Raw genomic sequence first — 104,157 nt, 5'->3', positions numbered from 1 at the left:
GATAGTAATTCTGTACCTGCTAAACAGGGAGTGAATCTACAGTGCTGTGGCAGAAAAAACAGGCTTCACCCTATTCAAAATGAAAGTATGGAAAACTAAAAAACAAAATAAACAGATGCATAAATAAATAAACTTGCAGGAAATAATGCTAATGAAAAATGTTTTTTTCAGAATTTAATTGCTTTGACATAATTCTTTCATACTGGTAGCACAAAAAAAAATGTACACATGCCGTGTTAGCATTCAGAGGAAGCAGTGAAAAGAATAGAAGGTAATAAAAATACAGAGGCACATTAAAAGGTGACTTTGATGTTTTTACTGCTGTTTTCAGTGCGTGGTTTTATTTCCTTTTGCTATTCGGGCTGCAGCGAATACCTGTGAAAGCAACGCGGACGAGGGGGGGTGTAAAACTGATCTACCACAGATGAAATGGGCTGGGTATGTGCAGAACACGTCCACCATCTCGGCTCAGGTATGAAGTATTTCGAAAGCTGTTTCCGTGCGAGTGGAAAAGGACGTCAAGCACAGCGTAATCTCAATAAACAAAATACGGGTGATGCAATGCGGACAATAGATAGCTGTTTTTGTACAATTACAGTAATAAAAACACAAATCTAGTTGCACAAGTTTGATGGCAAATCTCTTGACTTTTTGCACAGCAGAACAAACTGATGAAATTGCTTTTTTTCTTTTTGTTAATAAAACGCCGTCCTTGGCTTTCTGAGACCACAGGAATAGGTATCTTTTCAGGGTTCTCATGTATATACAAATTACAGCCTGAATGCAATACTTCTTGCCTTTGAGATGCAAAACGTATTGAATGTAAGGGGGTTTTTGCACCTTGTTAAGGGACCCTCCACCACATTTAAATTTTAAAATCAACTTACCAACAATATCACTGCGGTCAACAGTCAGCTGGCTCATGTTTTTCATTGGAATGATATGCGACACAACCAGAGGAAGAAAAGAAAAAAACACATTGTATTTTGCATCGTCCTTTATGGATGGTCCCTTAATCTACAGAGACACACTGCCTCCTATCCCTCAGGGTGTTAATTTCTTAAGAACAATAGGGGCTCTGGATAAAATCTATACATTCTTCTATCAAGGTGTCTCCACTTACCAATCAGATTGATGAGGTTACAACTTTAAAATAATCTGAACACTGTTTGTCGTTTATAAACCCGAACCATACCTTAATGCTGGGTCCTCCATTAATACACTGACAGACCATCCAGGCTCTACCCATGATCCTCCGCTCCCATTCAGAGGGGTTTGCTTTACACAGGGCTTGGCTATGCTCATCTTCTTTACAGCAGCAGCAACTACAGCCTTAAGAGCAATAGAAAGTCAAGAATTTGAATCAGGAGTCCTAAAAACAAAAAAATAAAAAAGTCTAAATCCTATTAAAGTGGGCTTTATGATGGTGATTGTTCATCCCAGAGGTCCTTGAACGATGTAAAAGTGCATTAATAACAGCCTCCCCAACAGTATAAATCTCAGGTAGGCTTGAGCTCATGGGAAACGCTAATAGATTACCAAGGCAGTTATCGAACCGTCAGGAAGTTTGAATACTGTACACCAGATCCCCAAGATAGAGAATTTAAATAGATTACTTGTGAACTTGACAATGCATTTAAACATTTGTATAACACTACTGCACTGGGATGGAAATGTAGGAGAACACACGCTGCCGTTTCTCACTAAAACATAACGGGCTGTAAGGTATTGGTGCACACAGTGTATGTGTGTTACGTGTAATTCATAGATTCACTCCTTACCGTGATGCTCAACAGCTTTTTCTCAAAGTTCAGTATGTTGATTCCAGGATTTATTTTCATTTTGATTTCGGGAAGAAAAAGAAAACAAAAAGAAAAACACCCACACACAACCTATCATGTTTGACTATAAACCCTCCGTTTCCTGTTCCCCACCTGATCCCACGGGGAATGCATTGAATTTGGGATTTTATACGCATGTTATAATTCCGATTGACTGTACTGGTAATTTGTTTGTTTTCTGTGAGGGGGGGGGGGGGGGGGGGGGGGGGGGGGGGGGATGGACTTAACTCTTAGCAGGTTTGATGATTTTTATTTTTATTTTTATGTATCATTGTGGAATGAATCAATAATTACTTTATACAGATTAAATAATCATATGCATATATAATTGCATTCAAAATCTCTCAGCATGGTACTTGAAGCCATATGTTGTTTTTTTTTTTTCCTCCCGTGTTTACCTTAACACAAAACAGTCTGCACGCCATATGTTTAATATATTGTGTTAAACCAGATTTATTACAATTATATACATTTTTTTTTATATATATCAGAAGTTTATACAGAGTCACAATACCAGCTGACAGTATTTGTTTTCAGTAATGAACCGTACAGTAAGACGCAGAAATTGTACATTTAATATCCACAACATGCAGTGCTTTTAACAGGTAACAAATTTAGCTTAAATTTGAAATGGCTTGGACAGAGGATACAGGTCGGCTTGCTGCACTGAAACCTCTCACTCCCTGTGAAGCTACAACAGTTGTTTTCCGAAGGTCAGACAACAAAACTGGCCTTCTCCTGACAAGGGCACTAGAAGAACTGAGACAAGGTTTCCCCTACTCCTTATTTACTCTACTTGCAATGAAGTAAACCCAAGCAGGTCTTCATTTGACATACTGATCAGCCACTTCCATTATTCAACACCCTGGCATCAAGTTTTTACTTTTAAGTTATTTAAAAAAAAAAAAAAAAGACAGGACTTCATATTCAGATACTGGGTGTTGAAGCCAATAAGAATCACGAAATAGCTCATTTTGTCACCCCATTCCCTGTCTCGCCATTCAAATGGAGACTGATGGTGATATAACAACAGATGTGATTGGCTCAAACACCAGGGTCACCGTGGAAACCGTAGAAATAAAGCAGCAATATCAGACGTTTTTAGGCCTAACAATTGATCTCAGAGATGGAGGTTAGGACCGGTGACTGCAAAGACGACAGTAGGCAATTGTTTGCATTAGTAGTGACTAATATGACCATGGTGGCAAGAATCAGACTTTAAAATACCGTAATATATTTTTTACAACACACACCTGTATATAATGAATATAATGTGCACCACACATTTTTTGTAGCATTCACTTAATAATTTATTTTTATAAAATGCATGTTTGAAAGGTATGTTATTGAATACTATAAATGTGTTCTTACTGTAATCTGTATGAACCACACATTAGTGTATAACACACAACAGAATAATAAATGCTGTGAAAAGGTGTGCGTGTTATATACGGAACATTACAACAAAGTATCTCTGTATAGGAATTGGGGGTAATCTATAGGCTTTGGTTTGTAGTTCAGGGGAACTCCTCACAATCTAATAGGTATCGAATAATATAAGTCTGGAAAAGTAGTTCATAAAGTTCGAAGTTCATCTTCTAAAAACAAACATCTTGCCTTAGGAAGCAGTGCATTGTAATAACACCCTTGTTAAACTGACCTATATAACAGGGATTAAAATAAAAGACAAACACTACGTGAACTGTTCATAAACTGCAATTTCCTGTCATAGTGTGTTTTATCGGGTCAGGAGAGAAAAGGTGAGCTACACACATGGTACACTGAACTACTGGTTGAGCGACTTTGTTCATTTCTGGGATATATTCAAACGAGTCGTCTTTCCCCTCCCCCCTTTTCACAGTATTACTGATCAACCTTCACGCATTAAAAGAAAGTGTCATGTTTCTAAATTGCTCAATGGGTCGACTGAGCATAAAAACGAGACGTGCTTCCCAAAGCATTTCACAGGTGAGCTTTTACAAACAAATGCGATTTGCCTTCCAGGGCTGAAGCCCTGGTGCTGAAATTCAAAGCAAATTATTTAGTGAAACTCCAGTTTTACCAGAAAGTACTTTTGTTTTTGTTTTTTTTGGGCGGGAGGGGGGGCGGGGGGGTCTTTAAAAGTACACAATAGAGGAACGGATACTTGTTAGACCAAACCTCTTGAGGTCAAACTGAATAAATGAGTAATTTCATTAGTTCAAGTATTCATACAATATTCAGTTGGTTAGGTTTCTTTTTTTCCCCTCCAGCCACTGCTTTATATGCAAACAATACTTGTATTGCTCCAGAGCGCCCCCTATTGCTTGGACATGGGTAGCCACAAGGTTTCAGCTTCAGACCCATGAAAAACGTTTCAGTTTATGAAAAATTCTCGTAATTCTCACAGACAGTACTGTATGCCACTGCTGCCTACAAACTAGCAAATCAGGTTGAGAGGGACAGGATCAGATGGGAACTAGCACTGAGCCAAAGCTGTCTGTGCACTAGCTAAACCTGCACTCCCCTTATTTATTCTTTTCCCACATGGCTAATTCAGAAAGGCGACATCCCTAAAAGATACATGAAAACACGAAAGTGCAATGGGTGAACATGATAAGTCTTTGGTGTGCAGAATTGCAGATCGTAGCCCATTAGAAGAAAATCAAACAGTCTTCAGAACTCAGTGCTACTCTAACACACTTATTATACTGAAAAAAGCAGCCGCCAGGTGAACAGCGAAAATCTAGCTGTTGCAGGTATTGTCTAATGAGTTTCTCACACTGTCCCCGATTGCTATCACAGTGGGGAAACAAAATAAAGACATCAATAGTTGACAGAACTCTGATTGGTTTGAGCAGGTAATCCTGCGAGTTTAGAAAGTCCACACACTACTTACTGTTCCAGCCATGCACTATTGTTGCACCAACACTGCGAATGAATGTAACATACACCACACAGAAGTATAGGGCACCACAATTCTACGTTCTGTTGCCACACTTGTTTTGGACAATCAAGATTTCGACGTATTAGATTATACAGTAAATTAATATAATCATGGGTATATCAGTGGAGGAAAGGAATAAAAACGAAGGAAGGAGAAAAAAAAATCAATCTAAAAATTTGTGCGTATAAGCTAGTCAACCTCGTTCTCATTGCTGGCTCCTTCCGGGCGCCTAAGTTTGTCCACCTGTTCGTTTATCTGTCCGTCTCCCCCCCGGCGGTCTTCCGTCTGCACAGAGAGACAATCCTCATCGATGTGGCTCACATCGTCGTCCTCTTCTTCTTCCTCCTCCTCCTCCTTCTTCTCCTCCTCCCCCTGCACCTCCATCCTCACCTGGTCCTTGAGATCCAGGCCCGTGTCCACACCCACGTCGCTGTCCACACCCAGGACGCTCCCCTTCAACCTCTCAGGGCTGTGGTTCTCCTTGATGGGGGAGGAGGAAGCGGATTCGTTGCTGACGGGAGAGATGTCGCTGCTGCTGTTATGGTTGAGTGAAGGCGAGCTGGTCAGTGTGGCTGGCTTGACGGGAATCTGCCAGGAGGGGATCTTAGGAGCTGAAGGGGATGAAGGAAACTGTCTTCTGAGGGGAAAATAAAAAAAACACAATGTAAAAGGTAAATAGGACATTGTGTAGCAGTTTGAGATATTCTAGAGGCTTTTTATATGAAAAAACTGGACTAGAACAAATTCCATCAAACTGATCCAATGTACAAACATTATTCTTCATTAGAATTCTTTATGGAAAGATACCCAAAAATGAGTGACACAAATCACAAGAAAAAAAAATGTAACGGTAACAAAATGCTGAATGGATCTCATCTTAAAACCTGGCTCTGCAGGTCTTCTCCTCATTCTAAGTACGTTCTTTAAAATGAAACTTCTGGAAGCTCTGCATTCCAAGCAGCAGCTTGTTCTATTAATTCTGGTACCTTCACTTCCCTATGCATTTCAAAATCTATTGGCAAGGCAGCCTGATCGGTACTCCAGATACTTGGGAACAGCACACTGGCTTAAACTTCCAGAAGTTCCCAAAGTTATCCTGTGAGGCTTTAGAAATCGGCTGTGGTTTGGCTTTAGGAAGAAATAGCTGTAGGAATTTCAATCTCCTCTGCATCTCTTTGCACAAACAAGATGACACACACATTATTCATTGTCACCTTAAACATAATCAAGAAATTTAATTTGTCGACTTTGTTGGCTCTTGCATTACAAAACTGCACACTTCCATTATTCCATGTTTTAAAAGCACTTAGCCACGCTGCAAAGCAACAATAAATTCTTCCTAATTGACAATACCCCCCCCCTCTTGGGAGTAAGGGGAAAGTTCTTTACTTCGTTTACTTCTGTGGCAACGGCAAGGCACTATCTTTATGGACGAAGGTCTGGAAATACATTCAAATGCTGTCACTATATTTTTTCAATGTAAACCACTAGCAAGATCCTTTCGCCACAGTGAGAGCCACTAAGTCAAAAGTGTTGAGAGCTCCTTGCATGGACCTTCCAACAATGATGGGCTCTCGAGATGTTTTCCTCAAGTTATCTATGTGAGCTGCCCTCTAGTGACCTGGAGGACTGCCAGATTCACACTGCTGAGCCAGGTGTTTGCAGTTACAACACAGGCCACCGGAAAACCACTCCAGTCCATCACACTTAAAAAACTGCATATTCATTTCCAGCATCCGAGATTTTGCAAGTGCATCCTTTTCAGACATCCTGAGTAAAATAGAACTGGGTAATCAATGGTAATTACTTAAATCGGATACAGAATAAATGAGGTCACAAATCGACTTGATTCTTTATTGCTATTCATGTTGTATATTTCCACTACATCTTTAATGCAAGGTATAGATTTAAGAAAGCAAATCTCTTGACTTTTTATGCTGCCTGGGCACTTAATGGTTTACAATCTGAAGAGACAGATGAACAGGAATGCATGTATTTAAAACACTAAGGGAACCAGTATAACAGGCAAAGGATGTTACGTTCAATAACCACACACACTAGCCTCTGGATTAGTTTTAAGCAAAAGTGGCAAAAAAAAAAAATTATATATATATATATATATATATATATATATCTATATATATATATCTATATATATATATATATATATATATATATATATATATATATATATTTTTTTTTTTTTAGATAAACATGTAAAAACAAGCAAATATCTAACAGTGGCATATAAAAGCTTTAATCTTGATATTTTAAAATGTAAATGACCGTTTAAAACTTAATTTGCATTAATAATACAGAATCCGATGAATATTTATGATAATTCAACTGTATAAATTAAACATTTTCGCAGTGCGAAAGAATCTGATGGCTTCCACAGGTTTCCCCATAGAGGTATAAACACACATGCTATAGCTTTATCTACCCAATGTAGAGTGATTCATGTTGGTACTGGCAGAGAACCATTTTTTTTTTTTTCATGAATGAACAAAATCAAGGACTTGATTGAATGCAGAAGTTACCACGTTGTTCGCACCTGCTTAGGAGTAGTCCTTTCAAAGAGACAATCTCAGCTTTCAGCTCGTTTATACTCTGGGACTCCAGCATTCGATTTGCCGCGGAAGACGTCTGCTGAGAGAGAGAAAAATAAATAAATAAATAAATAAATAAGTGGTGGTATCAGATCATCCAGGTTTTGTAAACAATCTTAACTGCTGGGCTGTGTACAAGGACAGGGTTCACCTGCATACTGGGCTGGGGAGCTGCATATTGGGGAAGCCTTAGACAATAGCTGCCCACACTGAATCATTTCCTGGTCATTTAGTTTTAATAAAGCCATTTTGAACCCACCCCACCCCCCCCCCCCCGAAAAAAAAACGATACCAGTATTTGTTTAATAAATACACTAATGTAATGACACAGTAAACAGTAATGTATTTTATAAATACTGCACAGCACAGGAAAGAAAGAAGCGGTCTCTTTTACCTCATGTTTGTTTGGATACAAGACCTTCCAAAATGTTAACGGCCACAAAATCAGACAATTTTTACATCATTTTCCATATTGCCGACTGATGATTTGAAAAAAGCATTTGATAAGACACGTTGAGGATACAATGGCAGCATTCATTAGTGATCCACATGTCACTGGATTGTATTAAACCAGGGAGTTATCACACGCTCTTTGGCAAAAGATGAATTGCTTGGGGGTAGAACTTGTCGATTGAAATAGCCTCTGTGTATTTGAATAGCAATCTACTCCTCTCTTTCATTTAAAATAAAAAACAGTGCCCACAAGGATGAGTCGGGTAGCCAAACAACGATTTAGCTGAAAGGTAAATGTTACAAATTAGTTAGTTCACTAAAATACAAATGTTTTCCTTTTAGTCTAAAGCCCCAACGTGTGCTGAAAGGCTAACTTAAGCACAGCAGGCATAAAAAAGTTAAAAGGCCATTCGTCATAACTTAAGCCATGTTTCAATAAGGAGCTAAGCATTTGTTTCCCTGGTCCAGCAGGATCGGATTGGATCACTTGGGATGCAAACTGATTTTCCATATGCACCTTTAAATCAGCGTTTTCAAAACTACTGTTGGGTCACGCCTACATCCACAAACAAGTGGTGTGAGGGACAGGATTGAATCCCTTTGAAATCGATCAACACAACAACAACAACAAAAAAAACTTCCTAATTTAACTGGAGGCTTAGAAATGTGTATCCCATTAAGAGAGGGAATGCTCTGGAGGCTTGTAAACCTGTATTGAAACATCAAGGTCTCTGATGAGAATGAAAGGCGTGGAAGGCAGGAGGCGGAAGGTATGGATTAAGCCCTGTGAAACCATTATTAAAAAGGCTCGGCACTCGAGTTAGTTAGTTAAGAAACCTATAGTATGGCGTGTGATCATTTGGCCTCCTTTGTAGCCAATTAACGTGTAATTAAATCTTTAAGGAAATGAATTGATGCAGATCAGACTCAATTACAAACTTGGAGAGCGGGTTCATCCATAACTGCTCTATTACTATGCTCAGCCCACCTGACAAAGCTCAGCTACATCAGATGGAAGGCAACTATAGCCTTCCATCTGATGTTAAGCCATACACAACTATGTTTAATATAAACTTCACCTCATTATAGCTGCCTTAATCCCCTGTTCCCCAAAGGCATCAATATAATAAGGCTGGAATACACCTCACTAATTTTACCTTTAAAAATAATAATAATGATGATGAATTACTTTGAAAACAAAGTCCGGGGCTTGTGTAGTAAAATAAATAAAATTACAAACTTACTGCTGGGAAAAGCCCTTCATTTACTGACTTTCTTTTAAAAAGCAGACTTAACTACCAATATGCCAGAAGGGTTTTGGCATGAACTATAAACTGCTAAAAGGTCTGTGTTACGAACTGCAAACCTGCTAATGTGGCTGTTAAAAAGCAGGGGGGGGGGGGGGGGGGGGGAGGATATGATCAAACTTTTTCTTTTCAGTTTTAAAAGCCTCATTAGACTGCGGAACAAGTGTGTTGGATAACGGCAAAACATCTGTTTGCCGCAGGACTGCGGTTCTTCAGGGATCAGCGCAATCCCACTGCCAGCAAGTCAGACAACGCAGAGTCGACCCCTTTTATAATAATTGAGGCAAACACCAGGAAAGAGCTTAAAGCCAGGATCATACACCGACATTTCTTGCAACGAACAGCTGCTTTCTTTTATTAAAAAAAAAAAACACACACAACTTTGCAAACACCTTTTGAAACTACTATGCAACTGCATTTCGAAATGACTCATCAAAAAAAAGAGCACTGTTTATTTATAGAGTAGTATTTTCAATTTTACTCTATAATAAGACAATTTTGTCTGTCCATCTGCAATCCATGTGACTGAGTTGTCACGCAAGACCACAAAGCTGACCTTTGCATTAAAACAGGCAACTGGTAACCTAAGGAATTTCAAAAGCAACAAACTGTGTTTCTGTAATAGGCAACTTCAGCATCCTACGTAGATTAGCTTGGTTGCAGTCAGCCTGTTGCTGTCAACCACATCCACTTAAATACAGTAACTTCGATAGTATAGGCTTAACCTTGCAGCAAAGACTACCTCCTGCAAAAAAACAATGCTGGTTTGGCTGTACACTGTTTGCAAGCAATTTTTTTTATTTATTTTTCTTAATGCATGAACTTACCCCATTGCTTACCAAACAGACAACTGTTACATACACCCATTAGACTGCTGTTTATTAGTAAGGGCCATTGATTTATCCAGTTCCCAAGGGCTAGCACCCAAAAATGAAGACAGGGCACTCCACTCAGTCTGCACCACCCTGTCACCAAACCCACCTCCAATGGAGGTTTTGTCTTCAGCTGGCCAGTGCTTAGAATACTTGCATTCCAGTGGAGCACATGGGAGTGCAAATGTAGGAAAATGATCAAGGACCAAAAGAAGTTCTAATCCCACACAAAAACTGTCTCCGCTCTGCAAATTAATTGCAGATGCACAAACACAAACACAAACAAATACTGCAGTGTGAAATACTCAGCTGCTATAAATAAAAGAGAAACACTAAATAATGGCAATGTGAATGTTTTCTAACAAAGCGAGAAGAAAAAAGAAAGGGGCGGGTAAGACAGCAAACTATTCCATTCAAGGTGTGTGAAGCCCCTGAAATGTCTGCACATCTTCCAGACTACAGGCAGCAATTACAGGATTTAGACATAAAGAAGGATTGCTGGAGCCTTTCTGAAGAAACCTCCTTGATAAGCTTATAATTCACACCTCCCACTGAACACCACCACATGCATAACATGGCCGTGAAAAAACAGACCCCTGCCTTTACTTCTGAAGTTAAAACTAAACTGCCTGGGACCCCCATTCACTCATCCAATAGAGACACAAGAGTGTGGTCCGAGTCATGTGATCAGGGGGGCGCGGGTTTAAACCCTGGTTGTGCAGAGTTGCCGATCTTGGCAGGGGGCCTTTAGGGAGTTCTGCATTGGCTATATAGGCAGGAAAAATGTGTCCGGGATTGGTTTGGCTCATAGCTCCACAGCGACCCCTATTGGTGAGGCACCAGAAACTGAGAACACCCGCTGATCGTCAGTCTTACTGCGAGTTACACTGGTGAAGCGACATTCAAACTGGGCATTACAAAATGATAGAGAAAACAGGGTGAAATAAAAGTTAACAAAATAAAACAGAATAATACATTCGTCTACACTAAATGTTGTGTCCACACCTGGAGAAAAAGCCTCCAAAAAATATCCTCAAAAACTGGGAAGCCCACGTTAAGCAGCTGAAAGAGACAATACAAGATATTTATTTAGAAACGTCAGTTCCAATATGTTTTGGGTTAAATAAGCATTTCCGTGTTAAAAGGTTTAATTGCCAAAAGCAGAACGTTTTGTAATGCAGGGAGAAACCCAAAAGCCAGCTAGAAAAACCGCCAACTGAAAATGAGAAGCAGCTTGAACAGCCTAGCATGTGTTCTCAATCACATGCTAAGGACCCTAAAAACATTTTTCTAATTTCCCATATGGCTTGATACCACATGGATCCACATCCCCAAAGAAAATTTAAGATCAACACTGTGGCCCATAAAGTGGAGTTCATGGTTTGTTTAAATGGGTGTTTTGATATTAAATATACTTTTTTCATACGCTGCATGCTTCCAACAAGACACTCACCGCAAACTTAAATTTATGTGTGTATGTTTATATCTAGCTTTTTTTTTTTTTTTTTCTCTCATCGTCTTTATATTTTTGTTCCACCCTGGGATTGTGCATCCCTGTCAGATATATTAAATATGAGTCATGTTAAAGTACACAATGCTTCAGAATATAGGAAATGATTCAGAGTAATGGGTTAGGATTGACCATCTGGGTTGAATTTGAACTCTCTCTTGTCAAGAGCTGCCTTAGCACAGAATGCAAAGCTATCTTCTTCCTACCGGTCATTTTTTAATACATCTAAATGCACTTGCATGTTGCTTTTTTTTTTTTTAACCCCAACACAATATCACTTAAGTCAGGTACACACATGGTTGTATTTTTTCTCTTCTTAAACAGATGGATACTCATGTTTTCCTGTATCCCCGTCTGCCTTACTCAAACACCCATTTGCTTAACAAGCCAAGGACATTAAACTCTGACTGAATCTGGTTTCAAAGCTTTTTTTTTTTGTGGCCATTTAGCTAAAAATGTATAATGGCATCATTGAGGCAAAGGCTGAGCGAATAATTTCCGTTGTTATTTCCACCCTCCATTCCAATTACTCACACCTTCGAAAATGACACCTGCCTCAAAATCCACTCGCACATGTAAGCTCTTGATGGCTCCCAGCTTTCAATGAAGGTGCTCCCAATTAGGGGGCTGATTCATTGTGTATCGAACAATCCCCCCACGTTCTTTACTTGATATATTGTGTCATCATAGAGGTGTGTATCATATCGTGATATACAGCTACAAGCAGGTCATACATTCTCTCCCCATATAATTTTTTTTTGTGTCTTTTAACAAAATAATTTGATCCGATTCCTCCCCATACAACGTAGACCATCAGGACCATAACATGTATTGAATATGCATCGTATTGGGGCATTAGTGTACACCCTTACTCTTACAAGGAAGGGAATCCAGCATCTACTAGTCCATAAGATCACAGCACTTGTCTCAATGACCAGGACAGGGACACTCACTCGTGAAGTGAAGGGGAACTATACAGCTTTCATGTTAGATTTTGAAGGAGTTTATGAGAGGGTCCCCTGAGATGCGGGCGTCCCCAGAGTTCTCAGACTCCACCTGCAGGGCTAGAAGCTTTGAGCAACTTTGTTTGCACAAACATACCGCACATGAACCTAATCACTTCAACATTTTGATGAGCCTACAGCATTCATTTAGATGTCATTGAAAAAAATGTAAATTATTGTTTTCAACTTCAATTTTTTTTTGTTAAATATATATTTGTAATTCTTTCAAGGTCAATCGTCCACAAGGGAAAATAAAGACAAGACAAAAACATGTGAAGATTCTCTGCTTGTGCTGGAGTTAATATTTACAGCCCTAAAGCTGAGGGAAAATGAAGCCGCCTTTTTCAGGTGGCTTGAAACCTGGTTCCAGTAGACCGAGTTTGAGGCTGCTGTATCAAACCCCTCCAAGTCTCCCCTGGTTTGCTATGCAGTGGCCTGAAACCCAGTCTCCTGAAACCAATTTCCAAGCCACAAATGGCTTAGTGTTCCCTCAGCTTTAGAACGGAGCATGTACTTTGCTGAATTGCGAACTTTCAGAACTGCAGGTTACCTCTGAAGTAGCCAGCTCCTGTGACAGCTCCTGTATTCTCTGCTGCTGCTGAACCAGAAGCTCCTGAACCGAGGCCAGAGTCGTCTGCAACTGCGTCACTGCGGTAAGACAAACAGAAAGCCATGACGAAAGAACAAAAACGACAAGTTGAAATGTTTACAATTCTTCAATGTAGGATTTTAAAAAGGTTTTACATATGATGAAAGAAAAAGGTAACACCTTCTATTATTTTTGTTTCGATACCAACACTTAAATGGTCATTCTGCAGATGCTTATTTGGCTCACAGACTGCACTGGTAACATATGGGTTTGGGAATATGGGACGCACGTGTCTCTTGAAGGAATATACTATTACTACTTGCATACAAGTTTTGTTCTAAGTTTCAACTAGTTTTCACGGTTTATGAAAGGCGATTTAAAAAAAAAAAAAGAAAATGCAACTGTACACAGAAAAAAATCATGAAATACAATGTGTTGATTTTCTAGTATGTGCATCAAAAGAACCATCTAACTGTACAAAGATACATTGCAAACAGAGAGAACAGTACTGGGGCAGCATCGGTCAATCCTCTTTACATGACAAGAATGGGGATTTAGGGTTATCTGTAGATTAAGGCAGCGGTTCCTCAAGCCTTTTCTCTGGTGCCCTGCTCTTTTGCTTTCTTGTCACTCTCCTACAATCATGGGATGTATATTCACAATCTATAATTGTCACTGATCTAAAAACCAAAATCTCACCTGACCTGAAGGACATGAGTTGACATCAGTAAAATTGATACGTTTGTGGTAGAAAAACAGAACAGTACTTTGTGTTGTTTGAGTGAAAAAAAATAAATACAATAGTTCTCTCCCACCAAAACTTTGTACAGCCCTTCTTCAATCCTGGACAGAACATAGAAGTTTAACGCATTCTGTGTAACGGCCCTGTATTTGGAAAGGGGGTTCCGTTAGGTCCTGTTTACCTGTTTAGATAACTTACAGAAATAACTACTGCTGTTAACAAGAAACATCCAGCTATGTGGTCTAACCATAAGCTTTACTCGGTGTCAATCCTTTTATCTAAAACGTCACTTTAACAAGAAGCACAACACATTTGGCTAGCGCACCTTACTCTAAAAGTCCAAAACAGTTGTCTGTTGAGGTGAGGGTCACAAGTACTTGGGCTGTAATGAATATGCAGGCATTGCAGAAAAGAATGTACAAGTCATTCTCCCAACTAATACAGTACACAACTTCACATCAGTGTTTCTTCACCCACTCCTAAACAACTCAATAAGTTTCATTTTGCACTTTGCCCAGGTCTGGGGAATTACGAAACAATATAAATGGAATTTTTCTTTACACTAGACAAATAGATTCAGTTCTAATCTTGTGTCTGCCTGTATATTAAATAACTGTCTACACACTTCCATTAGCTGCCTAATCATCAGCCCTAACGCATCCGAAATCCTCCAAACAACCAACAAGCGAAATCCTTTCATACACGGGGAAAAACAGCCAAAATTCCCCTTTCTAATCCTAATAAACATTGTTCTGCTTCCATATACTTTGAGGCTTGAATTATAATAAGATTCGCTGAAGATATAGTTGATAAGGGAAAAATAAAAAAAAGTAATAAAATGAACAGCGCTGCTTCATCGTGCAATAAATGCAATGTATAATTTCAAATAACTATACAGACTGTAGTTAGCTCTTCTCTGGATCAAATAATGTTTCTTATTCCCCAATTAATGCAATAGGGTTCCACGCTGCTTATATTACATAAAATCAATAAAACATTCACCCTTGAAAACAGTGTTAAACAAGGTCTAATTTGTTTAAAATCAAGATGCAGCATCATCCGACTGTTAATGTTTTTAAAAATGCTGGCTGGCTGGTTTGCTGGCTAAAAGCTTTGTGTACCAAACACTATCCTTGAAATGCACTACTGGAATGAAAGGGTTTTTCTCAAACCTAAATCCAAGTTTCATTATCAAAGAGTCGTACTTCCGAATGTGCCTCAGATGGGTTCCGTTGGGAACAGCTGGTGAAGGAGGTCTATAATTTAGATAGCGTGCTTATGGGACAGTAACTTTGCTGTGCATGTCTGCCAGAGAGTGCTGGTGGCTCGGAAGTCAAAGCTCCTGCCAAATAGCCAGAAGGTCCCACAATGATGCTCAGTTATAAAGCAAAAAGGTGAATTCTTTGGTGCCATTTGCCATATCCTTTCTATAGCTTAGCCTTGGAAATGAGATGTAAAATGTTAGTGGTTAAATAATACAGAACTGAAATGACCTGTTTTGTGCTTGATAGGGTTATGAGGGGGGGTACAGATGATTTCAATTTAGAAATCAGAATATGATGTCTGGTATCCCCTTATCAGCTCCAGGACATACGCACCTGCGTCAAATAAAAGAGCACTTGCAGTACCATGATGTGCCGGCGTACGTCAAGGTTGGCCGTCTATTCTAGGTTTTTTTTTTTTTTTTTCCAATCTGATCTCTTTGTATACATGCCCGTCAGGAGGTGAGTGGTGTGGGTGACAAAGTGACTGTCCGTTTTAATTAATAATAATCACTGTACTGGTGTTATTATTTTGTGAAACATTTTTGTTTGGGACTGTAAACCCGCCGTTTTAACCCCATAACATTGCTGGTATAGCGGTATAACGGCGGGTTTTCAGTCCCAAACAAAAAGGTTTCACAAAATAACACAGTACAGTAATCCGCAAGTGCACCGGGTAGTGCACTGGTTGTAGTGCAGTGGTGCTCTGTTGTGCTGGGTTGTAGTGCAGTGGTGCTCTGTTGGGCTGGGTTGTAGTGCAGTGGTGCTCTGTTGTGCTGGGTTGTAGTGCAGTGGTGCTCTGTTGTGCTGGGTTGTAGTGCAGTGGTGCTCTGTTGTGCTGGGTTGTAGTGCAGTGGTGCTCTGTTGTGCTGGGTTGTAGTGCAGTGGTGCTCTGTTGTGCTGGGTTGTAGTGCAGTGGTGCTCTGTTGTGCTGGGTTCTAGTGCAGTGGTGCTCTGTTGTGCTGGGTTCTAGTGCAGTGGTGCTCTGTTGTGCTGGGTTCTAGTGCAGTGGTGCTCTGTTGTGCTGGGTTGTAGTGCAGTGGTGCTCTGTTGTGCTGGGTTGTAGTGCAGTGGTTCTCTGTTGTGCTGGATTGTAGTACAGTAGTGCTCTGTTGTGCTGGGTTGTAGTACAGTGGTGCTCTGTTGTGCTGGGTTATAGTGCAGTGGTGCTGTGCTGTGCTGGGTTGTAGTACAGTGGAGCTCTGTTGTGCTGGGTTGTAATGCAATGGTGCTCTGTTGTACTACAGTGGTGCTCTGTTGTGCTGGGTTGTAGTACAGTGGAGCTCTGTTGTGCTGGGTTGTAGTACAGTGGTGCTCTGTTGTGCTGGGTTGTAGTGCAGTGGTGCTCTGTTGTGCTGGGTTGTAGTACAGTGGTGCTCTGTTGTGCTGGGTTGTAGGTGCAGTGGTGCTCTGTTGTGCTCTTTTGTGCTGTGCAGTGCTAGTCGTGCTCCATGGCTGCAGTCCTCTGCTACACAAATAAACAAAACAAAAACACAGCGCTCCGGCTACGTCCCCTTTGTACTGAGATTTGCAGCTCAGATTCTTTCCCTCTGTCACAATGCCCTAAGGCAGTGTTAGTAATGTGATATGTGTTTTGAAGTCGGCAAAGGGAGATCGAAAAATCCCTATCTATCTGTGAAGACATTGAGAAGAGTCGGAAATACCACTATCTAAAGTATATACATAGTATTTCATTTTATTGTACAAAAAACTTTTTTTTTTGTAATCCTTTTATATATTGTGTGTGTAATTTTGTACATACTTTACATAAAAAATGTGAATATTTCTGTTATGTATATAAAATGTTTATTTCACTGTGTATACATTTTGCTAACTATATATATTTTTTTGTACAAACAAAAATATAATAAAAAAACAAATTACAATAATTTCAAAATCTGGTACCTGCAGAGCACATTCCTTTTTGCATCTTGAATTGAAGAGGTTAAGAAGTCCATTTACTTTTACATTAAACTGGATTTTTGCATAGCAAACAGTTCCACCTGATGGTTGAATGTGGTAATTGCTGTTTCTTTTTATGGGATGGATCAGAATGTTTCATACAGAATCACAGTTCTAGCCTTGATGTTCAAACCTGTGTGGGTGATGCGATAACCTGGACATACATCTTCTGCCCTACAGCTGTGTACTTTATAGAGCAGTAAGAACTTACAGCACATGTCCAATAACACTGACGTGTAAATTAAAGTTATTTGCTTGTTTATTTGTTCTTCCTGGTACACTTACTTTCCAGGTCAGATTCCCACACCTGCCCCCACCCACAAGAACAAAAGGTTTTCAGCACAACACTATGGGGACCAGTGATAATGTTGAAACTGCAAACATTTTGTTAGAAAAAACAGGGCAATACTGCATCATTGTAGCCGAGAGTGGGAAAAAAAAAAAAAAAAAGACAAAGCTTCTTTGTGTCACAAACTCACATTTTCATACTCGGGAAACAGGTTGCGATTTGGTTTTACGTGCGATTGTGGTTTTAGCCGAGACAAAAAAAAGACACAAAATAAAAAGCCTTATCTTAAGATCTGAAAGATTACGATAAACAAAATAGAAATTTGTTTAAAAACAAAAACAAAAAAAACACTACCACTGCCAAAAAACAACATTTCACGAGGAAGTTTTGTTGCATACCAGAGTCAACGGCAGTAAACATTTGTGCTCATGTGTTAATCAGATCGACATAGTTTTTCACACATTTATATCTCTCTCATGATCAACTAAAAAATAAAAATACCACCTCACCCCCTGAAGTTTTGTATCAGACTTTACACTTAAAGCAAAGTGTAGCTTTGGGGGTAAACTCCGAGGCTGGATTTCATCTTTTTATTATCTCTCTGAGAAGTACATGAACCAATGCAATCATCCAATCCATTTATTAATTTGTAACAGAAATGTAACAGCATCCGTATCAGCTCATAACACTGTTGAGAAATCACAGGGTAACAGGCTGTTCCATGCCCAACATCCCTCTTCATATAAAAGACCTCTAGTTGTTTTAACGGGTTACAAAGATACTTAATTGTAGCTTGAGAAAAGCTGATGTTTATACTTGACAGGCAGGCAGAAATGTCTTACCTGTCCGGATTTAGAAATGTACCCGTCACAGCTCAGTTAATCACCGGCTAGAGACGCATGCTTCATGGCAGAAATTAAAATGAACTTTCTAGCCATAAAAAAAATAAATAAAAAAAATATATTGTCATTTCTCTCCCCTCATCCCTCATTAATATTCTGAGGTTAAGAGCTTTTCAGTAAAACGTAATTAATTGAGGCCGAGCCCGACAGTAAACAAGCAATTTCATATTAAACCAAAATGACGGGAGCGTCATTTGTAAAATGCAAGCAGATTTTCACGACAGATAAATGAAATGAAGGAAAATATGTTCAGGAGGAAAAGTGATGAAGATATTAATCTTCACCTGTCTGTGTCAGGGTGCCACTCATCTCCGAAATGTTGCTCTCGATCCTCTGCAGATGCTTCTTATCCTCCCTGCTGCCCATAATGAGAGGAAGGATGTATTTCTGCAATTAAAAAATACCAGACACTATTAGGATTCCACCCCAGAAAGGCATGTTTCATAGAAGACAATCTGCTGTGAACGAGCCTTAAATTTCCAACAATAACACCATTGCCCCATTTCTGCTAACTGTTTTCATTTTCCTTCCCCATTATCACTTGTTTTTTCCTGTACTTAATCCTTTATGTTAGTAGCTGTTTTTTTTTTCTTTTAAATAAAATACATTTTCAGTGTTTAATTTATGTATTTGTGAAGTGCAGGTTTCATTCCGGTAAGTGACAATCGCTCAAATTCAATTACACACCAGTCATTTATATTATTTCCCACTGAATCCATTATTGTAATAAAAGCTGATGATTCAGAATCTAAATCCACAATAACATTTGCTTATTTTAAAGCGAGTCACTCCCTCTCTTTAGCTGAACCAGCTACCTTTGTAAGATGCTACTATAATATCACACTAAATATGTGTTGCTACATCTGTGTAATAGGATCAACCAGCCAGGAGAGTATTTCTGCAACCTGACAGGATGTGCAACTGTGATTGATTCACAGCTCGTGACACTTTGATTGTTACCTGCCAATTAAAAAAAGCACCCATTGTGGAAAGATATAAAAAAAAATGTATACATAAAAGAAACCCAACATTTAACATTTGTTGATAATTAAGACTATTATCAAGTACTTCCAAGATCATGGTTAAAAAATGTCTTAAAGTTTCCACTGGCTTATGTTTAAAGATTCCTCCCACCCCCTGTCTTGGACACCTTGTTAGTATTTGAGTAAGTAGCATTACATTATCATGCTAAACATACCAGATAATTATAGGACGTACAGTATGCGTTTGAGTAACTAAACTGAAAATAGCAGATTTTGAATAAAAATGGCAGACAATTTAACTAAAGAACGACTTTGTTAAACCGCCTATTTCTCACCCACCTCTGCTTTGTTTTTGACTGAAGGGCCTTCCGTTCAGATTCAAGCCTACCCTGCTTGTTTAGCTTCACCCAGGCCTAAGCGGACAGTCTAGCAACACTATGAGCAAGTGGGCAAGGTGGAACCATACGCGTCCACCAGACCAACTAAAACTTATTAAACCACACTGTCTCCTAAATAAACCGTGTTCACTAATGTGAGCGCTAATCACCGGTCAGGGAGTTACTGAACTCGGGGTCGGTAGAGGGCGATCAGATGACACCACCCCTATGGATTTCTTACTATGAGGCCACAGTGTTTGGACACAGGGTCGCCAATGGGGGTGAACTAAAGCATTGCATTATGGATGCTGTGGAAAAATCCACCCCCGAGGCCCTCGCATGTAGATTTGTGGCTGCAACTTTCTGTCACTACAGAGGTTTGCAAGTTGATGGCGGTCACATAGAAACAGCTTAAAGAAACAGCCTGCTTTCACACAGCTTTCTCAGATGTGTGTTACACACTGTACTGCATATACAGATACATAGGCTGCAGGCAAACGCTTCTCTATAAAGAGGGAAATTAGGTTTTTAGAATTAAAGTACTTTTAAAGGTCCTAGAACTGTGACTAGAAAAGAACTCCTTGACCAGCTAAAGTAATACCTGTTCACTGAACACATGTACATTCGATATAAACAGCTCTCTGAAAACATCAATGGAAACCTATAAAAGATTTAAATCTTGCATTGCTTTTATTTTTTTTGATTTGTTTGTAAGTTTTTCTTCTTGGAAGGAAGAGCATGTGAATCCTAGTTATTAACATGATCTTTTTCCCCCCCCAAAGGAAGTAAAAATAAATAAATAAATAAAAAAACACATTACAGCTTGAGTTTAGAGTTACATCTGGCATATTTGCTCCTGCTTTTCAATAGGTTTCAGCTTCACTCCTGTGTCTTTAATGCTGCTAATGAGGAGTCTATACCGAGACAAGGTTTTCGCAGTCATTATGCAGCGCGAGGGTTGTTGATGCCACTAGAAGTAATAAACACTTTAAAGTTGAAAAGATGAAATGAGTGTCAACATAATGTAATTAATAGGCTTGCCACTGTGAACCTTGTTTACAAGTCGTTCTATAGTATAAATAAAGTGTGCATAGATTGGGCATATGGGAAGACAAGTACAAGCGCCTGTATTGTGACAGTATAAGAGACCCTGCAGAGGGAATTCTGTGTTAACACTGATGACATAGCACCATAGCAACAGAGTTCTCTCCAGGAAATAACCTTTATATAGGCCTCTGAACAGTTACTATAAAAACGTTAATGTTTTAGGTACGTTCTTCTAACTGGCAACATGATTTGAAATGTTTTTTTATTTAGAAGTGAATACGTGGTGTCTCATATTGTGTAAGAGAGGCAGTGCAGTTTGGGCGAGAGGACCGAGAAACAGGGTTTTGAACGCGGGGGGCTACGGCAAGAAGAGGCGTCATGCTTATAACTGGAGACCCGGAAATCAAAGCTCGAGTGAAAAAAATAAATAAAATGCTTGCAAATGAGCTCCCCAAAGAAAACCTGAGGCTAGTTCACCAAGCAAATAAAACCATTTATTACTGGACTTCTGGGTTCTTGCTCTCTCGTTCTAATGCTTAGTACTGCATAATGAAACCACATGTAAAATATATAGAAATCTAATAGTAAAAATACTGCTCACTGACAACATCTTAGAAACCAGGTCCTCTTCCCAAAATACTGTAGTAATTAAAGCAGCTTGTCCAGTTAGAATTGTGATGACATACCCGGTAAAGCTGCTGGAAACCAAAGGCCATTCCAGCCATTATAATCGCTAGAGCGCCATAATCTCGCCATCTGGAGCCTGAAGGACCTACAAAACAGAATAGAAGGGTTGTTAAAAAAAAAAAAAAAAAAAAAAGTCTCACTTCAATTGGTGGCGTAGAGATGTGATTAACGATTTCCTCTGCTGAAATATGATATACTAAATCATTCTAAAAAGATGCAATAGTTAAAGGTTAGGATGGAAATGTATGTATTTATTCACCCTAATGCACATCATTATTCTATTCATATTCTTGTTACAGGCTGTCCTTTTTTAAATACCATACCATATTATCAGTTAAAAGATCAAATAACAGCAAGAGGAAATCCACAGAAATTATCTAAAATTAGCTGCAATTATTCAAATACTACATGACGCACAAAACCAAAATTCATAGCATATAAGACAAACTTTAAATGATGTACCCCTATAAAGCGTGTTCTGTTGACAGTCCATTCTGTTTATATCACACAGGGTAGACACAACAACACCATGAGACAAATAAGCATTCTCGTGTTGCTACTTGCAGCGCTTGGAGGTTATACTAGGTGGAACTGTGCATCTGGCATTTTCCTATTAAAAAAGTTAATTTTATAAAACCGTATGGGACATAGACCAAACATAACTTTTCCAAAACATATGGCCCCAGGAAACAAATCTGACCTCTAATATTATTGGCAAGATCCTGTAACACTAATTAAAAAAAAAAAAAAAAGAAAAAAAGAAAAAGAAGGACTACTTCCCTGGCGGCAGAGAAAATCAGATAAAAACGGTTACATATTTACACGGAAGAACAAATGAATTGTAGCACAAATGTTTTGCATACAGGTAGCGTGCTGAGGAGAGAACTGCCCGGCATGTTACTGATAACACATTACATGTCTAAAAGCACACGTTTAAGTCATTCTCAAACCAAGGCACTTTTGCTCTTGTTTGGGCTACACCATTAGATATCAGACATTAAAATGGGGCTTGATCTTGATAAGATTTTTTAAAAAAGGTCCAACGATGATGAAAACAACAGCCCTTCTAAGTCACCTGCCAGTGTTCTTAACACGTGGTATTTCTGATACTTTGACAGACAGACAAAGACACAAGGTCAAAGATGAACCATGTTGAATGACTACCCTTAGCTTCTGCTTTATCAAATGCCTGACCGAAATCAGCAGCAGAAATTTTTGTAAAGTTTAACGCAATATAACAAAGAATATGCATCTGTTTTTAACCTGCCTGTACTTTGAACCCAACTATTTGCACGTAGCAGTCACAAGTTATATTTCCCATGGTCAGTTACCTGGTAAGCATTTTATTTTTGGCAGTCAAATCGCAGCTCAGAGCATCTAGTTGTGCTTAAAGCAGATGTTCAGAATTGGTCTCGGAGCTTCTCAAAGATTATAAAGGATACTTTAAAAGAATGGCAGCAGATTCAGAATGAATTCTGAGTGACTACCGCAGGATCAACAGCTGAATATCTCATGCACTTCCTCCAAGTTCAAGTAATTCATTTGGAATTCAGCTCTGTTAATTGCGAGAAGTGTTAATTCCTGCAAGAATGCAGGCCTTTTACATGCGATCAACATCATTTGTTAAAGAAACATGGAATGAACACAGGTAATTAAATCGAAATGAAATCACCCAAGCTGAATTCAAAATGAAATACTTCAGAACTCAGGAGGAAGTGAATATGATATTCAGGTGTTATTGATGAGGAATCTGTAGCGAAGGTGTTACCCTTCTAAGAATAACATTCGTGTTGTAGCCAGTCGTTTGAGGAAATAAGCACAGGGATGATAATTAAATTATACATTTTTAAAATCCAGAAAAATCAGGAAAAATGAACAGGATCGGATTTACCCAGTGTCCAGACACGACCATAAACTAAATCTATTTCTGTGAACGTATCTCATTACAGCAGCCACTGTCCGCCAGTACTTTTCCCCCTGTGTCAGGAGATATTAGTATTCCAACTCAAGAGAGTGTTTCAATTTGGCCCCTGGGTGTAGCAACTGCGATCTCACCAGACTCGCTCTGTGCCTCCACACAGGCGCATGTGGCGGCTGCACTTTAAAACATTATTATTCTTTTTCTTTCTAATTAAGATTTGTATCCCTCATAATCCAACAGTCTGGTTTCCAAGGATTTGGCTAATAGCTTGTTTGAACTAGCTGGGTTGACTGATGCTTCCAGCAAATAATCTTGTGTCAAATAAATTATATTTTATGTAATAAATTACAGCTACACAACTAATTCAAATATCATTTATCAGATTTATTGTCATTCGTGCAAAGTCTTGTTTCTTTAGTTTAATCAAAACCATTTTCTTTTCTTTTCTTTTTGTAGTTAAAAAGGTTCATTGCAATGGTCGGCAACGATACAAAAGGTAAAAAATAATAAATACAGAAACAGCATTAAAAAAGGTCTTGTTTCCGTTTCAGGGATGTAAAATGCTCTTTTGAAAAAGGCAGAAATTGAATTTAACAATTCTCATATACAATGAAACGAGGCTAGATTGCTTGTAGGAATGTAAGTGAACATTCCCCACTACATGATCAGAATGCAGGTCCAAATGGTTGTCATACCCTTTATCACTTGTTAAAAGACTCAATTTATCTAACCCTGAAGATATAGCAAAGAGTATATATACACACACACACAACATAAAGTGTGTACGTCAACCCAAGCCCAGGATAAGGAAAGTGCTTCTCTGTAGGGTACGGCGCAGCGTCCCATACATTTGTATTTCTCTTGGATTTGAGTCTCAAAAAAGATGGAAAACCAAGTGGTTTAAGCTTTACAGATTTGATTATCTTTCACCACCAACACTTTTATTCAGTCAGTTAAACCAAAGAGCTGGTTCACATTTTCCAATCTTCTTTCAATTTTTATTGGGTTTAAGAGTGTTCTACCCGTCCTTCCACTAGAGATCAAAGTATCCATTACTCAAGACAGAGATGAATGCAGGCCGCTATATGATCTACTTGTAACAAGGACATCAGAATTGGTAGCCACTTGCAGATTGACCCCCATGTATAAGGGAAAACATTCCAACCTCATTATAAAAGACTCTCTTATAGCTCTGGGATATAAAACCACTATGCACCCAGGATGGAACCTATCTCCATGGCATCCCATCAAAATCACTTTCATTACAAAACATGAAATGCTTGAGAGTCAAGGACAGTGTCACAATAAATGAGAGTGGAATGTATCTAATATCACTGTCATACAGGTTAAACACCATGCAGACTCCATTCTGCGTCAGTAAATCAGGTAACAGCACTTAAAGGACAGGGGTTCAAACCCTGTTTGGGGGTTCCGACTGAAATCTCTCAGCGCTACGTAACCCTACGATAACCAATTAAAATAGTCGGAGTGTCTTTTACGGATATAAGCAATTTTATAGTTGATATACCCAAGTCCAGGATCAGTTTTTTGTTTTTCTTCTTCTAGATAACCAGGGGGCTTTTGACTATCAATATGAGAAATACCTGTTTGGACATAAGGGAATGCTTCTTGAAAAGGAGGAAATTATTATTTTTGGAATATCACACAGGTGTGCCATCCATAATTATAAAACGATGAATACTGGTAAATGTAGGCATACTAAGAGAAGCATTGTAAACTGAAGGGTTTTGATTAGAAGCGGCACTCACTGTACTGCACAGGGGCCAGGTGAGGTGGATGGAGCAGATGCTGCTGGCCTGAAGGACTCAGGGAATGGGGCTCCTCGATGGAAACGCCTGCATGCTGAATAGCCAGCTCAACCTCTTCATCAGTCAAACCTGTTAGGGGAACAATTGACATGGGTTAAATTATGCATCAAGATGCTGTAAATGACTTAAAACACTGCAAGATTCCCATTCAACCAGATATTTTTGGTTAAACGTTGTGAAATACTACACGGTTTAGGATTTTTACTGTTTAAACATCTAACCTTCACAGCATTTGTTTTATTAGGTGGCCTTCATCTATACAGATAGTGGTGAAGTCTGGAATGATTTTCTATAGGCTGCAGTGATGTAGTCGAGCCGGAACTTCTAAAATAGGCAAGCTAGGTCACATGACTCAACTGTCTGATTCAGTCAGTAGTCCTCTTGATGCAACGAAGAGAGCATTAGGAACTTCTATTACGAACAACTTCGTTAAGAAGGCTGCGACAGCAACAGTGCATCGACTACGACTGCGGACACAAGCTAAGCTGGAGAAAGACACTTTGCATGCTGAAAATCAATAAATGCATTACCTATTGTATATGTTACTAGAAGTTCAGAATACACATAAAAATGTGCATTTGTAGAATAATTCTTAAGAATATCGCTATTTTAGTGGTGTTCCGGTACCTTCAGATTTAGGATTACACCACTGTATACAGACTAGTCCTGGACTGGCCTACTGAATGCCAAACCCAAAACACATGCACTGACAACATGCGATTCTATGGAACTATTAACACTATTCTTCCACTTCATCTGACACTGAATGAACAGTTACTGATCATAAAAATGATGACCTCATGTGATTAGCACAATTCACTGCCATGCAGATAAAACTGCAGAGCAAAATAAATACAGCCAATTGTTACTGCAAGTAAATTATTTGACAAATATGCAAAATAGTTCAATAAAGTTTGCCCAGTGGTAATTTTTCCCACCCCCAAGCATATCTGAGGTGAGTGACTCACAGGGTAAGCGACACTGTCGCACGAACCTATGAAAAATACATTTCAAAAACATAATTACTTTCTGTATCCAATAAATCTTCTGCATCAAGACAGAGGCTCTGTGCAGGACAGAGACAGACAGATAGAGAGAAGGCAGGCACCTGCCTCTGTGATATCCAGTCTGGTTTTTAGGGCCAAGCCACTTCCAATAATCAGTAAATCCCTCATCGCTAAATTAATCAATCAACGACTGGCTCCAAAAACACAAGCATGTTGTTTGCATTAGTCAGACTGGACGTTCTGTTGGAAGATTCTTGTTTCCACAGAGTGATTGGTACACTGTGCACTGTATGTAATATATAGGGTGAACTGGAGTCCTAAAGACGCAGTCTATATTGATGTCGGTACTGTCTCTATTTCACAGAAATCCATATGAACATGAAAGCAAACTGAAATCTTAAGATTTGAAATTGTGGAATTTAACACGCTGTAGCACATCTTACTCCCCCCCCCACCCTTCATAATTTTTTAATTAGTAAAACATAAAAGTAAATGAGGCAGAACATTTTTATTGATAAAATCTTAACCACATAAGACCTCAAAATTCAGATGTTTTTAGAAAACTGTGTACAACGAGAAGCATATTTAAACCCAAGATAGAAAAAAAAAAAACATGACGAACATGTCTGGTGAGAATATTTTCCTCCTCGCAGTAAAATGTATTTACTGAACCAATCAGATTTTTCTAACAATCATGAGGAAAAAAGAAAGCAATAAAAATGTCAAGCCCTTTATTGTTTACCCTACTAAATAAGGAACTATTACGTGCAAAATCAATGATCCCTAAAAGGTAACGCTGAATGTCACCTGGGCTCCAAGCCAAGTATGTGCAATGCATACCTAAAGTTCCAAAGGTTTATACGCCCCAATTATCACCAAGTGCTACAGTACATGTGTCATAAAAAAGACAAATCAAAAAACAAGAATAAAGTGAGCCCATTAAAGCATCTACAGAATGAATTAAAAACCTGCTTCGTGTAATGTGAACATTCAGTCGTTTTACGTTTACACTTTGGATATGAAGTTGCATTCAAAGCTCCACCCAAAAAGAGCCACCAAATACTGAGTCTGCACAAAAAGAGCTTTCTTTATTTCAAATGATCTTACAATATGTAATCTACAGTAAGTGGATGTGGGGGGGGGGGGGGCACATTTGCAAAATTGCAAATTGAGGTCTACAGCAATTTTAAAGGATCATGGGTTTTATGGGTGTAATCTGTGATATATAGTTAGCATGCGAGTAAAATTGCATGGTTTAGTTACTCGTTTGAGAAATGATGGAAGTTTCTTTTTAGTTTTACTGTTTCCACATGATAAAATGTACTATATTCTTTGTTAGCATGTTTTATATAAACAGTGTATTCAAGTAATTTGTAAGAAAACAACAGTCCTTTAGGATTGCATTCATTTCTGTGAGTTCATTCAATCCTAGGGTACCTTACTAAACATGTGTATTTCTGTCAGGGGATAAGTAAAGACATGACCACAATTCTTCAATTCCAAAACTACAATAAGAACATATAAGGACCATCTTTTACCAAGACCATATACTGTGTATTAGTTGGTCCTTAAATAGACAGCTCAGTCCATGCATGAATGTTGATTAGTACTCCCTAAAGCCTGTCATTGTAATTCTGGTCTGCTAATGAAACCTGTCGGTGGCTTGCAGACCGAAATCTAAAACCTGATAATGTACTGTAACAGAGCTCTCTCAATAATGAAGAGAATGGGTTTTTTTGGTTTTTTTTTACGTATGGTGAATTACAGCACCGTGAATAAAAGGATTAGCATACAAGCCACTGTAAGCCTTCAATGACATCACAAATATTTTCTGTTTATCTAGAGAGACAAAGGCATTAAAAAAAAAGGTTTTTATTGATTTTCATTTCTCATTCATTTCCAGAGTAAAGGCACCAGGTTATAGGTCAGCCAGACAGGTATCTCCAGACAATAGCTCAAAATCTCAAGACATCTCATAACGTGATGAAGCCTTTTATAGTAAAGTTAAAAGGAAATCATTGTGTATGCCGGGTTTGAAATTACACTTAACCAGAGCCATACTGGTGCTCCACATATATAGGAAATGTAGCAGTCTGGATCTGTGAGTGCAATAAAAGATGACTATAAAAAAAGCCACTTTTTGTTTCGAACCCAAAGTCAGTTGAGTGAAATAGCAAGTGTATACTGTAGAACTGCACTGTTCCAAATATTTTTTTTATATATATAAACAACTATTGACAAGAAAAAGAGTCTAATCCAAATTATCAAACCCCATCCCAGTAAGCCACATTGCATACATCCACGGCAAATGCGTGTGTCTGGGGGTGCTCAGTAAAAAAAAAATAAAACACACTCCTCGGATACAACCGAGCAAGTAAATATTTTATATAAAAAAAAAAAACAGGTAAAAGGAAATGTTAAATGTATTACTGTTTCCAAAACCTGTGGCATGCCCCCCCAAGACCCCTATTTCAGATCGACCTACACCCAAATGAATTATTCTAAAACATACTGTAAATTACATCTAATGACGACATCGTAAAGAAAGAACAGTAATGGAAAGCTATTCTGTATTATTGTGTGCACCTGATACATGCAGGCCCTGTTTATGAGTTAGTGTATTAGCAGACGCTGAACTGAAGCATTTGCTTTGACCTTGCGCTCCTCATTGGGGCATGAAATTACTGTGGTGGCACCTCAATATTACAGCCATAAATACTGTAAACTGCATATCTGCGCTGCGTTTTCTATTGTCTTTGAACATAAACCTGATCGGTATTTATTTAAAGGAAAACCCATTGCACGTCAAATAATTTATGGCTCTATTTTCGTGCCTTTTTATTCACAAGCAATCTTTTTTTTTTTTCAGTTTAAAGGCGCAAGGCTTCATAAAAAAAAAAAAAGGTACAGTATTTCTTCAACTTTGCCTCTTAAGTTTTATGGGTTAAGAGGAAGAAAAAAAAAAAACGCATTTCGGACAGCCAATTATAAAACTGCTTACTAAAATATTTTGGTGCTAAAAGGTGAATGTTGTTTTACTGTTCTGCACAGCCTGAAATATTAAGTCGTCCTTGACTTAAGATTACTTACATTTTGAATCCTCAATAAAAAAAAAAGTCAAGGATTGTAAATAGATGGAGGTCAATGGGTTATTGAATGCTGGAATGTGACTTTAACCCTTTTCTTACACAGCCCTGTTTGAATGCCAGGCAAACGCTACAGATCTGCAAGCTTATCTATTCGTGTATTTAATAGATAAGCACTTAATTCCCTTACCGCGGAGGTGAAGAGAAGATCCTTGCTTTTACTATACGTCTGGTCATCTCAAATCCCACCAGGTTAGCCAGGTTAACATTGGATTCAGTCTATGACTTTGGGTAATTAGAAAGCTACATATCTACCAGGAGCAATGTGCCTATACTTTGATTCAGTCTTTCAGGACAATACTTTCAACTACATAAAGGAAAGGAACAACAAACTTCAATGCATTTTCCTGGTCATCCTAGGCAAGACCACACAGGATGCAGGTTTGAAGGCAGATTATCCATGTCCCACCATGCTGTTTAGGTGCTGGTCATGTTTTTTTTTGGAGTGGAAACATTATCAGGGCTGCTGCGCATGTAAGGAAGTCGTTATGGTTTCATTGTAACAGTACAGGAAGTTGCAGAATACAGCAGTTATTTAGGGTAATTTTTTTACTTATTTTATTGCAATTATTTTATTCCTGTCAGAAAAAATTATTTGACAAATCAAATTAGGGCCCTACCCGTGTAGGTTTTTAAATAATTAAACAAATACAATAGCAAGAGATAATGAAGGTCGTTCTTATTGACTTTTTACACGCAGCTGAGAAAAACAAAATCATTTCAGCACTTTAATGCAACCGTTAAGAAACGGCCATGGAATGGAACAGAAAGGATACCACGCATGTTGTGCAAGTAAACAGTGCATCTAAAAAGAAAATTGCAACATGCAATCAAAGTCCTCCCAATTTTCCCCTTCATCTGCACTCCAGTACAAATGTGCAGCTGAAGAATCCAATTTAAAATTCAGTTCAGCGAGTAGATGGCATTGTTTCATTTTATGTGAGCTTTGACATTTCTGGCTGTTAATACGGAATGAAATCATGAAATATTTACATAAATATTACATTAAACTGTATTAAGAATTAAGACAGACGTATATTTACGTGTGGGGAGATGCTGGTGGAACAAGGGTGACACTAAGAGGATGTAAAATGGCAGGTATAGGAATGACAGAAGGCGTTTGGGGCTGTTTCAATTTTCCATCACTTGGGTTTATTATAAGCAGGCACTTGTGTCTCCAGGAAAAGCCCACCAGATAGAGATACCAGGTAAATAAGCAAAAAACAACACAGGCACAAAATGACAGCATGGGTTTATGGGACAGTCATTTACTGAGTTTTATGTGTACCAGGTGGCTTCTCTTCTAAAACCTGGCTCTGTTTGACTCTTTTACTCCTACACAATAGATAACAGTGCACAGAATCCACAGGGGGTAAGTCAAGACTGGACTTGTGAGAGATAAAGACTTCTGCTAGTTTAGCCTCTGCAGTATCTAAAAAGTATTTCAGTGAACACTTCAGTGAAGATGCAAAGAAAAAAAAAATGATGACTAAAATGAACCGTTGCAAAAGTGATCCCGGTTTTAATTCAGAGAAATTTACGTTGACATCATTTTTGTTTTCAGTAAATAGACAATTCTCGTTAATACGAATTTCAAGGCACCTGCAAAATAATCTCAGTATATCAGTAATTGGTATTATCATGACTCTTAAGCCGTTCTATCCCTTGTATAAGGCACACCCCTTATATACTAGCAAAAGCACCACAGTATACTATGCAGAGTGTGCATAATGCAAACCTGTATATAACACTGGAATTCTCTCCATTTCTAAAACGGGGCGTGTTAAATTCCAAAAATGAACTTGTTCTAGGATGTTTTTTTTTTTTAGTTGCAGATATTGATGCAATCCTTTTTTTTTCTCCAGGTGGCATTTTTTTTTTTACAACACATATGGAAAAACAGCAGTGCCATGGTTCAATGTTATCTAGACCCTGGGACGCAAGAAATCATATATAGTGTTAATTATTCTTACCAAACAGAGCCTTTTGACAGAAGAAAGGCTGACACTAGACCATATGATCATTACATGTGTGATCTTATGTTTCCCCAAGTTGACTTCGACACATAATTCTCTCACTTTTCAACCTTGATAACACTTCACGTCATGCGCTATGAAAAACAGATTTTTGTATTTTTGAAATCCAAAGTTTATTAAGGATCCCCGGCACTCCATTCAGTACATAGTGTTTTTAATTGTGGGTAGAGCTCATACTGTGCTCTCTGTTTTAGGAAAAATAACCCATTCCTTTCATTATTTTATATTTACATACAAAGCAAAAATGTGGGGGTGGGGGTGGAGGGGTAGTGGCATTTTCTCAGATTTAGATTTAAGGGAAAATATAATAAATGTAACCAAAATGCGAGCTAACTTGTTCTTTTCCAAACTGGCTTCGATTAAGAGTAATTAGGATTGTTATAAATCATTACTAAGCCATGTTGTAATATTCAATGTTACATTACTATAATATTTCATTACTGTAACCTGGACCTAACCCTAACCCTAATTAACGAGCATTAGGGGGAAACAGAGAAAATTAAAAGGTTATTATCATAATGACTTGATAATTCCTGCTACAGTAGTCTGTGCCCGCATTAATATAATGCATGCCAATCAAATACAATTGGGACTTGAGTTTCAGTGTGACAGATTAAAAAATGTAGTACAGTATATTGCAGAGAAATATTAAGGCATTGAAAAAGGAACATTTTCGGTCAAGTTTAATAAACTAGAATGGCTTTGGTTATAGTCAGCAGTTACCTCCTAAATATATATATATATATATATTATTATTTTTTGCTATACGACACGGGATTTGACAGTTATATTTTCAAGGTGAAATCTAGGCGGAATGCCCTTTGCTGACACAAGTGTATTTTCTCAAACATGCTAATTTACAGGGAGATGATTTTAACTGAATGATACTAATGCTTGTCAAGGCTTTGTGATGTCATTATGCATCAAGCAGTGCCCAATTGAAACCAAGCGGCAGCAAATTCAAACTTCAATGCCAAAGCTTTCATCTAACTGAATTCATTAAATTACCACATTTAGATGATACATAGGAAAATGTAGGAGGTAAGTCTCTGAGTGTCACGGAGATAACTGCAAGGAGCATTCAGGTCATTACACTGTCCTTCTCCCAAATCTGTCTTCAGCTTTGGAAATTAGACATTAATTTCAACCACACCTCCTCCTTCTCTCAAATATCCAATTCACACACCTTTTGAAAATTGACATCAACGCATTTTCTTTTGGTTCAAACTGCAGCTTTATACAGTGTATTCAAAAAATATATATATATATATAAAAAAAAAAAATTAAAAAAAAAAAAAAGAGAGGGGAATCTGGCCCCGTTTGAGCTTTAAAGTTAATTCCCTTGTCACAGCTGCAGGCCACGTTTAGTGGCAAGTTATATCAATAACCTCATAGTTACAACAAGGCTTTGTAATTAAAAGGTTGGCGACCTGGAAAGCATGACCTCATTCCGAGAACTCTGTCCACATGAAAAAATAAAAACCATTACATTACTGTAGTTATAATATTACTCTTTCAACCCTATATACATATAGACTTATTGATGATAAATGTAGCCATTGGGGAGGCTTTATTGTAATGCTGACATTTTTATGCACATGGCTATACAGCGTAAAGGCTTGCTTCTGTTCATGTCACATATTTAATGTAACGGTGGCATTTACAACTACGAATGAATGTATAAAAAAAAGACTTTGTGAAATGACATGATTGTGAGACACTAAATATAAAACACCTATACAAACTGAAGTGAGAACTATGTAACCACATTGTTCAGTCCTTTAACTGTCACAATTACTGTAGATTTGCATTCCTCCAATTGGCATTTGTATTAAGTGGTAATCTTGCTGTTAAAACATCAAAATGCCTTGTTATTTTAAGGATTAAAAGATTGTTATAAACATTAAGAAATCGCCTGCATACAATTTCACAGGAAGGCATACATCACTCTTAAATGTAAATGACTAAATGCATATTAAAAATTGTTTTAAAAATAAATGTAAAACTATTTATAACCAATGCGGCTTAATAGTGCATTAACCAAATCAGTGAATTATCGCATACTGAAATAGAGGGGACACTGTCCCAAAACTGGTGTGTAGGGACTATCACTGGCATTTTCTCATCCTATGTACCTCCAGTAAGCAATGAAATACACAGGCATGTAAAAAGAAAAATGCACGGTGTGTGTGTGGGGAGGGGGGGTACCTAGCATTTCTTTTGCCTAACCACGTGTTTTCATCTGTTGGTATTGAGCCACAAACATCCCTAAACGGCATGTGTCCTTGACTGTTGTGTGGTTGATGTGTTCTGTTGCATTCGTCTAAAATAAAATGGCACAAGTCTCGCAGCCAAATGTCCTATTTACTTAAAACCTCACATAAAAAAAAAAGGGGGGGGGGGGGTTCGTGGATTTATACAGGTTAGAATTCACTGCTACTGTAACGTGATCTCTTTGTGTTTCACAAGATGAGAAACCAGGGGCGGAAGCACAGCGTGCTCCATTTAAAAACAGTTTTTGTTTTTATTCTGTTTGCGTCCCTATCTATTCTAGAAGGGGGTCCTGAATAATGAATAAACTCAAATTGTGAATAATGGGAAACACAGATCTTGGGAAATTCAGAAGACATCAGTGTTGTGATACCCAGCTGATGCAGAGAACAGCAGCCGGCAACAATAGATTTTGTCTCCGGTTACCTCTGGTAATCATACAGCTTTTAGGCTCACTTTTCACTGCCTCATTGCTTCAATGATAGAGATGAAATCCCAAAGCTTTTATGATTAATTAGTCCCCGTAGTCCACAATTCTTCAGTAAAGAATAGAAAAAATATATATTTCACATAACTGCTATTCTGTGGAGGAACAATGGGGGGTTCAAAGTCACAAACAAAACACAACTTCCAAAAAAATTAACCATTATACTGGCCTCTGTCTTAAACTGCACTTACAACTTCATTCATTTAGCTTTCACCAAGTAAAGAAATAAACACAATGCTTCAAAATCTACTAAGACAACAGAAATAAGCATATAATAAAAAAAGTATTATTGATTAGGAACAGATTATGTAAGCAAAGATCAACAGTTCTTTATATGGTTTCAGAAACTAAAACGGCTGCTGTAACAATTAAAAGGAAATGTCTTCAGATGCTGGCATATTTGAAGAAAGCACGAAGCTGGCTTGATGTTTGATTAATTAGTGATGCAGCGAACCATGGAGGAGAGGAAATAGCATATTGGGTTTCCATTGTCTTACCACTCACACACACACAATTACTTGAACAGAACACACAAAGTCACACATGCTTCACATACAGTCAAACTAACTCAACAGACTAACTAAAAGTGTTCTTCATTAGTATTTCCGTACCTTTTTTTTTGTTGTCGTTTCGAATCCTGCAACTGTATCTGTAGCCCTCACGACAGTGACTAATTTAACCTTCCGGAATTAAAGGTTAGGTGATGCATAACAATAATACAAAATCAAAACTAGCTTTTAAATGCTAGGAGCAACTCAAATTGACAATTCCATTGAAAGTGGTCCATGATGAGTCGATATGAATTTTCCTGCTCATTTGTCTGTTAAGCAGATATCCTAGGCATTCCGAGTGAGCATGAACCCCACCTGACCCTAAGACCCAGAATGACCCTGCTTGACCTGCAGCTTTTACAGCAGCTGACCGAATGCAGCCAGATGGACACCTGAGACCAAAGACAAAAAAAAAAAAAAAAAAAAGAGCCCTCTGTCAATATTAGAACATGTATTCTAAAGGGGAAATGTACTGTTTGTGTTGAAATGTATGTTTAGTTAAAAAAACAAATAATGTAAAAAAAATACACGTCAACTACTTTTGCTTTTACAATATCTCTACATAGAAAAAAAAAATGTATGTATCCCCTTGCCTAACGTGCTTATCATTTAACCATAAGGTATAATTAGAGCTTGTTTTTCGGGTTTTATTAATTTAATTTTTCAGTGCTTATTTGTAGCTATTTTCAAGTTTTATGTAAATTGTTTGTTTTGGTTTTTTGGGGGGGGGGGGTGGGTGGGGCTTTCGCTTTTTATATACTGTATGAAATTATTGTTTTCGGTTACTTTCCAAAATGCTTGGGCAGTTTCTGTCAAAATATATATAGTAGTAACTCGACAGATCCTCTGTATCTCAACTAATACAGCTTTAAATCCCGCGAACGAGCCTCCATTCCTAATTGTAATCAAATTTTAAATCTCCAATAGCAATGTAGGAATGTGCTGCCACTCAGTAGTTGGGGTGGGTTTAAAGTATTCAGAACAAATCAATGACAGATGTGTCAGGAAGGAAGGACATTGCCCAACTGCACTGGGAAAGGTCTTTTTTTGTTAGGTTTTTTGTTTTGTTTTTTTAAATGGGGAAGGGGGGGGGTGGGTGATCAACGTGAATTGAGTAACCATTTCCACTGTTGTTCCAGTGTTTTGTATCAGGGGTGTTTTTTTTGTATCATTTTTCAGTATGTACATTTTGCCGGTTTTTACTAAGAAAAGTGAAATTAGTGAATATTTCTTGCCAGCAAACTCATGTTTTACAGCATGTGTATACAAACTTACTTAAAAGCCCAGTTATATCGAGGGATGAGATAATCCCTCGCTTCAGTCTTACAGCATCCTTGACTTGGAAGAGAGTGGAAAAGCATGGAAATGCCTGCTCACCCACGTCAGCTGCTGTCATATCAAAGCAACTCTGACTGCAGGTTTACATCTCATAAGGAATTCCAAGAGGACCCTACCTACCTTTCTTGCTGAGGAAGGCTTTTCTTGTGTCCAGGGGACTCTGACGGACTTTGGGGTTTTGCAGAAACTTCACCGCTGTGGCAATCTGTTACAAAAAAAATAAAAATTAAGAAAAAGACAAAACGTTCTCTTTTAAAAGCTTTTTGTTGTTGTTGTTGTTGTTGTTGTTTTGTTTTTACTGCCAGTGTTCTTTCTCATTAGCAAAACTAACTGAACATAACAGGGGTTCTGAAGTGTAGGGGTCCACTGGGAGAGTGTTTCCTTTGAACATCCAGGCCATTCAGCAAAACCTCATTACTGAGATCAAATAATGAGCTTTATAGGAATGACTGTGCTTTCTTAAAATGAATATTAAACAGTGATATTTAGTGGGAAATGCTTCAACTAAAACATTTATAAAAACAACTAAAAAGCAAGAATGTGTCTAAAATTAAAAATCAAAACAGAGGGTTCAATAATGAAATACTAACATTTTGAAGAATGTATTTGATTTTATTTGAGTCATATGTTTAAGGACAGTATGTGTGTAATCTGTACACAATGTTTAAAATGAAAGTTTCTCACAAAACAGAAACATTCACATTATAAATTAATTGTTAATTCATATTTTATTTATATAAAACGATACCTGTAAAAAGTTAACACAATAGTTTAATGTAACAAGCTGCAAAATTTGAGAAATGAAAAAAACTTGATAAAGAATAAAAAGACTATTTTCTTTAAAAAAAAAAAACCTACATAAATACGGTTTATAGTTGCAACAAACAAGCAGTTAACCGAAAATTACTGTATCAAAAGGAACTAATAAAGAATAAATTCAAGGGTTTCGATCACAGTTAGTTGATAAGATTTACTTGTGTTTAAATGTGTAGAGTGGCTCCATATGCAATCCCTGTTTCCTCTTCTGCACCTAATATCTATACACTTCACTTAAAACTTCAGTAATTTCTTGGGTTAAAGATATGCTCTGATCAAATCATAAATGTAACAAGTTTAAAACTTAATGCACTAGAAAATAAAACAGCACTAAAAACATCTGTAGTTGTAAGTGCATTATGCTCATGGATTTTTTTTCACGTTGTGTTACAAGATAAATCTTAATTTCAACTTAATGTAGTTTTCAAAGAATTAAAAAAAATATGTATCTTTAATGTCATTGAAGACATTAATTTTAAGTGTGTAGCACGATGTGAGGCTTTTAAAAACGCAATGAACATGAAATAATATCTATTTGACATCCATAAAGTGGAAAAAAAAACACACAGTGAAAGGTGCCGTTGCAATGATTAGTTATTACACCTGTGGTCCCTTTGATTCAATTGTAAAAGTAATCTCTCTAATAGGTTAAAAGGTTTTGATCACTGTTCTTTTCTTAAAGTGGCTAAAGATAAAAAGTGATTGACCGCCCTTGTCTTTAGTAATTCGTTTTAGAAAATGCATTGCATATACTAAAGAACAGCTTCCACGCAGGAATTACATTTTCAAATCAGCTAAAGTGCAAAACTAGTGTGCGGAAAAGTTTGGCATACTAATTCTGTTTATTTAATGCTATAACAAAGGCGAAGAGTTGTCTACCTTTTTTTTTTTTGCATTGTTTTTTTATCTCTAATTACATGAAGACAATATATCTGATAAAAATCGCGGGAGGTTGAAAAACTAAGAATCAAAAACACTTTCACAATGGATAATGCCGAAATAAATCTAAAAGTGCATACTGGACATGACAAACCTATACATTTGTTAATATACATACATACAATAATTTCCATGCTAAAGATTTAAAAACACACAATTCACTAAAACTTTGTGGACTCCAGCTTAATGCATTCCATCCAGAATGATTTTACTTGTGATCTCTCAGTTCTAGATCTTGTCCACAATTATTTTACTGCAAGCTATTTTGTGAAAATAAATTTAAATCAAAATGTTGACACGTTGAAGAACCACAGCATGACATGTCTGTTAACACAGGGGTGTTAGAATTCATGGATATTTATTAGAAGCAGCCCAGGGCATCTTGAAAACCACTCACCCAAAACTTTCCTCTACCCGTTTTGACAAGTAGATCAAAGCATGCTTGGAATCATGCGTTAGGATCTACGCCAGAATTTTAATCATAGGGTCCATTTTATTTTTGATTTTTTAAATGTTAGAGCATGTCACACTTTATCAATGAGTAGTGTATGTATTTTCCCGTAAATATTATGTATAGTGCAGAATACATATAGAATTGCATGCTGCTTGATTTATGAAACAGTGTGCCCGTGTGTAAAAACAGTGATGGGATTTGGTGCATTTACTGCTAAAAAATAAAAAAAACTTTACTTACTGCTTTCTTTAAACACGCCTTGCAGATTTCACAATACAAACACCTATGACTAAAAGGAGATTTCATTGCACGCACTAAGCACAGTAAAATCCCATCTAAGGGAAATTCTACGGTAAGCAAAACTGTGACATTTTCCGTAATGTGTTTTGTTGTTTTTGTTCCCCCATACTTGGTTGTCTTTACAGGGGGTGGTTTATACTTGCAGTATGACAAACACACAAACAGAATATAGTGGAATCTGCGTGTAATGAGGATACTATGAAGAGTGGCCCAGTACTGCACTGGTGAAATTATCCAACCACATAACGAACAGCAGCCAGTACTGTTTAAACAAATCAAAACATCCAAAATATTATGACCTCTCTCTAGTTTACAGAATGTCACATTGCAACTGTTTTATTCTGATGCATGACAATATAGTATTTCCATACCATTTATTGAACATTTTATAAATGTACTCGATCAAAATTGTGTAGCTTGCATGAAGGCAAACTTTTAAATACTACAGAAACTTTTAAGAACACTTCTATAATATTGCAGTGAAAGTGGGTTGGGAGAGGGACAGGGCAGGTTGCACCTTTCCCTGCAAGAACGAACAATAACTTTCACTGGCGTATATTTTTCTTGTTACAAAACAGCTGCATTACAGTATCTAAGTGTAATATAGCAACAGACTTCCCAACAGAGCTGCAGAAAGGCATGTACCATGTGTGTCAATATAAAACCATCAAACCGACGAGTTGAATAAAAGCAGCTGTAAAAGCGGTTTAAAAATGACTTGTTTTAGATGAACTTCTCACAAAGATTCGTTGTTTTTCCTTTGCTTTTACGGGAAACATCTCTTCTTAGAACTGCGCTCTTTCAGTATTTAATAAAAAGAAAAATCAATAAAACATGCTACGAAAATGACTCTGCTAGGCTACAGAACATGCATGTTAGTGGAAATGCTTAACTTAAGTAACTTGTTTCAAAGCAGCAGGTGCACATCTATCTCAATGACATGTAATCTTCTGAAAATGTTATTTCTCTGCAAATGACGTAGCTCTTCTGGACAAATTCTATCCAGACACCTGAATCAATTATAACCTAATTTCACAGATTTTAGTCTTGTCTAGTTATTGACTTATAGATCACCATTGTTGTAGCGTAAGGATACTACATACGGCATGCTTTTAAAAAGGAGGTCAGCTTCATATTGTATCTTGCATTACAGTGCATTTGATTTGCCAGCTTTAATATCTTTTTTAAATTAAAAGGGGGCTTAATGCTTTGGATGCAGCAAGGAATAATACCAGTAAAATATTTTTTTTTTCATTATTTTATAATGTGTTTTAAGTCTGAAGCTACTAATGCACAAAAGTGCTCTGTGTACTAACCAGTCATCTTTAGAAATCAGATTAGCACTAAAGGGTCAGGTGTACCTGCAAAAGTGCTTAAAATTCAATAAGAAAGTGATGCAAAAAAACGTGTGGTTTTAAGGGCAGACTAAACTTTATTAAGCGTTTTATTAAGTTTAAAATTGACAGATGCACTTTCTCGACTTTTTCACCTTAAATTTTACAACTAAAAAATGGAGGGGGGGTCATTAAACATATTGAACAAATTCGATTTGCCACAAGGCAGACACACAACCCCCCATCTTCATACAGTAAGTTCTGCTGATATACATTTTATTCACTTATATTGATGAAACAAAGTTAAAACTGGTCTATTAAGCTGCGGCTGTGCATGGGTATCAAAAGAGACGTATGCTTCTAGTGACTAATACACAAACCACTCTTAGAAATGCGGTTCTCAAAATGACTGATGAAACTTTTTTGAAAAGGCCAATTTTTTGCTTTTCCCGTCAAATAACGAAAGCTTGTTAACAGAATTGTTAGTATTTCCGTTAAATTTGGTACTTACCAGAAACTGCTTTTTTTCAACACTTTTCCTTCAAAAGTCATGTGAAAATATATGATACATAAAAGGCTACCTGGGGAGTAACTTACACAAGCATGGGTACTAATGCTGCAGTGCTGCATATGCCAGCTTGGTTGTGTAATGTGGTGTAAGAGAGAAACAATGTCTTCTGATTAAGTGAAAGGTGTCTAAAAATAGGTCTGAATGTAGTATACAGATCAATACATTGTATTAGAATACTTTAGTGTCAAATTTGCAGTTTTAAGATTACCCCTGACAGGGGAAACAGAGTTTTAGAATGTTGGAGCTCCAAGGCAATTTGACCAGCCCCCTTCATTGGGTCATAACTGCCCACCAACAGTGCAGGCATGTCACTGGTATCATCAATGACTGACATGGAAGCGCCTGCCATTCTGTGAGAGGCAGGTGCCCATGAACTAGCCAGGCCCCAGTGCTAACCTTGGTTTGCTTCTCACAATGACAATCAATGAGAACGTATAGGATGGCAAGGACAGCACACTGTAGACTCTTGAGCCGGCACAGACAGAGGCTGAGGAGATCAGAGTGGCTCCTGGCCCATCTCTCCCATCATCTGCAACTACCAATTGTGTGCTTAATATGAACCAAGTATAACTGGAATAGTGATGACTAAGCACCAAAAGAATAATGGTAAAATAAAAAAAGAGAGAGAAAGAGAGCATTAAAATAAATAATTGTGACAGTATCAATTACACATTACATAAAAACATTGCAAAACTGTACAGTTAATAATGAAGCACTGCATACAAAAATATTAGAAGTGCACCACACACAGACCCAGTGCTATTGCGGTTCGTTCTTTTATAGGCTTTGAATTACCAGGTTGTCACTTGCTGAATCAACCAAGGTTAAGCCGTGGCATATTAAAATATAGGTAGTAAATTAAAAGAACAGGTAGTCTTTATACTTCTTTACTGTTCAGCTTTTTAAAAGCCAAAATAGTTTCCAAAAACAGCAACGATATTCAGGTAAAGAACAAAAAAAAGATTTCAAATGTGTTTGGATTTATTTTTGCAAGCCTTTGAAAAAGGACAGACAACAAGACAACACAACAATCCAGAGCAAAGGGTTTACAGGCAGGACTGATAGGATGCTCTTAGTCAAGAGCAACACTAAAAGAAAGCTAAGAGGGAAATCATTAGCAAGTCTAGGATTCAGCTACAGTGCGAATCAATTCATTTAAAACTGCCCTGTACATTTATGGAAAAGCATCAGTGATATAATAAAAGGGTTATAGACATGAAAAAATTGTGTTAAGCCAGTTTCAAATTCCTGCCAAACAATGGTTCAGGAAAAAAAAAATGAAGCTCTATTTTAATTAGCAGGGCTTCATGAGTGATCGGATAACCAGAGCAGTTACCGGGATGCTTTCAACGTGATGGGCTGCTGATATCACAGCCCTGAAGATGGAACGAGGGTTTGATGTAATTAGGTATTTCCTTTTTCTCTCTTAACAAGTTGATGTACTGAATTGCCCTTTTTAATCTTTTAAGAGTACATATTTAAACACTTTTCTAATTACAACACTTCTGTGTGTTTTTTTAAAGGGGGGGGTAGGAAATCAGGCACAAAAAAAGTATTGCCCCCACCCCCCTCCATGAGGATGGTACAGTATATCTATCTATCTATCTCAGAGATACAACGTCTGCTATTCATTTTTGCTCTGTTTTAAATACTCCCTGTTTTTACACTTATGAATGTCTACTGTAACTGTTTATGGACTGAAACTTTATCCAAGAAAACTGTTTGCTAGTGACTTGATTTGCTATTCAGTCATAAGTATATAAAGAGATACATTGGCTCAACGATGTTAAAGTATAGATAGAAGCAAAAATCAAATAATCTTTCAGACAATTTACACTTTTTTTTTTTTTTTTTTTTTTTAGGTCTGAGCATTGCAGTCCCAGGATGGAATTTTTGAATGCATCAAAAGGTCAAAAAGTACATTCTCAGTGAGCGAAGTCAATGGAAAACTCCATTGACTTATTTCGCAAAGGCTTAAAAATAACCAGCATTGTGTGTTATAGCCCCCCCCCACCACAGGCACAGCTGACAAAAAAAACAGAAAATAACTACGCATTGGAAAAAATAAGTAAAAATTGACACGTTTCTGATTTTTAATATACCTCTATATTTCAATGTTGTTTCAAGAGACACAGGTTACCCATGATCACACATAAAAAAAAATAAACTAAAAATGGATTGTTAACAAATTCTGAATATTCTGGTATTGACTGTGGGGCTTCCTTCATGGTACACCACAATGCTTTAAGATTATGCTTTTAAGCAAACATACTGTGTCATTGTTTCATTTTGAGTTGTTGTACAACTCCCCACATAATTGCCTGATGTATGGCTATTACAGCCCACCCCCCCACCCACCCCCGAATCATCCTATGACTTGGACAGAGCAATTTTGTTCAATAGAAAATGTCATATTTCTGACCGGCAACACAATTATGAAAACAAATAAATTAAAAAGGTCATTTCCAGTTTTAACTAAAAATAAAAGCGTAAAACTTGTATTAATCATTTAAATTGCTCATTTTTATATATATGTATATATATAAAATTTGGTCCCATTTTGTTTTATGCCTCTTCCCCATGCAAAATGGGACATATTCAAATTCTGCTAAATGGTTATGCAAAGATGAGCTAACTGAGAGCTGGTGCACTTTCAAGCAGTAGCAGTCTCATGATCAAGGTGATGAAACAGAAATGTACAGCTAGAGCCCTTGCTTATTTCTAGTAGTTCTAACATTTTCTAGGGTTATCAGTATACTAAAATGAATCATACTGGGTGTTTGCTCGAATGCAACTTTACCCAGTTCTTTCACAAGAACATAATATTTTTTGGGGGAAATCCCTTTTTTAATTAGCCAGAAAGCACTTGAGAAGTTAGGATCTTCAGTACTAAAGGAGGGGTCAGTAAGGATTAAATGGTAGGCAACAACTTCACTCGATAACAACAACGCATACAAGAGGATAATGAAACAAACTACTCACTTAACAGAAATGTAACCTATCCCGGTAGCAAACCAGTAAATGGATACCTCCTCGGGCCCTAGATTAGTCAAAATGTTTTCATAAAATAATTTAATTCAAAAACACTTTTGCAAAGCAAAAGTAATCAATTTTAATTAGTTGATTTTTTTCAATCACATAAAATTTAATGTAAAACCATCGATCGTTCTTTTTCTTTAATGCAACGCAGCTTTCCTGAAATTTGAGGCTATTATGGAGTGAGGAGCAATGGCATGTACAGTACTTCCAGCATTCCGAAAACCCAAGAGGACTTACAGGACCACCCCCCCCCCCCCCCCCCCCCCCCCCCCCCCCCCCCCCCCCCCACACACACACACGGTTCTATATCCCCGTCAGTCACTATTCTTTATTTTAATTTTAAAACAGTTTATGCAAACTTTATGGAGTTCTAGAAGTAACCCTGCCAAAACTGTGAAAAACATATATGCATTATAAAATAGATACCGGTAACTGCATAGGAAAGTTAACGTGGTACGATTATGCATGCAGAGACTGAAGGAGACGTCACTGCTATCCATAATAGATACTATTATCCTTCATAAACGATTTGTTAATTTATTTCTTGCAGAACATTCACAAGTTTACAATACAGGGTGTGTTATAATCATGTATCCGTTTGCTGTAGCCCAGTACAGTAGCTACAGTGAAAAGAAACAATGGGCTTTTTCTGTTAGGTAGCATGCAAATAGGTACATAATTAAATATTTACAGGGGAACTCGTTTATTAAACGTCTCTTGTAGAAAAATATCTTGTAGACAGCCAGAAGCATGCTGTCATGTAACAAAAAATAAACATAACGCACATGATCTTAGCATTTTATTGTACTGTGTTTGCTAATTCTGAATACTTCAGATTAGCAGGTTGATAATGGGCAGATGTGGTTGGTTAAAACACATTTTGTATTTGTTTGTCCTTTTACTTATAACTTACTGCAGTGTTTTTGCTAGTGGATCATAAACTGCACTGCTTTCTGTAGCACGTGTGTTAGGCACAGCGTGCCAATCAAACTGATCTGGTACGAGGAATACCAGGAGTACAGTATATTACAAGCTGTGACATTTTACCCTGCTATTCTATCACTGTCATTCTCAAAGAACTGACGCTAATCAGCCTTCGTGGACCAACAGGCGCAAATCCTTCAGAAGGCTAAGAGGCAAGGGCATGACTCCATCACCCAATGACCCTGCCTCCAACGATGGGAAAGAACAACTCTAGTCACTTGTGTAGCAGTCTGCGAGGAAGAGGAAAGCATGCTGAGGCACAGAAGGTTAACAGCACCATCTTCTGGCTGAAGGAGGCAGATGCATGAACAACATTAAAATGACAGTGTGCTGGGCTCATTTTTCCAGTGAGGGCCGTCAGGTTTAATTACATACTAATGTGAGACAATAGGCGTTGCGTTTAAAGTGGTACTCAGCTGAACGTTTGAGCAACATGACAGCTGAAAAGCTAACCAACAGAGACTAAGAGATACTGTACCTTCTTTGAGTAATATTGTCAAAGTGCAGATTTTAGCTTGGCAGAGGTTAAATTCGCACACAAATATTTCATAGAAATAAAACGGGCAGCAGTGTGGAGCAGTGGTTAGGGCTCTGGACTCTTGATCGGAGGGTCGTGGGTTCAATCCCAGGTGGGGTACACTGCTGCTGTACCCTTGAGCAAGGTACTTTACCTAGATTGCTCCAGTCAAAACCCAACTGTATAAAAGGGTAATTGTATGTAAAAAAGAATATGATGTAATTGTAACAATTGTAAGTCGCCCTGGATAAGGGCGTCTACTAAGAAATGAAGAAGAAGAAGAATACGGCAAGCCTATTCAAATATATCAATCCATTTTTTTTTTTTTTTTTAAGTGTTTGGTTTGGGTGTAACCTCAATAGTGTGCAATAATGTTCAACAAAAATAATGATTTTCAAAGGAATCCTGCCAAAGGTTTCTGGTTTTACAGCATACCTGCCCAAAGCGTGTTTATCCAGGTGCCACCCTGCCCTTTTCCTACCTTGGATATTAAAATGAAAATATTTTGTTGTTGTACAAATGTCTATAATTACAGTCTTGACCAGATGTTTTTGCTAAATGTCTCTCCAACTTAACTCTTCCTCCAGTAAGATCTATCCTGTTTTGGGCCAGCAAGTTAGATAAGAAGGGGATACTAGTCTTGCAATATTTATTTACCCATTTAAAATCCCTTGTTCTGCATGATTCTCTTCTGTTTAGATTAGATTATCATTTGCCAAGCTTATCTGAAAAGACCCCTCAAGTGTGGTGGGGAAGCATATCAGTGTTGCACAAGTTTCAATACACAATGCTTCACCTATGGGCTTCAGTGCACAGTGCAATCTTAATATGCATCCCCACCTCACTTCCCCACAATCAGCTTTGGAGGACTATCAAGAAATAGCTTAAAACTGAATTTTAAATGTTTGAGTTTTCACCCCAATTTCTTAATGCAATCACTCAGGCCTATTTACAATAAAACACAATACATTCAAGGCAACCTTGCAATTATAATTCAGCGTCTTATAAAGAATGATGGAGCTAAACATTGAGGAAGGCATAATCCACGCTTTACAGTAAAAAGGTTGAATCTAAAGAAACAACGACAAAAACAAGCATCAAAACAAAGATGCGGTTATCAACGAGGTACATCACACTTTATTTCCCGTAACTAGCTGGTTCAAAAGAAACCACAGCTTTTGCCAAAAATAGTTGTTTGTTTTGTTTTTTTAATCTAGAAGACCATTTTTTTCTATTCAAATTCAGTTCCACGTGTACAGCAATAGGCAGGACATGTAAATAAGTCACCTCCCACACACCTGGGAAGAGTGCATATCTGAAGATGCCATCTTCTCTTTTTCTGTCTCTCTGCAAACCACAAAAAGCAACTATGACAAGAGCCATAGTACTGTAGTGGAGGGGGGGGTGCTGAGTCGGCAGCTCTCACAGTGACAGACCCACCTGTTCTGACATTTCCTTGTGACCTTGTCTCTGAAACGGATGACAAAGCTACTTTCCACATTCCCAGTGGAGAGGTAGCTGCCGGGCCATTACTTCACGCCCCGCCAGAGCTCTCTGTTTGAACAACAAAAAGAGACATCTTTTTTTTTTTTTTTTTTAAATAAAACGTACATGGAAGTCCAGCTATCAGAGAGATTTTGGAAGACAGGCAGTCACATTTGGACTTCTGAAATCTCCACCTACTGTCTGTGGAAGGATCACTGTCCTGGAAGCAATTCCAACTGGAATATGCAAACCATTATTACATAGAGTGTGTGTAATGCATACAGCTTAACATCCAACACCTTCTGCCATGAGACTGTTGAAGGCAATGCACATAAAACATCCCCCAATACACAGAACAAATACAGTACATTTATTTATTTTTGGGGGGGTTGGGTGTTTAAGAAACTAATGAAGGTGTAAAGAGATCTTTTAAATGTAATTTTGAATTTTTTTTTTTTTTTTTTTTTTTTTTTTAAATACAGTAGATAACTTTTGTCTTGGTCCCCTGTATCTTCAAAACCACACACACAAACACCAGAAAGCTTGCAGATATATTTTGCTTAAAAAGTCCTTCGTAACTTCAAGCACGCAACATAACGACCAATACAACTGAAAGAACTGTTGGGACAAAATCGTCTGTTCAGTGTTCCTGCTATAAACGTTTCCACACTGTAGAACTCAAGTTAGACAAAACGTTCAAGCCGACCGTCTCTAAACAGGGCATTCTCTTCAAAAAAATAACCCTTTGTGCACGTATAAAACAGGGTCTGTATATGTTTTTACAGATACTCTTGCAACTAAAGAAGTATGTTCCGCTTCTGAAAAGGCATTATGATCATCATCACACTGATTGACAAGTTCATCAATGCAGCCATCAACAAACATGTACTCATGACACCCATGTGCATGATCATTATCCATGAAATGGCACAGGTTATACATCTAACCAAGGGCTTTATAACTTGGATAGTACTTTACTTTCTAGGACTTCTTTTAAAAAGGCTGTATACAGACATCAAACCCTACTCTGCATAAAGCCGGGTGTCTTGTGGCTCGACACTAAAAGCAGTGTTTGAAGCTGTAATCTCAGTGCTGCTGCATGTCTGAACAGGTCTTCATCCCTGAAGAAAACAACAACACAGGCATTTGCAGAGGAAAATTGAGATTTTTTGAGTTTTACTACAGGTAGTCAATCAGTATCTTTCTGTTTAAGTGAAAAAAAGCAGATTTTGAATGAATATACATTGGCTTGCCATGTTTGATACCGTTAATGAAAGCGGGCAGCGGTGGCACTAAGAAATGTACTGCAGAGCAGTTTGCACTTTGATTAAAGCACACCTTGGTAGGACTAGGTTTGAATCAAGCTAATCGCAAGTGTGGATTTTGCACAGATTTACAGGAAACACATGAGACCGGCTGGGCAGGAGAAGAGGGGACCTCACACACACACACACACGGTTTGTTGCTACAGCATTTGAAGTTAACTAAGAACCGTCCTGGAAAAAAACGGCCGATCAATTTTGCTTATTTGGCAGCTGCGCGAGCAGGGAGAGGCTATTCTTGGAATGGATTCAGGGCTACAAAAACAAGAGTTTAACGTTCAAAAAATGATTTTCTAAACCGTATACTGCACAGCAGGGATGGTTTTATTTGTTTGTAAATGCGTAGATTCATCTGATAAAGGTTTCTCTCGCACCTGCCCAACAGTACCAAGAGTCTACTATTTAACTTTGTAAAAAGCCTAAAGCCAATATTTATTACACAGCACAAAAATTCTCAAGTAAACTTTGTTTGTTGGTCTGGTTTGATTTCTCTGAGAGGGTCTCAATTCGGTTTGATTTAAACAAACTCTGAAGTTCATTTGGATAATTCAAATATGCTTTCAAACTAAATCGAACTGCACGCAATTCCAAATAAAACGGTCCACATGAATAGGCCCAAAAAGCTGAAATGCTACATTTTGCCCAATACACAATATAGCCTGAGCCACGTTGCTGTCTTCTCCGTTTCAACAAGAGCAGTGACAGAGTGGGACTTTTGCAGTACATATTTAGTACACAGGAGACAGTAAGAGTAAGTAGTGAGAATATATAAAAAAGTAATACCAATTTGTCCTTGTCTATCTCCACTGGTGCCATTATCTCACCATCCAGGTATCACGAATTCCCGAATATTCAACTGGACTGTATAGAGCATGTTATGCTACATGGGACGGCTTGTTCTATCTTAATTTCTCACCACCACCCCCCACCCCAAATTTAATTATAGGTCTCCTGCCATTTGTGTGGGATGCTTGGTGGTCAGGAAATGACACATCCTGATAGTCAAGCAGCCTCTGATTTGAGGCCCTGTAATGACAACTACGACTGTTTATCCAAACTGAGAATCTGGAAAGTCCTTAAGGAAAAAAAACAGGTACAAGTTTTTACAGGTTGGATCATGGTGTATGCATTTTATTCAGAGGCCCCCAACTGATCAATCCACAGATAGAGATAGAGAGTATACATATATTGGTTTTTTTGAGAAACTAGTCATGGCAGCTTTTTATGTTACCTTGTCTCTACAACAAGTTCCTGTCTGGTACATGTCACACAGGTAGTTATTTTAATCCCATCTGGCTAATAGGCTTCTGTATGCCAAACTAATCACGGAACAGATTGTTTTATTTAAGACTGCCCTTTCTTTATACAGGCCGTTTGGCAGTCTACAGCACCCCCTGGTGGAATATCTAGTTGTAGCAACAGGTGAACTGCATGCTGCACAATCCAATGCAAGAAAGAAAAAGCAACCAGTTCAAATATTCTAATAGAATAATTAAAAAGCCCCAGATAAATGTCCTGCCTTCGCTCTAAAACAATAACGTATTCGTCCTGTTACGTTCCATTAAACTGACGCTATGCTCTTGACAGAACGGTTAGTCATTAAATTATTAATAGCGTTAATGTATTTATATTTTTAGTGTACATGCCCATTTTCATGTAATAATTTATGAATAAGATATTCTACGCACTTTCCTGTTTATTATTGATTGGGGGGAAAAGTACACATTTTAATGTGATTTTTTTCTGCATTAGAGACTGAAATAAAGTGCATTTATATTTTGAAGCATAACTTCATAATTTACACCCCCTACATATATTAAGGCTGACAAATGTGCATTTGGTTGGCTCCAGCTTTTCCATAATGCAGGACTCATTCAGACTGTATGAATTCCATTATTCTGATAGTGAGTGAAAGTGTACTGTGTTGTGTGGTTGAGCCACTTACTTTGGGTGGGGGGGGGGGACGGACGAACATGCGTCTTTCTAAGAACATGCTCAACATAAAAAAAACACCCCACATCTAGTTCACAAAGACTGCAAGGGTGTTATATTTTCAAGAATATAATACGCACTTTTGTAGAATGCGGTTTTGTTCATTCCTGTAACAGAACACTGCTAATTGCAATTTTGATCAATGTTGTGTTGGAATTGATTAAAATGGAACGGGAATTGGAAATTTATTTTAAAAAGGAATTGGAAATGAAAAAACAGGAACCGAGCCCAACCCTGAGCGTGACATAAGCACGTTCTGTATAAAGCTGCTATACACTAAATATTACGGTATTTAGCACATGATAATTCCACTGAGTGCTTACCAACCACCAGTTCTGGATATTGACACTTCTATCTGCTGTTAAATAACTTTCGTCACCCCTTGTTAACATTCTTCAGCTGATAACCATTTTAAAGTCAGCATGCAATGTTAAATAATTACAGAGAGAAGTGTTTCTTTAGTGTAGTTACAAATGCACCATGGGAATCCCCAGATTTAAACAAATAACATTCACTGCAGGGGAGCCGGCAGATGAATTAACATCTAATAACTTGCTGGGAAGCGAGATTAAGAACATTCCCTATGTGTCAATTAAGGGTAATTTTTCAGATTTTCAGACTTCTAAAAATAAAAGCTCTTTGGCAAAACACCAGTGTAATGGAAATAAAGGCTTCTGAACAAAGCAGTTACATTCATACATGCACAAACCATTTTGAAATGAAAGTGGCACTTTGCCGTTTGCCTTAACAGGAAATTATATCAGCGTAGGCTTGGAGCTGTTTTTGTTTGGTCATTCTCCTTTTTTTCAACCAAAAAGAATTTGGCTTTTTATTACAAAATACAGGGCTCCCATTGCACAGTAGACTCTCGCTAATTTGAACCATGTATCACACCTAATTGCAGTTGCATAGAAACTTTAAAAAATAATTTTTTTTTACAACATTTATCAAAATAAAAAGTAGGCAGTTTTAGGAAGTTACCATTTTTCGGATATACTATAGAAAGACGAAGAAGTCCTGTACACACAGATCAACACATAATCTCAACACTCGAATTACCACACAGCTATTTACCACACTCTTTGTCAATCACACGCGATCAGGCTCTTCATTTACATTATAAAGCTAATTGCATCTTATACTAATCAGCACACCCTATGCTCTCTGAAAGTGACATTGGCAGATGAAAGCAGTCCATGGTTTTGACTAGTAAGCTTGCCTTTGTTGTTCCTCTAACTTTGTCCAACTCCAAGGTCATCTGGAGGAGAGCAGAGACCAGCTTAGCCACAACCACATGTCTCGCTTGTTGCCAATCCTGCACTCGCACTTAAATGTGGAAACGTTTTAAATCTAGTGGCACTAATTACACAGTAAACAGCACGGTATGGCACAGTAATTCCATGCTGAACATGTAATGTTCATTGTAATTAAAATCCTGTTACATTTTTTGCCATCTTCAAGCAAAACGCATAATGACATACTTTGCCAAAAATATAACAGCATTAAAATGAGTGTAGAATTTACCATTCCTGTTTATGTACAAGTAAGTGCATATAAAATTACTATGCAGGTACAAATTACACTAATATGTACCGCTAGAAAAGATTATCTTTAAATTAAATCAATATGCCTAAAATTCAGTCCCTCAATTTCACCACCAGCACACAAACAGGCTGCACAATACACTGCAGAAAAACACAGAGTATCTATTACCTCATCCTTTTTTAGAAAGGTGAAAAACAAAAGCTTAAAACAGCATCCATAATGCTGAAGCTTTAACCCAAATCTGTCTGAACAATAAGTGTCTGGCGCAGTGCTGCGTGTATCTGGCAGTTCTTTTTGAGGTTTGAAAAGAAAAGGACTTCCATCTGGCATCTAACGAGCAGGGGGGGGGGGGAACGTTACAATCTGTAAAAGTATCCAGAACACAGCCTACCTGCCCACACAGGTGGGCACTGTGCCAGCGGGGATGCCGTGGTGTTAGAACGGGAGGGTATAATGCCCATCTTTTACCATGCTGCCCTGCATGCTCTCTGGAGCACAGCGAGGGCAGGTTACTGTCAGGCAGGCCCGCTTGCTCTCCAGACAGCTTCCTGTTTTTCTATTCCAGGGACAGCCTTATGAATCACAGAGCTGGAATACGGCACTCACTCATCAGCACTGTATCCAAAATAGCTATAGTTTGCACTGAGCTCCAGCTTCCAGTGTGTGTGTGTGTGTGTGTGTGTGGCATCACTGAACACCTGGAGGAATCGGAAGACCTCAAATCTGAAACAAGGATCATCGGGTTTTTCTCCCGCCGCAAAGAATTTCTCCAGGTGTTTCAGAACAAATTTCTCAGAACAAAACAAAACAAAAAAAAGACACTTCTGCTTCATGAAAGAAAATCTCTGCTCTATCGCACACCCTCTGAATGTTTTCTGTTAATGCCAGAGACAATACAGTAAGCCCAACAGGAACAGCAACTAATCTCCGGTTCGACTGACAAGTTGTAGAAATCAAACAACTGGATGCAGACGGATTACTTTGAATAAACTTTATGAAGACACTGTGAACACGTTACTGAACAAACAGCACGAACACATGTAGTCTACTAGATTTTTATTTTTTTAATTACTAAAAAGTTATTTTATTTAAAACTTCCGCTAACACATTACTTTTATTCTTTTCCTATTTTTTTGTTTTTATTTTAAGGAGGTAGATAAAAACTGTTCACAAACCACGTTCGCTTTTTTGTAGAAGGTACCTGAACTTAAGTGACGAGCAGTTTCCCTGTCAGCCCTAGGGAATGCTCACATGATCATGTGTTACTGTACAGACAGTACAGCATGAATTAAAACAAAAAAAAGTCTGCAACAGTTTAAAAAAAAAAGGTATGTTTGTCAGTGCCTTTGTTATTTTCAATATTGGGATAGCACCGAGGAAGCTCCAAATCATCAACAGCATCTTATATCACAGAAAGGAAAACACACCAAATACAGATGTCAAACCAGAAATAAACAGCTCAGCTGGATGTATGTATGGGCTTGGAAGTTTTTTTTATTCTAAAAGTTTTAGAATTGTAATTGGCGTTCTTCTCGTGTTCAGAAAAAAAAAAAACTGTGTGTGTTATTCATTGAAAGGAATTCAGCTTATTGACACAACCTTTAAAAAAGAGTTTGATAAAATGATACTAGAAAATGCAAAACTTCTTTAAAGAATAACTTCCCCCACCCCACAGCAGATGCAATTAAATGTACAAAAACGTAAACCCGATGCAATCCCCTCTGATTGCATACCCAGTCTAACTTTCTGGTGAATCACAATGTGACAGGGATAGGGTGATGGTGAGTCACTGTGTAAAATATATCTCAAGTTGATCGCTTTTGACTCATCTGACAAATCTAATTGGACCGTACCGCAGGGCTTCAAACATTTTATCAAAGTGTTGCATGTTCCAAGACAAGCTAGGTTACGGAAATCTGTTGTCAGCAAAAACAAAAAAAAGAAGCCGGGTTGTCCCGGTTGCACCCTTCTCCTCCTCCATCCTTTCTCTATTTCTCTGACTTTAAACATACTCTGGCAGGCATTTCCTTACAATTAGTTTTATTGACGTACCAAATATGATGTTTTGGGGTCCAACTTATCTTAAAACAAACATGATATCCATGATTTGGCATGGCTGTATCTTGTAATAGGGGCGGGACACAGAAAATAGCAAAGCTAAAACAATGCAGTTGTCATGCAAAACCATTCTAAACCGCTTGTCTTCTTTGTCTTTGTGTTAACCCACTCAAGCGCAACAAAACCCTTGAAGCTGTTGAAAGATCGGTTAAAGTTAAAAGCAACATCGATATGTGTGGCTAACTAAAGGGAGAGGGGGGTTATATGTGTTAGATGCATTGTTACAGGAAGGGGTGTATGATTCAACGAAATCCTTGTACCGCAAAAAGAAGTTGAAAGAAGAAGCTGTAAACTTCAGAGCAAGCATCTACAAAACCATAATAGCAATTCAGCTACAGCATCTTTCACGACACAGCCCTTCTAAAACAACAGATAATGCAACCATTCTACCTACTTATTTTGTTGTTACTAACCCAGCAGGGGAAAAGAGGGAAACAAATCAAATAAAACAATATGCAGTTCTAATGTTATTTAATAATCTGAAATGTGCGTTGATGTTTTATTTTAAGAGGAAGCAATTGCTGATAAAGGCAATCAAATCTGTTTAGCATTCATGCATGCTTTTAGCTCTTGCAATTGTGGTGATAGTTAGCTGGTTAATGCCCCCTAGTGGTCATGACTGACTTGCTCTCAAGTGGCTGGAACAAGTGAAAGTGGTCCCACCACGATATCTTATGAAGTATGGACTATTTAGTTATTTTCTTGTATTAGTGCTTGCACTGCTGAGATGCAACTGTGACAGGCACAAAGTGGATACACTAACCTAAACTAATATTAATACAGTAGTAAAAAGCAATGGAACAAAATAAGGCAGCATGTACTATGCTGAATAAGTGAGTTCAAAGAGGCATACCATATTCCTGTTAATAACAGCAACTTTGAATGGACTTGAGTACACGCAATTTCATTAGCTATAACATGGTTAAAATTGCTACAATAAAAGATAATTTCATCGTGGAAATATGTTTTAACCCTTAACTACTGGAGCGATATAAACAATATCTATACTAAAAGAATGGAAATTTGATTTGTAAACTATTATTATGGTGTTGTGCCCCTATTTTTATTGATTGTGATCAATGTTGGGATATTTGGGAAACTGATCCCGGAGGTAGCACCCAGCAAAATAATTGTATTACAAAATAGCCGGGGTGCGATATTAGCTACACGGTCTGGACTTTAAAATAAGGATTTGAAAGATGTATATCTTGATTTAAATCCCAGTTGAGATTGTTTATAGAGCAGTGTTCAGTGAACGGGTAAAGAAAAGCAGACAGTAGTCTCTGCCTGTCTATTAGGCATCCAATTCGAAGGGGTACAATTTAAAAATATATTTTACAAGAGGTGATGTCATGTTTCTTGCCAGACAGTGCTGGCACATATACAAACAACTACAGATACTGTGCTTCCAGTTTATTAGGAGGCCCTTCATACTGCAGGATGGGTTATACAGTGGCATTGTCCTGGCCTCCATTCCTCCATTTACAACATAATGTAATGGTACTTCTACACTGTTGTTACTAGGGTAAATCTTAAGAGACACAGTGTATTCAGATTCATGGAATGCTTTACTGCTGAGGTACTGATCAATCAACATTCAGTGTTTTACAATAACTTTTTACTCCACTGAACCTAGTAACGCATACCATGGTTATATTTTCAAAATAAATGCTAATAAATCAAGTCGTATTTAAATAGGAAGCTTTCAGGGTGACTCGGTGGAATAAGAGATCAAATAAAGCTAAAAAAAGTGGGTGTTTTTAGACGGCCCCTTTTCACGCTCATGATGAATGCTTTGATTTCATGGTTGTTCTGTTCTGTAGTACATTGTAACTCTCGCGTATTCCTGCATTGTGCTGCGGTCTGTTCTTTCCATATAAAATTAACACAATACTAACAGATGTCAAGGGCGACTGGGGGGGGGGATAGTAAAAAAAATAGAAAGAAAATGTCTGTCGATGCCATTGGCTGTAATGTTAATGCTGCCGTATCACCAGTTAACCCGATATCCTAGTTTCGAATGTTGATAAATCACAGAAGAGCCGGAAATTTCGGGAGGGCTGAGCCAAAACAGATCACTTCAAAGCTTCTTATTTAACGCTTGCTAAATTTTTCATCACAGTCGCTTAATATCCTGGGGGAAGCAGGCTTTTGAAGTCGCTGAGAGGCCAGGATGCTCTTCTGACAACACCCCCCCCCACACACACACACCTCCTTCTTAATACCAGCTCAATGAAGCAATGAAGAAATAAAGAAAAAAGAAAAAAAGAAAAAGAAAAAGCAAACACAGCCAGTCCTTCTGATGCCATGGGGACATTACTGGGGAATCAATCAAGTTTATACTGCTCTCTTTTCTTAGAAACACTGGAAGTACTGCATGCTATTAACACCAGGCACAGGAGGCCTTGCAGACCTCTTATTAAAGTCACTTTACTGATCAATAAACTAAAAACCCAGCTGTGAATGGAAACAAGGACTGCGGAAATCAAGAGGATTTCACAGCACTAATAGAAGAGAGAGTGATAGACAGAGAGAGAAGGGAAGAAAGAAAGAAAAATAAATTAAGAAAGAAAGAAGCTTAAAAAGGCAAAGCTGGTGTGCCACCAAGGGAAGTCTTTCAGCCAACCTTCCTAAAACTGCAGTTCAAAACCTGCTTCTGCTCCAACATTTCACTGCAGATCACAACCCTTCTTGACAGATGAGAGCCAGCGTGCGAGCGCCAGTGATTTCAGTAAGGGGAGTCAGAACCAGTTAAACTTGACTGCTGCCCCACTCCCGACACATGGCAGTGCGATCCCTGCGCGAGTTTCAGCGCTGCGCCCCAACTCTGCCAGGAGCCTCGTTTGCAAGATGCATTTTAAATCCTTTCAGACAAGAATTTAAATAATTCATGTCATCCCAATAATGCTTTGTGACACAAATTATACTGTGCAGTAATAATCCACTTAACTGGGAAAGCACAGCGGGGTAAAAAAATAAAATAAAATAAATGAAATGTTGCCACCGAGTTTAGAAAAAAAGAAAACTGGTAATAAACAAATATAAGCGTGTTGTCTTAAAGAATAAAAGCAATATAATATGCATAAACTTTTCACGGAATAACCCACATGTTGTTTCCTTGCTGTAAAGTTCAACAATGAGAAATGGGTGGACCAACTGTATTTAAAGCACCATCAATGGTTCTTCTGCATTGATATCACTATTATGTTAACAGCATAGCTAGTCTTAATTTAGTTTCTTAAGAGCTCTGTCTACTGAGACACCACCCCTCCTCACCTGGGTCTTTCTTTTCCATCAAAAGTTCTCAATTATAAATACGGTATTTTAAATGTATAACTCCCACAATCAGCTAGTTTATTTATTTGCTGCGTAATGGCAATTTAGACTCCCGATTGTATTTCTCCCCTCCATTTCAATAACTTATAAATAATGCTATTTTATTCAACATCATGTTTACTTTACAGCACATTGAAGTTATCTCCCTCCCAGCACACACTTGCGTGCGCTACAGTACCCAATTCCACCGTGTGTGTGTGTGTGTGTGTGTGTGTGTGTGTATGTATTCTACACATCATTTTCTTGGGTAAATTACATTGCTAATACCTAAGATTTTTAATAAATTAGTAAAAATATATCATGAAAATATAAATAAAAAAGCATCACTCAAAACAAGAGGCATATTTTACATTTTTCCAATAAAGCAATAAAGAAAGAAATGTTTCTTTTAAAACTGTGTCTAAGATACAACCCACAATAGTGCTCACACAGGCTTCCTCCTCTCTCCCCACCCCCTCAAACCTAGTGTCTGGGAGGTTTGTCGTCTGTGCCCCGATGATCTTGGACATTCTCCTCCCAAGAAGCAGATAGGAGCGCAGGGTAAATCTGGACTCAGATTTATAAACTCAGTACCATGGGTTACAATGAAGAGAAGAAATGACCATGCAGGTGTATGAGTCCACTAGCAATGCAAAGCTGGACATGCCTGGCTGGAAAGCAACTGTACTGTACAGTATACAAGCAAGTTAAGTCTATAAAACAAAAAGACTCCAGAGCAATAAAATCTAGCAGAGTTTGCACACCAGAAGATCACCACCAAGATTCGAAAACTAGCGTTCTTTTAATGTTACGTAAAAGATGGAAGAATGTCATTCAAAAACACTGGTAGGTGTCAGGTTCAGCTAGTCTTATTACTCCTCAATGAGAATTTAAATAGTTTATATACCTGTGTGCAAATAATTGTAAGGAATAGCAACAGAGCTTCAGCTGTATCTTCGAGGAGGCAAGGAGTGGGGGTGCCACACTACAAAATACAATTTAAAGCACAGGCTTTTATACAAAACTAACTACTACACTGTGCACAGAACCAACATATATTCAAAAATAATAATAATAACACGAGTGCTTTTAACATATATGTTATATAGGCTGTGAATTTTGACAAAGTAAAATGTAAACGGTTCCTTATCTTGTGTATCGTCTGATTTAATCCAAGATGACAGAAAGTGCTTTTGAATGTGTTTTAGGGAGAAGAAAACACAGCACTCCCATAAATACTGTATGCAACCTACCTGCCCTATTATATAGAGAGTACGCTGCATTGCCTTACCAGTGTGTCTCTTGGTGGGGCATCTTCCTTCATTTGAGTGGAGCCAGGCTGCAGGAGAGAAAAGAAATTGAGTTAGACTGCCATCTTCTGGACAAACTCAATAGTGCTGCATTTTACCTCACTGTCCCAACAACAGAGGGAAAATGACAATAGTTTTGTATCGTAGCAGTCGTAAACAAGCTACATATGGCTATAGCTGAGGCTTGTTCACTGGTCTGTCATGATGAGTGGGGTCAGACCTGACTACAGTGGTTAGGAGTGTTGAACTTTGTCCTGCATTTTTTTAGCCTTGAAGTTCAGGGTTCTATGGATACAAAACATAGAATGGCACAAACTGCTACACCAGGGATGGCAAAAAGACTCCTATTGCACAGCAGTTTCACACATTCCAGGTTTTACAACGAGCCTGATTTGCCTCAGTGTACAGGTAACAAGCACAGGTGTGTCTTATTAAACTCATAGTAAAACCAGGAATGGATCAAACTGCTATACAATGGGAGTGTTATTTCCATGCCTGTATACAATGCAAAGCTGCGATGTTGCACCCTATAGTTAAATGTGCAAAGAGTCTGCACAATTCTACTGCCTTGCTTGCACCACAGTTCACTCTGTTAGTGACTTAATAATGGTTAAAACAATCAGCAAATATGTTAATTATGTAAAATAAAAATCAGACTCAGAACACTTCGAAATCTCCCTCATTTCCAAAGGGAAAAAAAAGCAATTCTGGCAAGCTTGTCTAAAGCGCTTTGGAATTACAAAGCTACTGTACAGATGCCATGTGATGAAGCAGTTACTAAGTTATGAATGTGCACCACAGATGTGATGGAAAATTACAGGCGCTGTACAGTAGGGATCCTACATTGTTTAAAACAGAATACTTTAGTGTCAGTTTACTATTCCACCCAATGCCACCAGAAGACCTCCCTCCCTTTTGAAACCTGCTTGCCACTTTGTCATTGTAGAATCCCAACTATATCCCTGTAGATAGTCATAGCAGGCAATGCACTAAATTACAAACAGCTACCACATTTCCAAAGTACCACATCACCAAGGCAACAAAAAAAAAAAAAAAAGAATATGGGGCACCAGAACATGAAATCTGAATGGCATGAAGTGGCTGATCGAGTTCACAAGCGGTACACAGAGTGCTAAGAAACTGCAGCCACGGATCCATTTCAATGCATGCTTGTGAAAGTTGCTGGACTGAATACACAATAATGCTGATGGCACCCCAAAGCTTGCCAAACCAGCCGTACTAATGAAGTGTACCTCAAACTTGCCCTACAGGTGAATACTATAGTACAGTCCCTATGCTTTGTTCTCTGCTTTCAGAGATTCCAATCTGTCAATTCTCATTTCGATATTATGGCCACCATTTACACTTGCAAGCTATTGCTTACTGTACCTAAAAGTCATTTACTCTGAGGCGGTCTGTTTAGCGTCGATTTAGTGAAATCGAGCATGAAGGTGCACAGGAAAAGTGATGAAGAAATACGACAATGACCAAAGAAATGGGGTATGGAAAAAAGAATAAACAGGTACTGCCCCATTTGCACTCAGCGAACGCTGTTAGCTCCATTACAGCTTATCAAGCACCCACAGGTTGCTCAGTGGACAACCTGTTTTGCGATCACACGTTTCACAGCAATTTGTAACGCGATTACAAGCGGAATAAAATACAGCAGCTGCGATGCGTTTTGTGCTTCCAAACCCTAGGGCCTCGTAAGGCAAAACCGCATGGCAACCGTTGCCATAGTGTGTCCTGCAGCCATCCAGATAAGGTTTGAGGGCCATACAGTCCCTGGCTGGAAAAGCTCATTTCAGACAGCCCATTGCCAGTACAGAGTAAAATTCATTAATGAGGACAAGGCTTTTGTCAGTCTCGGGCAGTAACACATACATCAATGGGTAATCTACTTATAATTGTTCAAAAGATAAATCGGTCTATTTAATTATTTTTAAAACGGGGCTGAAACAAAAAAAAAAATCAGGAAAGGTGTGTCTAAATTTAAATAAGTTGTAAATTGAAATATTCAAAGAACTGAAGACACACGTGTGATGTTATGAATAATCATCATGATTTTAATACAAATTGGCTTACAAGATTTAAGAAAGTTCTGAAAGGTTTCTCCTACTTTCTCATTGTAAACCAGAGCATGAAAATCAAGGCAGCGCTGGAAGAAACAGTTCTGAAAGACCATTCCTTGGAGGTGGAAAGATAAAGCAATGCAGGCAGCTCTTGAGTGCCAATGCTAATTCTATCTGGTGTTGCAATAACTAGTCAGGTCATTTTGCAACAGCAGTAAATTAGAAAAAGAACAGAAACACAAAATGGAAACATGTAAGAAATGGGACTGCAGTTATACAGAGCTCCAGAGCTTCCATGCTCCAGTGATGAATGATCAATAATGGGATCAATAATTTGGGCTACAGGTCTCAAACTGTCCAGCCTGACGTAATTTTTGTCAGAAAGTACCGTGCAACTGACTACTGGCCCGTCTTTGAACCCTGTCCCAAAATACTGGTCGTCATGGAAACTTGAAACAGCCGAAGGGGGAGTTTATCACAGCAGTTGACAGGGGTCATAACAGACAATATGAGACTTGTGAATCTTATATGGGTATGAAAATTGAAAATACACTTTTTTTTTAATGTGCTTTTATATAATTGGTGGTAGCTGGAGTGTATTGTACATATGAGCTCTCATTGTGTTTTTAACTTTGTACAGAGCTCAGGGATGAAATGGTGTGAAGGGCGCACTATACAAATTAAATTGGTATTGTATTGTATTGTGTTGTATTGAATAAACACAAAAGTGCAGTAGCACCTAAAACAAAATACTGCAAAAAAACCAAAAAGAAAGTCCCCAAAATGGATATTCAGAGGTTATAAAGGAACAAAGCTAAAGAGAACAACTGTAGAATTAGAGGCAGAGAGAGGATTTTGTCCAACCCTTCTTGAGTTTGTGTTACAGTACAATGAAAAAAGACTAAATTCTCATTCTACTGTTGTAGGCCCACAAATAAAATAAAGGTTATTCAATGTCATAACAATACATGCAACATCCATACAATCATTCCGTCTTTAAAAGTGCTAAGGGTGAAAATGAATTTTAAATGCACTAATCTTGGTAACATTAGGCTAGTTAAAAACCAGTGCTAATCTGGGTCCATGAAACCAGCTTATAAGTAAAGTAGACCAATGTTCTACTTTGGTTAATCAGTCTTTTCTTCGTCACAGAAACAGTATTTGCACTCTCTGTGTATGCCCCATAAGAACTCTACAGAATGTTTTCCTATTCTGTGTCACACTCATTTCTGTTTGGTACAAATACATTTTCTCTGCATGGTTTCAGTCCATTTTTTATTCTCTCTCTATGAAGTACTGCTGTTTTACAGCAAGTGCCACGTCCCATCTCAGAAGCAGCAGCGATTTTATTTTAAATATCTAAAGTGAACTCATCTACAGCAATTCCCATTAAGACACACCTGAGCTTGAAACCTATGAAATATAACCAAAATGTATGACACAGTCACACAGCTAGAGTTTATTAATCCAGTTTGAGACATTCCAGGTTGTACTGTGAACTTAATTACACCAGGGATTACATCGGAGACAAGACAAACCATTCAGAAGAAACATGTAGGTGTGTCTAATTAATATCACAATAAAACCTACAATGGCTGCATTTACCTGGTCATGCAATCCCTGGCTTGAAGCCACTTCTAAGTCGATTCTGAAATGGGCCGTTACATATGGTACCCCAGAAAATGTTGTAGTGTCACTACAGAACAATTAATAGACTGTTATTAAACTTCACATAGCAAGCACTATGTGTATTTTGCCCGATAAATACTGCACCCATTTGAGTGTGTACTTGTTTCATGTTGCACAATACAGACCTTTCTATTTAAAAAAAATATATATATAACTTGCATAAAGTGACCAATGACACTACAAGACAGCCCAAAACAGGATAGAAAATATCACAGGGGAGGGAATATCGTCGCCTCCTCCTATTAGCATGCATGTTAAAAGTAACCCTAGCGTAAACAGTTTTATAATTATTTATAAGATCTCTTGCACGCTAGATCTTCGCGCTGCGGCCACGCTGAGCGAATACACAAATGTCTAGATAAAGCATTAATTTACATAAGCCTTGCACAAAAAACAGAGACTCCTAGAGCTCGGTTTAAGGGATGCAGTTTAGAATAATGCTTCCGAAATGCAAGTTCTTCAATTAAGTGCTTAAAAAAAAATATTGACTTGTGTTTGGCCTGCACCTGTTAACACAAACCCGCAGTCAGTCGTTTCTGCAGCAGAAGCAGTCTGTACGTATCGCTCCCCTCCCTCTACAGTTTATATTATTGTCTAAACAACAAGCAAAGCGAACTAAACGTGCAACAAGAAAACAGTATGAACTAAAGCGTTAAATGAGTTACCTGTGGCCGCTGCTCCGCTGGTTCAGAGGAAGCCATCTTTCTAGGCAGTGTTAACACATCACCAACTCGATTCCACTCCATACCCCAGGCAGGAGTTGTTGAGAGAAGAGTGATGGATTCAGTTTCAGCACAGTAAACTTGAAGTACTGAATGTACTGTACTGTATTACAGGAATGGCAATATGACTCCCATTGCATAGCAGTTTGATCCACACGAGTCGTATTTATTTCCATTCCTGTAGTATGATCAATTAAATATATTGTAGTCGACGCTAGTATTAAATGATCAGGCTACCAGATTGTATTTATTGCTGGGTGTTTAAAATACCATCTGGGTGTGTCCTTTAAGAAACTATGTGTGTTTAACGCTTAACAATTCTGATTCAAACATTCAAAATCCTAAAAGGTATAGACAATGTCGACCAAGGGGACTTCTTTGACCTGAAAAAAGAAACAAGGACCAGGGGTCTCAAATGGAGATTAGATAAAGGGGCATTCAGAACAGAAAATAGGAGGCACTTTTTTTACACAGAGAATTGTGAGGGTCTGGAACCAACTCCCAAGTAATGTTGTTGAAGCTGAAACCCTGGGATCCTTCAAGAAGCTGCTTGATGAGATTCTGGGATCAATAAGCTACTAACAACCAAACGAGCAAGATGGGCTGAATGGCCTCCTCTCGTTTGTAAACTTTCTTATGTTCTTAAATATGTGTTCGAAATACCAATTCTTGCTGGTCAGTCACCAGTAGTCAATAGTATATTCCCTTGAGCAAAATAAGTATATAATGTATTAGAATTTAATTAAGTTATACCAAACCAAATGAAAAAAAGGATTACAAATGAAAAGTTCAACTACACACATGATAAAGAAAGCAGTGGAAATGGCAATGAAGCTAATAAGGTGCAGGGCAATTGATTTTAATAAATAATAAATAGGAAGCATGGATTACACTTTGAAGAACAAACATACTGATGGGAATCGTAGTCTTCGCTCAGTCCACCCAGTTGAGACAATACTACAACTCCCACAATCCTATTCTCCTGATTCCTTGTTACTGTATCGCAATGATATCAGATTAAAGTCGTTACAGTGTGTGTTACAGAACAGAAGTATTTTACTTTGTTTAATATTCCACAGAAGATATATTCAAATAATACAGCAACTTTGTTACAGTAACAATGACGGAAGAAAAACATTGTAAAGTCTGCAACCTTTCACGTAAAAAATCGTATGGAATTGCAGTGCGGTCTTTGGAAGACCTAAAAACTAAAGGTAAGTACAAAGACGCAACGCAAAGCTATAATGTATTCTATTTATTTTGCAACGTGCCTGTGTCGGACCTTTTAGGCGAGTTATAACGTTCTCACAATAGTTATTTAACAATGAACATATAATGTTAATACTGTAGCAATAAAAACGTATTGGTACAATCACTCGAGAATGGCTTTAGTTTAATCGTGTAAAATTACTTTTTCTTTTCTTGCTGCGCTCCAGTCAAAATCGAAAGTGGATGCCAAGAATAACTAAGGTGTGGCCTAAGACAGCGTACCTGCAAACCTTAAATTATTTCTTTGAAGTTTACATAAGCAAGGAAACAAATCCCTGTGCAATTTTACAATAATGCACTTTCTTAGTGTATAAGTAATAAGTACCTTCCAGCCATTCGTCCTTATGCCCGCTGCTGCACAAAACACATTTTTAATAAAACCACCCATTTCACTTTCTCTAAATTCAAAGTCAGTAAAACAAAACATTTTATTTCAGAATTCCATTGCTAAATGCACACTAACCAAATACATCATTTTATAATTGAACGAATATCTTTTTGTATGTTGCACCTAGGACGTGAGACGTTAGGCATGGACTCCAAGGGCCTTGTCTCTGTGGTGTTAGAGGAAGATGGCACCATAGTGGAAGATGAGGCATACTTCATGTGTTTACCACCTAACACCAAGTTCATGATTCTGCATAGCAAGGAGAGATGGGGCCCTGCAATGAGAGGTAAGATTGAGCAAGGTGCTGTTTAGCCACATGGCCAGCATGTTAAAAGTCAGGATCCTGTATTTTACATTGTGCCCTTTGACTGGAGGTGTTTTTCAACTGGATTCAGTCTGTTTCAACCATATCAAGGAACTGTTTCACAAGCCCTTGGGAGACAATAAACCAGTGTTACTGAAATGTAAATATGGCATGCTCAGATAATTAACCCTACATTGGAGTACTGGTATGTAGGGTAATGATCTGATCGAAGCCAACAGGACTTTCCTCTTCTTGCTAGCAGTTGATGGTGGGACTGCATGGTTAGGTGAGAGTATTGAGATCGATGAGCTGGACAGCACTTTCACTGGCACCGAATCGTGGAGGGGTCTGGCACAGCAGCTGAAACAAGACCTTTCCAGCATCATAATGATGTCCGAGGAGGAACTCCAGGTAAAAGGACAAAACCAGTGAAAAATGTCCGTGGCTGTACCTGAGCTAGCATTGCCATTCATTGCGCTTTTGTACAGTTTGATGCTATAACTTGATAAACGACGAAACTTTTTGTGTGTGTCTAAGTGACTTGGTTTTGGCACAAGTGAGACTGGTATGTGTCTGTGTATGTATGTTAGGAAAGCTTTGTTTGACTTTAAGACCCATAAACTTTTTTTAAACTGCAGAATTGCATTTCGTCATTTTTTTTAACAGCCTGTGGCAGGGTGAATACCGTGCCGGTGCACAGGTACGTGTGGGGATTATTGGGTTGGCAGGGAGGGAGTTAAATTCTTCCCTGTCAGAACACACGTGGGAATGTGGCTGGGGCCATAATTGAATGATTGGTGATTAATTGGGCTCCAGCCACAGGTGTATAAAAAGGGTAATCACAGGTATTAATGTTGGAGTTGAAGGTTGTATTGATAGATCGGTGTTTAAGGGAGGGTACAGTGCCATGTTTCATTGTAAGCGGTGCCTCAAACCACGTGTATGTGAAGTGTTTGTATTTTCCTGTTTATTTTATTATTTATTATTAAAAGTGTGCACAAGCTCTTTAAACTGCAGCTTTCTGGCCTCTGAATCTCATTCCTAACGCTACCCTGTCACACAGCCCTTATAAAAGTATTTTTGCAGTCTTACTATGTTTTACCATTTCGCTATGCTTTATTGCACGTTGCTGTGCTCGGGTAAACTTTCCTAAGGCAGTTGAAACAATGTTTTTAAACTGCTGGGGCTGTGAGCAGTGTCGATAAGGGCTGTGCCCTGTAAGGAGTGTGGAGTCGGTAATGACTTCAGTTTTGCAGTGTCTAGTGGATGTATCCCGTGAGGAGCTGGCCAAGGAGCTGGGACACAGAGAGACTAAAGTGCAGAGCCTGCAGGACACCCTCCAGAGGGTTCTGGACCAGAGGGAAGAGGAGCGGCAGTCCAGGGAGATCCTGCAGCTCTACCTTCAGGCTGCAGAGAAGGAATCGAGCCCAGCGAGTAGAGGCTCCAGCCAAGAGGGTGAGGAAATACCCAGAGTGCCTTTTCAGACTGCTCCAGTTGTATAACAAAATCAACAGCAAAGCAATACATGTCATTTTGTTCAAATAAATTTTACCCCAATTCGAATGCGGTCTTACCACTGCAATCCACTCACCGATCAGGTAGTGGGTTTACTAGGACAGCCACTGACCCCTTCATGTGTCATTGTGTAAAACATTAACGTATCCACTAGATGGAGCTTTAGCTTTAGTTATATACTGACATGTAAAAAGCTGTTGATAGGGTTTTTTGTTCGTTTAAAGAAATGTTTCTACTTTTAACTGATCGCTTTCTGGCATTTCTAAAGATATAGAGGAATGCACCCCAGTCCGCATCTTGTTCCTTTTGGCTGCTTGTAGTGAGAGCCACGTTATTTAAATCAGGCAGGGTCTTTTCAACCCTTTTTCTTTATGCTCATGTTCAGTAGATGATGTCATCGATGGAATGGAGGTGGACTCCACCAAGGTGACCGCTGGACAGAGTTCCAAGTTCTGCCAAAGAACACTCATGGTTCTGAAGGGTAAAACGAGCCCTGAAACCAGGCTGTCTAACCAGGATCTGCAGGTACAGAAAGACAGACACACACACACACACACACACACACAGTCACAGGTTATGTACAGTTTTAGAAAAATAAGTTCTTGCACTTCTCTGGATTCCTCGGTACTGTAATATTAAGAGTGCTTTCCACATGACCAGTATGAAATGAAAGTATCTGCCTAAATATATACAGACGTGCTCAAATTTGTTGGTACCCTTACAGCTCATTGAAATAATGCTTCATTCCTCCTGAAAAGTGATGACATTAAAAGCTATTTTATCATGTATACTTGCATGCCTTTGGTATGTCATAGAATAAAGCAAAGAAGCTGTGAAAAGAGATGAATTATTGCTTATTCTACAAAGATATTCTAAAATGGCCTGGACACATTTGTTGGTACCCCTTAGAAAAGATAATAAATAATTGGATTATAGTGATATTTCAAACTAATTAGTTTCTTTAATTAGTATCACACATGTCTCCAATCTTGTAATCAGTCATTCAGCCTATTTAAATGGATAAAAGTAGTCACTGTGCTGTTTGGTATCATTGTGTGCACCACACTGAACATGGACCAGAGAAAGCAAAGGAGAGAGTTGTCTGAGGAGATCAGAAAGAAAATAATAGACAAGCATGGTAAAGGTAAAGGCTACAAGACCATCTCCAAGCAGCTTGATGTTCCTGTGACAACAGTTGCAAATATTATTAAGAAGTTTAAAGTCCATGGAACTGTAGCCAACCTCCCTGGGCGCGGCCGCAAGAGGAAAATCGACCCCAGATTGAACAGAAGGATAGTGCGAATGGTAGAAAAAGAACCAAGGATAACTGCCAAAGAGATACAAGCTGAACTCCAAGGTGAAGGTACGTCAGTTTCTGATCGCACCATCCATCGCTTTTTGAGTGAAAGTGGGCTCCATGGAAGAAGACCCAGGAGGACTCCACTTTTGAAAGAAAAACATAAAAAAGCCAGACTGGAATTTGCTAAAATGCATATTGACAAGCCACAATCCTTCTGGGAGAATGTCCTTTGGACAGATGAGTCAAAACTGGAGCTTTTTGGCAAGTCACATCAGTTCTATGTTCACAGATGAAAAAATGAAGCTTTCAAAGAAAAGAACACCATACCTACAGTGAAACATGGAGGAGGCTCGGTTATGTTTTGTGGCTGCTTTGCTGCGCCTGGCACAGGGTGCCTTGAATCTGTGCAGGGCACAATGAAATCTCAAGACTATCAAGGCATTCTGGAGCGAAACGTACTGCCCAGTGTCAGAAAGCTCTGGCTCAGTCGCAGGTCATGGGTCCTCCAACAGGATAATGACCCAAAACACACAGCTAAAAGCACCCAAGAATGGATAAGAACAAAACATTGGACTATTCTGAAGTGGCCTTCTATGAGTCCTGATCTGAATTCTATCGAACATCTATGGAAAGAGCTGAAACTTGCAGTCTGGAGAAGGCACCCATCAAACCTGAGACAGCTGGAGCAGTTTGCTCAGGAAAAGTGGGCCAAACTACCTGTTAACAGGTGCAGAAGTCTCATTGAGAGCTACAGAAAATGTTTGAGTGCAGTGATTGCCTCTAAAGGTTGTGCAACAAAATATTAGGTTAGCGGTCCCATCATTTTTGTCCATGCCATTTTCATTTGTTTTATTATTTACAATATTATGTTGGATAAAAAATCAAAAGCAAAGTCTGATTTCTATTAAATATGGAATAAACAATGGTGGATGCCAATTACTTTTGTCAGTTTCAAGTTATTTCAGAGTAAATTGTGCATACTTTGTTTTTTGTGGAGGGGTACCAACAAATTTGAGCATGTCTGTACATGCACTACCCTTAAACATTGCTTAAGATTATGTTATGAACAGCGAATTAGATTTGTAAAAAACATTGTTGTTTGTGCAGTTTCCTCCCTTCACATACCAGTAGATGGTGCTGTGCTTCTCTGATTCATAAGACTAGCAACATATTTAATAGAAAATCAGCTGAAGAAGACAAGGTGGTCTTTTTAAAACGATTAGTCAAATACACTGTCGCTCAGTAGAACATATAAAATACTGTTTAGGAATCTGCTGGAGAAGGGGCAGGTCAGCATCATCACCCCACAAAACAGCAGTGCCAGTGACACATACTGTAAATGTGTTAGACTTTCTATCTTGAACGTGAGTAAGTGTAAAGCCGCAGTGAACTTTTAGCGATCAGCCCAAAAACTTGCAGCGGACTCACTGATTTGCCGTTCCCGAAAGAGAAATCCTAAAGAGAAAGCGCCGTTTTGTGTAAAATATCGGTTCTGGTAAAACCTGACCGGGTTTCCTTGTCATTTGCAGTTGGTGGTGAACGAAGGCTTGCAGAACCTGTCCGCAGCGCTGAGCTGGGACGCAGAGAAAACGAAGGATCTGCTGCAAGCTTGCAAGAAGGAGCTGGAGAAACGCTTAAACAAAGTGCAGGCCCTGCAGTCCCTCAGGAACTGCACCCAGGGTGCTGAGGAAGAGGGAAACAGACTGGCTAAACGCAGGAAAAAGGCTCCCTTTCAATCTTAATCCTGTTAGTGTAGGAGCGCTCCACTCAAGCTGCCTCGATGCAGAATGTTTACAAGAGATAATCTGACGGTACGTGGCATCATTAATCTTTAATTACAGTATTTGTTTTGTAAAGTTAAGTAAATGTCTTAAAGAGTAAGTAGCAACACGTCTCTACATGTGGCTACAACTGTTTTAAATAATGTACCTGTAATTTTTCTTTTCATTGTTAACATGCTGACAACTTTTCAAAATGTCTGCTCTAGTGCACTGGGGGTTGAGATCTGTCCTCTAAATCACTGCAGCAAGAGCAATTAAAAAAAGACCTGGGGACGTGTAACGCTGTATTTTTTCAGAACCCTGCTACTATTCTACCCTCCTTCTCCTCCTTCTTGGATTCTGATCTTTGCTCCCTGCTTCAGAGCCATAAACCCACCACGTGTGCTCTGGACCCCCTCCCCACTCACCTCCTCCCGGCTGCTTCCCCTGCTCAACTCCCTTTCATTTCCTGTCTTCTCAACACCTCTCTGCTGTCTAGCTGTTTCCCCTCTGCCTTCAAACAGGCCTACATCAGATCCCTCATCCCTCCAGAACTACTGTCCTGTCTCCCTTCTCCCATTCCTCTGTAAAACCCTTGAGCTAGCGGTACATCGCCAGCTCTCTACTTTCCTGTCAACACATTCTCTGCTCACTCCCCTCCAATCTGGTTTTCACCCGGAACACTCCACTGAAACAGCTGTTCTCTCCATATTCACGTTTTTTGTAACTGCTCTTATTTAAAATCATTCTCATCCATTTATCGTACTTACTATGTGCTCTTACTGGACTTTACTCGTATAAGCAAATATTTGTACTATAAATTAACTGTTCAAACTCACTCTTAAATGTAATTATTTACTGTATTCTTTATTTTGCTCTTATTTGATCTTATTTGCTACTGATTTTATAAGGACATAAATAATAATAATAATAATCTAATTGTAAATGAAACACTCCATAAGAATCTGTGTATGTGATTCTGCCTGTCTGTATATTAGAGTTGAGTAAGATTTTATCTTTTGTTATTCATATTTTGGCATTAAGCAGTTATACTGTCTGTAAAAGCATTTGTAATAAAATCATTGTATATTAAAGGTGTGTATGAAGTTCTTCTTGTTGATGGTAAATGCACAGCCGGTGGTGCACAGGGTGATGTCCTGGCCGTGCGGGGTCGCCGGAATTCTGTGGGGATTCCGAAGGGAGCATTGCATTGGCGCTTCCGTGGGTTAGGGAGGCAAAACTGGCAGATACAGTATGTCTAAATTGTTATCTTCAAAAGTGTTGATTTACAGATATCTCAAATTCATTTAAAGATACATGCATGTCCTCTTACACTGAAGGTCCATGGTAATGCACATCATGGTGTGCATAGTTCCTGTCTGAATGCAATTCTTACTGCCAAGCAAGCTGCTTATCGACAGGTAGTTGTTTTTCTGTGCAACGTGACAATACAGACAGCTGGAAACAGGGACAGCTGTTAAAGACTGAATACATACACTGGTTAACTCAAGATAATGGACATGGAGGCATATGTTTAACATTCTTTCTGGTCTTCTGGTTGCTTTCCCAAATCGAGGCATTTAGCAAACTACAGTATGCTCTTTTTAGAAATATGCATGCAGTATGTATATAGGTGAAGCTCTCCCTGTCAACATTGACAACAGACAACTCTTACAAAATGAGCATATCAATCAAAGCCAATACCAGTAATCCTGTAACAGTAAATTATATTAAACTGAAGAATAAATGCACTCTACCCTGACCATGGCTCCCAATGCACCACTAAAGGCTTGAAAAGAGGTAATATTTACAAAAAGCGGCATTTCGCTTATACAACCGGTAATCATACATCAATTAGAGCCTACACGAATATAACAGAGTGCTCTGTACCCTGAAGTATTGTTCTAAATCAAATTGCTGGGAATGCCTAGATCCCAATGCAGTAAGATCAAGATTGCCTACTACTATATATTTAGGTGTAATTTCAAGGTTTAGTTGTCCTGCTTAAGGAAAAGGAATTGTTCAGGGTGTTCAACTAAATAAATAGGACTCAAATAAGATTCTTAAGGGGGAACTGTCCCTCATTCTCCTCTGACAGCTATAATGTGAGCATGCCCCATGTTTTATATCCTAATGCATTGAGATAGACAATACTGGCAGTACTGGACGGTGTGATTAAAATAGAAAAGTGGAAAACAGGTTTGCTATATACAGTGTGCTAATCATGATCAACATTATGGAACAGTTAAGGTACTAATTCTAGCGGATATTCAAAATACAACCAGAATCAAGACGTCTCAGATGTATTTTATTTTTTCCAGCTATGGTTGAGTAAGTTGTTTTATTCAAGTCTGCTTTCAGCAGATGTTCCAATCTGTCACCTGTCTGTTTCCATGACTCAGGTGTTTGTGTGTTTACTCTGCACTGATGTGTTCTTCAACAGTGATAGATTAAACACATATGAAGCTAGGGAAGTAGACAGCAAGCAATATTTGAGTTCATTATCAGTCCTTGAGTACAAAGAGATACAACACAGCAATAGAGGTGTTATACAGAGTTTCTAAGCTGTGTGTTAAACTGTATTAACCAGGATAAGATCAGGGCTGTGCAATGGCCTGATCTAGATCAGCTAATATCACAGGGTACTACAACGCACTTGCTGTTTGTAATGTTTCTCTGATTGGAACTACTATTTAGGTAGTGCAAATAATTAAGTTTTTGGGAATAAAAAGCGATACAGAATGGGTGGATAGAGCCATTTTATTAGCCAACAAAATGAATGAGCTTAAGCCCTTCGTCAAGGGTCAGGTGACCCCTATTCTTTGAAGGGTCAAAACTGACACTTTGTATTTACCATTCTGCAACATATAAAACACTTCTTTAGATTCAACAAAGCATTATGTGGTATAAACAGTGTGCCACTGGTTGGGTATAAAAAAGCTGGTATAGAGTTTATTTGTTGGACTAGAGAAATGAGGACTGCACACCATGTCACCCCCAAAACTGGTAATTATGCATAAAGTGCCTTTTTCGTATTGCATGCTGATTTTGATGTGTAATAAAGCATTAGTATTACTCTGCCTAATTGTTGTATTGAGCGAATCACTCTGGGTTATTCCACACCAGTGAAGCGTGAGCCAGTAACAGCATGGTTGTGGATGAGGCTTTGAGGAATATGTCTGAAGCTTATCTCAGTTAGAGAAAGACAGGTCTGGCCACAACATGCAGGAAAGGATATATATGAAACATGTATGAAAAAGCTATTTTTTTGTCTTGCTAAAAATCTGAAAGGTTACATGTTTCTTAGCAGTAGTACAGGACCCTATTCACCAAACTTTAATTTACACCTTACTCTGAGATTAAATCCTGTTTCATTGAGAATTTCTGTTTTACAGCTCTCTAATAATCGACTTTAAAAGAAGCGCAAAGTAAAGTTTTTTGAAAACACCCATTCTATAATATAGAGAGGAGCCTAATTCAATTAATGTTGCAGTTGAAAATAATTCAAATTTTTAATACGATTTTTATGATTAATGTATTTGTATTTATTTAGCATTTTACTTACTGCATTCATTGATCAATGTTCCCCTCCAGATTCAAAACGTATCTGGATATATAGTTCCTATTAGAAGACACTCGTGTTATATACAAGATGATTCAAATTTAACGGTTCTTTGAAATAATATCCTCAATCCATGGGAGGTAATTGGTCACTTTGGTGTATAACCCATACTGCCCAGCCTTTGCGCACTCTAATCCCCAGGAGACTATGCCTCCAAGGAACCAGTTGCTTCTTTCCTGGTCATAAAAAACAAAAGGGCCACCACTGTCGCCAGAGCAGGCATCTTTTTTGCCAGCCTTGAATCCGGCACATATCATGTTGTTGGTGACAATAAGAGGCTGCCCATTCTCTGACACTTTACCTTGATAGGCAGCTTTGCATGTTTCAAAGTCAACCACTGGCAAGTCCACATACTTTAGTGAAAGAGAACCCCGTCCTAAACCTGAAGCTCGTGTCACACCCCATCCAGACACTATGCCATACTCTTCAGGTTTGACAACAAACCTGTCTTCTTTACCTGGCAAGCAGATAGGCATGATTTTTTCACTGATGGGCACTCTGTGTTCCAGCTTGATCAACGCAATATCGTTATCGTAGTTGATATTGTCGTCCTTGTAGTCTTTGTGAATGAAGATTTTCTCAGTCACGCCCAGTACAGCGTTACTGTCCCCCCTGTGAATGGTTCCCATTTTCACCCTCACGTTGGCGGCGTCTCCGTGGTTGTGTAGCACGTGCGCGGCAGTCAGGACCCAGTTGTCGTAAAGGAGTGTGGCTCCTCCTTTAAAATCTCCCCCCACCTCCATCAGGACTTGCCACGGGAACTGTTTCTCCAGCGCCTGTTGTCCCCCAATAATTCGTCCCAGTGATCTAACTGTTGGAGACCCACAAGCTGGGGGGAAAAGAAACCTAAAGTTTCAACTACTGGAAGGTGTTGCAAATAAAATAATAAGAAGGAATGCACCGGCATCATAGACAAATATTCAAGTAAGTTCACCCTTGGATAATTTCCTTAAATTTGGTTGATTTATTAACCAATGTATTTAAGGAGGTTAGTTACCCCAAAACCTTGCTTTCAAAGCAGCCTTGTCAATTCGATACCTCAAGAAGTTTACAGTGGCAAACCACTACTAAAGGAGGAGAAGCTTGCATCCCTACAACTACAACTGCTTGATGGAAATGCCAAGATACATTTAACAAGGTCTGTTTGTTGAGAGATCACAAGAGACTATGGAGTAAATGTGGTAATAGACACCAATTATGGGACACCTTGCAGTTTGGATGATACAAAACAGAATGGATTACTCACATGGTTCACACTGCGGCAATGCATTGCTTCCCTCTGAGTCCCTCCAGTAGCCATCTTGGGCACACGTGTACTTTCCTGCAAGTGTATAACTCATATTATCAACAGCAAGACAAAAAGGAGCTTGTAAGGAAACGTTTATTTTTAAATCTTGGTTTCTGCATGTGGCTGTGCTGAGTTAAGTTGTTTTTAAGCATCTACACCGCTGTCCTTACCGTCTCCATTCCCTTTCATGACATAGAAAGGGCCATTACAACCATAACGTGCAACAGACTGGTAGGTCGTGGTGGTGAAGTCAAGTGTGCCATTGAAGATGCTATCTGGACGTGTGCAGTCGACCACTGAAACAAAACCGAGATCTTTATATGAGTATTCTCATGTCCAGAGTACACAGGTCCAGAGTATCACTCCAACCTGCTGACCCGCTATGTCCCTGCTCGCAAGCTGAGGTCCTCTGACTCTGGCTTGCTTGTCATACCTAGGGCTTCTTCATTTTTTTATTTTCCATCTCTCTCCCTCCCTTTACACCTTAATTAATAGTTGTTAAGCCTTAACTGAATGGCAGATAACTCTACAGTTAACTCAATCAAGATATGATGGTAAAAAGAAACAGCTTCCTTTGGTAATTAGTGTTTGATTAAGAAAGCGAATCAGCTCAAAATGTGTTTAAAGGCACATCACGTGATCAAACTATAAAAATGATGAAAACTAGAAGCCCTAGTCATACCCAAGCAAAAGTGCACCACACTCGGGGAGCGCTCTTTTAGCTTCATGGCCCTGACTCTCTGGAACTCTCTCCCAGCTTTAGTGCGTGCAGCTCACACAGTCACTCACTTCAAATCAACTCTCAAGACCCGCTTGTTCTCTCTTGCTTTCAATGCTCTTTAGCCTATATCTGTTGTTAGCTGCTATCTAAATTGCTATTTCAGACACACGCATCCACAATGTTTAGAATCCATATCCTAGCTTTGTACTTAATGTATTTGCATTGATTTTTACTGTTTGTATTGAATAAATAAAAATAAATAAAAACGGTGTCACTCACAGCTGCATCTGGCCATCGGTTTGTCCCAGGTTCCATCTTTCTTGCAAACTGCTTCGTACGATGACAGTCCTACATTCCCCTAGAGTAAACATAAGCTTCATGCTCATACCACTGAGAAGACTGATAGCAAGACATTGCGTTCATAGGTAAGGGGAATAAATAAAAAAACAATGGAAAGAGGACTACGATAGACGTTTAGATCGTTAAAATAGGAGATTACATTTCATTGTATGTTTATCTTTCTGTACCTTTCCCTTTACTTTGTTTATGTCTGTGATGCTTTCACTAATGTACTTTTATTAATTTGTATTGGAAACTGGCTCTTGGTACTGTAAAAGTAATCAGGAAAAACAAGATAAATGTTTACCTGCAGTAACTCGTATCCAAGCTCACAAGTTAGCCTAATGCGATCTTTGAAGATGAATCTTGTGTTGGACGGGGAGATTTGACCATGGGGAGGCGCTACAGGATCAGGACAAGGCATAGCTGTGGGGAATGATAGAGAAGATTAGCATGCTGTGGTTCTGTGGAGGTAAAGATATGTACTAATGCAGCTAAGAAAAAACAAAACGAATTGCAATCATTTTCCTTCCATATAAATCCCTTTAATATGCAAAGTGATAGTAACTCACCAAAACACAAATTCCTATTCCACTATCATGCATTGCGTTTGGGTATGTTCAAATCCAGTGACACAGACTCTATTGTTTAGAGAAGTACCTGTGGTTGTGTACATGATTTTCCATCCAGTGTTGGTCCCTGAGGAGTCAGTTGTAAAAGTAACATCCACCTCATTGCTTCCTGTCTCCATTTTCGACGGCAGTGATGTTCCACACAACGGCCCATACTCCTTTTTCTGTGCTTTAATCTTCAAAAGAGAATAACCACATTTACTGCATGGACCATCATTTTTTTATATATATTGGTGAACTTGTGAGCCCTAAAACTTATTACAGTTGTGTCACTTACAGTCAGTATTGCATGGACCTACATATGTGTCCTTCTAATTGCACCTTTTATAATAATGAAACAAACAAACTGATTTCAAATCTGCTTGTTCTAAAATAATATGTTTCTAAATTACAGTCCATGCATTACTCCCAGCAGTTGTAGAAAATGACTGGCCTGACACCACTAGAGTCACCGTGCACCATCCATCGATTTCAAGCCCTGCCATATTCAGCCCCTGCTCTGTTAATGGATAGCAAACATAGCAACAGGAAAAGGGTCAAATAAAGGTTGCATCACATAATGCCACAAAGCCTTGTAAATACAGCATAACATACAATTAGATGCATGAAAGGGTGCATTGTGTGCTCTGTGACAGAGAATGCTTCTAAACGATCACCCTTCGAAGTGTCAGTAGATTCAAAGGTCATTGTAACAGTTCTATTGCTATTGCGCTTGCAGTTATCCAAAGTGTTTTTTGGATTCATTGTTCCCATATTGAGTTATTAATATTTTTCTCCCTTAGATTGCTTTGAGCTTGTCTGATGTATTCTACCTGCCAGCCCTACCTATGCTACATATATATCAAACTATATATATGTACATTTTTGTACACTGCAGTTATACCTCCTTTCTAATATATATATATATATATAGTTTTTGCTCAAAAGAGCCAACTTCCCAACGTTTCGGTATGTTTAACATAGCTTTGTCAAGGGAAAATGTATTTGAAAACAAACAGTGGAAGTACTTACCTGCTTTTGATGCTATGGTAACTACACTCATTGCCACATTATTTAAATGGAATGAGCAAGACAGTTAGTCCCAGCACCTAGGATTCTTCAGACAAGCTCAAAGCCAGGTAAAGGTTGATACAATAGCGGGAGTGGGGGTGGGGGGGGGGTGGGGGTGGGGGGGAGGTTAAAGGCAATTCAAATGACATTTGAAGCTATTTATGCTTTAACCACAAATCTGCTTACCTTCAAAACGTCGTAAGGACATTTTACGTCTGGATGAGTTTCTACATCAAAGGAATGCACGAACTCCAGTACGATGCTGAAGCCCTCCTCCACCCTAATGTGGTAGTCACAGCTGGAAAGCTTGGGGTAGGAAGAGGGAAACGCCGGACTCATCAGCTCTCCAGATCGTCCAGTGAATACCTGTCCACTGCAGTTGACTAGAGGAAAATAAATAGATAAATAAATAGATACATATTAAATCGTGTGACACTGCTTGGATCGCTGAAAGCAACAGAAAATGTTATGAGGCAGCGTCAGTGATGATGTATGGTGTATGTTGGGCATGCCTCATATTAACTGGACAGCAAGGGCCATTATAAGACAGATCTGACATTGAAAGAAACTTCCCTTTCAGACTGAGACGTTAAAATCAACTGCAGAGCTGATAGAGAAGATAGGGTTCTGTCATCTTCTGCAGGATTAGCATTGCATTGTTGTTCAGTCACAGTAAAAGTGTTATGGTCTCTCAACAGACACCGCACCAGGCAAGTCATTCATCATTTACTGTGCAGCACTCAACAGGCAGAACAAACCCCTCAGTAATAAGAACTGATGTAGTTTAATGCTAGTTGTCCCACAGGGGTGTATTGGGTACTTTGACTGGCGCTAGGTCATCAGCTCAGACTTATTGAATTGTTTGTGTTTGACTTTGGAACAGAATGGAACACAATGTGAATGTGAATTGGGCTGGGAGTATAATCCAAATTATTGAAAAGTCATACATTTCAGACGGTAAAACCATTTTTTATTGATGCAGTATACTTATATTTTGAAAGTAAACTATGTTAATGTAACTTTGGAATTACATATGAAGTAATAAATGTTTTCATATTGAGTTCCTTTAGACTTCCTATGAAAGGACACCAATTCATGTACATTCCACTAGGTTATTAGACCATCTATCAACAACAATTATTAGAATTAAAAAAGGTATTATTTTAATTAATAATATTTGTTTTCCCCAAAGGTTAAATATGATTTCTGGCCGTTATCCTGCTTTGATGTCTTCTAAATTGTAAAGGAAACCTAACAACTAATTTAGTAACTAGTTTTTCATTATTATTATTATTATTATTATTATTATTATTATTATTATTATTATTATTATTATTATTATTATTATTATTATTATTTCAGCATAACTATTTTAAACTTATATATCCATAGAACTATATAGTGTTTATGCATCAGAACATTTTCTTGTAAATAATTACAACAATTAAAAAAAAAAAAAAGAGTCTGTTGTGTTAACAATGATGAATTATCTATGGAAGTAACCAGGTGCTATTACTGCTATGTATGAAAGCAAGGTATCAATTATCTTTGCCTTGACATCTTATTCCCCCGGGCACCCAAAGTAATTTAGTTGAACTCATGATGCATGTCAGAGATACTTGGACTTGGGTACCTCCCATGAGCCTCAGCCAGGCTAGCACCAGGGCAGACGCATTATTCAACATCATCTTTTAAATCTTTGACAAACCTGGCTAAATGAACCATACGAGGATGTGCTTTGGGGACAGGAAAGTCAATTGAATTCTTCTGGAGTTTTTTGATTGGTGCAATTAAACCACCTGCCAAGGTCGTTTAATCTTTATATGCAGAGCGCCATGCTTGAATGGAGTAAACCACACCAAAAACATGTTATAAACTAAAATGATTGAATGAATTATATAGTTGTTTCTGTCTGGTTTACTGTATGCACCACCTACTGCACAAAGCCAGATTTACTAATAATACAATCTCCTAATTGAATACTTGTGAAGGCACTGGGTAATGCAAAAAAGCAGTCTGATGTAGTACAGCCCCTTACCGGTGCATGTCCTCCTGTTGGAATGGAGAAAGTACCCCATTCTGCAGGTACAGTAATAGCCCCCCACGTAATTGTGGCAATTATGGTCACAGAGAGGCTCTCCATCCTCTGTGATTGCACATTCATCAATATCTGGGAAAACAGGAACAATGATTAAACATTTCATGAACCACTTTTATAAACCATAAAAAGCAGCAAGTCAGTACAAGCCATAAAACAGTTTACGGACTAAAATAAATGAAACTTATGGAGCTGTTTATTGGTGGGCCATGTAGTCACTGCGATCTCAACAGATGTGCAGCCTTGTCAGGTGCGAGTGAGCAGACTTGCTGTAGGCTTGCTGCGGTGCCTGTATCTGGAGTATACAGAATGCCTTGTGTAACCCACAGCACACAGACAAAGCCCTCGAGGGGGTAGATTAGTGGGAGGTAATGCTTCTGGGTGCTCGTTAGAAGTGTAGAGGAGAACTGAGGGCTGGCAGGCTGGCCTTTTACTTAGAAGCGACGTCTCAGCAGCAGCAGGTGTAAAAGCATCATCATCATCATCATCATCATTATTGCACTGGCAGCTCGTGTAATTCTTTCTGACAGCTTTGTCACTCAAGGATCTGGGAGTGACAGACAGTACGCCCTTCTCTCAGGCACTGTAAATCCGGGTTGACAATGACAGGTTAATTGTCTGAACCCTTCACTGCTAATTATGGTAAGCCGGGAGGACAGCTTTTAAGAACTGCGGATCAACCCACGCCTGCGCGTTCCCGTGGACAGCTCTAAAATTCAATCTGCCAATCGTTGTTTTGTAACTGGACATTGCCTCAAAATTGGTTTATTTTTTTTGGGGGGGGGGGGTTGCATCAGTCAAGAATGAGTTAAACTCTACTTGCAGTGATAAGCCAAAATAATTCCTAGAAATCAAGTGACATTAGGAAAGATATCAGACCAGAAACATCTTTCATGGCATTGTTGTTATCGTTTGAAGCCAGAAATAAAGTCAAACGTGGCTTCTTGTCCTATTTTACATTTAGTTAAACAAGGATAATAATGAATGTTATGGCATAGCACCTCATTTTCAGTGCTAGAAAGGTTAATATAACAGGCTCAAAGAACACATTGAATAGGTTGAAGGCACTATATCAGTGGTTCTCAAGGCTAGGGTCTGGGTTTCACTTAGTGGCAAAGGGTCTTAGCAACTGGGTTCCAACCATGTCATTCATAACAGGAAACAGGAAGAATGTCAAAGGGTCCAAGGGCACTCTGGGAAAAGTACAAGGAGCCACTAACTGAGGCCACATACAGTAATTATACTAACATTGCATTATTTTACACCTTATGCAGCGCTACCATTTTGACATTAATTACTATTATGATTTTTTTTTTTTTTGCTACAGACAATTCACTCATATTGTAATATATATATATATATATAGTGTATGTGACTACTATACACTATATACCAATTTAGAGAACAACGTTAAGCCCATTCTAACAAACCCTTTTGCTAGCACGGGCTGAAGGATTTTGCTTTGTTTACCGCTATGCATATATATACGAATCACCCATGGAAAGGAGCCTGTCTATATGATTAGGCAGAGGCGGTGAAACTGCAAAGCGTAGGAAGTGCGGAGCTTAAACCTGTCATCAATGCAAGCAGGGAGGTAGGAAATGGAAGAACGCAGAGAAATCAATTTTCTGTTGTAATCTGTCTGACTCGACTGATTAGAGCCATCCAGTTACTAGCCCACAAGCATTTCACACTTCCTTAATTTCAATTAACTTAACAGTAGTGTTTTGTCTTCAGTCTCCACTATAATATCCCCACGTTTTATTATAAATGCTTGTCAAAGAGAAATGGGAAACTTATAATAATGATTGAGCCAGAATAGAAAAGGAGTTGATAAGAGGCTGGTGGATAAACGCTTTTGAAATTGTATTAAGGTTTTCTGTTCTGCAATAGCACAGTGCGCTTTACAAACCACATAAACAAGGTTGAAGTGTCTACCTTCGGATGCAAAGAAAGCTGTAAAGCCGGTAAACCTCTTCTCGTTGGAATAGTCAGTTCTGAAAATGACTGTCATGGTGTTGTCTGTTGAGTAGATTGCAGTAACCCCGGGGGCCTCCTCAGTGTCTATACCATTCTCTCCACAAAACCGTGCCGTTTCGTTCCCTCCCGTGAGAATCTGAAAAGTTGTGTTTGTTTTTTTTACTTTAAATCAAATATTCAGACACAAGCACGTAGACACATTAATGAAAGCACCTCAGTGTTCTTAAAGTTAAAATCATAAAAATATGAATACATACTTATCTTTATACACTAACAGCACTTAAGGATATATTTTCCCTTAACTAGGGTTGAGACTTAAGAAGAAAAGTTACCTGAACGTAGTCATATTCACACAGGTAGGAAGGTTCTAGATTGAAGTTTGTGAAGTAAAGCTTAATCCTGTTCCCCACAGGAACTGTAATGTTCCATATCCGCTTGATATTATTGGGATAGGGGTTTGGAAATCCAGGTGTGGAAAAACTTCCATGTGAGGCTTTTAGGTCAATACTGAAAGCTAAATGCAGCACACTGACTGCAATTACCAGCAACCTGTGAAAAAGGAAATACAATTGCAGCACTTGAAATACTGGATAACATTGCAGCATACTTTAAAGCTAAAAGCATATGTGTCAAAGCACTTTATTTTAAAGGAACAAAAAAGAACCGAACAAAATAAACAGCTCAGATAATTAAACTAAAGTTGCAGTACAGTATTACATTTTACACTATATAATTCCTCTTCTGTTTACTGCATTCTTCCATAGGTTATTTAGCCTTCCGTGCACTCCACGTTGATTACAGGTGCTACAACATACAGCAGCAGGAGGTTATAAACAACATCTTGTTATAAGTCAGAAAGCAAAACCAAAATTAAAATGGAAGATTTTTAAAATTGTGTTGTTTTCAGATACCATTTTACAATTTTGACATGGGATTATAAATAAACAATCTTCTTAAATATGTAATAAAAATGGGTTTCTACTAAATGCTACTTTAGTAATGTATGTGCTACTGTTTATGACATATAATATGGTATCTTATTGAATTAAGTATACTTGATCATTTCATTATTAATGTCACACCTACAAAGGCTTTATATAGCAATACAGCTTTGGACAAAAGATTTGCAACATCTAGAATTTTAGGTTTGAGGCGTTATTTAAAGAAAAAAAACCTATATGAACATAATTTAGATCTTTTATTTAACATCATGTAATCAAAGAAACTAGAAAAAGTCACATAAGTCTACCGGAAGCCATAATATTAGTACAGTATTTAATGTTAGATTTCGTCACTTTTTAAAATGTTTTGTCAGTTTTTTGTTAAGTATATGGAAAACTACAAAGCAGTACGTAATTCAATATGTTAACGTAACATTATTCAGCAGGTTTCATTCGACTTTATGAAGCAAAATGAGTTAATTCTATAAGGTGGTGCAAAACTTTTGGTCATAGCTGTACATGGTTATCAGCATTTTAAAAGTGAATCCTACAGGCATTAAAACAATGTATTGTGCTCTTACCTCATCATGCTCTTCTTTCACAGCACTTATAAACTAATGTAGTTCAGTAAATACAAACTGAAGAGACAGCTAATCTTTGACCTCTGTGTACGTCAGGTTACTGAACCCTAGTATTGATCTGCCTTTGAAGTGAAAGTGCAGGAAGATGCTGAGCAGATCAAAACAAGTATTTTCTTTTTGTTTTTTTTAATTGTTTTAATTGAAAATAACACAGGGAGTAGGGAGCAGTTTAAACTCCCCATCCATTGCCACACTTTTTGAGAAGGTGGTGATTCTCAGAAGTGAACCGCATCAGAAATCTGGATGGTTTGCTTGTGAAATTAATGTTTGATTAAACCCATGGCTATCAGTCCGTGCAAACAAAGTTGGTCTGTTTAATCATTTTCCTATAAACAGTGATTATTTCAGCTCAACACGACCTACAAAGTGGCTATGCAACTGTTTATCGAAATTAGTCACAACAAAAAATGATATTTCACTATTGCTGTGATTCTTTTTTATTTCAGGGTGAAATTTTGCACAGGATTAATTTACTGAATGAAGTCAGCAGAAATGTAGCCATAATACGCAAAAATCGTGATGTTTAACTGTGCTTTATAGTTTATTTGTATTTAAAGTTTATTTGTATTTACAATATTGATAGCTTTACACTTTTTACAATATTGATAGGCTTATCATAGTTAAAGCATAATGGTACATGTTTTTATATTGTGAATCCTTTTTTGCAGGCTACAAGTTAAAGCTTAGCTCTAATGGGGGTCTGAGAAACCTTTATAATTGGCAATTGTGCCTTTCTTGACAATTGTACCACTTGTAAAACCAAGAAGAATTAGTTTGAAGGTTCTTATAGGCTGTGATTGTAATAAGATTAACCAGATATTTCTCTGATTAGGCATCATTAATTCTTCTCTGAGGGTTTCCATATTGTACCAAACAAGTTCTGTGTGGTTTAAGCCACTTGCTTGCAAGACTTTGATCACTCAATGACATACTTGCTGTCCTGCTGTAAGCGTGGCAGGTTTTTCAGAAACTTCCAATCAACACTCCTTACCGGGCCCTTAAAAGCTTAAATATACCTTACCAGCCTTCTAAGAGCTAATCTGTAAGACAGAGCCACAGTTCATGTTGAGAAGCAATCAGGCTTTTTTGATGAATGGGACCAGATTACGCTGTTGAAAAACAAAAGGGTACCAGTAAACTAACAGGTGCGTGCTGCTTTACCAGAGCCAATCCCAGCAGCGTTATGAATTTTAAATGAATTGGAAATGCGAACGCATCCGAACTGACATAAACAACCCAATAAATATGAAATGAAATGATTTCCTGCCGCTATTAAAACGGACGGAGGATTATACATGCTAATGGTAAATTTGTCATCCTAATACTAAACAATTATTTCAGCTAAGTGGGTCTTTAAACTACATCCTAGTTCTCAAGTGCTCGTTGAGAGTTATAATTATAAGGTAGCCCGGAAGGCTATTTCGTTAGCAAATGTAAGCATTGATTGTGTTTTTCAAAGGTGCATCGAGATATGTGTGTGGCTGATTGTAAGAGGGTAGAGGTCAGTCACTGACTGCTAAACCAAAACCAAAACAAGATATTATTACTGTATATACTTTCCAATATTCTAGCTATTTTGAAGCGAAAAGAACAGCACGTTTTTACTTAAATTTTACAAGTACACTATAAATAAGGGAAGCTACTGCTTCTTGGTACAGTACCTTATTACTTCCAATATGAGACTTTATTGACCTTCAGCACAGGAAGTGAGATTGTAACAGGAAGCAGCAGTGCAAGTGTCTTAATCTAAAGCATAGTACTTGAAAAAAGATCTGTTTAAAATGGGTTTTGAAGCCTTATCATTCGTTTAAGAAACTGGTTTCAGAACCTGAGAACAAAATGATAAGATTTGATTCATATAGCTCTAATTTATGGAAGTTCTTCTACAAATAGCCTATATATTGTGATTCTTCTTAAGTAAGGAAAGAAATCATCATGAGTGAAATCTGTTCTGTTCTGTTCTTCTACCTGAGTGCTTTTAATTATGTGTTGCCATGATATCACATTCGCGGAGTTAGTACTTTGAAATAAAACATGACATTTCTACTTTGATGAATAACAGATTCATGCTCAAAGTTAGCTGTGAACCTAATACAAAGGCGTGCAAGACTGCCAGTTCACACTTCAGAGCGCTGGTGTGTAATTAAATGTAACATCTTAGAGAAGTACGAGAAATTGAAAGGACGCAATGATTCATGAATCAGTGTAAAGACGATTAACTCAAACAAAGAGCAAATCTAATGACGCCCACTGGTTGTTTTTTAAATGTCTTTGCAATTATTCAATGATAATTATTATTTGGATAAATGTGTTCGATTCCCATTTTTGTCTTATGAGAAGAAATAAGGAACTAAAAAATAAAAATCTCACAGTTTATCTAATTTCTATATAACTCAAAATATAAATGTTCTACAGTTAAAAAGTACCAGAGACCGGTTCCTACCAACCTATAACCCCTCGAACAAGTAAAGGGCTGTGGTCTGGATTAAATAAAAATGATAGTGGTGCCATAGCAACAACAAATGCTCAGTTCCTTTGATGAACAGTTCATTTAGATTTAATTTTATATAGTGTACCATTAATTTTAAGTATTGCATTTAGGACGCTGTCACCACAGGAGGGCCTTATTCAGTAGTCAGCTATTCTATTACAGTATTATTAATATTCCTGAGTTTGCTTTGAAATTAAGCCAATTGAGTTTTAGCTGTAAGTAAAAAAAAAAAATCCACACTTTGTGACTGTGACGATAACAGGACATAGTTTTATCAAGCTAACGTCACAAAGGTCCCCATTCACAGCACAGCACACAGACTGGCACTGGATGAAGTCCTTTGAAGGTTCAGAGTCGAGGACCTTAAAAAAGAGTAGGATGCATTTGTGCACTGAAAGACAACTGCCTCCATCACTAGTATAAAACCTTGACTCCTTCTCGGATAAAGAAAATGTGTACACTAAATGCTGTTATCCCTTAAATAAATCACTTTACGACTTACTAACGAACCAGAATTACTTTTACATTGATAGACCAAGGAGTACATATTTGTTGTGTGTGTTGCACCTCAGAGGTAGAGAACCTGGTGATATCTTTTCAAATTTGATCAAGACGGGAGAGACAATACATAAAGTCAAGGCACATCTGATAATGTGTCACCCTGGACTCCGGGAAATAATGTTCAGTCGAGCGTGCAGCTGAATTCAAAAGACAAACATGACACACACACTCACAGACCTATCCATGACCCCCGGGGGCTGTTTCGATCTGAACACAAACATCTCAGCTCTAATGCTTGCTGCTCCATAGAAAAATGAGGTCCTTCCACACAAGAAGGCAGCGATTGCATTTCCTCATTAAACAAAGAGCAGCCTGCTTGACATCAAAAGGCAGAGGCTGGGATTGCGGTCCGGCTGACACCCTCCAGACTCCAGTTCAGCGAGTAATGGAAATGATCAATGTCAATGTGAGACGAGAAACTAGAAATGGGGTGCTACTGTCTTTGCCGCTCTAACTTTTTAAGGATCACTCAAGCGGAAAACTAGCTCTTGTCCCTGTGGCAACATGAAGCAACCTTTTGTAAAATTGACTGCCGTCACCTGATGCTTTGGTGTCACTTTGTCAGGGACTCATTTGAAAACAAAGGGATTTTTTTTTATCTCTGTGCAGCTTGATTAGGTTCTGAATAAGATAATAAGGAATGTAGAGCCAGTTGCCCCTTCCTGGAATCAATGTTGTATTGGTAATTGTACTGTATTCCTTTTCTAAATGTAATGAGGATAAAACACACACATACTGTACACCCCAGTCTACCTATTAAAGTTAAAGCTTCAGTTATTTATTTCTCTATTCGTATACCAGTGTAAAGTATAATCAGTGCATATTATTACAGTTATTTAAAAAGAAAAAGCTACACAATACACACCTCTTTCAATAAAAAACACTCATTAAAATACTATTTCAATATCACTTTGTTTTGACTATGTCATTTAATCCTAAATCCCATCATTAATCTAATCCTGAACTCACTGAAACCCTGCATGCTATAAAAAGTGCATGGTGAAATGCATTGAATTTTCTTCAATTTACAGAATTATTCCAGATAGAGAGAAAGGATATGTCCATTGGAATCCTTTTTTCTTCTCCCAAATATGGAATTGCTGTATTTTGGCAACCTTCCTTATTTGTTCTTGTTTTGGGGAGTAACTTTTTGCATTATAACTGCTTGTCAAAGTGTTTAGAGAGGGGACGGGCAGTAGGGTTTTCCAGCATTGTGTGGTGTCTTGTAGCTTTTTTGTTTTATTATGTATTCGGCTTTTGGGCGACCGTCTGACAACAAGCATCAATTAGAGTCAACCATTTAGCTGGACAGCATTTCCAGTTAACCCATGCTGTGCCACTCTCCTATACTGGATCCATAAGACAGGGGAATTACATGGAGTTAAAGACAGTACAAAGAGCATGGGAGGGGGACTGTAACACCCGAAGACCAGCATGGAGCAGAGCAGCTCTAGGGCATTTTACTGTCAGAGACAATCCAAACTTAGAAATGAAAAGTTGAACAGTGGCTGTTAAAATCAAGGACAGGAAGATTCCATCTGATTTGCATGTGTACCACTTCCTGTCATGATGCGTGTTCAAAGTCCCCATCTCATTAATTGCTTTCATTTCAAGTCTGAAGCAGGGATAAACTTATCACTGAGAATATGCAAGACTTTGATAATAGATAACTATCTACTTTGCATGCAAGGATCTAAAAGCTGGCTCTCAGGGGATCCCAGAGTGGCTCACCTGGTGAAGGCACAGCCGATTGGTGTGCAGGGTGTCATTCAGTCAGGGGAGCACAGGATCGTGTCCTGGCTGTACCAAGCTGCCATAATGGTTTTGGAGATTCTTGGAGGTTTAAAATGTGCATGTAATCTTAACAGCTCATTAACTGTGTAGGTTGTACCTGTTAAAACAAGAGCTATAAAAGCTTTGTGCTTAAACCATGTTTCATGTTAATGGGAGTCTCTGTCGAATATAAAAGTCCTGGCACTGTACTGTGGTGCCGTGCAATTCTCTGCCAGTAACCCCGCCAGATAGACTGTAGCAACTTGTAAGGCAATCATTCAAAACAGTGATTTTGTCAGTTGACTCAAGTACTCCAGACGCAGGTCTTGCTGTACAATCAGAAACCAGGACCTCAATTAAGGTTTGATTCAATCCTGGATGGGATATTGAACCCTCAGCTCTTCAAATACAAAAGCACCTATCCCAGGGTAACATGCCTTTAACAAGTACAAACATTACCCATTGCTCCACCCTGAGTTAGATAATGAATTCTTGCAGCAGACTAGACTATATCATGTTTTTAAACCATTTCATTGATTGAGGCACAAATAGCGTACTTCAGAACAGAAGCTTGCTATTACTTCCAACAAGCTCCATGTCTATTACTGCTCGAGTCGTGTGTTTTTTTGTAGTCGGGAGCAGAAGCCAAATTGTATTTAATACAGTACAAAGTAAAAGGGGTTTTGATAGTTGCTATTGTTAGTATTAAAGTACAGGGTGATTCAAATGTTGCTCGTTCATGGATATGAAAAAGTTTGCACTGTTAGGCTATTTAATTCAGCAGCAAGCACCAGCAGACCACCATGCCATTTTCTTTCTTTCTTGTTGCATTGCCCTGCTGTGCATGTTTTTGTTACTGTACATACAAGGGCCAGTCAGTTCTATGATGCCACCCATAATCAAGATAACCCTTTCAGTCCTGGATTATTTTTGTCGAAATTAAGTTAATGATTAAAGAAGGAGCTCCTTTATTGAGTATACCTGAGAATAAACACATTTCTTTAAATATTTATTGATACACTTCCTCAGACTGGGACTTAGGAGTCCTGTGAGATTTCAGCGTGATTTCCTCGGCATATGTTAACATACTGCACTAAGATAAGGGTTGAAAGGGTTAAATGTAGTCTGGCCTATAATAACAAAAGCCTTCCAGTTGGATATAGCAGTAAGCATGCCTAATGATCTTCAGTTCATCGGGAGTGCTGTGGTAAAGCTAATAAAAATTGTGCAAAAATATTTGAGCACACTAGCATTAAAAAAAAAGGTGCCACCAAAGCTATGAAATATTATTCATATGATATGTATGAGCAGGAAACAATGATGTGTCTTTTGATACAATACTAGGAGGAGGAGGCCATAGTCTTGTTATGACTGTACATGTTTGATCTAACCATTTAATATGGACTTTTCCTGGTAAATCATTACATATCTCTTTGTGATCTAGAGTATCCCGGTACCTTTGATCCACAGCAGAACTGTGCTCGGTAGGTATTTTTCATATGTAGAAATCTGTAGTAGTATGTAGATGCAGATCCTGTAAATATTAACTATTATTTTTACTTTTATTTGTATTATTGTTTTTGATTGTTTGAACTGTTTTGTCCTGAATGATTTATTGATTTTATAACATTGTTTATCTTGCCAGGGCCCCCTTGTATATGAGATATATGCTGTATATATCCCAAGGGTTCTATCCTGGTTAAATAAATACATTTGAAAATTTGAAATTTGATGCCCGAATTTGTTCAGGATTGTCCAGGAGCATACAGTACCTTTCAAATAGCGCTAGGACAGATTTTCTAATCTTTAAACAAATACTGCTTGAAATATATTGAAGTGTCAAAACTGACAGTGCTCGTTCCTATAACAGATTTTATAAACGGCTGTATGAAAATCACAGATTTTGCCTAGTATTATGAGAGAAAGCAAGGCTGTTGTCAAAATGAGGAGTTAGGGCAGAGCTAAAAATGAAATCGCATTTACTTCCCAGCTGCTTTTAAAAGCAAGGCTAATAACAGAAAATTGCACTTGATGAATTGATGTTGAATCTTGCGTTGAAGTTAATCCTCACTCTGAGAAGCCCATTACTCTTTCAATTTAGGCTTTGGCGCCTGTTAACATGGATTAGGATCTGTCTCCTGGTGCTCCCGTGCCTCTGTCTGGTACAGCCGAGCCCTGCCATGGTCCAATTGGGATCCCAGGTGCACCGCTGTGAACCTGTAATGAGAGAGAATGGGATGCAATAATAAGACGGGAGCAACTGCTGTCTCTATTTCAAACACATTTCTGTAGGACAGCTTTACACCTGAACCTACATGCCACTCTATGAACTAAACAAGCAGGGCCCTGCTAATGCTTGCAGCAGGAGGAGGTTACGAATGTTGTTTACAAGGATTAGTATAATGTTTTGGCAGGAGAAGAACCTCATTCTGTGGGAAAGATCTTGTTTTGTTAGCATCAGTCTGGAAGACCTGTTGTTTTCAGTTTGCCCCACATACTTTTGCATTTCCTAGTTGTAGGAATCGTGGGGGTCACGTGACCCCCACGATTCCTACAACTAGGAAATTCCAGCAATGGCCAGCACTGGGATGAGCTGGTAGTTGTTGGTTTTCAACAGGTCACGGTGATTCAAGAGCCTGTAATACTGGTTCAAGAGAAAAACTCTTTCACTGTAGATATTTTAAAGTCAATTGAGTAGCATTTATTGTTTGAATTCAAAACATCATAACAATTAATTCATACTTCATCAAGAAAATAGAAATTAAATGAAAAGTAGAATTGTGCTTCAGGCTCCTTGCTTCAACAATTCAAGACTGGAGAGCAGTAGCAGAAAACCCCATAAACAGTACACTATGTTACACTATGAAATGAAAGGCAATGCAACCTAACACTATAATACTTGTTTTCTCTACCATTCGGTGCTCCGGTGTGCTGTTTGTTTGGGTGGTGATATTGGATATTAGTTTTTTTTTTTTTTTTTTAAATGTCAGTAATGGGCATTGGGCGCTTAATTTACTGTGCATTAGTCATAGGTTTTAAAGCTCTACATATGTATAAATTCCCATCACATCAGAAACAATGGTACCGTCCTGTTCTACTGTAATGTTTAAAATTAACACAGCATAAAAAAATGTTTAAACCCTGACCTATCTTTAATCAATAGCCTTTTAAAGTAATCTTCTGTCCCTTGGAGGGGATCACAACTGGAACACTGAGACAGACGAGTTTTCCACACTGCTGGGCTTTTCAATCACAGACAAAACATTCTTTTCTTAACCTGTTTCCGCGTAATTTAAAATAAGCCGTCTGGGGACACGGCAGAAGCAATAAACGTAAAATTGATCCAGAAACTTCAAGATCTCAGTGATGCCTGTATCATTATAATGATTTAGTGTTAAACCGGCCTACGTTCCTATTATTTGAACAATGGAGCAGCAGGGGTCACAAAGAGAACTATAATAGGAATTAAGAGTTTTGATTGAAATTCTTATTTATATAGGTGTAATAGAGGACTCTAGTACATTTAAACAATGCTGTTGATATACCATGACAGTATACTGAGGCTGGGTTTAAAGGACTGTTTTGCAGAATATCTCTATTCAGCGAGATTAAACACACCACCGTGAGCAGTGCAATACAACTGTAATAGTGGGAAAGTACTGGTACAGTAATTGCAGTTCACTGTATTCATCTCAAATCTACAGTGATTGCTGGGTTGTCATTAGTTTTTTCTTCAGTCTGGACAGGTCCATGTTCACGACTTAACTCTTTATTTAAAGACTGTTTTAAAAGCCTGTTTCGATTAACTATTTCATGCATGAAATATTGAAAATATCTGGCATCATCATATAAGGCTATCATGCATTTGCGTCTTACATACATCCACATATAAAGTCTAGAAGAGAGGTTTTTTTACCCTATATGAGGGAGATATGCATGAAAGGTTTAAACACAATACTGCATTCACTAAAGCTTTCTTGTCTGTTTCTATTGGCTGTTTCAAAACAGAATTTTTTTTAAAAAGAGTCTTCGGACAAAAACTAGCACCGCAGACCATATTACTAATGTTTGTGATTGTTGTCGTAGAGGAAAGCGCATCAATAAATAAAACACGAACAGTGACCTTTTAATTATATGCAAAGTATAGTTAAAAAATGTAATACATATGCAGCAGGATAAACATTTCACAAGATTACTGGTAATGGATATTTCAATCTTCAGAACCTTAATAAACGGCACTGCCTTCAGCAGTTTGTTGTTCTTATGGTATAATATGTTTCAATTCTCATTATTTGTGTAGGAGAGTGCATTTTAATGCAGCCCCTCCTTTTCACCGTATGCTGGCAATAGAAGCTAAAATAATGATACTACCTACAGTGTATTTCCATTCACAGTTTAGGTTTAAAATGTGCAGTCTTGAAAGAAACACATGTTATAGTAATCACATATTTTTTTATTTTAAACATGAAATCTGGTACTACACTCTGTTTGTAGACTTGGTTTCAGTTAGGGTTGCACTTGCTTGGGAATTTCATCTGGAGGATAACATTGTCCCTTCTACTTCAATGGTTTCTTTCCTGTCATTAACCAATGTTTTTCCCCCAGTAGACTGACCTGCTTTGACCCAGAAGACACTGCTGAGGTAAAACGACACAGAAGGATGCGCAACAGATATAGAATGAACTAATTTTGCTTCATAAAGTTGAATGAAACCTGCTCGATAATGTTATGTTAACATATTGAATTACATAATGCTTTGTAGTTATACTTAACAAAAAACTGACACAAATTTAAAAAACTGACATTTTGAAATCTAACATGGAATACCGTACTACTAGTGTGGCTTCCGGTAGACTTTTGCAATATCACTTTGTAGTTTCTTTGATTACATGATGTTAAATAAAATATCTAAATTATGTTAATCATTTTTTTTTAATTATGTCTCAATTCGCTACATCATTATGAAATGAAAACATTCCAATTTGCCAGAGCAGTAAAGCTTTTCTGCCAGAGGCCAGCTGAGAGAATTTGAAAACTGAGATTTAAGATTTAAATTAGTTCTTAATTCCAACACACAAACACCTACCTTAACATTAGGGTTAAGGTAAGTTCCATAGAAGAATTGCATTTAGGGCAATTAATTACATTTTTCCACACTCTATATTGTTGAAAAATCTCACTCACCATAAAAACGTTGACTGTATCGGTGTATTACGAAAACAGCAGACAAGATAAGTTGTAAGCGGTGTGGTACAGTGGTCTCGAGAACATTGTGAAAACCCTTATGAAAGTATGTGCCGTACTCAATTCCATTTTATGGTGCTTTGACTGAAACAGACATGTAAGCAAAGGATAGTGAACAGCTAAACATCTTCTGCTTTGTGTCATAGCCACCATATCAACATTGCTTTTCCAAGAACACTATCGTGTATTAAATTGGCAACAGTTGTTAATTATTAACCTATTTTTTATAAGTCTTCTGCTCACAACTTATTTATTTTTGGGAAATGTTATTGGTTGTTTTGAACAAGGCGTACACTAGATGCATGCCTGTCCAAAATGTTGATTCGGTTGACAACATTTTATTTTGGTCTTTTCTGCATTATCTAAAATCTAAATTTCCTGGAACTGGTGAAGTGTGATGCGTATATTGCATTGCTATGGAGATGGTTGTCCGACCTCACTTCTTTATCGCCATGACATCTCATTTTCTGAGAATTCTGTTTCGCTGTATTGTGCAAAGTGGTCATTATGTGCTTTAAGACTAAGAGGCGGGCTGGAAAACAATTACACCCAAATCTATCAGACATCATTATTCTTCTCTTAGTAAATGCCAAATTCACTTTGTGTCCTGCCAGCAGTGCATTAAACAGACCCGCGGTGTCTGACTTTTATAGAACAGTCCTGACAGACGCAAGACATTTATTAGCCGGGCCTTCGCCTCTTCGAAAAGCATCTAAAGAAAAGTAACAATGCCTCCATTTGTCACGAGCTCGGCTTCAAACCAGTCAAAAGCAAACTTGTTCTCCGGAAATGTTACAGCTGAGTCCCTGAGAATGAACGGGACTCTGGAGAGAGGGAGAGAGCTGGAATCATTCAGTCCTTAGAGATATGCAGGAAATGACATATTTAACTCCCCTTTAAAACAGTGAATAAACAAGTTCAGTAAATCTTACCCTCAATGCAGCGTTATATGATATGCCTGTCAGAAATGTTTTGGCAGGTGAAGAACCTCGCTCTTTGGGAAACATCTACGTGATTTTGTTTTGTTAGCATCAGTCCACAAGACCTGCTTTCAGTTTGTCCCACATACTTTAGCATTGGCTGGAGTCACGTGATCTCAACTCATAAATAAATCTAGTTGTTCAAAACCTGTGTATGACTTTTTATATATATGGCCTGCTTGTTATCCCCAAGCATAAGTTCACCACACTTGGAGAACGCTCGTTTAGCTTCATGGCTCCGACTCTCTGGAACTCTCTCCCAGCTTTGGTGCACCGTCACTCTCTTTAAATCAACTCTCAAGACCCACCTGTTCTCTCTTGCTTTCCACGCTCTTTAAGCCTGATATCTGCTATTAGCTGCTGTGTTGCTGCTACTATTTCATGTATTATGTTACTATCATGTATTATGCACTTTCCACTGTATTTAATGTATTCTGCTTTTTTTTTTTTTTACTGTATATCATGTATTATGCATTTCTCTGTATTTAAAGTATTATGGATTTTCTTGTTGTTACTGCATCTTGTAAAGCGCTGTGTGATGGTGGTCCACTATGAAAGGCGCTATATAAAATAAAGATTGATTTATATATAGCACTTGTCCAGACAAGCTCAAAAACATAATTACAAAACATTGGATCAGCAGGACCCACAACCAATCTGAATGACTGCAAGCGCCATCAAATTGGAAAAAAATTATAATAATAAAAAATGAAAATGGCTTTTAAAGCTAATTTAATATTGGCTAACTAAAGTGTAATCAATGTTAAGGGATAGCAAAGTTACCTTTTAGGGCATCATCATCATTTTAAGGGGATTAGTAGAAGATAGAATAATTATAGTCACCTGCATTCAATTCATTTAGTATTTTTTTTACTGGATTTTAATGTGCGTGTATAATGTCACACAGAGTGTGCAGAAGAATGAATTTGTGGTGGAAAGGGTTAATAGCTTCCCACTGCTCCCCTTAAAATGCAAGCAACCTATTCAAGCACGATCCTGGAAAGCAGTTTAGCATTCTGATCTTCCCCTGCAATATCACAGTCTTACGGGGGTCTCTTGTTCCCTCTCATCAAAAAGAATTCTGCTTGAGTCGCATCTTTGTAAAGGATCTACTTTGAAGTCTTCAATTTGTAAAACTCAATTGCATTTTTGTCCCCCCCAGAAAAAATAAATTCTGCGTCACCAATTTACTTTTTTTTTTTTTTTAGATCAAAAGCAAACTAATCAAATCCTTTAGTTACAGAAGCAGGCTTTGATGTTCCTGTAGAGCTGTACTGCTCAAGGATATATTACAAGTGGAAAAGTTTGTTTTTTTAAGACCTAAATCTTTTGGTACCGTACTAAATAAAACTCAGAAACATCAAACGTTGATGATGGTCTGTAGTTGAGAGGCTCAGAGACACAGTACACAATAATTGCCCAGATATAGATGCTAGACCAAACAGTACCTAATGAATACTGATTGTTCCATTTTTGAGGGTATTTACTTAATTGAGATGTCAGACAGCACATATCATGTTGACATATTGACACAAAACATCTTGAACATAATTTTTAACATTAAAATCGTGCGCTAAAATGATTGGTAACACATTACATTAAGTTTCTCTAATTACTGTGTATAGTAGTTACTTAGTAAATACCGATGTACCTACACATAATTACAATGTTATTAAGCATAGTTACAAGGTACTTAATGTATAAATCTTTAAAATCTTTATGATTAGGGGTTAGGGTTAAGTTTAGGTTTAGGTTTAGGGTTAGGGATAGGGTTAGGGTTAGGTTTAAATCATGCAAAAAGATTTACACATTATGTAATTGTAACTATGCATAATAACATTGTAATTGTTTAAGTACATGCATTTATTAATTAAGTACTATGTAAATACACAGTAAATACAGACACGTAATGTAAAATGTTACCAAATGATCAATGTGGACCAACACTTACTGAACTTTGATCCAGGAATTACTGTTGCTGCCTCCTTTTTCCATTTACATCAGGATGGACAGCTAGTCTAACATATGGATAAGATATATTAGCTTTCCTGTTGCACACAACTGATCAATACCTGGAATGCATGTTGTTAATAAAAAACTGTGTGTAACTGGATACGTTTATAAAGCTTGATTTAAGAAGGAGAGAGCGGGGAGGATAATGGATGTCATTGTTTAGCCTGAAAATTGAAAATCCAGTTCCTTTCTTTGATAGCTGTGAGAATGGGATTATTTAGCCAATAGAATACGTGCCTGGTGTTTGGTAGCTGAACTCCATTGGAGGTGAGATTGAGGACTCGCTTGGTTTTGTTCTCTGTTTAGTTGCTCTGATTTATTTTGATTTGAATACATTTCGTTTGACCGAGTCCTCAACCACATCTCCAATTCACCAATGTAACTAAATCTGGATTGTTTTATTCTGCTTAGGTCCCCTTCAGTGCTTTACAACCTGTGATCATGACCATAACTAGCTATGAAGACACTGAGGTTGTGTCCTCGGTTGTTTTTTTTTTTATCATAAATCATAAATGCTGATGCTTATGTAAAAATTCTGGCAAAGTACCGATTTTCTCTGTTGGTTTGCCGTGTAACATAGATTTGGATGTTGAATAGTAAATACCAAGCAGTCATATAAACACTGCCAGCTATAACTTGAAACCTAAGTTTGACCTGGTAGAATGTCAGCTCTGGTTATGGCCTTGCCTGTGATGCTGATGCTGAAATTAGACGGTGTCTAATTTGTGTAGCTGATGTTGACTAATATGCCTTGGTTTTTACGAAGCCCTGGAAACTGATCCATTTGATATATTCTCTGGCTGTAAATACAAAAAGAATATTTTATCTCAGAAATAAAAAACATTGTCCTCTGCTTTTCTTGTGGTTCATGCATTGCTCTTTCCCAATAAAAAAACCTTTTAGTCGCTCTTTTCTAGAGTTGGTGCAGTCGGATTATTACATGGCAGTGGCTTAGCCTCAGCATTGCACCCGCTGTGGCTGTGCACACCCCCATATTTGTCTGACTCCACTCCCCCATGTTACAATCACACTTGTGTTTTATATAGAGAACCACTCATGGGATTGTAAGATTTTATGTTTACAGCTATGGCAGGGGATCTATGTTAATAATGCAATAAAAACTATGTATTGCTGTAAGTCAATGCATAAAAAAGAGTCTTGAGGCACGATTTAAACATAGACAGACCCTGTCGCTGATTGACCTTGGAAGGGAGTTCCAGAGACCAGGGGACAAATAACAAAAGCCAGGATCTCCCATAGTTCGTAACTTTGGTTTTGGCATGGAAAGGGGATCATTTTTAGCAGACCGCAAGTTGCGTTGGGGAATGAGACAACATCAGACCTACTATGGTAACAAATTGTCTTCTGTTAAACAGGTAGGACTTGAACCACTGAAGAGAAGTGCCAAAAACACTAATGTAGTTCTTAAACGATGTACAAGAACATCATGATAACAGTGTCAAAAGCCGCACTAAGGTCCAAAAGAACAAGAACAGACGGAGAGACTGAATCTGCAGCCGTCAATAAGTCATTTACCACCTTAACTAAGGTCTAAAACCGGACTGAAAGGGTTCATAGAGCTCATTACATGTGACTGAGACGCTACAACCCATTCTAAAATTTTTTGCCAGAAAAGGTACATTTGAAATTGGCCTGCAGTTGCACAGCACATCAGAGTCCAAATTATTATTATTATTTTTAATAAAGGAGCAACAGCAGCAAGTTTGAGGGGTGAGGGAACAATTCCAGAGCTCGGTGGTTCATTAATAATGCTAATAACAAAGAGACACACGGCTGAGAAACAAGATTTGAATAAGGAAGTGGAAATAGGGTCTAAAGAACAGGTGGCAGGTTTTAATTTGGCAGATAATTCAGACAGTTAAAACAGTCCCAGTGAAAGCAGGAGGATCAATAATTAAAGCAGCAACGATGGGTGAAGACACAATTTCAAATCTAATATGGTCCATTTTCTTTTGAAAGAAATCCAGGAAGCTATTGCACTGATCATGTGATGCCAGGAGAGACGTTACCCGCTGGCTCTAGCATATGCTGAATAGTAGAAAAGGGCAGCCTAGGATTACCACGTCCTCTTTCAATACTGTTAGAAAGAAATAAGGATCTAGCTGTTACAAACGCCAAGCAGACCACACAAGCTCTGCATCGCAGATGGATGCTGTCACAGGCTGTAGTAAAAGGTAGATTTGAATTCAAATGGATAAATACCACGGTGCAAGGTAATAATGATATTGAAGAACAAAGCATTCAGTGTAGGATTCCTTAGACTTCAAGACAGTGACATTTCAGAAAGTGCCATTTCATTCCTCTTTTCTTAATGGCTGCCTTGCTTTTACAAAGGTAGATAACACAGCGTGCAAATCATAATGTTAGGCGGTCGTTAATGTATGTTGTAATGCAAAGGTAATTACTACAGAACCACGCATGGATTTACATTGTAATTAAAGTGCAACTAAACACTGTTACCATGCTGTGAATTATCTGGATAACCAGATCCATTAGAATATATTATATTTTGCAGTGACATTTCTGCACTGCGATATTTTTAAATTTTAAATCCTATTTGATATATTGAAAGCATGGCTGTATTTTGATCCATCCCTCTTTATATAAATTAAATAGACGCTGTGTCGATTTAATAAACTCCTCCTGGAGTTGTTTTTGTAATATGTGTTATGTTCTCGATGTAATTTACTACACTGGGTTCTGTTAGAGTGTAAAGCATAATTTTATAGAGGATTGTGAAACTTCAGATGGAGGAAAGGCATGTTGCCAAGCTTTGACTGTATGACAAAGTTTCGAGAGTGCTTTGGAAAATTGTGTTTGAGTAATGATATCACCAGTGTACATTATAATAATGTAACACACTGTAATTCTACGGGTAGCCTGTTATTTCATGTCCCTGTTAATCTACCTTAAAGGAAGCGAGGCCTGAGCATTCTGAAACCTAAATCCACAGTCCTTTATTGCATCGGGCCTAGCATGTGTCTGCAAATCCTACTTACGAGCAAAACAAACGCTGTTAAACCCAAATAGCATTTTTCACACGTAACCAAAAAAGTCAAAAGCGTTCAGTTGAGAAACTGTTTAATATTCTCAAATAATCAAGTAGGCTGCTAGAATGCAGTGTTGCTGGCGCTTGCGCACGAGCATCGTAAATAAATAGAGGTATAATCATTGTCATCGAACAGGCCGCAAACAAGTGAAAAGCAGTTTGATTTCTGACATGTAATGTTGATTTGACTTCCTGTGCGTCAGTCGCAAAATATTAAAGCAATTAATAAAGGCACAGACATAAAGGACACACAACAGACAGGACAAATCTGAAACTCTAACAAATGCAGAATAATCAATTGATAGCAGAATGTTCTTGCTAGCGAAACCTGATTCATTATAAAATTGCTATGACAACCACCACAATGTATTATTGTATTCTGTGTAACTTTTTTATGGCCTAGGTGGCCTAGGCTAACTCCATTTTTTGTCTGATCAAGATTAAGGTCTCAAGCCAATGTTGAAGCAATGTGGCTGTCAGTGTTAGGTACTGACACAGCCTGTATTTGAGCACATTTGTGGCACAATTCAATTAACTCTTTAGCTGTTGAAAGCTAAAGAGGAGCTGTTTTTATTGATTGATTATTTTAACACATTATCAGCGATGAATCACAAATAAAATGGTATGAATTGGGCTCAAAGTACATCTTACTGTACTTCATGAAGTGTCTTTGAAGTAAGAAAACTTTTACTACTTTACTTACTCCTAGGAGTGACTTTTAATTGTATTAACTTAGGCTGCTATTATATTATTGGCATTGATTAATGGCATAGCTATTTTGAATTCCAAGATATTGTTCTACAACCAATCATTTTAGGTAAAACATGTGTCAGATGGATGAAACTGAAATTCTGATTAGGTAAGTACTCATATTGGTGAGCCAGAAGGCCTTTCTCATCATGTCACTGCTGCGCTGTAATTATGAGACCGCAGTTTTGAGAGATGAGGGCAGGCAGGCAGGCAGGCAGTTGTATCTTTCTTGTTTCAGGGACACTGAACTGACACGCACGTCCCCAATAGCCTCAAGCCATCATTGGTGGATCAGCTGTCACTTAGATTTGTCAGCATGTGAAAAGGTTCATCTGTTTGGAGCACTTTTTGGTTCAGAGAATAACAGCTCTTAAAAGCTGGCCTGCGTGACCCGACGCTGGGTACAGATTGCTTCTGGTGCTTACAATCAAACACAGGGTCATTTTTAAAGCGTACGGCTCCAGTTATTATACTTCCATTAACAGCTGTGGTGTTCTGTAGCTGTGGATATATTTAAACCCACTGGTTCCTTACATCAGAATGGTCAAACCTGCTTCCATTGTAGCAGAGCAAAAAAAAAAAAAAACATTGAAAACTACTTCTTTACAGTATTTCAAAAGTATTACTCATCTACAGAAGAGGCACAGTAATACAAGCAGTATAGCACATGACACGCAACTGTCTTTAGTTCATATGTACTACTGTGACTGGGTGAGTGAGCCACCATTACGAGCTGGCAAGGAAACCTGGAACAAGCGCAGTAACTGTGCAGTGAATATCTGTGAGTGTAGCTGAAATCCATTAAAAACTACCCAGTCGTGTGAATGTGTCAGTTGCAGCCTGTATGCACGTTTCAGAAAATAAATACGCACATCAGTTGGGGGTAAATTGACAAGTCAAGGCTGCTCAGATATATACCTGGAACCAGGGATTTCTTCTTATTTAACTGTAGAGAAGCCTGCAGTTATAGACTCGCTTCCACTAGCCATAGTTCTGAAATAAGAACTGAGTATCAACCACAGAGGGCTTGGTGTTTGACATGTTTAATTGAATGGATTCTTACACTAGATCCCTCATAACTGCACCCTTTCACAGTAGCAACTTTAAATACAGTGGCCGACTAGTCAATGTCTCTGTTATAAATTGTAATCTAAAGCAGGGTGCTGTATTAGCCTGCAGAGGTTCGTCCATTTTTCTGCACAGTCAAGCTGCTAATATTGTTTCTTAGCCAGAAGCTTTACCTAGCAGATGGTTCCACCCTTTATAATGATCCAAATAACATTTCACAGCTGCACTGGTAAACCTATTGGACTGTAACCCTCCCCCCTAATTTCTAGTGCTAGCATTCTATGCAACATTAGAATGGGCTCTTTATGCAAAATAGAACCCCTTAGAATTTCAAAAGAATTCAGACCAAGTGAAACAGTACTTTTAATTCTGTATTACCCACCATTGCATCGGTGAATCACGTAGCCAGTTGTAACCCACTGAAAATAAATACAGTTGGGCATTATAGTTTTAATTTAGGCTTGGAAAGTTAAATAAATGCATATTTTTTAATTTTTTTTGATACCCACTTTCACCTATGTCATGTTTCAAACCTACACTACTGTACATGAGTCTAGCAAGCCTAGTTGCGGGCATGTTAAGAAATGGAAGCACATGGAAGACAAATCTCTTAATCATGCTTTATTTTGGATGTAATAATAATTAAACAGACTGAGTGAATGAAGACCACAGGTTGTTTTTTTTCATGTTATTTACAGTGCGAGTTCAGTTCATCGTGTCACAGGTCTGGTGTTGGAGGCTGGGCGAGGGGGTCTGGGTGTTAGCAGGACGTGAAGGTTTTCCAGAAGAAGTTTTTACAGGGGGCTTTGCGAGCTCTCTGGGGTAGCTGTGAGAGACGGTTATAGACGGCCCTCTCCTCAAGACGGGAGTCCAGGGGCTCCTCCAGGTCCATGGGGGACACGTCCTCCCCCAGCACTACTGAACTGTCCACTCCATCCAGCAAGCCTGACAGCAACTTGAGAAAGCCCTCCTTCCTCTCTTTGCTCAGCTCCTGTGTGTGCAGTGGAACAGATGGATGAACAGATAGATGGGACAAGCCTAGATACATGCACCAATAGAAAATACTTTGTTACTGACATCTCTTTTAGTATTTCTACAGGTACCCCGTTGATTTACGGTTATGTGTGAAAGACTAATGCAAAGCATATGTCCAGATTTATTTTCTCATATTTTTTTATTCACCTCCCGCAGAGCCAAACTGCACAATTATTTGTACATTACAATCCAAAAAGGAATAATAAAGACAAATTGAAATTCCACTTTTTGACACTTTGATATGGATTTATAATACACAGACATCCATACAATACATTGATTTTTAAAAAAATCATAAATGTAAACCTATTGCAATATTAAAAATTGAATTAAGCTACATTTCTGACAAAACAATAGTTTCTGATGTAACGAGAGGGTCTCAAATTCTAGTTTGTAGAAAAGTCTAATTAAATGTTACAATCATTTGCATTCATTATTTTATTCCTGTACTTCTCTTATATAACCTTACATATCCCTAATTTAACAGTCGGCACATCAAAAAGTTATCTTGAGTAGTAAAATATTGGCAAAATAATAAAAATGTACATTTTTTTTAAAAGCATATCTAACTATCTTGGCCGAATCGTAGATAATGTTCTAATTTTTTGCATCTGAAAATTTCTCCTTTTTTTGCACAGGAAAAAAAGTAATGATGAAATTGCTTCTCTGCTTCTTATCACCTGTCTATCCCTGCAAACCTGTTACTGTATAACAAAATAATCAGTGATAAAGCACATTTTTATTTAAATAACTAATTGTATTTCCCCCCCCCCCCCCCAAAAAAATGAAACCTCAGGTAAAGAAATATGATATGCTACACAGTCATCCATGCAGAATATATATATATATATATATATATATATATATATATATATATATATATATATATATATATATATATATTCCTTTACAGATAAATCATCTCTTGCTGGCAGGTGTCCCAGGCTGTCCCCCAGTCCCCTACTCACCCTGTTACTGTGCACAGAGAGTCTCTCCTCGCCAGGCAGGACGGCTACGACTCTCAAGCTGTACACCACAAGCATTAGGGACACCAGGCTGGCTCGGAGCTGCATGCTGAGTGATGCGGAGGAGATCAATGCAGGCTGAGACTCTACAAGGTGCTGTCGCTGTCTTTCACAATCAGGGCTTTCCTCTGTTCTGCTGTAGCCCCTTTTATATATCCCCCCTCACCAAGGCTGGCACTGACGCAGAGACGACATTAAGCGTGGCTCAAACCCACATTACACCTGTGGACGATATTAACCCCTTCCCTCCCTTTCTCTAGATCATTTTCATCACCTAAGTGCTCCCTTTCTCTGGTACACCTGCTTCCACTTTGATGACTGGGAAGTTGAAATAATATAAAGTTTTATTTTTATTTATTCTGTTAGTATTGTACAGCATGATGTACAATACTAACAGAAGAAAAAAGACACACATGAGAATCAAAAATAGTGGAGGCAGCTTGACACAGTAGGGGATACTATTCTAAATACAATACTGCAAAAGACATGCACTCAGAGGTTAGGAGCAAGCTATTTCATCAGGGCAAGTTAATATAAAAGAGTACCTCTGGGTCATTGTAAAACAAAAGGTTCCGGATTGCCATGTCAGAAGTTGCAATGACAAAAAAGGTTAACAAGTGCAAATGCAATGATCTGTTACTCTGTATGTAACATATTTGTCTCCTAACACTGATGGAGATCTCAAAGGTTGTGCCTGTCTGAAGCCAGAAATGATCGCATTTGTTTTTTCCCCAAAAAGGGAAGCTAAAACAATATTAAAAGGAGATTTTTTTTTGGTGGTGATACAGTCCTGGAGTGCTGTACAGCACATTAACACAGTTCTGTTTCTCCAACAGAGCACAGTGTTGTGTCCATTTTTAAAGCGAATGCTGGCATCGATGTATTGACCCGTCTGGCACCTGCACACATAACATAGCAGGTCTAGAGAAGATATGAACTTAAGACACAAAACAACTGGCTGTACCATTGACAAGCTTGTATATAAACCATCCAATAGTTAAATACTGTCAAGCTCTGGTTTACCTTATTGGATTAATGTTCTTGTATTCATTTTATGTAATGTATAACTTTGAAATCAATCTATATGTAAATAATGCGCTCCAAAAACAAAAGAGCTCCAATGAGCTGCCTATGCTTCAGCGTCTGTCCCGTGTGCAGTTGAAGTACAGCATGCTGCGTATGTCAGGTGTGACTTCTTGGTAAGAGCATGACTTGAATCAATAACCCAAATAGCCATTAATGGTTGCTGCCAGATACCAAGGTATTATCAAAACACTATTTCTCATTATTAGGGATCAACCGCGCTATGATTTTTTTTTTTTTTTTTTTTAAACATCAGGTTTCTGTTAGCTTATTATTTATTATCCCCTGTAGGGATCAAATCCCTACGTCTGTACATTTGTATGTATGTTATAAAGTACAATAAAACCAGTAGCAAATAGATCAAATTCAATTAAGAGCAAAATAAAGAATACAGGAAATAATTACATATAAGTGCGAGTTTGACTGAGAGCAGTTATAGAAAACATATTTGCTTATAGGAGTAAAGTCCAGTAAGAGAACGTGTGGATGAGAATGATTTCAAATAAGAGCAATTACAAAAACGTGAATACAGATGCCTATAATAGTAAGATCAAGCACAAGATATACAAAGAAATGAACTTGTTTCATGTTCGTTCTGCACTCTGTGGTGCGCACAATGCATCCCTGCAATGTGTTCTCCAGCATCAGTCTGCACAGTAAATAGAAAACTAGCGTGAGCATGTTGTGTTGGCTTTGTTTAAGATAATGATTACTTTCAAGTCTGCTGTGCCTGACTCTATAACT

At 38.2% G+C, this 104,157-nt stretch overlaps 4 protein-coding genes across 11 annotated transcripts; 1 reads left to right on the top strand and 3 right to left on the bottom strand.

The window, feature by feature from the left end:
* Nucleotides 1-2,269: 2,269 nt before the first annotated feature.
* LOC131698828 (peroxisomal membrane protein PEX14-like) lies at nt 2,270-62,585 on the bottom strand. Of its 5 annotated transcripts, none has more exons than XM_058993157.1 (9): nt 62,416-62,585; nt 57,971-58,018; nt 36,069-36,153; nt 25,053-25,181; nt 21,362-21,447; nt 18,553-18,655; nt 13,073-13,170; nt 7,322-7,416; nt 2,270-5,401 (listed from the first exon to the last, which is right to left on the bottom strand). In XM_058993157.1, exons 1-9 carry the CDS (start codon nt 62,494-62,496, stop codon nt 4,957-4,959), a joined length of 1,170 nt encoding a protein of 389 aa, XP_058849140.1. In that variant the 5' UTR covers nt 62,497-62,585; the 3' UTR covers nt 2,270-4,956. The 5 variants fall into 5 exon arrangements, with proteins under 5 accessions (XP_058849140.1, XP_058849141.1, XP_058849137.1 ...); XM_058993158.1 differs by having other exon boundaries at nt 7,322-7,413; nt 62,416-62,583; XM_058993154.1 differs by having other exon boundaries at nt 2,270-5,404; nt 62,416-62,582.
* An 850-nt stretch (nt 62,586-63,435) lies between these two features.
* Nucleotides 63,436-70,102, top strand: LOC117425538 (DNA fragmentation factor subunit alpha-like). 4 transcript variants are annotated; one of them, XM_034042524.3, is made up of 6 exons: nt 63,436-63,686; nt 64,257-64,415; nt 64,696-64,844; nt 65,690-65,888; nt 66,337-66,473; nt 68,778-70,102. In XM_034042524.3, the coding sequence occupies exons 1-6, from the start codon at nt 63,593-63,595 to the stop codon at nt 68,988-68,990; spliced, it is 951 nt and encodes a 316-aa protein (XP_033898415.3). In that variant the 5' UTR covers nt 63,436-63,592; the 3' UTR covers nt 68,991-70,102. The 4 variants fall into 4 exon arrangements, with proteins under 4 accessions (XP_033898415.3, XP_033898414.3, XP_033898413.3 ...); XM_034042523.3 differs by having other exon boundaries at nt 66,334-66,473; XM_034042522.3 differs by having other exon boundaries at nt 64,693-64,844.
* Nucleotides 70,103-71,754: 1,652 nt separating this feature from the next.
* LOC117425426 (mannan-binding lectin serine protease 2-like) lies at nt 71,755-82,365 on the bottom strand. The gene is made up of 11 exons (XM_034042360.3): nt 82,261-82,365; nt 81,071-81,287; nt 80,697-80,874; nt 78,699-78,830; nt 76,847-77,043; nt 75,639-75,786; nt 75,286-75,404; nt 74,919-74,997; nt 74,089-74,214; nt 73,877-73,951; nt 71,755-73,459 (listed from the first exon to the last, which is right to left on the bottom strand). Exons 1-11 carry the CDS (start codon nt 82,266-82,268, stop codon nt 72,672-72,674), a joined length of 2,067 nt encoding a protein of 688 aa, XP_033898251.3. The 5' UTR covers nt 82,269-82,365; the 3' UTR covers nt 71,755-72,671.
* An 18,511-nt stretch (nt 82,366-100,876) lies between these two features.
* Nucleotides 100,877-102,449, bottom strand: LOC117425063 (somatostatin-1B-like). Its single transcript, XM_034041724.3, has 2 exons — nt 102,274-102,449; nt 100,877-101,261 (listed from the first exon to the last, which is right to left on the bottom strand). The coding sequence occupies exons 1-2, from the start codon at nt 102,376-102,378 to the stop codon at nt 101,031-101,033; spliced, it is 336 nt and encodes a 111-aa protein (XP_033897615.1). The 5' UTR covers nt 102,379-102,449; the 3' UTR covers nt 100,877-101,030.
* Nucleotides 102,450-104,157: the final 1,708 nt, after the last annotated feature.

The sequence above is a fragment of the Acipenser ruthenus genome, chromosome 20, assembly GCF_902713425.1.
Source record: "Acipenser ruthenus chromosome 20, fAciRut3.2 maternal haplotype, whole genome shotgun sequence".
Taxonomy (NCBI): domain Eukaryota; kingdom Metazoa; phylum Chordata; class Actinopteri; order Acipenseriformes; family Acipenseridae; genus Acipenser; species Acipenser ruthenus.
Note: the sequence above shows the minus strand (reverse complement) of the source record. Positions and strands in the feature narration are given on the sequence as shown.

What these genes read in the sequence shown, in the direction of transcription:
- LOC117425426 (XM_034042360.3), bottom strand. An exon ending in AGCTTTCTTTGCATCCGAAG is followed by an intron (nt 78,831 to 80,696) that starts GTAGACACTTCA and finishes CTGTTTTCCCAG; the next exon opens with ATATTGATGAATGTGCAATC. An exon ending in TTGGATACGAGTTACTGCAG is followed by an intron (nt 74,998 to 75,285) that starts GTAAACATTTAT and finishes TGTTTACTCTAG; the next exon opens with GGGAATGTAGGACTGTCATC.
- LOC117425538 (XM_034042521.3), top strand. Translation starts at nt 63,593, where the DNA reads ATGACGGAAGAAAAACATTGTAAAGTCTGCAACCTTTCACGTAAAAAA. An exon ending in ATGGGGCCCTGCAATGAGAG is followed by an intron (nt 64,416 to 64,692) that starts GTAAGATTGAGC and finishes TCTTCTTGCTAG; the next exon opens with CAGTTGATGGTGGGACTGCA. An exon ending in TGTCCGAGGAGGAACTCCAG is followed by an intron (nt 64,845 to 65,689) that starts GTAAAAGGACAA and finishes TCAGTTTTGCAG; the next exon opens with TGTCTAGTGGATGTATCCCG.
- LOC117425063 (XM_034041724.3), bottom strand. Translation starts at nt 102,378, where the DNA reads ATGCAGCTCCGAGCCAGCCTGGTGTCCCTAATGCTTGTGGTGTACAGC. An exon ending in TCTCTGTGCACAGTAACAGG is followed by an intron (nt 101,262 to 102,273) that starts GTGAGTAGGGGA and finishes CTGCACACACAG; the next exon opens with GAGCTGAGCAAAGAGAGGAA.
- LOC131698828 (XM_058993154.1), bottom strand. Translation starts at nt 62,496, where the DNA reads ATGGAGTGGAATCGAGTTGGTGATGTGTTAACACTGCCTAGAAAGATG. An exon ending in CAGCGGAGCAGCGGCCACAG is followed by an intron (nt 58,019 to 62,415) that starts GTAACTCATTTA and finishes TCTCTCCTGCAG; the next exon opens with CCTGGCTCCACTCAAATGAA. An exon ending in CCTGGCCCCTGTGCAGTACA is followed by an intron (nt 21,448 to 25,052) that starts GTGAGTGCCGCT and finishes TCTGTTTTGTAG; the next exon opens with GTCCTTCAGGCTCCAGATGG.